Source organism: Carassius carassius, chromosome 10 (genome assembly GCF_963082965.1).
Source record: "Carassius carassius chromosome 10, fCarCar2.1, whole genome shotgun sequence".
Taxonomy (NCBI): Eukaryota; Metazoa; Chordata; class Actinopteri; order Cypriniformes; family Cyprinidae; genus Carassius; species Carassius carassius.
Window position 1 is genome coordinate 10588695 of NC_081764.1, and position 123163 is coordinate 10711857.

The 123163-nt window shown below is 36.4% G+C and overlaps 3 protein-coding genes across 6 annotated transcripts; 1 reads left to right on the forward strand and 2 right to left on the reverse strand.

Moving 5' to 3' along the window:
• The first annotated feature begins 9699 nt into the window (after positions 1-9699).
• LOC132151767 (cyclic nucleotide-gated channel cone photoreceptor subunit alpha-like) lies at positions 9700-16453 on the forward strand. 2 transcript variants are annotated; one of them, XM_059560119.1, is made up of 9 exons: positions 9700-10003; positions 11412-11522; positions 11983-12099; positions 12381-12557; positions 12970-13029; positions 13349-13489; positions 13654-13755; positions 13848-13954; positions 14416-16453. In XM_059560119.1, exons 2-9 carry the CDS (start codon positions 11422-11424, stop codon positions 15819-15821), a joined length of 2211 nt encoding a protein of 736 aa, XP_059416102.1. In that variant the 5' UTR covers positions 9700-10003; positions 11412-11421; the 3' UTR covers positions 15822-16453. The 2 variants fall into 2 exon arrangements, with proteins under 2 accessions (XP_059416102.1, XP_059416101.1); XM_059560118.1 differs by lacking the exon at positions 12381-12557 and having other exon boundaries at positions 14416-16452.
• Positions 16454-17626: 1173 nt separating this feature from the next.
• Positions 17627-28723, reverse strand: LOC132151768 (ubiquitin-protein ligase E3A). 3 transcript variants are annotated; one of them, XM_059560123.1, is made up of 11 exons: positions 28565-28723; positions 27551-27633; positions 25769-25821; positions 22668-23914; positions 22394-22538; positions 21939-22144; positions 21534-21698; positions 21274-21429; positions 21102-21175; positions 20477-20620; positions 17627-19062 (listed from the first exon to the last, which is right to left on the reverse strand). In XM_059560123.1, the coding sequence occupies exons 3-11, from the start codon at positions 25809-25811 to the stop codon at positions 18942-18944; spliced, it is 2301 nt and encodes a 766-aa protein (XP_059416106.1). In that variant the 5' UTR covers positions 25812-25821; positions 27551-27633; positions 28565-28723; the 3' UTR covers positions 17627-18941. The 3 variants fall into 3 exon arrangements, with proteins under 3 accessions (XP_059416106.1, XP_059416105.1, XP_059416103.1); XM_059560122.1 differs by having other exon boundaries at positions 25769-25886; XM_059560120.1 differs by having other exon boundaries at positions 25769-26082.
• Positions 28724-47519: 18796 nt separating this feature from the next.
• Positions 47520-95709, reverse strand: LOC132151769 (phospholipid-transporting ATPase VA-like). The gene is made up of 21 exons (XM_059560124.1): positions 94960-95709; positions 83924-84128; positions 83275-83360; positions 79445-79551; positions 78520-78651; positions 77810-77940; positions 77316-77568; positions 75934-76151; positions 75641-75835; positions 72376-72937; positions 67235-67338; positions 64068-64194; positions 63423-63607; positions 59929-60280; positions 57138-57214; positions 54637-54762; positions 54137-54337; positions 53497-53577; positions 52994-53098; positions 51220-51407; positions 47520-49872 (listed from the first exon to the last, which is right to left on the reverse strand). The coding sequence occupies exons 1-21, from the start codon at positions 95382-95384 to the stop codon at positions 49137-49139; spliced, it is 4596 nt and encodes a 1531-aa protein (XP_059416107.1). The 5' UTR covers positions 95385-95709; the 3' UTR covers positions 47520-49136.
• Between the last annotated feature and the right edge of the window lie 27454 nt (positions 95710-123163).

A 123163-nucleotide genomic window follows, 5' to 3' on the forward strand; every position in this document is an offset into this window, starting at 1 on the left:
AATTGTTTTCAAGCATATTTTTACGGTCTATCTATTTATTTATTTATTTCAACTATTATGATTATTTGAGTCATTAATATCATGAAGCTGACCTGAACACCAACAGACAATAGGTAACAAATAATGACAATAACTATTACATGAATAAATGTACATTTAGGAATTAAAAGCACATTCATCATAAAAATTATAAATCACAAAAAGAGTTGCACATTTTTACGTATTTTGAATATAGAGGGATACAGACTACTGCCTCCTATGTTGTGTACTAGAATGGTTTAGTCCTTTCAGCATGAGCGCGCATGTGCTCTATAAAGCTCAGCGCTCACACGTGTTCTGACCTTTATACAGTCTATGGTTCTGACACGACGGAGAGCATCTGTGGCTTTTGAGGTTACTCATCAGTGGAGCATTAATAAGAAATTTTGTCATTTTAATATTGTCATTATTTATTTTTTTCACCGTCCTATCTATGATTCATATACACATTAAAATTATTATTTTTTATTTACATTTTATATTTAACCAATATCATTCCATAAAAAAGTGTTCATTAAAAATGTGTGAACAGTGAGGGAGAATAAGTACAAAACCAATATTATCCAGACCACAGCTTTTCAAAGTTTATAATTTTATTGATTTTTGTATTATTATTCTTTGCTGATTATTAGAAGAGGGTAAGCTTAGATAAGACATCAACATTCAAATAAACAGGATTTTTCATGGATTATGTAAGATGACAGCATTTGAGGCAGCTGTTACTGCTCACTATCTCCCTTTAGAATAAAAAAAGCAACACTGTCTTTCAGTGATAAATTCTGCAAATATTTGTATAGTAGCACATAACAGTGATTTGATTGAAAAAAAGACCATCCTGAAACAAACTTCTAAAATGACCTCAATTGTCATCATCCATCCACATTCACAAACAGGCATGAGGGCATGTCTGAATATGCTGCCAACATCAATGGCTCACTGCTTACATGGGTCAGTGTTTTGTTTGTTTCCATACAGTGAGGAAAGTATGAAACTGCACTTTGTGTGGGCTAGCTAGTTAAACAAAGTCGTTTCTTTCTTTTGGCAGCTCTGATTAAAACTTGCAGCTTGCCTCTAAGGAGAATGCATGTTTTTCACTAAATGTTTTCATTTAAATATTGTAAGTGTTCTTCACACACTTTTAATTTGCACCAATTAAACAGATAATATAACTTAGGTTCCTGACCATCTGGCATGCCTTATTGTTGATCCCTGATCATCCAAACCATTTCTGAAGAAGAGGCAGAGAGTAGTGAGAAATAAAGTAAAGATCATGTTCCATAAAGATATTTTGTAAATTTTCTACCGTAAATATATGAAAATTTCATTTTTGATTAGTAATATGCATTGCAAAGGACTTAATTTGGACAACTTTAAAGGCGATTTTGTAAGCATTTTTTTTTTTTTTTGCACTCTCAGATTCCATATATTCAAATAGTTGTATATCGGCCAAATATTGTCAAATCCTAACCATAGGCTTTATAATTGGAAAGCTAATTTATTCAGTATAAATGTATAAATCTGAATTTTGAAAATTTGAGACATACAATTGGTTTTGTGGTCCAGTGTCATATATACATAGAGACTATAACTATTGAGACACTATTAAGACATCATAATTTTGATTGAAATTTTTTTTAATCACATTTTTATAAGTGATAACTTACCTTCATAGTCATGAATATAACTGTACACAGGGTTGCCAATTTTGGTTGCAAAGTTTGTTTACCTGGCTGGAGTGAGATAAGTTACAGTTGTGCAATATAATTCAATTTAAAGATCTTTTTTTTTCTTTCAAATGTGCCAAAAATGAAATTACCATTATAACTAGATGACAGCAGAGGACCACTCTTTAGCTCAACTATATGTTGTATGTGTGTGTGTGTGTGTGTGTGTGTGTGTGTGTGTGTGTGTGCATGTTTTTGTGACATATCAGGACACAACTAATGACATGGGTATGACACAGGTATTACAAGGAGAGGGTGACTTATAAGGACATAACCCTTTAAGTACTAATGTACTTTTAAATAGGGTACAAAGGTATTTTCATTACAAAGGCTTTTATCTTTTTTGTACTTTAGGATAACCACCCCAGTAAGAGTTTTGTACCTTTTTCTTTTCTTAGAGTCTAGCTATAGTTTTTGACCATTTTTATTTTTTATAAATAAAATAAATATTTCACTATTAATGAAAAGGTTATCAAATATGACGTCGTATGATTTAATGGTTGGATACAGTGGAAATTTATTTTTAATTTTTTATAGTAAATCAACTTTATAGTCAGGTTGAAATTAAATATCTTAATAAAACTTTTATAAAGACTGGTAATCTGGAATGGCTTCAATAATAAATAAAAATCTCTATGTACTGCGTCAACACAAGTTGTTAATCTTTTTTTGCAGATCAACCTGTAGATGGCAGTGATGTTATTTTTGTATTGGTCCTTCTGAAGAAGTGCTGCGGTCATTGAATGAGTAAACGTTGAATAAACCTTGAATCCTGTTCATGTGGTAAATAAATATTTGTAGGATTACACGAAACATTTTTAAATGTTAGTGAATACATTTTTAAAGTCCAGAGCAGGATTAAACGATATACCGTAGTTAAAACAACTGACATTCCTGTTTAGTGAACCTTAATTTTTATGAAGGATCTTGTCCTCCACCAGTAACAAAGGATCCAAGGTTGTATCTTGTATCCTTTTTTTATAAACAGATACAGCTAATATCTACTACACTAATGTGTAATTATACAAAGGATGCATAGGAAAAACAGCTCTAAATTATTGCAACCTTACTGCATTGCATCTCTACAGGAAAGAACATATTGCATCACATTATGGGTGAAGACAGAGACCCGAACAAGTGTTGTAGTAAATAAATGAGTGGTACAATAGGATTTTGTATGCTGCCCTGAAGTGGGCAATAGGGTGCAGTGCTCCATGCTTTTGTGTGGCTGCCATGGAAACTTAACAATTATAAAGGCCTGCTACATTTATGCATGTTTTTGTGAATACTAACCTCTTGAGAAAAATAAAATAAAATAAATTTAACAATAGTTTATTCTAATAATGTAATATAATGGCCAAGTCCCCTTTTAATTATTCCTTCAAAAATAATTAATTTGAATACATTAGAATTATTTTTAAACTGATAGGGCCTACCCCTGTCATTGGGACTTAGTATAGTATAGGCAACAAGCCTGTGCTTTACATACTCACTTGATATCAAGCTGTTAAGAGAATACCCAGATTCATACCCTAATACATGCAGATTTTACACCCACACACACCCCTCCACACACAGCTCTCATTCTGATGGCACCCATTCACTTAACAGGATCCATTAGTGAGCGTGTGAAGTAATGCTAAATTTCTCAAAATCAGTTCTGATGAAGAAACAAATTCATCTGACCTGAGGGCTAGGACATTTTCATTTTTTGGGTGAACTATTGCTTTAACATATTACTCTGTGAAGTCAAAAAAGAATCACCTTTAACTCTGAAGTGCCTAATTTCCCCATTTTATTTATGTAAATGAGGGTTATTATTTGAAAGATGTCTGTGATAATGGAAAGACATGGTGCGGACGGATGTTAATGGATCTGACTTTGCTCTCGCCTCTGTCCACCCCTTCAGGGCTCCTCTGAGAGATTGTTCAAAACACAATCACCAAAGGAGTAATCAAGACACAAGAAGAAGAGAGAGGCTTGATGCTGATGTCTAGGATTAGGGTTACACACCCACCCACCTCCACACACACATCACTTCACTGCAATTACTGTCCTCTTGAATTTGAAATGCAGAGTGATTGGCCTGATTACATTCATTCCTTCGTAATTTTACCTGTATCATTACTGGAGGAGTGTCTGGGTTCTTGTTGGCCTCAAAAAGAGTTAAAGACCTCTGATTTATAGAGACATCTTTTATGTCTGTATAAATCATCTCCTTTGGCAACTAAAGTTACGATTATATTGTGTAGCTTGTGTCAATACACAATGAATGTCTGAAACAGTCTCCCCATCCCCCTGCCCATTTTTAATATTTCAATATAATGTGACATTTCAATGCTATATGTCTTAGACACACACACACACAGGATGACATTTGTTTCTTCTTAGAAAACACAATCCATTCATGCTCTTTTAAATCTCATTCTAATTTAGATATTCATTCTCTGTGTTGTGAAATCCAATAGACTTTCAAAGCCTTAACTGCCGGCTTCTGATCAGCCCAGCTGAAATGTGCTGAAATATGTATATATGTATATGTGTATATATATATATATATATATATATATATATATATATATATATATATATATATATATATATATATATATACTATATATATATATATATATATATATACATATACATATATACATATATACATATATATATATATATATATATATATACATATACATATATATATATATATATATATATATATACATATACATATATACATATATATATATATATATATATATATATATATATATATATATATATACTGTACAGACCAAAAGTTTGGACACACCTTCTCATTCAAAGAGTTTTCTTTATTTTCATGACTATGAAAATTGTAGAGTCACACCGAAGGCATCAAGGGGTATTTAACAAAGAAGGAGAGTGATGGGGTGCTGCGCCAGATGACCTGGCCTCCACAGTCACCGGACCTGAACCCAATCGAGATGGTTTAGGGGTGAGCTGGACCGCAGACAGAAGGCAAAAGGGCCAACAAGTGCTAAGCATCTCTGGGTACTCCTTCAAGACTGTTGGAAGACCATTTCAGGTGACTACCTCTTGAAGCTCACCAAGAGAATGCCAAGAGTGTGCAAAGCAGTAATCAAAACAAAAGGTGGCTAATTTGAAAAACCTACAATATGACATATTTTCAGTTGTTTCACACTTTTTTTGTTATGTATATAATTCCATATATAATTCCACATGTGCAGGGCCGCAGCTGGCCAAATGTGTGCCCTAAGCAGGATTGTATTGTTGTGCCCCCCTTCCTCAAATATGATGATGAAAAAAACACCTACTATAGGGGTGAAAAAATTACTTTAATCAAATAAAAAACTAAATGAATAAATTGTATTATTTTCAAATTACAATTGTAGCTCTCGACATTTACCTATGGCTATAACTTTATTATGACTCTAATTTATTTTATAGTCTCAAGCATTAAGAAATCATGCAAAAGGAAATTAAGCAGTTTTACTATGATAAAACCATGGATTATTTTTGTAAGGGTTGTGATATGCATGTTTTTTGTTGAAGAAATTATAAAGGCTGTGTCATCTATAGCAAAAAGGTGGCCAAAAATGAAAGATTAAGTGACTATTTGAATTAAATGTTTGGTCAGTAGCCTAAACAAGGATTTGATTGTCCTGTAAGTGTAACAGCAGCAATTACAGGGCATCTGGCTCCCTTTGTAGGCATTTGTAATAATGTACATAAATTGTTTATTTTGTATTTGCCTACATTATGTATTTTAACAGTTTTATTATTAACCAATCATTATTGCCTCATTGTTTTTTTATATAATGCATTTTAAGTCATTTTAAAGGCTATTGGTGGCTTAGCTCTTTTTTATAGCAACACCAACATCAAAAAATATTACAGTATATTAATACTTTGTAAATTATTATTTGAAGTAACTAAACCATGGTTAATTTGCAGTTACAACAACAAGAACGATGATTTGTGGTGTTATTGTTAAAACCAAGGGTAATTTTCGTAAAAAAAAAAAAAAAAAACGTTCACAGGAATGTGCCTGAAAGTGATAAATGGGCCTATTTTTTTACCTAAATGATTTATAATTTATTTTAATATATATTAAAAATGTATAAGGTGTGCATTGTAGCTGACACCTAAATGAACACATTACAATTGTTTTATGACTGCAAGTCTTTCTCTTCAAATGCTATTGAGTTTCAAATTTGCGTTTGAGCCCATGTGAAAAAGTAGCATAATTTACATATGATTTACCGTTTATTTTAATAAATATCCAACATTCAATTCAATTGTGCATTATAGCTGTCACCTAGATGAACAATTACAGTTGACGTTACGTCTACTGACGTTAGAAAAGTGTATCCCAAATCGCATGTAACTTTAGAGACGGTCCCTAAATTTGAGACTCTGGAACATCTAACGTCAAGCCAACTTCTTTTTTTTTTTATTGTTTTACTTTCTTTAGTTTTCTTTTCTCTGCGCCGTATTGCTGATGTCCTTTACCCGGACATAGATGTTCATCCATCAATTATGAACATTCAGCCGAAAACATGAGGTGCAAGCGGTCGCAAGCGCGGATGGGAGAATGGCGGAAGGTTTTTTTTTTTTTTTTGAGCAACTGGGATGGTGCCCCCCTGGGAGTTGGTGCCCTACGCAGACTGCGTACTCTGCGTGTAGGGAGCGACGGCACTGCACATGTGTTAATTCATAGTTTTGATGCCTTCAGTGTGACTCTACAATTTTCATAGTCATGAAAATAAAGAAAACTCTTTGAATGAGAAGGTGTGTCCAAACTTTTGGTCTGTACTGTATGTATATATATATATATATATATATATATACACCTGAACCTACCCCTCACAGATACATGCAAAACACTAGAGTAAAAAAAAAAAAAAAAAACTGTTTTATATTAATTTTTTTCTTTTTCTTTAAATTTAGTGTTATCTTTGAGGGGTAGGTTTAGGGGTTGGGTTAGCTGATAGAAAATACCATTATCCTGAAATAAAATCAACAGAAGTCTATGAGGCGTCTTCACTAAGATAGCAAAAAAGTTTGTCTGCGTGTGAAAATATTCAGATGTATGATATGACTGGCTTCTATGGTCAGATGAAACTAAAAAATGAGCTTTTTAGCAGCAAACAATCAAGATGGGTTTGGTGAACACAGAGGTAAAAAATACCCCATGTGTACAATGAAATATACAGCTTTATTTTTAATGTCGTGGGCCTATATTTCTGCTGGAGGTCCTGGACCTCTTGTTTAGACACATGGCATCAAGGATTCTATCAAATACCAACAGATAAAAAATCAGTAAGTGACTGACTCTGTTAGAAATCTTATAATGGGCCATGTTTGGATCTTTCAACCGTAAAGTAATTTAAACACAATCCTCAAAAACAACACAGAAATGGGTCACTGAGCACAAAACCAAGCTTCTGCTATAGCCATTCCAGTCCTCTGACCTGAACCCTATAGAAAATGAGAGGAGTAAACTGAAGAGGAGAAGCACCAACATGGAGCTGGGAATCTAAAGGTTCTGGAGTGATTCTGGATGAAGGAATGGTCTCTGATCTCTTGTCCGGTGTTCTCTAACCTCACCAGGCATTATAGGAGAAAATTTAGACCTGTTAAACTGGCAAATGGAGGTTTCAAAAAGTATTAAATAAAAGGATGCCATTAATTGTGGCCAGTGAGTATTTGAGAAAAACATTTATTTCATGATGATATTTCCCCCCATTTTAAATTCTTATTATCCAATGAAAGGATACATTTTTGTGAATGTTTTAAATAAAAGATCAAAAGGATTAAAAATGCAGATGAATTTTCACAGCCTTCATTGATCATATTTACCAAGGGTGCCAATATTTTTGGCCATGACAATATATATATATATTTACATTAAGTTAATGATTACTGACTATCTGTTAATTCAGGTTTACAGTTTGTTGTCTGGAATATAATCAAAGGACAAAATGTGCATTTTAGATCAGTTACACACTACTTAATACGGGCATCCACTAATGAACAAAAAGGTCCCAACAGTGACTGGAATAGGTGTTGACTTAATCTGTGTGTAAATACCAGCTGCAGTAGCAACATTGCATTAAGCATCCCCAGAAATGACTTCAGCAGGGTTTATTTAGAGGTATTATGCAAACAGTTATCCAGCTAATTATGGAACCTGTGTGAAAAGCAAATCAGCATTCGTCCACTCTATGACATCGCAGTCATAGTTGCGTGTTTATAGAGAGAATTTATTAATAAAATTCATTTATTTTTGTAGGTTTGTATTACAATAGGTTACATCACGGTGTTTCCCCAAAAGCTGCAGTAGAGACATGCTAACTCTGTCATTGGATGAAAAGCTTTGCTGCGGCTGAGCTGAAGACACTTAGCTTCCCCTGAGATGAAAGAAAAAAGGACTAGGCTACAAGGGCTGCATTGCAGTAAACATATTGGTGGAAATTGATTAGTTTCTGACTGAAGGCTGTGCAAGATATTATTTTATATTCTATATGTCTTCCCCTTGTGAAAAAAAGAAGTGTGGAAAATAATGTGTAGTACAGTTTACTTGCTTGTACAAAATTGGTTTCATGGTGTGAATACATTAATAAATGAATAAAAATGGAAAAAACACAATCACTCAGAGCTCAAAAGTGTGTCTTTCTAGATTTCCATGAAGTTAGAACAATCACTGATATAGTATTTTATTTAAAGTTAAGAATTACAATGATCTACCATAATGCTTCTGTGATACCAAATATCTGATTTTCATATTCCAAATATAAATATATAAAACATACAGATATTCAGTGTTAGTACAAATGGGGCAAAAACAAACGTGTATATGTGGGGATAATAATGTGAGACAATTACAGTTATTATCTAATGAAACTTACTGCAACATTATTTCTCATGTAAAAAATGGCATAATGAACCTTTAGCTTGAATTCAAATTTTGTATTTTGTATTTACTTAAGATTAGATCTTATGGAGATCTGTGACAGATGGCAGATGTTAAAGGGCAGCTTAGGTCTTATTAGGGGAACTTAGAAATATGCCTTTGGCAGGTGACATGGCATTAAAAATTATGTTGTCATTGCAAATGCTACTATATATTATATTGTTTGTATATTTGATATATCGGTTTCTCTCTCTCTCTCTCTCTCTCTCTCTCTCGCCGCTCTCTCATCAGGTCTGGGTTTTCATTCTGTAATTAGCTATGGTCCTCTTTGGTCCCAGTCCAGTCCAGTTTAAATAATGAAAAAAAAAGGGGAAAAAAAACGTAAACCCATGTATGAAACAAGTGCTATGTGAGGTCAGTTCAGTTTAACTGGTGAATACAAAGTATTTCAATGGCTAAGGCCAAGAAAGAGTATTAGGTGGCTCAGATAGGTGTTCAGGCCTAATCTGGGATTAACAATGGAGCTCCGCAGATTGCCTTAAGGATTTCTCAGGTCTCATTAGCATGACTGGGACGACCATATGATGTCAGAGCTGGTGATATCAGTACAGTGCCACCAATCCTTGCCACTTTTTCAGTGGATCATTAATCTCTGAAAGTGCTGGTTCATCAGGACAAAAATACCGCCTGGCAGCATAGAAAAGGTGTTCTCACAATGCAATTGTACACTCGTAAATAAATTAAGATAATAAATAACATATTTTAACATTATTTTCAGAAAAAAAGGTGAAATAAAGAATGCCAATTACAATGATTCATGTAAAAAGAAAGGAAAAAAGTGCTATTTAGAAATAAATATGTCCTAAAGACAAAAATAGGAATTACATACATAAACGTAACGTTCCAGTCTGTTGTAAAAATTACCATTTGTCATTGCTAATGAATATTAATGAGGAGAAGAACACTACGCTCCGCCCACGTCCATACTGAAAGCTCGGAGCTGTCAGTCATCTGAGGAGCTGAGGACTCCTGGACGCATCCTTTAGCTGTCTATTAAAAATTGGGACATCTAAAGAATCACAAATCTCAGTCTAACGAAGACTGGTAATGACAGCAAAAGTGGGTGAAACCTGACGGCCAAAAATGCAAAATCGATATAGTTCTTTAAAGATGGGATTTTACAGGTTAATACTGAGCAGGATCATCAACTGCTTCAACCAAAGAGCAACTTGAACAGGAATTTTGTCTGATCTGGTGCCCTAAATCTGTTGGACTACTAAATATTGTTGCTTCACAGGTAAGTTTAATAAATTGAATGGTTACTAGATAAATAGTGTAACGGATATAAATATATAAATTATATGAAAGTGTAAGTTTCCCATACGAAGGCTTATTTGTTGCACTGTTGTTTATATTTGCGTAAATTCATCGATGAGACGATAATAAAAAGATAATCAAGATACTGAAATATTGTATAGTGTATTAACTACTAAGGCTCGTAACTTATGTAAATAAGTGACCAGGATTCTATCTAGTCAGAGCGTTTCATTGCGCACGTGCAGCAGTGCTCAGCTTTCCAACTAAACCGTTCAGTGAAAATAAACCAGTCCAGATTGTTATTTGGGGAAAGAATGATGCAATAGTGATGCTTTACATTACAGTGCCAACAATATATATTCTGTAAGAAACTGCCACCTTGACCATAAGGTACTCTTTTTTTTTTTTTTACAATTTCTGTAACATTTTAAAACAAGAAGTAAAAAGACTATATAATTATACTTCACGAAGAAAATACATTACATTATTGTAGCCTACTATTCATTTAACAATAAATACACAGTTAATTTTCCCTATGATTTAGCATAAACACTGAACATTTACAACAAAAGGATGAACAGAGTGGTGTTAAATGATAACAGTACAAATTATCAAAAAAAAAAAAGACCACACTTTAGGGTGGGCAGTGGGGACTTCAGTTCCTCAGATAGCAGAACCCTGGCGGGTAGAAATCAGGACTGCTGGCAAGAAGTTGCTTGGTGCCCTCAGCATAAGCATCGTTCTGGATTTGGAATAGATTACACAAATAGCATTGGTGAGTTAGTCTAATTACATTAATCTTCCTCCAACAATATGATAAAACTAAACATCATTAGATAGAGAAAGCGCAGCATTGCCCTTTTAGACAAAGACGCTGAAAACACAAAGCAATAGTTTGGTGTATAACTGGATTAGGACATTTCTTGCCACATGATTAAATAAACATAATTTTATTTTTTTTCAATTTATCACTGAGTTTAACCGAAAATCTGTTTAATGCCAATCCCTGCTATATGCAGTCACACTTTTATTTAAGAGTTCTTGATATCAGGTGGCTTTAAAGTACATGGGTCATGATCTACCAGAGAAATGGGCCGCTGATCTTGTTTAGTATTTAAGCGGCGAGTATTTTTAGGCGATGTGTTCAGCTGGCATTGCTGTCAGTGTGAAAATGAGTTTGCAGAGGTTAAATCAAAAACAAGTTCTTGTAATCTCTTCAGATTTTAATCCCACTGGTTCAGCTGATACAACATTATCATCAGCAATAACAGTAGCCCACTGAAAGCCTCATTACATTAAGGATCAAATACATGCTTTAAATTTTTAATTATTCATGGCCCTTTTGTTATGGTGTTGTCCTTTGTTTGACATGTATTGTCAAGTGCTGGATGCCTTGAATAGGCAAAGAGAAGAAAGACAATGGCGAAGATTTGTACAGAGCAGTCCTACCCATCCCAACACAGGCTTTCGGTCCGAGCCTCTGAAGATGAACTGGACAGGACTGAAAATGGTGCAAGCAGGTTAGAATAACAGGAGGATCTTAAAAGGGTCATATTGTACATTTTTTGAGCATCACGTAACATGTTTATGATTTTGTACTAAAGTCAACAATGAAAATGGATTTTCAGACTTAAATTTAGTTTTTTTTTTTACTTTTTCCTAACTGAAAGCTGCCAAGCACAGAAAGCGGTTTTGCCGTCTATATCAAATATATTTTTGACTCCCCCAATTAGTTTATAACACCTTTTTTAAAGATTAGATTGAAATGGTCTGGTATTTTGTTAAAAATAGACTTAGCTAAAAATCTGAATGTTTGGATTCTTCAGGAAGATCTGTGGAGCTGCAAGTGCTACACTTTGTTTTGTCTGGAGAACTTTCTTGTGTTTTATTCTAAGTTCTGGTGCTTTGCTGCTTAGTGTCAATAGATGGTCTTTTTGTAAAAAAATTTTTTTAACATAATTTACCCCCAACTTTTCCCAGGCCACATTCTCTATGTGAGGACACTTCCTCTGACGTGCAGGGGATAATTTCTTCTGCAGCCAGCCAGTTTCAGGAATCCAGGAGAAGCTCTTTCACAGGTGCTGGGGCTATGGCAAGGTAACATCAAATCAATCCAAACCAAAGCTTTAATGTAGTTTACCATGTGAACCATGATTACAACTAAGTTAAGTCAAATGCACACTCAGCATCAGTCATTAACACATTTGATTCTACCATACTATACATACCATACCATACATGCTTTATGAAGGGAAGTGAAACAACAAAACTTGAAACTTAAAAATGTTAAGTGTGGATTTGACATGACTTGAACAGAAAGCTACATACTGTCTAAAGAGCTTGGTAGTGTTTCTGTTTGACATCTTTCGGTCTCCCAGGCTCACCCAGTTTCTGGTAATGGTGAGGAGCTGGGCATCACACAGGCTTCACAGAGAGGTTGAGCGTCCCGACTCCTTCTTGGAGCGATTCCGTGGACCTGACCTCAAAGACTTATCTAGTCGAGGAAGTAATGCCCGATCCTCTATAGGCCTTCCTGACAGGCCTCATAAGAGGAAGTAAGTCAAGAAAAAGATTTTCTGTATACAGGCAGAAATGCCTTTGGTATAGTGTCCTTGAAAATGAAAGGATCAGGCAGAGAATCATACTGCATCTGTGCAAAAATACAGTAAATCCGTACTGTGTGCCGATGATTCATAAAACAGATCACAAAGCTGAGGATTGATTTCATTATAATAATAATCAAGAAAACTGGGTTGGATCAGAGGTTAAAATCCAAAAACAGTATGTAGATTTCCATGTAGAAACCCCCTTTAAGTAAACAGTATCACAATAAATTGTAGAATAGAAATAGATGTTCACTATAGATAATAATTCAGCAGTAATGATCTATAGTTATTGTCCCAGAATCAGATCCCTCAAAATGTACTCCACGTTCATAACAAAAACAAATGCCTTTTGCTCCTTAAGAAAAGCCAATCACTGGCCTCTGGCAGTTTACAATATGAACAACTGCAACAACACAGATGAGTAAGTACCATGTAGAAACAGCTCCTTCAGATATAAACCCCTATATAGTGCATTATAAATTGCATAATAGTGTGGATATGATAGATGCTAGACTGCAGAATCCTAAATAATAAACTTATCTCAAATATGAAGTTTATAACAACAGATGATAGTCTGACATGTTTAGTGCATTGCCTTATTAGTGTTCAGTGAATATTGGTGCTGCCCTCTGCAGGATAACATGAGAGTTTACTAGAAGTAGTTCACACTAGTGATTTTTAGATAGCGGACTAGTTTACTAGCAAATTCAAATAAAAACAACCCAAAATGTTACCTTAAGCAAAAAGGAGGACAAAAAGGAAGACATAAAAAAAGATGAAGACAAGAAGGAAGAGAAAAAAGATGAGAAAAAGGATGAGAAAAAAGACGAAAAGAAGGATGATAAGAAAGACGATAAAAAGAAAGATGCTCCTCCTCCGCCGTGAGTATGCCACAAATGAAATTTTTAACGATAGTGTAGATTTAGTACTATTATTATTATTATTATTATCAGACGGTGAAATTGATTACTCACAGATGGATGCTGTGATTTAGTATGTGTTCATCTTTGAAAGTGGCCAGACGATAATCTAATATGTGTTTTAGGAAAGATGTGTGGATCATGGATCCAGCCTCAGACAAGTATTACAGATGGCTTTCGGTCATAGCAGCCCCAGTGTTTTACAACCTGATGATGCTGGTGACAAGGTTCGTGTTCTGTTCGTGCAGAATCTCTCATGAAATCAACTTTAGATGTGGAGAGAGATGTGGCAAGTGCTTCATTGTTTCTATTTCTTCAGGGCCTGTTTCAATGAGCTTCAGAACTCTTACACAGTGCTTTGGATCATCATGGACTATACCTCAGATGCAATCTATTATGCAGACACGTTTGTCAGATCAAGAACAGGTAGGGTGATTTTTCAGAAAGAATGAAAATATTGCATGAATAATATATTTGATATTTACTATCAATGTTAATGTTAATAATATTGATTTAATATACCCATTATATAAAAAATATTAAATAAATATGTAATATACAATAACATAAATATTGTTCTTGACATTTCTATTTCACAAAGAACCCTGAAAAAATAAAAAATTATCACATTTCCCACATACTGTGGAAGCAAAACTATTTTCAAAGCTGATACTCGGCATATTAGAATGAATACTGAATACTTAAGAGTAAAGGCTCCTGAAAATTAAGGTTTGCATCACAGGAATATATTCCATTTTAAAATGTATTATTATAGAAAATACTGTAGTAATATTTAGCAATGACTCTAAGCTAACTCTACTAGATACTACAAGCTTGTCAAAATTGTATTCCTTTTCTTTTTACATTTTTATTCTGTTTTTTTTCAGGCTTCTTGGAGCAGGGTCTCCTCGTCAAAGACGCTAAGAAGTTGATGGATCATTACAGGCAAATCCCCCAGTTTAAATACGACATGATTTCAATGATCCCGACGGATTTGTTAATGCTGAAAGTGGGATTCAACAATCCTGAACTTCGCTTCAACCGCCTTTTCAAAATGGCACGTCTCTTCGAGTTCTTCGACCGCACAGAAACCCGAACAAACTATCCAAACATTTTCCGTATCAGTAACCTTGTACTTTACATCCTGATTATTATTCACTGGAACGCTTGTATTTTCTTTGCTATTTCCAAAACGATTGGCTTTGGGACAGACACATGGGTATATCCAAACATCAGCCACCCTGAATATGGCCGCTTGGCCAGAAAATACATCTACTGTCTGTACTGGTCCACTCTTACTCTCACCACCATCGGAGAAACGCCACCTCCTGTTAAAGACTTCGAATACTTGTTTGTCGTTATGGACTTCCTCATCGGAGTGTTGATTTTCGCTACCATCGTCGGTAACGTCGGCGCCATGATCTCCAACATGAACGCTTCTCGAGCTGAATTTCAGGCTAAGATCGACTCCATCAAGCAGTACATGCAGTTCCGGAAGGTCAGCAAAGATCTGGAGGCCAGGGTCATCAAATGGTTTGACTACCTTTGGACGGAGAAGAAAACTTGTGATGAGAAGGAAGTCTTGAAGAATCTCCCAGACAAGCTCAAAGCTGAGATAGCCATCAACGTCCATTTAGATACACTGAAGAAGGTGCGAATCTTCCAGGATTGTGAAGCTGGACTTCTCATCGAGTTGGTGTTGAAGCTGCAGCCTCAGGTGTTCAGTCCTGGAGACTACATATGTAAAAAGGGTGACATTGGCCGAGAAATGTACATCATCAAAGAAGGAAAGCTTGCTGTAGTTGCTGATGATGGCGTCACGCAGTTTGTGGTGCTCAGTGACGGCGCTTACTTTGGAGAGATCAGTATCCTTGGAATCAAAGGCAGTAAAGCCGGAAACAGAAGAACGGCGAACATTCGTAGCGTCGGCTATTCTGACCTCTTCGCACTGTCTAAAGATGACCTTGTGGAAGCGCTTACTGAATACCCTGATGCCAAAAAAGCCCTGGAGGAGAAGGGAAAGGCCATCTTAAGGAAAGACAACCTTCTTGATGAGGCAGTTGCAAGTGCTGGTGCTGATCCCAAAGATCTGGAAGAGAAGATTCACCGTCTGGAGCACAACCTTGAAGTCATGACTGGTAAATTTGCCAAGCTTATGGCCGAATACACATCCCATCAGAGCAAGATGAAACAGAGGATCACCAACATGGAGAACAAAGTGAAAACACTACGGGTAGAAGATCTGTCTGAAGTTGTTAAGGACAAAAAAGAAGAGGAGAAGACAACAAAGTAGTCAATAACATAGACACTGGCTTTAATGGGGTTTCCTACCCATGTACATACTACATATACAATACTTTTAAACTGTTTATACTTATCTATTTATACATTTTACATGACATTGTACCAATTGCCATATATATGTGTTAAAATGTAAAGCTGATGTTGTATTTATTTAATATGTGCAGTAAGAACAGCTCAGATGACAGAAAGCAGGGCATTCAAAAGCATGGGGTCAGAATTATTTTTGAAACTGTAATATCCAGAAATATTATGTTTTAAAATGTACTTCCTGTGATGCAAAACTTAATTTTCAGCATCATTACTCCAGTCTTCTATGTCACACGATCCTTCAGAAATCATTCTAATATGCTGATTTGGTGTGCAAGAAAGATTTCTTATTATGATCAACGTAACCAAAAAAAGTCACTTAATCATACTGTATGAGGTCTACATTTGTAGTTCAGAAGAGGAATAATACACCAATTGTTCATTTGGCACAAGTATGAGAACATAAATTCTAAATTAATATTTAGTTCCTTTGATGATGTTCTGATCCTGCTCATTAAACATTATTATTCAAATATGGCTAATAGCGTTGCTAGAAAAACAACTTGATAAAATCATTCCAGACACAAGCCAAAACATTTTACTATACTATCCAAGAGTACCCAAATGTGTTCTTTAATAAACATTCTAACAAATGTTGCTTGTTTGTTACAAGTGTTTAATTTAAATTATTTAATTGTAGTAAACCAGAAGATGAACTAGAAATGCTCAACAGAGTATGTATTGTGTGTGTGTCATGTTAGGGACCACAAACTGTACTTGTAGATATCATCTGGCATAGAAAAGGTGAAACGGTGTCTAAATGTCTAAATTACAAAAAACTCCAGGCAAACAAATCCTAAAGTGTGTAAAATCTGTTATCTTAGTTAATCTTAGAGATTAATGCCAAAAAACAGTATTTTGCCTTTGATATGGTGTTGAATGTAGGCCTTTCATGATAACATTTTGTTGTGCGATATATTGCCCCAGAAATAATTGCGCTAATCGATATTATTGTGATTTTAAAGACCATTTTATGCCACTGAATATAAAATCATAATGTAACAGCATAAAATGCAAGAAGGCCTACACACTTCCAAACTTTTAATTTTTGAGAATATTTAGATTGTGGAAATTAAGAATCTTATAATTAGTTACCTTAATAAATAGTAAATAAACTCTGCTTTTATTTTTAATCAAAAAGTGCAAAGTAACGAGTAGAAAAAAAAAAAATGCACAAACTTGTATGGAGATTTTTCCATCTACATATTTTTCCCGGACCTTTTCTCTGTAAATCAAGTGTGCAGACTAATGTTGAAAAACACAATCACTACTTAGCAGTCAGATGTCTGTATGCACAAAGGCACCGTTCCCTAAACAAGACCAAATCTGCAGTTTAAACTTTTTTTGTAGAAGCATGTTTTAAATTTTAACAAGCTCTTCACGACTACACCACGTTATGTAGCCTACGAGAAGCTGCAAAAGACAGGCGCAAGTGGAATGTATAAAACATGGTGACACATTTAAGTAAATATAATGGGCGATATATTGCGACACTAAAAATGGTTGAGGTCACGTACATATATTGCGTGATAAGTCGATATATTGATTATTGTGACAGGCTAAGCTGAATTTGTTCAAATGGACATGTTTGTTAAATTTGTATGCATTTTACATTATAAATGGTTTTGTGTAAACTCCGGAATTGTGACACCACAAAAGATCCAGAAGTTGAAACCACACAATCTCTTCATCACATTTCACACTTGGTTTGTTTTTCAGTTTTGAATTTATTTAAGAATAACTTGAAACAATCAAATGATGTCATTCTCAATATCAAGTTCTGTTTCCCCCTTTTACGTTAGCGCCATCAGCAGTGGAACAAACCACAGTCACATTTAATAAGCAAGAGGGGAAAAAGGAAAAACTAAAAATGTAGAGGGCATCACTAAAGTGGGTTTCCAGCTATGCCTGGACAAACCGGAGCGGCGATTCTCAGCATATATGTTTGGCACGACAAGATAGTGGTTCAATCTGTGCCAATTTCTCCATCATTTTCATCCAACATTATAGGGCCAGACACTGTGCGGACCAAGAAAAAAAAAAAAAGAGCAACTAAAACAGAATCAGTTTCTTCATGGGGCACTGTCAATTAGCATTCACTGACTAAAAGTCTGCCATCTTGAATTAAAACAAGACAGATAACAAAAGAAAACACTTGTAGGAAGCCTTTGAGAGAGGTTTATGGGAAGGTTAGATCTCTCTTTTTTTGAAACACTACTTGTTTTTGTCAGGAATGCACCATGAAAATGGACTGATTTTAACAAACAGATTAATTCTGTGTAAGAGAGAAAGAGCTGGCTCTGAAGCGAAATGCAGAACACTGGCCATAAAAGAGCAGCACAACTTGCCAAGCAGCATTACAAACAATGCAGTTCTTCAATAAATACAGATTCCTGTACATGAAATTGAGACTGGAGCTGCTCTGTACCTTTGAAAGCATTGCTGCAAATGCAAATGGACTATGGAAGACCAATGAAACACAAGCCAAAAAATGTCAAAGGGGAGACCTCCAACACCCCCCCCCCCACAAAAAAAACACCAAGAGACATTCTGAATATTGAGTTAAGTGCACTTTCACAGTTCAGCCATAACACATCAATAAAGTTCCACTTTCTCCTTTTGATCTTATTAAGTGAAGATGGTGATCAGTCCTGCAGGTGTTGAAAACTTCTAACCGTCTCTCCTTTTTATGACTACAAAAGCAAAAATGAGTGGACTTCCTGGCAGACATGACAAGAGATTTCATCCCCTTAAAATAAATAATGCTATATCTCAGTGCATACAAAAAGGGAACCTTAACACTTACATAAGAGGGACAGAGAGAGCCAAGAGTCCAGTGTGGTTTAATCTACTGTTTAGGCACAGGCACACGGTCACCAGAACTTTCCCATTTTACCCCATTTCATCTTGCCTTACATTTAAACTTGATATTTACTTTTAGTTGTTGATGTAGCTGAATTCTCCTTTGACACACAAAGGAGACCTCTGAGGGCGAGTGAGTTCTTTTGTGGATCCCGGTGCCTCAGAGCATGCCGAAGCCTTTGGCGTAAGTGATGGCTTTAAGGAGTCTCTCTTTAAGTTTCTCCTTGGTGGAGTATTCAGGAAGGAGCAGCACGTTGAAGCAAGTATGAGAAGTGGGTAACCTGACCATAGGAGGGGAGGAAGAACGTATTACTTTAAGAAGACTTTGCATGTTTATTGCTGTAGTGATCTATATAGATGGACAATGTAATTTCCATATGGTAAAACTGCAATTATACACATATACATGAATGCTCTTAGTAAAAAGAATGTAATACATCAACATTGTAACTAGGGATGCAAATTTTAACCAGTTAACCGTTAACCGACTGTAAGAATTCTGACCGATTAATACAATCAAATAAATGGTTTAAAAAGTTATTTATTTTTTGGTAATTTATAAAAATATTTAAAAAGGTTTATTGGTTAAAATACGCTACGCATATAAAATAAAGTGCGTATTTTTAGAGAAAAAAAAAACAAGTCACGTATAAGTGTTTACAATAATGTTTACAAACATAATAAACACTGTTAATATAGCTAGGCTACTTTAGTTCCCCTCACTCCACAACAAATCCTTTCAATTTACCAGTATTTAGAAAAGAACAAGAATTAAAAATATAAAAAAAGTTAGAGCTATATAAACGATTAGCGAAAACAAATTAATTTAGGCTAAAACGAAACAAACCAATGTTGGGTCTCTCATTCGATACAAAATCTAATGTTTCTGTATTCGTGATGTATTTGAATGCCAAAATATGATTTATTATGTAGCCCACTTCACTCGCATTCCAATATCCCTGTAAAACAAAATGTTTTGCATAACATCACAACGGTACGGTGATAACACTTAATGACACAGATTTTTACAAGTATGATTTTTAGTGTGAATATATATATGTGTGTGTATATATATATATATATATGTGTGAAAAAAAAAAACAAAAAAAAAAAAAAACATATTTTTAAGATTTGATGACAAATTCTTAGTGCTACAAAAAAAGCACTGAAGAACTAATACCATTATTGAATTATCACATTATTTTTATTACAAATAAGCATGTCCAGACAGTAAAGGTGTGGAGAAAAAAAAATAATTCAGCTGCATGATGACAACCTTAAGACTGGTTCACACAGAATGCATTTTTTTCAATCCACTGTGATACTTTTCCATTGTTTTTCAATGTAAACATGATCAGATAAAAGACAGATCTTTGTTTCTCTATGTAAACTTGCTAGACGGATAGCTTTGACTGCTGTGCTCACATCTTTTGCAGCATCTTATAAATGAGTGCCATGTTTTCAGATTGCCATGCCAAAAGACTTGCATTTTTTCTCCATTCCACTGCCCAAGTCTCACATTTTTCAAAGTAAAAAAAAAAAAGAAAGAAAAAAAAAAGAGTCAATGGCCCCATATTCTGACTCAAGATTTAATCAATCTGATACATGATCGTACCAGTATTTGAACAAGGTATGATGTCAAAAACCTGAACTCATTATTGAATGGCAGTGTAGAGAGAAAGAATTTGAGTTTACCTGTCTGAGTCAGGGCCATTTTTGGCAATAATCATCTTGAGTTTGCCTAAACCTCCAACTGGAGCTCTATCTGTGCCAGTGGTGAATTGAAGAAACAGCCTCTTCTGCTCCTGCCCAAATGAGTGCACAGTCTCCCAGAAATCCCTGATGTGTGAAAAATATCATATACACTTTACTTTTAATTTCACATAGGAAGTAGTATTTACAACTAGTGGTAAACTGATATTGTGCTTTTAAATGCTGATGTGAATGTCTGGAGGGCAAGATGGCTGATGCATAATATAATGACCATAATTAAATGACCAAAAAAAAAAAAAAAAATTGCTCACATAAAAATGAATCATTAACTTGATGCTAATCTTGTACAGCATTTGGTCGTGATATACCTGAAATACAATAGCTACCTGAAAACGGAATATTTATTATCCATTTACAAAGCTGTCAGTAAGTTTTTTAACAGGAGAAACAAACTTCAAATGGCCAAATATCAGCAGATCACTAGTAGTAACTTAAGTCACAGAGAAACTAATCCACACAACATCACAAATTGTATTATATATATATATATATATATATATATATATATATATATATAATGTAATTATTTTAATAAACATTCACATACCTAATAATGTGAGAGTCTTTGTTGTATCCACCATCATATTCTGTACTATCTTCAAGTGCTTGAAAGTCAAGATTCTACACGAGAAAAACACAAAGTTATGGGTTTATATGTATGGCTCTGCCACATGTGTAAGAACAGCCTGGAAGCAGGTAACAATCTGTAGCAAACTCACCCTGCTACCACATATAAGCAGCTCAATTTCCTCCTGTCGAAACAGATACTTCAGTGGAGATTCATTAGTGACCATGTGGAATCCTCTTCTGAAGGCCTTGAACTGTTTCTCCACACTTTTGTTCAGCATGTACTCTGCATAGAGTGCCACAAATTCCTGCAGAGACGCAATTCGTACTGTGTTCACCGGCAGATATGAACACGTTTGTGTTTTTAAATGCTGAATGAATGATAGCAATGCTGGTGTAAAAGTGGACTAACCTTTCTGTTCTCATTGGTAACTGGGATTTTATCTCCCCCTTCCTTTAAATCATACATTAGTGGGTTTCCAAACAGGTCTGTTTGTGAGATCTGGAAAGTAATCATCATGTCTTCTTCCACATTACCTTCATACTCCAACAGGTCCTTCAGACTCTGATAAAGAACCTGAATAAAAAGATGATCGGAACCATTATGAGAATATATATATATATATATATATATATATATATATATATATATATATATATATAAATAAAATAGTTTTCTGTAGAGATGCACTGATATTACAAGGTATTCTGCTAATCCTGTCCATCAAATAATTGCTTGGTGTTACGTTTACATTCCCCTTCTAAAAAAAATAAAATAATGTTGAAAAACTAATTAAATCAACCAGGCAAGTATTACCGGAAGAGAGTCAGCAAGGTCTCTAAACGTTCCTTTCTTTCCCATTAGTTTTCTGTAAACCACCATGGGGAAGTGCACATCGAGAATGCAGTTATTGTAGATCGCTAAGCCCAGGACAATGCCTATCAAGGTGAACTGGCCTTCATTTTCAAATGATGAAGAGTTGAACCAGAAAAGTTTTGTGCTTTCATCATAGGTAAACATGCCTGGGGGTGAAACAGAAAGAGAAAGTATAAGACAAAAATGCACAACAGATCCTCATCTCACGCTCACTGAATCAATAAGATCATCCATATCAATAAAACAAGCTCTGAGAGGAACATCAAGCCTGCTAGAGCTTATAAACAGTGCGTTAGCCAGTCCAGTATCAGTGATCAATCTTTGTGTTAGGATGCTTAAAAGAAAACCAAAAGGTATACTGAATAAATAAAGCAGGATTAAATAATGATAATTACCTATATCTCGGTTAAAAATCTCCTCTACGACCAGTTGAAAGAACTCTTTGGATACCCCTCCTTCATCCACTCCTTGCTCTCCCTCAAACTCCACATACAGCTGTTTCTTTAGGTCTGCTGGGTTTTCCATGGCTATCATCTCCAACTAAAACCAATCACATATCCAATCACATACTCACAAATGCTCTTCAAATATAATAAATAATACACAAGAAATCATTCAGGTATATTGTGATGAAACAACATTCATCTTTGCAAGCTCTTCAAGACCTACCCTGACAAGTGCATCATCTATGATGTGATCTCTGCGCACTTTGAGTCGCAGGTAAGGGTTCAGCTGTTGTCCCTGCACCAAACTGTAGAGGGCAGTAATCCTGCGCTCGCTGTACATCCGGATCCGGTTGTCGTAGTACAAGCCTAGATTCTTAGTCACAGGGTTAAGAATGAACGGGCAGGTCATAAAGGAGAACTTGCTTTCGGTCTCCACCTTGAAGAAGGTGTAATCTTTGTCCATTTCCAGCACATCATTGAGCGGTTCATTGATGAACTCTTCAAAGGGAATGAGGGGTTTTCGACAGTCCGAGGCACGAATGCCCAGTTCCGTCTCCAGCGGATCCACCCGAGGTCCTTTCTTGTTGCGTCGTTCCTCGCCGAGCAGCTCCTGCAGGGTCAGCTCACTGGACTCTGGGATCGGTTCATCGTCGTCCTCCTCGTTATGATCCATGTCTAGGTCGCCGCCCAGCACATTTGCATAGTAGACGATTTTCAAGCACTTAGTGGCTGCCACCACACCATCATCCTCATTGACCAGGTTTTCGCTGCTGAACTCGTTGCTGATAACCGTGTAGGTAATAAGCTGCTGGAAAGTCTCGACCAGACGTCGGATCTGGTCTGCACCGTACTGCGACCACAACCGCGCAAGCTTGGCCAGAGCTGGAAGAGGTAGCTTGCTCATTGCCTTGCAGAATTGCGGCAGGGCGATTTCTAAGTATTCTGGACTGTGGAGGTTACTGTTCTCCATGACGATGATGAAGACGTTCAGGTAATTAGGGTCGGCAGCATACACATTATGGTAGGTGAGGTCACACTCTACATTGGGCGACAGGTAGACTAACGCATTGAGGAATGCTGCTTCAATCTTTTCGTTTGATAATAGTCTGTCGTACACTCTTCTTACAGCATCAATGTCTACAGAAACTTCTACAGGACCCAACATTTGAACATTGTTTTCTCCATGAGAAGGGACGTCTGTGCTTGACGCAGAGGCTTCAGGTTCCACCTCCATGGCTGTGGATGAACCAGAGGCCGTTTCTTTCTCATCTTCATCTTTGTCCTCATCCTTGGCCTGAAGGGACTTGAGCTCTTCCTTTGTGTGTTGTTTGGCCTTGTTGAAACTCTGGACTAGACTCTCCGCGCTTGAGAAAACCCTACCGATGACACGGATTAGAGGAGAATAGTCCTCGGTCTCACTGCAGAGGCTCAGGATTTCATACACCTTCTCCTCTGTCAAGTAATTCAGATCTGCCGAAGAACACGGTAAAGGATATTAAATCATTTGTGTGGTAAGTCAAAGATATGAATCAGAAAGTAGTTTGAAATTGGATTCGGGATTAAGGTGATGTTGTGACCGAGACATTAGCTGTTCCTTAGCAAAGTTGTGTTTATCATTATTTTTATTATTTTAATCTTAAACTTTTTTTGGTCTTTTTTTTACATTCATAGTGTGCAGACCTTTTTTTGCCACTTCTCACCAACCAGAAAGAAGTTTGAAATTGGAATGGGGGGGGGGGGGGGGGGCTTGCAGCACTTAAAGATGTCATATGATGCGATTTCAAGTTTTCCTTTCTCTTTGGAGTGTTACAAGCTGATTGCACATAGATAAGATCCCTGAAGTTGCAAAGACTAAAGTCTCAAAACCAAAGAAATATTCTTTATCAAAGTTTAGACTCTGCCATGCCCTCTAAAAAGGCTCATTCAAACATGCCCCCACTTCTACGTCACGATGTGGAAATATTTGCGTAATGGTTTACAGATGTTCACGCACAGAAAGAAGGCATGGTTTCAGTAACTGCAGTTAGTGTTGAAGCAGCCATGTCAGGGAGATGCTGTGTGTTTCTAGAAAGCAAAAGCACTTTATTTGGCCTTCCAAAAGAAAATGCATTTAGGAATCTTTAAGAGTACGTACAACAGATCAGCAACGCATTTTATGCGCTTCTGAATCAGCTACTGTAAGTATGTTTTGTTATTAGTTTAAGAATTTGCTATTGACTATTCAAATGCCGAGTTTTGCATGTTGTGTGTGTGTGTGTGTGTGTGGAAGAGAGAGAGAGAGAGAGAGAGAGAGAAAAAGAGAGAGAAAAAGAGACAGGGTCACACAGTAGAGTCAGCTGTCTTAACAGTCCATGGCTTATGTACTGCGAACACATACGAGCTTCATCATTGTGTCTGTCACAAGACTTTGTTCCCATTTTGGGCTTGAACTAGAGTAAAACTAAGGACATTATTAACTGTCTTTACATTTATTTTGAAAGATGAAGCTCGTGATTATGGAAAAGGGCATTACATTTCTAACTAGTGCTTGTCAGAAGGAGGGACTCTGTAGAAAATGACGCATGTGAGAGAGGCGGGGCATAGAGGACCTACAATAACGAACAGTATTTGAAAAAAATGATGTGTTTTTTGCACATGAAATCATGTCAACATATTCTGTTACACCAAATACACAAAGTAATGATCTTTAAAAAAAAGCATCATATGACTTATTTATTTGTACTTCAATACTGAATATTTACCAGAAAAATGTGATGCTGTTTACCTAACTGAGATATACTTCAATAATGATCATTAATTCAAAAAATAATAAATTTAACTTTTTTTTTTTTACTTTTAACTTTAAATGTTTGTTCAATAACATACAATGTCATATTTGTATGTATATATATATATATATATATATATATATATATATATGTGTGTGTGTGTGTGTGTTTGTGTTTTAGTATTTTAATTCCTTTTTTAATTATTTTCTTGCTTTTTTTTCTCAACAAAGCAGTTGGAAATTACATGATGCGATCAAGCTTTTGTAGTGGCTGGCCCAAAGTTGGCAGTTACCACTACATTTTAGAACTGCTTCTACATTAGCTGAATTTAAATCTTTTCTCTTGTGGTTTCATCTCGATTTCAATTTTGTGTTTCCTGTTTTTACTTTTTGTACAGTATTTTGGCCAACCAAGATTGAATTTAAATGTGCTTTATAAATAACATGTTTATATTATTTAATCCAAGAGCTGTTGTTTGTGAGTGTTCTGTATACACAAAAAAATTCAAGAAATATTCATTCTATTGAAATTCTGCAATCGTGACAACACTGTTCACCTCTAAAGTCCTCCCTTGTGGGTTGTAGGTCCTTATGGTTCATCTTCCCGTTGCTGCAAGCAGAGAAATTGTGAGCTCCTTTGGCACTGTTCTCTGGGAAGGCTGAACTGGCTCCTTTCTTAGAGGGATGAGGATCACACAGTTTGGCATTATTTTTATATAACTCCAGGGCCTTGATGGCCGCTGCATTGTTATCCATGCGCTGGAAACCCGGAGAAGAGCCACAAGCCTCATTCGTGCAGGCCTCATTTCCACAGCCCTCTGTTAACTGGTGGTAGTAGCGCTCAATTAAATGCTTTGCAGCCGCTCGCTTCCTGTATCAGACATTCAAACAGGGCAGCAAGGGTTTAGTATGGTTCAATCCCAAAATAAGTTCACAAAAGTGCAAATATTTCTCCACTAACAAAACTCAAATAAAACCAATCATTTGAATTTCTCAACAGCCTTCAAAACAGGTTGACTGTTGCATAGAAAAATCAAGCATTATGCTTTAATGTCTTTAAAGAAAAGTATTAATCTGAAACCGAATGATTGGAATATCTATAATGCAGTTACTTGTTAGACCATGCTTCCAAAATTTTTTTGCACGGACAACAAAATAGCATGCACTGATATGTCACAACAGAAAACATTCAATGCACATTTTTGTCTTCATATCATCACTGATTTGATGTCAGTCTATTATAAAGGCACCCAAAATGTTTCAGGTTCAATAAATTGCTCTATTGACAGCATTTATGGCAAAATATTGAACAATGCTCAAATAAGTTTCTCATCTCTCAGTTTACAAATAAATACAAATCAGTAAAAGGAACACTTACAATGGAAATAAAGAAAATTCTGCTTTTCTTGGGATTTACAATAATATTTGAAACTTGCATTTTTACTACAGCTTTAACATGATTATTCATCAAAAACTGCTTATTTGATTTGCAATACCTAAAGCATGCTTTTTGGAATGACACAATGTTGAGGTCTTATGGCTAGACTTTTAAAACAGTGTATTTGTTTCATGTTCATTGCTTGGCTTCATGTACTTCCAAGAGTTTTACTGTAAAAATGATTTCTCCTTTTGGACCAAATACCAATTCAGTCGACTGATATATTAAACTTAGAAATTATTTCATTTAGAACAGACTGAAAAACACATTTAAGATATGGTCACATTAGCAAAATTAAGCAGGGAAATAATGTTCATTGTCAATAGTGCAGAAAGGCATAAATCACCCCTCACACAGAAGTCACTTTTAAATCAAGCAGCTTCCTGTTGGTCAATGTGGTGAATCCGTGTGACCACACCTTTGTGATAATGACGATTTACTAATTCTTAAATGGATAGTTCAAACAAAAATGAAAATGCTACAAGTTTACTCAACCTCAAGGTCTAAACGTGTCTTTTTTTCAGCTGTTGAACACAAAATAAAATATTTTGAAGAATACTGGTAACCAAAGTTGATGATAGCCATTGACTTCTATGAAAAAAATAATACTATGTAACTCAATGGCTAGTCAACTGTTTAGTTACCAAACATCCTTTGAAATATCAGCAGAGGTAATAAACATACAGGAACAAGTGGAGGGTGAGTAAATGATGACAGAATTGGTTGAACTATTCCTTTAATGCAATGCAAGGCTATGCATGCCGAGAAAATGTGGTGGGGGAACGCACACAAAAATCTTACCAATCAGCAATTAAGCTTGGTGAGTATTTCAAGTTAAGGTAGTAATTAAAAACAGATATTTTAAAGTTGAAAAACACAAGATATAAACAAAGAAACTTACATTAGACTTGCTTAAAGTTTGCAATATCACACTCTTCTGAGGCCCTGAACTCAAAGAGACCAAAAGGTGGTCAGGAAGCAATCCTGCAGATGAACAGAGAACGGTCATTCACACACATCAATAACTTTTTCGCTGTACACACAAAATCCACAGATGACAGATAAAAGGAATGGTTCTTCCAAAAATAAAATGACCACATTAACTACTGATCATAACTGCTTCAAGATGATTGAGAAACATTATACTGTGGGTAAACACGAACCTAACGTGTATCACGGGGCAGAATGTCACCATGGACAGTGTCTTAAAACAAAGCGAGCTGCCTACCTAGACAGCACTCTGCAACCCTTCGATGTCCAAAAATGCTGTCTAGATAGTCAGCGCCCAAGTTTTTGACACACAGCCCATGTGACCGCGAGAAGAGCAGCAACATAAACCTAAACAGAGGCCTGAACGAAAAACACACAGTGTGATTTCGCAACGAAAACATCCTGTGTACCGGTAAACAGTGGTTTACCCCGAGCAGGAGGTGAGGCCGGAAAGGGGCAGGCAGAGGGCATGACAGTGCACAAACAACTTCAGCCTGGCACACATTCATACACAGCTCATTTTAAAACGAACGAACACAGACCTTATTCTCATGATTACAGTGAGCTGCTGATCGGTGAGCTTAATACAGAGTGAGAGCAGCTAATCGTGTAACCTTGCAGTAACTGCCATGGGGAGTAACAGAAGAAAAGAGCTGAGTAACTAGTTAGCCTAGCTGCAGCTAACCATTGTCTGACATTTCGAAGACGCGGACGGATTTTACGTAAAAGTTATTGTTGCGTAATCAAAGGCGAGGACGTATTTAGGATATCGCGACTAAACAGATTTCGCTTGTTTGCCAGAAACCCTCTCCGTCCCTCCCCGGAGCTGTTAGCAGCGCGGCTAACTGGCCTAACAGCGCTCATTACGGCTTCGAACAAGCGCGATCGGGGCGGAAGAGGCGTGATTCATGTTTTGACAGCATACTTCTGAAGATGTTCTGATGCGGACGAATGAATCTGGTCTCTCAACATCACAATCAGTCCGAGTGCGGCGTGTATTCAACTCCAACCCCTCCACAAAATATTCGCGGCCATCTTGATCAACCGAGGCAAACACGGAGAGCGATCCCACAATGCAGTGCGAGACGAGGACGACATCAGTATAAAACCCACGGCACGGCGCTCTGGCAGTTAGTCAAGAGTGAAATGTGTAGAAAAGTGATAAAACGGTGAAAATGTTATCCATGAGATCAAATGAACAAAGTCTTGAAACACGACATAAAAAATAAATTTATATACATATATCAAAAACGAAACCATTGTAATATTAATGTTCATCAGCAGTAATAAAAAAAATAAAATAAAATGAATAAGCCTAAAATTATTTAAAAACAAAGATAAAGTTTGAATAGAGACTGCACATTCAATGATTCGGGCTGAATTTACTGCAGAAGTCCAATACCTATGTTTACGGGGTTAGAAAAAAAACCTAACCAGAAAATTTGAAGAATATCAATACAGAGCTGCCTTGCAAGCACTGTAATAAAATAGCTGTGAATAACCCAGCTTGAATAATGTAAGCACAAACTATTTACTGGTTTCCGAGAATCTGAAGTCTGTTCCTGTATTGACAGCCTATCACAAGACCCTATTCACATCTCAGCCTTTTACAGATGCAAGAAGCAGCAGCAGCAGCAGCAGCAGCAGCTGTAAAAGACTTGATTACCATTTATTGATCCAAGCTTTTGTTCTTTATCTAACTGTGTAACACAGATTTATCAGTTTGCTCAGACGTGCAAGAAAAATCTCCATTTCATGACAAAAAACACAAAGCATATATGCCACAAGCCATCACTGAATACAAAATCTGTGTATCACAATAACATGATGGTACGACGGCAGTGACTAGGAAAACTTTAGAGTCAGCACTGCTACAGTGCAACATGGGGAAATTCATAGATCTTTGAACATCTGACTCCTATCCCAAGCTATTGATCACTGTAAAATGCATGAACATCACCCGTTAGATTACACATGCATCCCGCTGAGTGTTTTGCTTATCTCACAGACCTGCAAGAAAAGCACAATTTTCTTCTGAAAGAGACAAGAGACATCCTGTAAATTCAGAGGAAACTCTTGTGGGCTTGAATAATAGAAAAGGTGACTGTTTATGATGATGCAGCTGTGGAGAATGAGGATCTCATGAATATAGACAGCTGTTTAGCTCGGAGTCAACATGGTTTGAGATCCCACCGCACTCATACAAATCTGCCGAAACATTACGAGATGGAAAGAGTGAACTAATCTAAAGTTGTCGTGCAGCATTTCTATTGAAAACAAGAGGCAAAAACTATTCATATTTTTTAACACATGGACTATATGTTCACAAAAATATTTGTGAAACTAACATGTCTATGAGATGCCTGCACTAAAGATTTGAAAAATATTTTGTTCTAAAAAAATAAAATAAAAAAACCCCCAGCAATTTTGATTGGTCAAATTTAAGTTTTGATTCATTTATAAAACATACTTAACAACAAAACTAACCAAAGGGCAAAACATATATATTTATTGTTCAAAAGTTCAAAAGGCTGAATTTATTTGAAAAAAAAAAAAAACAGTAAAAAATTTAATAATATGAAATATTATTAAAATTCAAAGAACTGCTTTTTTATTTTAATGTAGAGTTATTTAAAATTGTAATAATATTTTATAATATAACTGTACACTCTTAAAAAAATGAATTATTATTATTATTATTTTTTTTATATTTAGATTTCATCGCTGTGAAAAATGCCAAGGCCTTGGGACACTCACTGCAGAACATAAACAAGCTACCAGTGAAAGAGAAGTAAGCGCACAGACCTCCACAGGGACTTCTGCACACACACATACACACACAGCTCACATTCTTTCAAGGTCTATAGTGAGATTGTGTTCACTTTCTAGACTGATGGTAGGATTTAGGGCAAAAGGTGATGGAGCAGTTGAATGCATTGATTTGTGGGTTTGGAAATGCAGGATCACAATCATTTGACAGTTTTATTCGAAACCAACTCCTGTGTTCGTATACATAGCATACATTTGAAAATTTTCACTTTTGAAAAACAGATCTTCACATTGAAGAAAAAAATAAATGCAATACCGTCCTTTATCCATTCATTTAATTTTCATTCCTTCAGCCTTTTCAAATACCAGAGGTCTAAAAAATTCATGACTCTGCGATGTGTTGTTGAATTACATTTTTCATAACAAAATGGAATGCTGGGGAAAACGTCTGTTGCTGTGGAGGAAAAAAAAGTCATATAATCTTAAACGACATCGCAGAATGAATGGCTACATACCTTGAATGATTTAATTTCAAGGAGAAAGAGACATTATAGCTCCTACAAACCAATAAACAAACAGTAAGTGAATTCTCAGTGCCTGATGGGGTCCTCTCCTTTACCTCTCTATGTGTGTAAATAGCATCAATCTTCCAAGCTGTACCCTTGAGCCACACACATAAAAAGAGTAAAACAAACTGGATTTGCAGCAAGTGTGCTGGCCGAACAAATAAGAAAACATTTTGGTAACAGTTCAGGTGATTTAACCATCAATATGTCAAAAGATGTCCTCTGCTGTGAAATGAAACAGTTTGCTATACAGTACATGTATTGGTCACATATTACTGTATTTAAGTAATCTGCAAAACCAAATATACAGAAAATATATAAATATTTATGGGGAAAAATTATGATTTTTACAAATATATTATATGTATTATATGTACATTATGTATATTCTTATTAATATTCAGAACATGCAAACATACACAAATTCTAGACCCCCCCCCCCAAAAAAAAGACTAATGTTTTATTACTAATATATTTTATTTAATAATAATGGTAATAATAATAATATATTATTATTATAATATATAATAAGTAATAAGTATATATAATAAGTAATAGAATCACATCATATTATATCATGTCATATATCATCCTATCACACTGTATCGTATCGTATCATATATCTTATCATGTATCATATATCATGTCATATCATATATCATGTTATATATCATATCGTATCGTATCATGTCATGCATGTCATATCATATATTAAGCGGTGAGTTGAATCATTTTAAATAACAGCAACAACAACAATAATAATAGTTATATAACATAACACATGACAAAACATAACATAACAGAATAGAATGGAATATTAATTTTACCTTTATATTATTATATAAATTGTTTTATATGAATATTAACAGTATAACAATGAATATTAATATTATTGTGTGATACTGTAAAGGAAACATTATGGATAAATCAAAATAGACAATATGTCAGTTAAGCCGGAAGATAAAATCCAATGGATCATAAATTGCCTGAGCTTCTAGAATCTGGTCAGCTGTGTAGGATAAGTTGGCATGTGACAAGAAGGAAAAAATGACAATGTCTTTTTTTAAAGAGAACGGATTAGATGATTCTGACTGAAAAACAGCACACTCCTACTGACCGCTCCAGAGAGTACCCTTGGGACTCAATCTTCCTCTCCTATCACGTTTAAAATGCATAAGGAATATGTTTCCGTTGACCTTTGGAAGAGAAAGAAGGTATAGTTATATTTGTCATATAGCTGTCCCCTCAGCGCCTCGCTCCCCGTGACCTTTTCAACAGGCCTGTTTAACAGAGTGATAAACTGCAGCATTATAGGAGTAATGCTAGCTGCTATCGCTGGACTTGGAAATCATTTTGAAATGATAAAAAGTGTTTAGAAAGTGTGCTGGAGAATATTTCTGTATTTTCTTTACAATGTGACATCCGAATTTGAATTTACTGCCTCGCTTGAACTTCAAAAATATTTCACAATGCTAAAAAGACAGAGATAAACTGATTAACCCCTTGTTTCTACACTGTGAAAAGTAATTTTTCAAAGCTGTAAATCAAAGATTATTGGAGTTTATTCTATAGTACTATTTTAATATTTTAGTAGTATTTTAATTTCATGTTCAATTCAATGTTACTTGCTGTTTAAGTTATTTGCAAATTTACTAGCAATTTCTGAGTGAAATTTTTATTTTCAGTCTAGTCAGCTGTTTTTAAAATCTTGTGACATTGTAAAATTTACATTTTCTTGGATGATTGCAGCAAAAAGACAGTTTATCCAGTCTCAGAACAAATAGTCATCATCGTACTTGGTTAGATACTAAAAGTAGGTGCTTAATATCATTCTCAGCATGGCTTAATTGACATTTGATACCTGAAAATGACAAATTATGCATGAACAAGAAATGTACTCAAAGGTCAGAAGAGATTAAAGAGTTCTAATCACCAGACTCGTACGTTAATAACAGCTATTGTTGACGTTGTTCAAGCAGAAGCAGAGAGGAGCTTTAACATGGCGGACTTCAGTATGCACATGATAGCTCATCGCTCAGTGCTTTCCTTCTCATCAGCTTTAGAATCTGGTTAAATGGCACTAACGAAGAAACGCTCATCGATCAGTCACCCCCTGAGCCTCTCCGTCTTAACAATTCATTTTAATCTTGGACGGAAGCCATCAAAGTCACTCTCTCAGAGGCCTAATTGGAAAACAACTCTTGCTAAGATGAGCAAAAGACCTTTTTCAAAGGTACAATGATACTGTTGTTGTAATCAACGTGTGAGAAGAAGAAGAAGAAGAAGAAAAAAACAACAACACAAAGTGTTGATTCTTTATGTGTCCCTCGTCTGTGTTAATATATGGTAGAGTGACACTTTTTACTTAAGTTGTCCTCTAGGCAAGGAGAAATTAGGTAAACTGAATATGTTTAATTATATTTCAGGATGCTATAAAACCAAAATAAAAAGAATTTTTTTTTTAAATAAAATTTTGAATCAAAATTATTGAATAAAATGTGAACGATTCACATAAAAAATAAAAATAAATTAATTGGGCATTGGCATACTTCACAGCTGTGATTTTGGAAAAAAAACAGGGTTAATTAATAATATATACATATTAATCAATAATTTAATTATTCAAGGCTAATCTAGGCAAAATAGTTTTATGCAATGCCATTTTACCAACATCTGTGATATCTATTTTTAGAGATAAATCGCATGTCAACACAAATGCTCACTTTTAAAAACAAACCTTCTCTGGGAAACATTCACTGATGAGTTGCATAATTGTGCAAAAATTCATTTGTGAATCCAGACTGTACCAGCACCATGAAAAATTCATATTCATCCAATGTAATACAATCAGAACTTTGTTTATCATCTCATGTAAACACACTGAGGAGAGCACACCTACTTTGAAATAGATTTTTTTTTCTTTTTTAAATTATGTATGGTTTCATCGAGCTGATGTACGCAGTTCCCATGTGGCCTTGAGAGGGGCATTATTCTGCAATTTTATTGAATAGGAAATGGAGTTGTTCATTCACTGTGCTGTTTGGTTTAGGTAGCTGTCATTTGTATTTGTGGCTGAAAGACTGTAGACTCTGAATCAAAGACAGAAATCATAAGATTTGAGTTATACATTACAAAAGTGGGGACTGCTGAACCCTGATGTGAGCAGCAGATCATACACATGCTCAAAGGCAGACATCTTAATAAAAAAAGAAGCAGACTAACAGCATGCTACATTAAATCACATAGCCTGAATTATTGCTGGCCACTTATGTGAGCTATGACCACAACTGAATTTATAGTGAACATAATTAATATATATACAGAGCACAGTTGAATTTAGTGTGCTCGAAGAGTGAAGAGATGCCTTTGCATATTTCATCAATCTGCAGAACGCAGGTGTTTCTGCTATTATTCAGCTGAACACTGGGAGTCTCTGTAATCTCACTGATGCATTATAACGCCTGCATTCCTTCACTCATTGTCTGCTTTCGAGTTATTGCTCCTTTAAACAAAGAGAAAACGGAAAAAGGTATAATTACATTTAGTTGTATTTGTTTTGTTATTGCTTATATATTTGTACATATAGTAACTATATTGTGTAGCCTTGAAACATGACTGCTGGACTAGTGTAGCTTTTGTAATAAAATAAATAAAAAAATAAATAAAAGTAAAATAAAATCTAGGAATAAGCATGACTAAAATTGACAAATGATTTTGAACCAAATCAGGCATTAAAAGATTATGTTACAACTTGTGTGGTTATTTGAATGAACTTTATGATGTAAAGTAAATAAACACATGCAGGATTTAGTAAAACAACTCATGGGACTCACAAGTGGGGTGAAAAAAGTAGAAGAAGGGAAAAAAAACAGATTCTAACCTGGAGTTAAACAGCAGGCAAAATATGATGGTTTATTGTATATGCTGTTAGTACATGGTCTGTCCTTGAAAACATGGATTCAAACAGCGTGAGCAATGCAGTTTGCAATGACTTTGAAGTGTGTGTTCAGCATAGTTTTACAAAATAACAAATATTTGATAAAAACGCACAAGCAGCAGAGTCCAAGTAGAGAAGTGCAGAAGATTACAGTTTTGCCAGCTGTGGAAAAACAGATGCCGTAGGTAGAATAACAGTCCAATGGTGTGACATTTTAACAGCCTTGATAACATAATTATGCAATTTTAAGATTTTAAAAAGCCTATGTAAAAACAAATCATAGATTCACTTATTACAGCACCCCCATATGACTAATTCTGACTACATTTGGCATATAACTTGCATGTCTGGCTTATAACATGATGATCTATAATTTAATTTACTGACTAGTTGGCAGCCATTTTTGTTCATTTATTGAATTAGAAAAAGTATGTCATATTTGGACATCCTTGAGTTTAAAAAAGTATAGGTGTTCCCTCCCATATTTTGAAATAAATAAATAAAAATACATTTACTGCTTGATACAGATAATTATTTTGCATTATAATCAGTATAGTTCCTGAGTAATGCAGAAATGTAAATACATTTCTTAACCAGCAGAACATAGTGTTAGCAATGCCCAGATCACACATCAGATCAGACTGAATGATTTCAGGGGGGTGTCGGAATTTTGAATATCATTCAACACCCAAACAAGCTTAAAATGATGAACTTGGGGCATTGTTTAAATTACTTTTCTATTCACACCAATCTGGCACAAAAAACAAGCCAAACTGTGAATGGTTGTTTCACTTGTCTATCAGATACTCTCTCTCTGTCTGAATAGGCAGTTCTTGATAAGAATTAACTGCAATGTGGACTAAATCTTGCTTTTTAATCAAAGGCCTGTCCACATAAGTCTGTAACCGGATCTTTGAGATCTGCATAGATAATGTTGCATACTTAGGTCTGTTACTCAGTTATACAATAAGCTAATTTCACAGGCTTTGATGGATGACTGTACTTGAAAATCGCTGACGTACCTTGGCTGATTTACGGAGGTCTTTAGCTACCCTGTTTGATTAGTAATGTTCAAGGAAACACTGTATGAGGAAGGGCTAGTACAACTCTTTCAAATACTACTTTCACATATTATTTATACCGAACATGTCTAACACCCATCACACAACCTGATGCATTGACCTCCCAAGTGCAGGATGCACATTAAACACTAAAAAGCCAAAAGTCCCTGCATGCATCTAATGAATATTCATGAGCCTGCCCATCATGCTCCACCCCCAGGGGCGGGGTACGGCAGGGGAGTGGTAATGAAGGTTGCCAAAAGGGCTTAGAAAATATTAACAGCTCCTCTGATCATTAAGTGAACTTTGGAAATGTGCCACAGTTACAGTGAGACAGAGAGAGAGAGTGTGGTGAGGGACAAAGAGGCAATTAGAAGAGTGTCAGCGTGTTTCATGATCTTAATAAGACCTTCCCTTCCACATACCTGAGGCAGACTGTCACTTAGCAGGTGTCCTGTCTCATTTGTCTAATTGCAATCTCATTTTAAGCTTAAAAACATACTCACTGGCATGTTTCAAGGCAATTCTTTGTGGACTCGCACACCCTTGAGTTACAATGCAGTGCAGCTCTGTAACTAGTCTGAAGTAGCAGGCCATTAAATAAATGCAATAAGGTCTGGTCTACACTGCAGCTTATGTGTACCAGGGTTATTATATTTAACTAAAAACATAAAAAAAGACAAAAACAAAATATATATATTTTTTACTACAGTTTACATGAAAGCTGAAAATATAAAAATTTAATCGAATTCAAAATATAAAAAATTATATTACTATTTAAATTATACTAAAATAACACTGTTCTGTACCACCACTTAAAGGGATAGTTCACCCAAAATTTTAATTCTGTCATCATTTAACAATTGATGGTATCCATTGACTTTCATAGTGTAAAAAATACTATAGAAGTCACTGGCTACCATCAACTGTTTGATTACTCGCATTCTTCAAAATAACAACTTCTGTGTTCAGCAGAATAAATAAACTCATACAGGTTTGGAATAACTTGAGGTGAAGTAAATGATTTGAATGAATGAATTTGAATGATTTTTTTTAAGGAACTATCCCTTTAGGAAGTGATTGTTGACCGAGATGTAGAAAAACATCAAACCTTGCTGAAACCATGCTAGGATGTTTCATATAATTGCTATAGTGCTTTTCATATGGTGGGAAAAAACAATAAAGTAAAAATAAAAAATAAAAATAAAAATATATATACAGTATATATGTATTTATATGTATATATATATATATATATATATATGCAGATTTTTGGAGTACGGTTTATAAGAATGTCTTATGTAGTCTTAGTACTTCAAAATTTTTTATTCATTTTTTCTCCACAAAACATCTTTCTCCTATGTTTTTTAGATAACTTTAAAATATAAAATGCATATTATATATAATATATATATATACCATTGCCTGATTTTATTATTTTTTTCTTTAGGGTAATGCAAGGTTTTGGCCTGTGGTTACATGCAGCAAAAACTTCAGATTTGCCTTAGCAAGTACTACTAATAATTTAATAACGACAATTAATTCATATTTAATGAAATGATCACTAACTTTTCTAGAGATATCTTATCAGGTTATTCAAGTGAAACTCTGACCGTGAACTCAGGATGAGCCCTACATGAGCTCCCAAGTGAACTATTCCTACAGGCAGCCTGAAAGGAAACTCACTGCAGCAGTAGCTTGTTTTACAAGGCTGCAGAAGGAATTGAAGATTCACACCTGTAAAAGAGATGAATAATGAATCGCTTTGCATTTAATCCTCACATTTCACAGCAAACTCTCAGTTACCTCTAGAACAGAAGAACTGCAACATCCATCTTCTTTTCATTATCTATTAACAACCCAAATTTTGTGCAGGAAGGACACGTTAAATTGATAAAAATGTCAGTAAAGACATTATAGCTATATTTGCATATATTACCTAATGATCTGTTAAGCATTAGATAATGTTGGTTTATGATTTATTCGTGAAAGTTATTATAAAGTGTTACCATACAGGATTCTTTAATGAATAGAAATGTACTTTCAGTTCATTTGCTTATACACATATTAATACAATTAAAAATCAAAACGTATTAAATAATGATCTATTAAACATTAGGTAATGTTTAATAGGTACATTAGTAAATATTAACAAGCACATTATCTTGTATATCTACCATTATGAATATATATATATATATATATATATATATATATATATATATATATATATATATATATATATACACACACACACACACACACACACACACACACACACACACACACACACACACACACACACACACTCTCAACTAAAGGATTATTAGGAGCTCCTGTTCAATTTCTCATTAATGCAATTATCTAATCAACCAATCACATGGCAGTTGATTCAATGCATTTAGGGGTGTGGTCCTGGTCAAGACAATCTCCTGAACTCCAAACTGAATGTCAGAATGGGAAAGAAAGGTGATTTAAGCAATTTTGAGCGTGGCATGGTTGTTGGTGGCAGACGGGCCGGTCTGAATATTTCACAATCTGCTCAGTTACTGGGATTTTCATGCACAACCATTTCTAGGATTTACAATTAATGGTGTGAAAAGGGAAAAACATCCAGTATGCGGCAGTCCTGTGGGCGAAAATGCCTTTTTGATGCTAGAGGTCAGAGGAGAATGGGCCGACTGATTCAAGCTGATAGAAGAGCAGCTTTGACTGAAATAACCACTCGTTACAACCGAGGTATGCAGCAAAGCATTTGTGAAGCCACAACAAGCACAACCTTGAGGCGGATGGGCTACAACTGCAGAAGACCCCACCGGGTACCACTCATCTCCATTACAAATATGAAAAAGAGGCTACAATTTGCACGGGCTCACCAAAATTGGATAGTTGAAGACTGGAAAAATGTTTCCTGGTCTGATGAGTCTCAGTTTCTGTTGAGACATTCAGATGTTAGAGTCAGAATTTGGTGTAAACAGAATGAGAACATGGATCCATCATGCCTTGTTACCACTGTGCACGCTGGTGGTGGTGGTGTAATGGTGTGGGGGATGTTTTCTTGGTACACTTTAGGCCCCTTAGTGCCAATTGCGCATCGTTTAAATGCCACGGCCTACCTGAGCATTGTTTCTGACCATGTCCATCCCTTTATGACCACCATGTACCCATCCTCTGATGGTTACTTCCAGCAGGATAATGCACCATTTCACAAAGCTAGAATCATTTAAAATTGGTTTCTTGAACATGACAATGAGTTTACTGTACTAAAATGACCCCCACAGTCACCAGATCTCAACCCAATAGAGCATCTTTGGGATGTGGTGGAACGGGAGCTTTGTGCCCTGGATGTGCAATCTCCATCAACTGCAAGATGCTATCCTATCAATATGGGCCAACATTTCTAAAGAATGCTTTCAGCACCTTGTTAAATCAATGCCATGTAGAATTAAGGCAGTTCTGAAGGCGAAAGGGGGTCAAACACAGTATTAGTATGGTGTTCCTAATAATCCTTTAGGTGAGTGTATGTGTGTATGTGTGTGTATATATATATATATATATATATATATATATATATATATAAAACTAATGATCTGTTAAGTATTATATAATGTTTGTTAATTATTTATTAATGAAAGTTATTATAAAATGTTTTATCTTGTTGGATAAGCCAGTCAATAATGCAAAATAAACCCCTTCAGGACAATAAAAGACACCTGCGCTTCACATCAGGGTCCCGATTTGTCTTTTGGGGTTTATTTTGCAAATAACAATCAGCCGATTGTACATTATCCCTTACTTAAGAGTTTAGTGGCTGTTTATGACAAACTTCACGACCCTCTCCAATCCACATATCACTGCTGGTCTCTGAGGGACAAATAATAATAATGGTGCAAGCTAAGTCAAAACCAACTTCATCAACACAAATGGACAATGCACAAGAGAGAACGAAGGGAAAAGACAGAGGTAAGATCTCTAGTGTGAAAAGAGACAACGTTAGCAAGTAAAGGAAGATCATTATCTCCTTGTCTGGATGACAGAAGGTGATTTTGAAAAGTGCAAACTAAGGTGGTGGCGAGTAATTTGCCAGTGGCAGGGGCTGGAGGGAAGCTCTGTACAGCAGCATCAGCACAACCTCCCTCACTGCTTCGTGCCTTAAAGGAAATTCATTAATAACTTCTTTCCTGACTCCTGAAGAGGGATCACAGATGCTAAACGCACCACCCAACGACCAGCAATAGCAACTCTGGGCTAGATATCATCCATCTTCCAACTTCAGTTCTAAAGGATTTGCCAACTCCTGCTCAGGAAATAGCTGGATAGAGTTTTCTCCCAAGTAAATCTTGAGTCATGAGAGAAATGTTGGTTCAGCAAAAATCCAGGTTGTTTTGAAAAGCTGGGCCTAATGCACAAGCATCATTACTATAGAACTTTGATTTCACTTATATTTTATTATTTGAACTTATGTTTTATTTATATCGGATTAAATATGAGTAAAGTGAATCCAAACATATCTACTGTAATGTTCATTCTACTCAATTTGGTCCAAAACGTATTAAACCCACTTTTATTTTTCTTCAGATTGATCAACAGAGAAAAAGTTGATAAAAGTAATAATATGATATATATATATATATATATATATAGAGAGAGAGAGAGAGAGAGAGAGAGAGAGAGAGAGCAGGAGCGGGTCTACGTGGTGGCCAAGGGGGGCCGGTGCCGGTGAAATTCGATTGGCCACCCCAGGTGCCCCCCTATAAGATGTCTTGTGATTGGTTCATTTTATGGCCAATCATTTTATAGACTCTATAGTTCGCGATTCAAAGAAGTGCAGCGTCGTCAGAGAAACAACCCTCGTCGCGGACTTGGACTTTTACTTTATCAAGTGTGGGAAGTAGAGACACTAGTGATGGGAAGCTCGGATCATTATACCGACTCGGACTTTTGAGTCGCGTTCATCAAAATGAACGAATCTTTTTTCGAGTCATTTCGTTCATTTCCTTAATTTTAGCAAAATGTAATTAAAATGATACGTGTTACTTCCCCAACACATCTGGTAGCCTACTTACGCAAACGTTGATCACACTACAAACAATACAAAACTAAAATGCTATAAAGATACAGAAAAGATTAATTAATTCTTTACCTGGGTCTTCAGTCTGTGATTAACACACCTGTCTGACAAGTCTTCGGGTCGAGTCGTTCCTTAATCACGTGACAGATCCATGCGCTATTTCTGACATTTCGGTCACTGTGTTTTTGTTACTGTTTCTTGAGGATCTGTGGTGTGTTATTATTTTATAAATAAATAAAACCTTGTTATAAATAAAATATTGATTAATTTGTCTTTTTGACTGTCTATCAGTAAATAAACATTAGGCTATATAATAATATAATAATCCAAGTATTTATAGCCTAGTTTGTTAATTTTTCATCCATTTTTGTGTTTGCTTGTATAATAATTGTTTTTCCTTGGCAGACTTGACAAATTAGTCTAATATATGTACAACCCGAATTCCGGAAAAGTTGGGACGTTTTTTAAATTTTAATAAAATGAAAACTAAAGGAATTTCAAATCACATGAGCCAATATTTTATTCACAATAGAACATAGATAACGTAGCAAATGTTTAAACTGAGAAATTTTACACTTTTATCCACTTAATTAGCTCATTTAAAATTTAATGCTTGCTACAGGTCTCAAAAAAATTGGCACGGGGGCAACAAATGGCTAAAAAAGCAAGCAGTTTTGAAAAGATTCAGCTGGGAGAACATCTAGTGATTAATTAAGTTAATTGATATCAGGTCTGTAACATGATTAGCTATAAAAGCTTTGTCTTAGAGAAGCAGAGTCTCTCAGAAGTAAAGATGGGCAGAGGCTCTCCAATCTGTAAAAGACTGCGTAAAAAAATTGTGGAAAACTTTAAAAACAATGTTCCTCAACGTCAAATTGCAAAGGCTTTGCAAATCTCATCATCTACAGTGCATAACATCATCAAAAGATTCAGAGAAACTGGAGAAATCTCTGTGCGTAAGGGACAAGGCCGGAGACCTTTATTGGATGCCCGTGGTCTTCGGGCTCTCAGACGACACTGCATCACTCATCGGCATGATTGTGTCAATGACATTACTAAATGGCCCCAGGAATACTTTCAGAAACCACTGTCGGTAAACACAATCCGCCGTGCCATCAGCAGATGCCAACTAAAGCTCTATCATGCAAAAAGGAAGCCATATGTGAACATGGTCCAGAAGCGCCGTCGTGTCCTGTGGGCCAAGGATCATTTAAAATGGACTATTTCAAAGTGGAATAGTGTTTTATGGTCAGACGAGTCCAAATTTGACATTCTTGTTGGAAATCACGGACGCCGTGTCCTCCGGGCTAAAGAGGAGGGAGACCTTCCAGCATGTTATCAGCGTTCAGTTCAAAAGCCAGCATCTCTGATGGTATGGGGGTGCATAAGTGCATACGGTATGGGCAGCTTGCATGTTTTGGAAGGCTCTGTGAATGCTGAAAGGTATATAAAGGTTTTAGAGCAACATATGCTTCCCTCCAAACAACGTCTATTTCAGGGAAGGCCTTGTTTATTTCAGCAGGACAATGCAAAACCACATACTGCAGCTATAACAACAGCATGGCTTCGTCGTAGAAGAGTCCGGGTGCTAACCTGGCCTGCCTGCAGTCCAGATCTTTCACCTATAGAGAACATTTGGCGCATCATTAAACGAAAAATATGTCAAAGACGACCACGAACTCTTCAGCAGCTGGAAATCTATATAAGGCAAGAATGGGACCAAATTCCAACAGCAAAACTCCAGCAACTCATAGCCTCAATGCCCAGACGTCTTCAAACTGTTTTGAAAAGAAAAGGAGATGCTACATCATGGTAAACATGCCCCGTCCCAACTATTTTGAGACCTGTAGCAGAAATCAAAATTGAAATGAGCTCATTTTGTGCATAAAATTGTAAACTTTCTCAGTTTAAACATTTGCTATGTTATCTATGTTCTATTGTGAATAAAATATTGGCTCATGTGATTTGAAAGTCTTTTAGTTTTCATTTTATTAAAATTTAAAAAACGTCCCAACTTTTCCGGAATTCGGGTTGTATAAGATGCATGCTCAAAAAGGACTTAATGAACACTATCAAACACTGTCATGGTGATTTGCATATTTTGTATCAGTTTATTTTGTGACAGTGACCACATAGCAAGATTGCACCAAATGACAAAATGCACAGAATGCATAAGAGTAAGTTAGTTAGATAGTCAGTTAAATTGTCAGGCCTAACTTAGTCATTTACACGTGAAATGACATGGATGCATTCTGTGCATTTCATGCACAATTTGAAAAAACATTTTTTGAGATTGAGAATAACAGACACACATAAGTGTTTCTTTTGAAGGCAGGGAAGAGAGCAGAGCCAAGTCATGAAAAGAAGTAAAGATATAGGGAGTTTCTTTCAAATATTTTTTTTTTACATTTATTTATTTATTATTATTTGAAAGAGATTTTGAATAAAACTACTGTGTATTGTAATGGCCAAACTACTTATTAAAAGAAAATAGTTGACATCGTTTCTGCTTCTGGGTTTTTAAAATTGCTTATTATTAAAATTGCTTATATTTTATGAAAACACTAAAAATAATAAACACTGGCTCTCAAATTTAACCTAATGTATATATACAGGGATGAAAAAAAAACAATCAAAAATGTGCTTTATTACTACATTTGTTTACAAGTAACTTTATTCAAGTTAAAAAAAGTAATAAAATCTATAGGATTTACGTAATATACTGTAGAATTTAGCATTTTTTTTTTGGTCACTGGCGGCCACCCCATTTGGAGGCAGTGCCCCAGCATGGCCCCCCCACTGAAAATGCTCTAGACACGCCCCTGAGAGAGAGAGAGAGAGAGAGAGAGAGAGAGAGAGAGAGAGAGAGAGAGAGAGAGAGAGACAGTTATCTACCAATTCCAGCTCTGTTTAAACACATTAATCACGTATAAATCAATTTAACAGAAACTGCAGATTTTGCCTCAAAATTTAGCACAGAAAAAAACAAAAAACAAAACAAAACAGAATAATCCAAAAATAAACCAAAACCAATTGAAAACATATAAACCCCACAAAAAAAAAAAAGCAAACAAACATCCAAACCACTAAACAATGAAATAAAAAGGAAAAACAAAACCCCAAACCAATTCTGAATGGGCGCAGGTATGGCTAATTCTACAAACTTCACTTTGAAATGGCTAAAGAATTAGATACTGGGTGTTGTCCATCGAACCTTGATAAGCTGGGTGAACATCAACTGTCATAACTCAGCCATTGTCTACACCAGTTAAAAGGCATTAAAATATTACAAAATGCCATCATGCCTGGGTGACCAAGCACTTCTTGCACTGACAGATGCTTCCAGCCGCGGCTGTTGTGTGTATCTGTCTCCAGCTGTTCCCTGAGGTGAATGCATCCACTCAGCTGTCATGTGCAATAATCATCCTGCAGATCCTGTTGTGAGGCAGCAGTGTGCTGGAACACCAGGGCCATCCTGGAGACTTGAGAATAAGGAAGAGTCTCTGAGGTATATTGGGGGCAAGTCAGAGATGAAAGGAATAGGCCTAACTCACCAAAAAATAATAAATCATCATTTACTCACTCTTGTTCCAAACCCATATGACTTATTTTGCAGAATGTCTGCCCTTTTCTATGCAGCAGAAAACAATCGTATTGCTATTACAATATATAATAATGGTTTCTATTTTAATATCTTTAAAAAATAACTTATTTCTGTGATGCAAAGCTGAATATCCATCAGCCATTATTCCAGTATAAAGTGTCACATGATCCTTCAGAAATCATTATATGCTGATTCATCATTAGATTTATCAATGTTGGCAACAGCTGAGCTGCCAAATATTTTTTGGGGTTAGCTGCAATACTTTTTTCAGGATTATTTGATGAATAAAAAGCTCAAAAGAACAGAATTTATTCAAAATATAAATATTTTATTAGAATAAAATTTTTTGCTATCACTTAACAATTTAACATTCTTGCTGAATTAAAGTTTAAATTTAAAAAAAAAAAAAAAAAATTAAAAAGAATAAATATTGGCTGACCCTAAACTTTTGAACTGTAGTGTAGTGTATATTGTTAGAAAAGATTTCCATTTTAAATAAATGCTCTTCTTTTGAACTTTTTATTTATTAAAGAATGCTGAAAAAAAGTATCATAGGTTCCAAAAAAAATAAATATTAAGGTAGTGACCGGTAGTGTGTGAACAGGATTTGGCAGCTACAACATACAGAAAACTTCTCCATGATTAATGACAAATTGGGATTATTCCCAGGGATATTATAGTTAACTAAAATTAAATACTAAAAATTATATATTGTTACTTGAAATAAACGTTAACTGAAATAAAAAAAATAAATTTATTGTTTAACCTAGTTACCAGGACAAAATGTCTCCCAAAAAATAAATAAAAATCTATTTAAAAAAAACAAAAGTAACAACCTGAAAATGGAATTTAAAATATTCATCAAAACTATAATAAGTATCTCAATAATACTAAATAACACTGTTTTCCTCACATGTATAGGCTCCAAAACACTTGCAAGAAAATGGAACAAGAGAATGGGAGCACACAAGAAACATTTTCTTACCATTTATTTCAGTTTTATGACATAAAACAGTTGTGTATTGTCAAGAAACAAATATAGAACGAGTGAACAATTTAAGAAACCCCTCCAAAATGTCAGAGAACTACTTGAAACAGGTGTTTTCATAAAGGGCTGGCAATGTAGTGAGTCTACAGCGAGACAAACTCAACCTATGTATGACTATAACAAACACCAATTACAGTACAAGAGCCAGAAACTCGAGAGTCATGGCAGTGACAGTGACAGAAGTCATGCTGAGTACCAAAAAGTCCACCCAAAGCTTACATGTGTGCTATAACAAACTCTGAAGGACAGCATTCCTGCTGGTGATCTGGCCTGAAGTTAAGAAAAGGCTCTGGAAAGCAGCTGTGAATGGATCCTATTACAGCATGTGATGCTCGGCCAAGAACTTGACAGACCAAGTACTGGCACATTCCAATCTAAAAAACAACAAATACAGTATGAAAAAAAAAATACAGCATAATCTCTTCAATTTGTTAAAAACCAAACAGATTTTTATTTTTTATTAAACCTCATTTATTAATATAACTCCAAATAACTTTACATATACTGCACGTATATAAAATTCACTGTACGTATTGCGGTCTACATAGGTCTTCTCCAGTGTTAAGGCACATAATATATATTCCACATCGTATAAAACCTTTTTCTTGCGTAACTAAAGCACTTCAGCACATACAAACGTCGGCATTATCAAACTATGAAAATAAAACTAAATCATTTTGGATGCTATAAACATTACAAAATATTGCTCAAAGCGGCAAGCGCTAAACCTGAGCTGTGCAGAAGAACAACTGACGGGACAAAGTAGCTACTAGTGTGCTTCAAATGATCTTCTTTAAGGTTTTACTGTAGTATCCAGACACGTACTGAGACAGTCAGTCATTTTTTCCGTCTCTCACTCATCGCCCTCTATAGACACCCAGTTTTTGTGTTTATGAGTGCCAAGGTAGTACAATTGAGAAGATTTCTAATGTAACATCCGTGGGTTTTTTTTTGGACTGAGCACATTCTGTTCACACCATTCGTTGTGTAATGAACACAATAGATCTCATAATCCTCCTGGTAGGCTGTTCATAAATCAGCAGTTTTGATGGCGACTGCCCAAATGAGATCCCGAATGAACAGATTGGTGAGGCCTTGAGGTTATGTGAGCACAGCATGACAAATCATCTCATAAAAAAAAGAAAAAACGATTTTAGCATCTCTCCAGGGGACTCTTTAATACGGCACACCCCTGACACCTTCTGAAGCATGGAATATTCTCTTGCGGAACAAACGGATAACCTCTCATGTGCTCGTCTTAACCGTTCATTACACATATTCCAGCTTTAAAACAATGAGAAGTCACAAAGTCATGGACTAGTCTGTTAATTCCCTTAGAATAGACTGATCAAACTGGAATGCTTTCACAAACATATGTTGACGTTCCTGAGGGTGAGCGAGACACAAATGCATACAATACATGATTCCGGTCATGAAAAAATGGGACCTGTTTGGGTATAGTGGCTTGAGCGGTGAGGGCAAAAAGATGCTTAAAGAGAGACTTCAGGCAAAAATTACATTTCTGTCATTGTGTTCTCACCCTTGTCCATGCAATGTAAGTGCAAACTGTATTGAACCTCGTTGACTTTCATTGCATATTGCAAAATATCTTATTTGCATTCAACAAAAGAAAGTTTGGAATGACATGGGTGAGTGTACGATTAAAAAAATAAAAATACAAAAAAAATAAAAGATTTTGCCTGAAATACCCCTTTAATAAAAGAGTAGCTGCCCTGAGCAGATTGATTTGTTAATTGATAAAACGATGAGCTCGAGCAAGCGGTTACAGTACAAACGCTCCAGCGGTCATGTGCTTCTTGCATCTTTGGTCAAGGATCATTTATAGAATAAACAGCAGAAAAATACAATCATAGCAAGTGACAGAAAAAGCTTATATCACAACAGATCAGGCCATAAAAACGCCTAAAGAAAATGGAGTAAAGTGGCATATCAGCACATTTTTCTGTTTGCACATGTACTGAATCAAATCTTCTAAGACCACGTCCAAACAAACACCAAGTAGCTTAATGTATCGGCCTTTATTTCCTAAAGCCCTCTGCACAATGACTGAATGAATAGTGAAATCCTATCCTGCAGGAATGCGTGTAGAAACAAAGGCAGCAGCAAAAAATGAAGAAAGAGACAAGCATATACTTGAGCTGGAACCCACACCATCTGTATATGCATGAAAAGCAAGAAAGCCCTATTTCTCACGATAATGTTTGACTATTAAATCCATAATGACGTTCGTGTGAGACATCTTAAAGTCTGGAAGATATCTAAGAGCTTCAATAATGGAATGCTAGAGAATAAAAGTGTTATGCATAAGCCTTCGAACAGCAAAAACTTAAAATCAACAATTAGTGCATCTCTTGCTCAGCACTAATTAAAGGCGTCAGGGGATGGAACACTTAAAAAGCACATTTAAGGAATTTCACTAGCACTTTACAAATAAGGTACATAAATCATGTTTTAATAATTGAACAAATAGTGAATGAACTCACAGACTAATCAAGAACTAATTAAGCGTTAGCATGACGAATCAGAAAGTCATGTGAATAATGGACACTTTAACAACATGTTTGAATAAGATCGATAGTTAATGCATTAGATTGGCTGTATGAAAAATTTAATTATCAAATCAAATAAAACCTAATTAGATTTTAAATGGCATTATTCATTTTAATGATTATCCAATAATGTTCTCAACAAAAAAATCAGATGTGAATGTGAAGCAAAGATTATTCATGCATGTTTAATTAAAGTCAGAGTAGGGTTTGCTACTCCACATTGTTGTAATAGAAATTATTTGATTTAGTGCTAATATATTAACTAAAAGTACACCAAATATCTACTAACATGATGTTAAGGCTGTTACGACTCCTGTCACACACTATTAGTTCTTGATTAGTTCATGCCTTTATTCAAAACAAAGTATTAGATCAGGACTTCTCTTGTACACTTTTCGTAAAGTGTTACTGAAATTTCTGTACCTACTGACATTGAAGGGTACCATGGTTTTTTTTTAGTACTGGGATGGGGAAATACAAATGTAGTGCTATCTGCAGTGTCTAAATGTAGGAGAGGAAGGTTCTTCAAAGTGCACCAGAACATCCAGGTTCAAATAAACAGATAAAGGAATGTCTCTGGACTGCTGCTGCCTTCGAGAAACAAACCTCCACTTTTGAGATGGATTAAATTTGTTTTTTTGAAAGTCAAAAAAGACCATCCAGTTTTCATATGCTGGCCACTCTTTCTAAAAAAAACAAACAAAAAAAACAAAACAAAACAAAAAGTATTCTAAACTTCATACATCTAAAAAATATATAATATATATATATATGTGTAGTACCAACCTATATCTTCATAAAATAATCATGAATATATAATACTTCTTAAAGCTAACGTGCAAATTTGAATCAGCGTAACAGGTAGAAAGCATCATAGAAATGTTGTTTTGAGTGAATGTTTCTGTAGGCAGCTAGTAGACTGGGTGTGATCCACATCCCCGGCCTGTTTCAGTAGGGACTTCTGGTTAGAATGGTCCTCGTCATCCCTCTTTTGTCCCAAAAAACAACTTTCGTGAGGCGACATGGGCTGCATAGTCTCGGTCTGAGGAAGCAATGGAGTGGAGGTGAGCAACTCGACCTGACCGAGGTTGGTTGGACTCAGCGGGGCCTCCAAGTCTGTGCTATCCAAAATAGTCCTGGAGCTAGGAGTGTCTTTGGTGTACGGCAGAGTGCCTGTAATGGGACTCAAAGGTTCCTTCATGCAGTGTAAGTTCACAGATAGGGGGCTGTCTGAGCCCTGTCTGGAGGACTGAACTTCTTCCTGCATTCTGAAGTTGAGTGTGACATGGTTGTCAGAGTTTTTTGAGCTTAAAGGTGTGTCCCACATCTCCATGCTCTTTGATGGGATGGGGTTGGCTATAGCTTTATCCTTCTGTTTGGTGCCACTCATGTGGGTTTGTTTTACTCTGGGCCTGTAATCTTTCTGGAAAGGCCTGCAGAGAGGGGAGAATGGGGCACGGGGGGCAAACAGTGACCCGATGGAGCCCAGCTTCATCTGGCTCTGACTCAGGAAGATCCTGCGCATGTCCACTGGCAGTTTGTCCATTTGTCTTCCCACTTGGACCGGGTTTGGAAATAGAGTTCCCTGACAAGCTCTATAAAAGTATCTGAGACATGAAAACAACAGAGTCAGCAAAAAATAAAACTCTGGCATTAGACACCAGTCTGAACGTCATGAATTTAACACAGATTTTTGTGATGTGTTTGTACATAGTTATATTAATGTTATAATTAATATAATTATATTAACATTTTACAATTAGTGTGACGAGTTGATTTTTTAACATTAAATTTAATATTCAATTCTAGATTAAAATTAATTGAATATTACATATATTTTTATATAATATTAATGAGCATAAATAAATGAAGTATTTATTATGAATAAACCTACACTACATGTATGTTTTAAAATGCAGATTTTAAGTTAATATTTCAATCATTTAACTTTTTTTTTAAATTATGATCCTTTTGATTTTTTAAATATCTATTTTAGTAATTTAATTAATCATTAGCTTATTAAAGGTACAATTTGTAAGATATTTTCAGTAAAATATCCAAAAACCACTAGGCTAGTGTTATATATTTTGTCCAGCTGATTACTAACAATATCTCTAATGTTGTAAATCATGAGAAAATCCCCATTCTAAACAGTGACACGGGGCAGTGTAGTCGCCTGTCAATGACGTTAGCTACCCTTTGTTACCGCCTTTACTGACGTAGAAACCACATGACAACAGTGTCGTGGACAAATGTGGAAGTAGCTTCGCGACAAACTTAAACTAGAAAGAGATGCCAATCTCGCTTGTGTTTTACTCCACAGGTGAGTTGTTTGATTCATATCTTTAAAGAAAACGTATGCGATTATAACGATCAACAAGATTAGTTATGCGGCATACCTACAAACGCGGGGCATCGTGTCTCTAGACCCGCGCGAGGACGCGTCTGATCCATAGTCTGATCGCGTCTTTGCATTGACTTTTTATGTAATCTACTCGCGCAAATCGTTGAACTAGCGTTAAATCCATGATTTATCTTTCCGTCTGATTGATGGCCGTCAGCGGTTGGGTAGAAGACAACAAATCCCATCATTCCACGCTTCTCCTTAGCGTCATCAAACCACGCGATTGTTATTGTTTTGATAGTGCGCCCTCTAGTGGCAGGTCCTACAACCTGTACCTTTAATTATTAAATCCCTGCAGTGCCCTCATGAACACCTGTTTAGGAAACCCTGTTATAATATAATATATGATATGATATATGATAGTTATGCAAAACCATATTTTGATCCTAAAATAAAATTGCAAAACATTAATGCAATGGAAAAAAAAAGTTAAACTTAAAGAAAAAACAATAATCCCTTATTTAAAATTTGAAATGGAAATATGGAAATTGACATGCAAATCAATTTGAATTAGATCAAATACTTCCAGCTGGGTGTAGGTTAGATATACCTGGGAAGAAGAGCAGCAATAGGTGTGACAACACACAGCAGGTAAAATATAGGATCTCCCAGCAGCCTCTGCATGGTCCAATAAGTGTTGGATGGAGAGAAACAGGTTGGGCAGGAAGCATTGTAGCACAGTGCCACAGTAAAGAAGAGAGCTATACTGAAGCCAATCGACACCCAGTTCATCCATGTCTGTGAAAGGATTAAAAACCATCGAGGCAGAGTTAACAAAGAGTTGCTAAATTGCCTGAATTAGATATTATGGAACTAAAATAGGTTGAGCACAAAAAGTCAGGTTAACTTTGAATGTGCACAGGGTGACAACCTTCCAACATGTACTTGGCCTCCACCTCAAATGACCTGAAAGACGTTTCCCTCTCTCTCTAGTATGTGTGTTCATTTTCCTGAGCAGCACGTGGAATGATGAAGCTGCCAGCCCAACTATTGGAAACGTTTACTCTCTACTTGAACCATTTACTGTGAAGAACAGCCTCTTTCACACCAGAAGCCATCATCATGTCTGGAAACACAGTGAGGCTGCAGAGGACATTTTTCACGCACCGTAATGTGTCAGCTGAAAATTTACAGTGCCGGTGTAATGGAAAAAGCTCTAATCCAATTCACGCTCATAAATCTAAAACAGCTACTCACGAAAAGAGGGAAAAATAGAGGAGAATCAGATATGGGCTGCACACAGTTCACAATACGCCACATGACATGTGTTGGCAAAGACAACTATCAGCTTCAGCTACCCTGTGTGTGACGGCTATGCATACGCCAGCATGGTTAGCGAGAGAGATGAGCACAGTGGGCTGGACTGAGGCTGCCTGCATGCGCTGTCAGGCTGATGTATGGCTCCTGATGGTGCAGTTTCTTCCAGTTCAAACCAATCAAGGAGGTTCCCTGCATAAATGTCCCTGGCCGTGTCAGCATCATCCTGGTTTCCTTGCCACAGTGTTGGGCCTCTTATACTTTGAGAAAGAAAGGAAAGGCTTGCTTTCTCTACCTCCTCGTACATGTGTGTGAGATGGTTTTAGTTTAAGCACTTCATTTCCAAATCCTAAACCTTGTCAGATGAATTGTACACAAGATGTGTCTACTCGTACATATTGTGACATGCTAACAGATTTTTTTAGAGGAAGATTAAGCAACAATGAAATCTGAAGAAAATGCGTTAGCTACAAAGACGTTAAAGAAAATAATAAAATACCATAATAGTACAAAATCAGTATCAGGGCTGCTAAAAAAAAATAAAGACAAAAAAAAGCTTTTTTTTTTTTGCCATATATGATCTTTTAAAGTCAATAAAATAAAATAGAATAAAACAAGATATCACAACTGTAAAATACTTTAAATATATTTATTTACACTAAGTGGAAGAATAATTATTTTTAATTATAATTTTAAAATTATGTTAGAAATGCACATCACATTAAATCATTCTAAGTACCATATCGATATGAATCTACCATCTACAACATTTACCTATATTCCTGTAAAATGCCACGCTTCATTGAAATGAACATTAATCAGATTGAAAACAGACTTCACTACTCTTAACAGCATTTTTGCAAATTATGTTTAAGATAAGAAACAGAATAAGCAGGTTTAACCAGAGACCCTCACCAATCTTAACAAGTGCACAACTGTCTTTACACTGCAAAAGCACTACAGAAGATCCATGAAGAGTGAGTTTTAGAAGTGAGTTTGACCGTGTTTTAGCCACTGCATCACACCATCCTATATTGCATTTTAGCATATTATAAAACAAGACTCACCCAGGTTTTCGTTTCGATGCCCAAATGTAGCAAAATGGTGAAGAGTGCCAAGGTGGTGATGGGAGTGCCCCATGTAAACAAATCCACATCAGAGTCAACGTAAGCCTGCAAATATGACATTCAAACAAGACCGTTGCTTTCTTACAGACCCTACTTAAGTATTTTCACTTCTCATACACACTGCAAAAAAAACAAAGTAAATTTGCAGTTAAATATCAGAAAATTCATTAATTATTTACAAGCTAAAAACTTTTTTTTGTCAGCACAACAGACAAAATATACTTAGAGAAGACAATCTATGAAAATCAGTCTTAATGTCCTATGAAGTCTTGATTAAAGTATTTGTTTTTACTTAAATTTTTGCTGTGTAGTTGAACTGTAAATACTGTATTAAAGTTCCATTAAGATCAGGTGGCCTCTATCTTCAGGAAGACATATTTGAGCAGCCATGGTTTTTACTTTTACATTTCAGTGAATGCTCAAAATATTCAAATCAAACTTACAAAGTAAGGGATGAAGAAACAGATGAGGCTTTGGTAGAAGGCATCAATCATGTTCATCCAGAACATGTAGGGTTTATATTCCTGTATAAGAAATTCAAACACAAACAAATCCATGATTTCAGATTAACATGTTTTATTATAATGTCATTAGATGTTCCACTAATTAAGTCAAAGAACACAAATAAATGGTTTGTGAATAAATCAAAGTAAAGGAAGACCTCTGCAGAGGGATATGGTTAGCAAAGCAGAGGCAACCGCTGCAGTTTAATTATCCCAGGCTGGAAAATTTCAGCACTTGCAAGATGATTAGTTGCTTTTATAAAATATTAGCTCCTGCCCGTGCTGTTTTCCCCTTTATGAAACTCAGCAGAGAATAAAAGACCCATTTTGAAATGGGTCAGCAAAAAACAATCAAAGCAATAGCTGTGGCAACCGCTGCAGGGTAATATACTTCATCTGCTTATAGAGGCACTGCTGACGGTGCAAACCACAGGAAACTCAAGTGTGAATACATGTGGCAAAATGCTGTTCATGGGTTTTTATTTACATTACACTTTCAATAGTCATTTCGGTCCCAATTATAATTCAATATATGCAGTTCAAGGATGGTGTAATTGTGTTCTGCCCAAACAGCATGTACCTCTGAGTTTTGCCCATTCATGTAGAGCTGCGGCAACTCCTGCAGGGTTTCTGCTGACACGTCTTTGTCCAGGGTGCCGGTGATGAGCTGAGGGAATGCGGAGAACATCATGTTGAAGAAGATCAGGTACCACTGATCAACCATGGCTGACCCAGAGAACCCACAGTAGAACTGATACCAGAAGACGAGGGCAACAAACATCTAGGGTGAGAGGTGAAAGACAAAAACTCAATAATAAAGATCTATAACGAGGTTTGCAGTTGTTGTTGTTGTGTCTTAAGTCATTCCTATTCATTATGTCCAAGACCTTTCAGAAATTCAGAAATTCTTCTGATACAACATTGATCACCATTTAAGAGTTTATTTTTGCAATACGAACTACATTTAAATGTATTATTACTGCCACTTTGTGATTGTAAAGTCCCTTTACAGTAGTTAAACTTCAACCTATATATTAATGGTTAGTATATTTAGGAAATGAGCCAACTTCAGGGTCTCACAGCGTTTTTGTAGAAGAAGTAGAGGATCATGTTGGCGAGACGGGAGTAACACCAATGGCCGTGAACCAAGAGTAGCTTCTGCAGGTATCGAAATCGTGGCAGGGCAAAGTCACTTGCCATTACAGCCTATGAAAACAATGTGAACAGAACAGAGAAGACAGTAAATGGTAATACAAGTTTGACAATTTCTGTGCAATTAAAACTATTTTCACAAAGCAATGGACGGTACTAGTGCATAAATAGGTGAAGCTATTTTAAACACTCAGAAAGGTAAAAGATCTTTTAAAAATTGAATAGCATATTTTTAACATTATTAAAAAATGTAAGAAATTCCAATATGCACTACTTCCCAATGCCGTTACATGTTGGCCTATTGAGTTAAGTGTTCAAACATTTATATAAAATGGATTTTGACGACATCTGCCTTAAAGCTCAAGATCTATTAAGTGAGACACACACACCGCTTTGCATCTGTACACATTCATAAGACAAAAGATTAACATCAGCCTAGTGCCAAAACACTTGAAGACATCTTTGCATACAAGAACTATGAAAAGCCTTACTGACTGTAGAATCTGGTGAAAACGATCTTCCAGCCATCATCCATCTATTCTTTATCATACGCAGTTAACGTCATGTATCAGCCTTGTTGCCTCTAATGGCATTTGGGATCTTAATCAGTTACAATTGGCCTGACAGCAGCATCAGCTATTTTCTTCACCCTCGTTGTCATTCTCTCCACATCAAGAAAGCATAAAAAAAGCAGGTGAGATCAGTTATTATCCTACTATGTTTGTAACATTATGGTCTACGGGACCGAGTCATAAACAGATTCTCATTAGGGTTGTTCATACTGAACGCTGACCTCAAGAAGAGAATTTTGGCACATAGCGGAGAGTGGTGCCTCGTTACGTCCAGATCTTTTGCTGAATTAATTAATCTGCATGATTTATGAGACAGAGCGTCAAACAGATGAGCTCATGGTGCTTCCTGTCTCTCTTCTCACCTTAACAGGATGTATATTCTGTAGGCCTGCCACTGAAAACAGAGCAGCGGGGGGTGGGAAGCGATTTGTGGGCAAAGTGGAGATTTTCTGAGAAACCAGAACAAGAAAGGTTGTTCCCAGAGATGAACAAGTGGAGGGCGCTTTATAAAAGAACCGCTTAAGGAACCATATGCTGCGTATCGCCCAAATAAAGCAAAACTGCTAGCCCTGCATACAGTGCATTTACATTAACTGTCCTTTAAAAAAGGCATTTTTCAAGTTACTACAGTACCAAAATTCTTTATTGTAAAAACAAACAAAATCAAGCATTAAAACGGATGAATACTGAATCGTATACTTCCCATCACATTTTTCTGGTCCTTGTTTAGCAACTTTCTAGCAATGTGTTTTTTTAACATAGCAGTTTAAAAATTCATATCCAAGTTATAACAGAGCAATTTAACCTTAATACACGTACACTCCTGTTCAAAAATTTGGGGCCAGTAAGATATATATATATATATATATATATATATATATATATATATATATATATATATATATATATATATATATATATTTTTTTTTTTTTTTAAAGGAAATTGACATTTAAAAAAAGATGCAAAAAAGATGTATTAAACTAATTAAAAGTGATGGTAAAGACATTTATGATAAATAAATGTAACATTTAAAGTAACATTTTCTGTAATTTTGAACGATCAATAAAAAAATAAAATAAAATAAAAATATTCAATTTCCATAAAATTAGCTATCAGTCAAAAATAGTTAACCGTCTTCAGCATTGATAAGAAATGTTTCTGGAGTAGGAATAAATTACTTTACAATGTTCAAATAGAAAAGTGTTATTTTAAATGACTGTATTTTTGATTAAATAAATGCACACTTAGTGAGCAGAAGACTTTATTAAATATTAATAATAATATCTTACCGACCCCAAACATCAGTGAATATTGCCATCCTATCATGAACCTACAGCATTAATTTGTCAAGCACATATAATCACATTATTGTGGTAGCTATTTATATATAAACAGCAGTTTCTAAACTCTAAAATATGCATGTTCAAACTGTGTAATTTATGCTGTAGGACAAAAAACTATGTAACTATAGTCAATAACACTGTTGACAGCATTTCATTATTTGTATTTAGAGTTGTTTTCCCTGTTGCTGACCCTATCAGAAGAGACTCATAATTGGGTTGTGAACCACCAGTTGAGAACCAGTGGTGTGAGGTACCAATTATTAACTGTCTGAATACAGGATGTCTCTGTATATTGGCCAAAGAAATCTTCATAAAACAAATTATGTATATCCAGAAATGTGGTGCATTAACTCTGCAATCCTGCTTTACAATGTTCACTCCTCTCGTACTCTATACTTAAGGCAGAGAATAAAGTGTGGCCACAATTTATGGCTCTAGAATTATCCAGAATACAATCATTTCAAACACCTATGTCAACATCACTTCCCCTTGATCGTTTCAGTTTCTCCTTACCTGCATGCCCTCCTGTCCGGAGATTCCCACCCCTACATCAGCCACTTGGATCATACTAACATCATTAGCTCCGTCACCTACCATGAAGACCAAAAGAGGGTGAGAAAGAGGCGAGCGAGTTATCAATTCCATTTCACTTGCACAATGTCAGACTGCATTAATGCAAACATCGCATCAGCAGCAAAGTGCTCTGCTGGCAAAAATAAACAACATAAATTAAAAACAAAAGAGCCCAGAAACAAGCTGCCGTTTCTGAAAGGAACTGGAATGACATTAGCAGGGTGGCATGACTTTACATCATTGTCACCTTCTACACACCTAAATAGTCTCAAAAAAAGCTTACTAAGTCAAATCGCACAGGAACCCAAACAGGGCGGTCATGCTAAATTTAGCATTCCATTCATCAGTTCAAGTTTAGTGAAATCTGAGCTGCAAATATTTTGGCTTGGTTTCATTCTGTTCTATATAATAGAAGTTTTAAACTAAATGAGACACCTTGTTAAACTATTTAACACAAACTTCATCCAAAAAAAAAAAAAAAAAAAAAAGTAAAAAAAGAGTAGAAAGACATAAATGTTGGCCCTGTCTGAAAGTTACAAATTTAATGGTTATATAGCAGTAAGCAAGGTTAGACGGCTAAATAGTTCGAGCGGAATAAAGGAATGTTTGTGTTTGATTGTGGCGTTTGATATCAAGAACATTATGAAACTGACTTTAAACATAAACTCTAGAATATTTTTTATTGTCTGCTACATGACAATTCAAAGTCCAAACAGAAGAAATAAGTACACCAATTCAGAACAAAGACATATTTCAGAATATCTGATCACAGGAAAACTTAGTCCAGTAAAAAAAAAAAAAAAAACCCTTGAGAACAAAAGGTGAGGCCATTTTGATAGAATTAAAAATGCCAACAAAATCACATGATTATTACAAACTGTAATTGACAACATGCGGTCTAAAAACCTGTGTATGGCAAGGGTGTACTTCAGTTAACACATACCGTATTTTTCGGACTATAAGTCACACCGGAATATAAGTCGCACCAGTCCAAAAATACGTCATGATGAAAAAAACATAAGTCGCACTGGACTATAAGTCGAATTTATTTAGAACCAAGAACCAAGAGAAAACATTACCGTCAACAGCCGAGAGAGGGCGCTCTGTGCTGCTCAGTGTAGACTACAGGAGCACTGAGCAGCATAGAGCGCCCTCTCGTGGCAGGAGACGGTAATGTTTTCTCTTGGTTCATTTCTCTCGGTTCATGTCAAATTAATTTTGATAAATAAGTCGCACCTGAATAAAAGTCGCAGGACCAGCCAAACTATGAAAAAAAGTGCGACTTATAGTCCGGAAAATACGGTAATATGTTCAAAGGTGTTTATCTTGGACCTTTGAATCTTCTTTGAGATGTTTTATAAAATCATCCTCTGTTGCCTGAGGCAAAAGGCGTAGTGCTGACTTGACCCCAAGCTATCATCAAAAGCTGATTTTCCAGCTAAAAAGCTAGTAGGCTTTGAAGTATATAGAAAAGTAATAGCCCGCTGAGACCATCAGTTGCCTTTGTCCTAACTGAAACAAACAAACGCAGCAGCCAAATTCAACAAGACCACCTTTATTTGAAGCACGCCAACAAAGCAAATATGCTTAGCATGAGAACCGGTAACATCTGCTGCGAATGTGTCTGTACACCTTAAATGTCTGTTCATTAGAGTCACGCAGTGAAGAAGACAAGGCTCTGATTCATTCTGTAATGAAGTCTGTCAATTTCAAAGCAAAGGAATTTATTTACAGCACCTTCGAGGGTCATTTGAGCACTCCCTCTCTCATTCCCATCCAAAATGAAAGTGTTAGTTTTAGGCATGAGACATAAATGAATTACAAGTTCTTTATTAAGGTAGGGGGAAATGACCTGAGGTAACCGGCTCTTTCTGCAGGCAGGTGGCTCAGACTTGATGTACCTTGCATCTTTCGCTCTCTCCCTAAAGCCATCTGGATAATTAGCTAGAGTGCTGCGTAGGCTTGTAAATGTGGCATTCTGCGCTGAGGAAAGGACAGACACGTGCTGTCCAGTCACCACTAAAATATTTACTTGGCAACATCGGGGACCATTAATCTCCAAATTCAACTTGCCAAGCTAAAAGTACGAGAAACAACAAAAAAAATAACATCTATGCTACCCATTTTGTGTTTCTATTAAATTAAATTAAAGAACCATTTATTGCTTAAAGGGACAGTTCAAGCAAAAATGAAAATTCAGTCAACATTTACTCACACTCATGTCTTTTTATACATATTCTGGTCATACTTTTCCATGCAATTAGTGTAAATGGAGACTGAAGCGTTCAAGCTTCAAAAAGGATGCAAACATTTCATTAAAATGGTCCATTCTTTTTTATGTACATTATTGTGCACTGATAAACTTCCTATTCAGCTGAACTCCAGGGCTAGATTCAGAAAGGAATCATTCAGATGAGTTTTGTGAATCGTTTAAGTACCATTGCTACCAGTCAAGGACAACTCAGGCATATTAGAAGATTTAAGCAAAAAACTTTTCTGGACTTGGAACATGAGGGTGAGTAATGATGCCACCTTCAATATTAAACAAGCTATTCTTTCAAACAGAGTAACCTGCATTAGTACCGTGGAACACACTGAAATTCATTTGTGTGTATCATCTTGCAGTTGTGTGATGATTATTGCCACTAAGGGACTGGTTTGCAGATTGGGCTTTAACCAAACACTATTAGAGATAAATCATAAAAAACGACCAACCAAATCCACCACTTACCTATTGCCAACGTCATGACCTTGAGCTTGTTACGGACTAACTTGACCACCATGCTCTTCTGCAGGGGCGTCGAGCGACAGCATAGAACGGACCTGCAACTTCGAGCCACAGCAAGGAACTTGTCCTCCAAACTCTTGTCCAGTGCGTAGGCCAAGGTCCGGCCGTCGATCACCAGCCCTAGCCGCTGCACCAGGAAGGGGCTGGAATGGCCAGAGGAGGCCGGGGAACACACCGGAGAAGAGAAGTGAATGGCAGTATAATCTCTAGCTGCTTGAGGATCTGGTCGAGGGTTGCAAAGGAACTTGGCCTGGATGTAGTGCAGACTGTTCTCGAGCAATGCAGCACAGGCCTCCTAGTAAGTGTTGACATTTGAAGAAAAAAAATAATAGTAATAATTCAGGAAGGTCGTAAAAGGACACAAAAATCTCATGAGGGTTAGGCAACATCTGGTAAACAGAGAGAGAAAAAAGGATAAGATGACTGCTCAAAAATGCAACTCAACATAACAATTATGGTATAAATTATATAACATTTACTGTACCAAATCACTTTTATAAAAGGTATACTACACCCAAAAATAACAATTTTGTTTTCATTTAGTCACCTTCATGTGATTCCAAATCTCTGACTTGCTTTCTTCAGTAAAACATAAAAATCACTGAGATTTTTTGTTCAATAGTAATCCAAACCACTTGGTTCCCAACATTCTTCAAAATATCTTCTTTTGTTCAACAGAAGACAAAGTCATACAGCTTTGCAATGACATGAGGGTGAGTAAATGACAAGTTTTATTGTTGGGTGAACTATCCCTTTAAGTAAGGAAAACGTTTGGACTAATACAGCGAGTCAGTGATTAAGACATTTCTGTATGACAGCTCTTTGCCAGTCTGGTTTTTAAAAATGAAACTCATGTGGATGCTTCACGTGTTCAAGGAGACAAAAATAAACATCATGAAAGCTCATTCAAGCCAGTCCAGCTGTTCTATGGGGAAACACCTACCAAAGAGTTTTCTTAGAGTCATACTGAAGGCATCAAGGGCTATTTGACCAAGAAGGAGAGTGATGGGGTGCTGCGCCAGATGACCTGGCCTCCACAGTCACCGGACCTGAACCCAATCGAGATGGTTTAGGGGTGAGCTGGACCGCAGACAGAAGGCAAAAGGGCCAACAAGTGCTAAGCATCTCTCGGGGAACTCCTTAAAAGACTGTTGGAAGACCATTTCAGGTGACTACCTCTTGAAGCTCATCAAGAGAATGCCAAGAGTAGGGATGGGTACCGAAACCCGGTATTAAAATGGCCCCAGGGCTAAATTATGAAAGACTGTAGTATCAGTAAGATCTGACTGTATCGGTTCTGCTTTCGGTAATGGAAGGGAAAAAATTAATGTACTATGTATTTTTGCTTAATAATGTTATCGTGCACATTTTATCTTACCAAACATTTCTAATTTGCGATATTAAGACGTTTGTCTGTGAAATCTGCGAGATCTCTCATGCGCGCCGCGGAGGCTGTCTGTCAGTCACACACACACACACACACACCACAAGAACGAGCGCGGCACACACACACACGCATTAGGGGCCATTCACATATCGCGTCTTTTGCGCGCTCAAGTTCGTTATTTCAAATGTAGGTGCGCGGTATGCGCGCTCATAATGGAAGTGGCGCGGTCTCAACGTTTTAGAATGCCGCAAGCGCACCGCAGGTCATGTAACTTCCTCACCTTTTCCGTAACAACGTTGAAAGCTCAGCCAAGATGAAGAAACAGCTGATAGCTGTATGTGGATATTTAAATTAATTTAGTAGCAGTGCTACTGCAAACAGTTTTAGTGCTGCAAATCCATTTATCCATTGCTGAAATTTCTGCGTCTTCATGGAGAGAGCAGGTCATGGTTGCTTAGCAATGGCAGACTCCTCAGGAGCGCAAGTGTCCGAAGGCTTTGGGGGAAAAAAATCAGAAAGTGACGCGCCTAGCGTTTTCCACACGTTTTTAGACCCGATATGTGAACGGCCCCTTACAGTACGAAAACTCCTGCTTTATACAAAGAGTGATGATGGTGGAGACAGCAAAATGTTCCAAAGTGTGGTTATACTTCACTAGAGTTGATGCAGACAACGCTGGTTGTCATAAGTGCAACAAAATTTTTGCATGTAAGGGCGGAAACACAAGCAATCTGTCAAAGCATCTTTCAAAAGTGCATTATGTGCAGACAGAGAAATGCAAAGTTTTAGACTGCCTAACACAACACAAAGTACCGATAAGATTACCGTTAAAGTACCGGACCGTTAAGCAGTATCGGTAAGAGTAGTAATACTGTTAAAACCTTAACGATACCCATCCCTAGCCAAGAGTGTGCAAAGCAGTAATCAAAGCAAAAGGTGGCTACTTTGAAGAACCTAGAATATGACATTTTCAGTTGTTTCACACTTTTTTGTTATGTATATAATTCCATATATAATTCCACATGTGTTAATTCATAGTTTTGATGCCTTCAGTGTGAATCTACAATTTTCATAGTCATGAAAATAAAGAAAACTCTTTGAATGAGAAGGTGTGTCCAAACTTTTGGTCTGTACTGTGTGTGTATATATATATACACATAGGGAAAAAAAAGGGAAATTTGATTTCATGGTGACTTTAATTTAAAGACAGTAAAAAAAAAAACATGCTACAACATAATTCATATTAATGTTTACTTAAAACTTGAAAATGAATCAAAATAATTGTTTTAAAATAATTTATTATGCGCCTGTGCTAAGCTGCATGACAAACAAATAGCAAAGGAAAATTATTGAGATAAATTAATAATAACAACAACTATTAAATATAATCATATTAAAAAAAGACAGTAATCAGCCCTTGGGAGTCTAAAAAAGCTCACAGTGGAAAAAACTCATAATATGGTAGATGAGTGGGTGGGGGGGTACAAGTGTGGGAGAAATTTAACTACAGTGTGTGTTTTCAAATTAAACAATCAGGCCTACAAATTATGGCCAATACCTTCAGACATTTCTGTCATTCCTGGTAGCAAAAAGCAAAACAAGAACAATAATGAAATCGGAGAATAAATCAACAAGATCAAACAGTATCTACTCCAAAGATATAATAGAATTTTAAAAAAGGCTTTGTGAGAACTAATATTAAACATTTTCCAAACTATGTAGTTGTAGGCAAGTTGTCAGCTGGAGTGGGCAGCCTGAGAGTAATAGTTATTATTTTAATAAGCCATATGTAAAACACATGTAGTGTTGAGAATTCTGAGACATTTCAGCAAATAAATTCTTTGAAACATTTCAAATTTAAATGAATTAGTTCTCAAATTCAGTTTAGTGATAGTGATAGAAGTTGATAGAAGTAATCAACAGATCAGTTGTTCATTAAAACAGTCATTAGACGTAGGCTGAACCTCACTCAGCATTCAGAGGGAGAAGGAAGTGAAGAGAAAAAGTGGATCACACGAGGAGAGACTGCAGCAGTGCATGCTGGGTGTACCTGTGAGTCAGCATTAAGAGTGATTATCTCCTCCTCTGGGTCCAGCAGTTTGCAGGCGTACGCAATGTTGATGGCAGTCTCTTGTTTATCTCCTGTCAGTACCCAGATCTGAAGGCCTGCTTTTCTCAGAGAGGTGATGGTCTCGGGAACCCCATCCTGAAGTCTGTCCTCAATACCTGTTGCTCCTATTTAAAAAGACAGACAGAGAGATTTTATGCTTGTACCCACTTGTGTGTGGTACTAAGCACTTGTGTTTTGAATCCCAAAATATTAAAAGGAATAGTTCACCCAAAAATGAAATTTCTGTGAAATGAATCATTTTCTCTCCTTCAAGTTGTTCCAAACCAGTATGACTTGCTTTTTTCTGCTGAACACAAAATAAGATATTTTGAAGAATGTTGGTAACCAAAAAGTTGCAGGTAGCCATTGATGTCCATAGTATGAAAAAAAAATTATTCCTATAAAACTTCATTGTGGACCAGCAACTGTTTGGTTAGTTACATTCTTCAAAGTATCTTCTTTTTGTGTTCAGAGGAAGAAAGAAACTCACACAGGTTCTAAACAACCTAAGGGTGAACTATTGCTTTAACACCAGGTGCAACTTAGTACTTAATGGACTAAGAGTGCTTTAGGAACTATTATTACCCAGAAGTTGGAGATTGGTCTCTAGTCGTAATGCAGACTCGAATAGCAGCTCCTCCCTCCTCTGTATGGCTGTCTCTGCTTCCAGGTGATGTTGTAGCCAACTTGCATACTCCTCCTTACTGAGAACCTGGACCAAACAAATACAATCACATCACATCAGCTGAAGGAGTTCAATAAATATTATTTGCAATAAATGAGTTTTGATAAAGCAGTTGTTGTCACACTCTATTACGGTTTCAAAAGGTTTTTCTAGATTCAAAGAGATGTGTGATTAAAAAGAAAAAGAAAGAAGAACGCCATAAGGTGTTCTGGTTACTAGTGGAGAAAGTAAAACTAACACAAAGAGGCTTGTTAAACTTTAAACAGCTCCATTTATGTATGAATTCACACTTAACAGTGTGAAAAATAATTGTGTGCAAGCTGTTCAAGGCTTCCCTTCTTTTAAGGTGACTATTTAGCAACAATGGCAATGAAACATGCCAAAAAAATAAAAATACATATATACATACATATATATATATATATATATATATATATATATATATATATATATATATATATATATACACACATACATATACATGTTTCAACTTACACTCATTTACATCCTTCTCTTCACTCTCTGAGGCAGAAGTCTCAAAACTCATCCTTTCTAATCACCCTACAACTTGCCCGCTTGATCCTATTCCATCTCATCTCCCTCAAGCCATTTCTCCTGCAGTTGTACCTGCACTCACTCAAATCATCAACACATCCCTCCACACTGGTGTTTTTCCCTCATCATTTAGACAGGCACGTATAACTCCACTACTTAAAAAACCCAACCTCAATCCATCTCTGTTAGAGAACTACAGACCAGTTTCCCTTGTCCTTTCATTGCAAAAACACTTGAACGAGCTGTGTTCAACCAAGTCTCTACATTTCTCACACACAACAACCTCCTTGACAGCAACCAATCTGGCTTCAGAAGTGGACATTCAACTGAGACTGCCTTGCTCTCAGTTGTTGAAGCTCTAAGACTGGCAAGAGCGGAATCCAAATCTTCAGTACTTATCCTGCTTGATCTGTCCGCTGCTTTTGACACTGTTAACCACCAGATCCTCCTATCAACCCTACTGGCAAAAGGCATCTCAGGAACCACACTTCAATGGTTTGAGTCTTACCTATCAGATAGGTCCTTCAAAGTATCTTGGAGAGGTGAGGTGTCCAAGTCACAACATCTAACTACTGGGGTGCCTCAGGGCTCAGTTCTTGGACCACTTCTCTTCTCTGTCTACATGGCATCATTAGGTTCTGTCATCAGAAACATGGCTTTTCATACCACTGCTATGCTGATGACACTCAACTCTACCTCTCATTCCATCCTGATGATCCGACGGTAGCTATTCGCATCTCAGCTTGTCTAACAGACATTTCTTCCTGGATGATGGACCATCACCTTCAACTCAACCTTGCCAAGACAGAACTGCATGTGATTCCAGCAAATCCATCATTTCATCACAATTTCACCATCAAGTTAGGCACATCAACCATAACTCCTTCAAAAACAGCTAAAAGCCTTGGAGTTATGATTGATGATCAGCTGACTTTCTCAGACCACATTGCTAAAACTGTCCGATCCTGCAGATTTGCTTTATTCAACGTCAAGAAGATCAAGCCCTTTCTTTCGGAACATGCTGCACAACTCCTTGTTCAAGCTCTTGTTCTGTCCAGGCTGGACTATTGCAATGCCCTCTTGGCAAGTCTTCCAGCCAATTCTATCAAACCTTTACAATTAATTCAGAACGCGGCAGCAAGATTAATTTTTAATGAGACAAAAAGAATACGTCACACCTCTGTTTATCAATTTGCACTGGCTTCCAATAGCTGCTCGTATAAAATTCAAGGCATTGATGTTTGCCTACAAAACTACCACTGGCTCTGCACCCATTTACCTAAATTTGTTACTTCAGACTTATGTGCCCTCTAGAAGCTTGCGTTCTGCAAGTGAACGTCGCTTGATTGTGCCATCCCAAAGAAGCACAAAGTCACTTTTACGGACTTTTAAATTAAATGTTCCCTCCTGGTGGAATGACCTCCCCAACTCAATCCGAGTAGTCCTTAGCCATCTTCAAGAATCGGCTTAAAACACATCTCTTCCATCTTTATTTGACCCTCTAACTTTAACACTCACTATTCTAATTCTATTCTTTAAAAAAAATCTAACTACCTTTCTAATCTTTTTATATTCCATTTTCTTTTCATTAATTATGCAATTGTATGTGTGTGTGTGTGTATGTGTAAAGACCTCTAACACTAGCTTGCTCTATTCTTTTTTTTATTCTATCTGTTTTCTTTATATTATATTATTTAAAATCCCATGCTAGGTGTACTGTGTTAACCTAACTGAGACTTGTTATAGCACTTATATATCATTGCTCTTTTTCTTGTTTTTTGATTGCTTCCACTGTCCTCATCGGTAAGTCGCTTTGGATAAAAGCGTCTGCTAAATGAATAAATGTAAATACACACAGACACACACAAGAAGTGTTAGATCATAGCTGGGCATTAAAAGTAATGGGTTTAGTTGGTTAAAAATCTGATTGTCAATGACAGCTGAAATCTGCTTAAAGAGGTTCATGGGAGCATGTGAAAGCTTGCTGAAAAATTAGAGAATAAACAAAAAAAACATCATCTCACATCATATGGCAACCAGAAGAGAGTGAGGGTATATATTACTTATGGAGAGAGAGAGAGAGAGAGCCAGACAGAGAGAGAGAGAGAGAGAGAGAGAGAGAGAGACAGAGAGAGAGAATGAGAGAGTCTGTCACACGCACTCTAGGAGAAAAAAAAAAATCTAGACTTGTAAACCATCGGTACAAAACACATTTACATTTTACATTTTACATTTACATGATATATATACACACACACACACACCCCAAATGAAGGTAATTCAAACACATTATTTGTGCAAATGTATATTATAATATATTATATATATATATAACACAAAGGATGTGTTGCCCATTTAACGGTCTATTTATTGAAATTTAATATGGTCACAAATACATTTTTTGTGTTTTGTATACAATTAATTGTTATCAACACATCTAAACGTAGTTATTAAATTGTCACCCCTACAAAAAAATTTAAATGTATAATTGTTACTGAGAGTTAAATGTTACCTTTTTGGCAATACAGAGTGTTCGGAGACCGTCTGCAGCATAAAGATTTAAGTAGTTTTGAGTTTTATACAAGATTTTCCTTTGTCGCTTTCCTTTGCAATCATCTGCAATACAAAAACACAAAGAAAACCAAAAAGAAAATTAGACAATCCATCAAAATATTCTAACATTTAGAGTAGGATTTACTAAAGTAAATGTTAAACATACACACAGTGTGAAAAACACATACTGTAAGTAGACAGCTAAACTAATCACTCCAGCCTCTTTAAGGTTGGTTCTCTATGTTGCCAATGGCTTCCTCAGCAAGGCCATTAGATTTAATAAAGATGGCTGAGTGTTTTGACAGGCTGACTGGATAAGCTGGCTACAGGGCATTTTGAGGTTTATTGCTCCTGTGTTATTGCTCAGTGCATTGCTTCCTGGCAGGAAGAGCAGAACAAACTGTTTGGGATGATCACTTCCCAACATGGACGACCGTCAGCCAAGACGAGGGGGCGAGAGTGCCAAACCTCACATATTCACCGAATGATTCATCACCACCCCTGCAACTGTGGGACGACAGGACCTGTTTTTCCAGAGACTGATGTATTGACTCAGGAATTAAATGCTCTTAATAAACCTATAGGTAAACTAAATCCCCATATCATGCCGTGACATGACCCTTCAAAGAGTGAAAAGGTATATGGTATTGAAGTATTTTATAATATAAGCAACAGTACAGTATATAAAAGGTTAAGTGGGCAATTTTTAAACCGCTAGTAATACAAATAAAGTGGTATCATTCATGTCCACAGCTCATTCCGTGTGGGACGACCTATGAACCGAAGTATTTTGGTATATACAGAAGAAATATTTCAGTACGTACAAAAAAGTAAGTAAAAGCATGTGCAGAGAAAGCTTGACTGAGCCATATAAGATAAACAAGCAAGCAAACAAAAACAAAATAAATAAAATCCTCACCTTTAAAATAAAAAACTAAAGCAACAAACTACTATACCTTTAAAGCTTGCCTAAAATAGAAAACAAACCAAAACAAACAAACACCCTCAAAAAACAAAAAAAATACAAAATTTAACAAACAAACAACCAAACCCAAACAAAACAAATAACAACAGAAGGTCTAGACATGGCTGTTTTGATGTATTATATAATAACTAGCAAATTTAGTCTGGGAATTTAACCAGAGAGGCGGCTACACAGACAAATAAAAAATACACAGCAGTTTCATATTACTGAAAGACAGAAATGACTGCCATTCCCCTAGCAAAAATATGGTGTCTTTTCCAAGATTTTTGTCTATGTTCTTCATTTCAATACATTACATAATGACTGGAAACACACAGGTACTGTTTGGGTTTCCAAATCTTTATGGTTGCCTGGTCAGGACAGCTTTATGTCAAGGAAGTTGTGACTTCAAAGTTACAATTTAGTCTTGTCAAAGATTCGAAAGCTTTGTAGTCCGTTTTTTTGTGCATTGTGTTATTAGACAAGCATGGCAAACATCCCACTGCTCTGAATGGAGTTATTGTAACCTTCAGTTAGTCTGCTGTGCTAATTGAAAATCTACACCCAGAGGTGAACAGTGGTCCAGAAGTACAGGAATACACACCAAGCATGTGTGTCTATGTGCATGAAACAGTCCATAACCGGTAGTAAGGCACAGACTAAGTGTGTGTTTGCAGTATTATGCTAACTAACCGCAGCAAAGGCTGGACACGTAATAAGCCTGGGGTCTCGAAACATATTTCCAGACTGCCAGCTAAACACATGGCAGAAAGAGGAAATGACACAATTTCCCCACTACTTGCAATGGCACTAGAAACACTTAAGTTCCATATAGCTAGAAAAAGAATCAAAATCTCAAATCGCACATTCAATGAAATTCTTTGGGGTAAGATATTCCACCACTATAAACTTCAAAACACTTTAAAAAATGTATAGCAGCACTTAAACATGTTAATAATTAGATTAGTGTGATATAATTACTTGAAAAATAAAGTCGCAATGACAAATTAACAAATCTTTTTTCTGTATAGTGACATCGTTTTTTTGGGGGGGAAGGGGGGACTTTTATCTATTTAGGGACTTATCTATCGGAGAGTTCTATTCTATCGGTTTTAACTAGTCTTATTTTTATTTTTTTAGTTAGGGTGATGTTTTTTTCTCTTTCTTTCTTTTTAAAATAAACATAATGACACTTGTTTTAAGTATAAACTAATTAAACACAAGGGACAAAATCTGTCAGAGCAGTAAGATGAAATACTCTTAATATCTTATGCAGCGATGCTTCAAGTAAATTCATCTTGGTTTGAGTATATTTAGATATTTTAACTGGAAAACATGACAAATACTCTTTTTTTTTTTTTTGTGGTCTGCAAAATATTAGCCAATATTTGAAACAGACAAAAAAAAAACAACAACTTGAAAGCTCCACCTAAAGGAAGGGCACTGGCATCACCAGAAGTTTGTCTGTTTAGAACAATAGCCTCTGACAATTAGACAAATATTACAGTCCACTATTGTATAACAGCCTTTACAAAAGTATCAGCTTCACATTCCTGCTTTTCAAACTTTTTCAGTTGCTATATATATATATATATATATATATATATATATATATATATATATATATATATATATATATATATATATATATATATATATATATATATATATATATATATATATATATATATATATATATATATATATATATATATATATATAGACTTAATGTAAATACATTACAACAATTGTGAGTTTTGTTTTTCATAAAACAAGTGATAAATAATTATCTTTTCTAATCTGTAATATACTACACTGAAAAAATGCTAAAAAAGAAAGAAAAGATAGAACACTGAAAAAAACATTTTGATTTCTTCTGCTCTTTCCTTCAAAAAGGTGAGCAAACAGACTGCTTGTGAACTATTCTAAGCCATAGTTTTACCTCTTTCTTGGCTGTCATCTTGACATTTAGATATAAAGCACAGGGCAGTGCATGTAGTACTACTTTTCATTCATTTGTGTACACATCATTAGTGAAAACTGCTATTGGAGCTCTTGCCTGGAATACTAACAAGCCAGTCTAGCTATGCAATTAGGATAGTTTATTACCGCTAAAACTCTTGGCTACATCAAGAGCCGAGAACAATCTGGAAGCCATCCAGAAGGCGTTTGGGTGAAGGGGACGTATTGCCCTTACTATGCTGACTATGTTTATCAGCATAGATGTAAATCAAAATCCAGAGGCTAACTTACGCACTCCAAAGACATGAAAAATTCATAACATTTCCTTGAAAAATCACACCGTCTCACTCTCTGCTTTTGGTAGATGGTGGCTAACTCCCTTTCAATTTCTTGGAGACATAAAAAATGTATTCATTCAATGTCCTAAAGAAATCAGATTTTGGCCATTTGGCTGTGAGCCGTTATTCATGAATTCTGCTTGAATAAGCCTCATGTGCAATCTAACTGGGGCATGGAAAAAAAAACAAACAAAACAAAAGCACAAACTTCATTAAAATTTTAGTATGTTCAAAAAGCATTCTAAAGCATAATCAACACTGAACATCAAGATAAACTAACCCAGAATAACTGATTCATTTCATAAGGGGGAAGGTTGACAGGATGCCAGGTGTTTGTTATTCTGAATTCCAAATATATATATATATATATATATATATATATATATATATATATATATATATATATATATAAAGAAGGGGAACCATAAGAAAATAAAAATGTAAATTCTAAAAGTTACAGATGGTTGAAATTATAGATGGTGAAATTCATAGAAAGTGTATATTAGAAGCTACAAGACTATCAAAACAGTAGCTTCAAACTTTTAAGTGATGCATTTTCTTTTTTTCAAACAAAATGTTCATTGTATTCAAAGGTCCCGTTCTTCGTGAGCCCATGTTTTAAACTTTAGTTAGTGTGTAATGTTGTTGTTAGAGTATAAATAATATCTGTAAAATTATAAAGCTCAAAGTTCAATGTCAAGAGAGATATTTTATTTAACAGAATTCGCCTACAACGAACGGCCAGTATGGACTACATCCCTCTACTTCCTGCAGTAATGACGTCACTAAAACAGTTTTTCGAGGAAGAGCTGCGTTTGTGTTTGTCGCCATGTCGTTGAAAAGCTGTTTTTTTCATCTCGGAGTCCAATCATCTTTGTTTGGGCTTCCCAGGGACGCTGTACTTGGAGATTAATGGTTACAATTTTTGTTTAACTCGGTTCCCGAAAATTATAATCCACATGTAAAACTATGTGCAGCACATTTTGCTGAGGACAGTGAGCTTCCTCAATCTCAATCAGTTTAATGCCGGATTCGCACAAAAATTATTCTTGAAAGATGGAGCAGTTCCTTCTTTGTCTGGAGAAGGCGTTGTTTATGGACCACAACCGGTAAGTGTATTTTATTATTTAAGCTGGTGCGTTTAACAGTTTCTGTAACGTATTACACAAAGGGCAACGCTGTTTAGCTTTGTTAACTAGATGTTAGGCCTGTGCAAAAAAATCTAATGTGATTTTCATGCCCATCTCGTCAGTAAACGCGCTCCTGTGATTAGAAGTACATCTCCAGCACATGCGTTCTTTTACAGTCTATGGTTCAGATCAGGATTGCCAGGTTTTCAAAACAAATCCTGCCCACTTGCTACTCATAACTTCTCATAATTTTCACAGCCTTCTTTGATCATATTTACCAAGGGGGACGATATTTTTGGCCACGACTGTATAATAAAAAGAAAGCAGTTATTTTAAATTATAATATTTCACTATATTTTTACATAATTTTCCAAACATTTTGATCAAATAAATGCATCTTACGGAACCATGAAGCACAATCTTTTGAATGATAATGCATGCAAATATACACAAACATGTACAGTACATGATACAGAGGAAGAGAAAGGGGCATTGGAAAGGGACATGACTCAAGCCAAACTCAAACCTGCATCACTGTGAGCATGTTAACGTTTTCTCAAATCTGAGCTTTATAGTTTAAATATACAATGCAATGGATCAGTATTTCTGAATTGGACGTTCCTATTAATAAATGCATTGGAGCAGCCAAAATGTTGAAACCTAGAAATAAAGTGTGGGAACAATGTGCTCTTAAATGATGACATACCTGTGGTTGGTCTGATCAAATCCATGATGACAGAATCAGCACCCTTAGAGTACACTGTGATTTGCTCTGTTAGCGGGTGTTTTACCACCACCGACATCCTCTTTCTTGTGGAATCAAAGCCCAGTGTGTGCAGAAGCTCGAAACTCAGCTTGCCCAAGTGTGGAAGCTCCACGGTCACCTGATCCGGTAAACGACCGACAAGAGCACACTTATAGGCCCGTGCTGCATAAACCAGTGCTGCCTCATCCGGTGACTCTGCTTCATATCTGAGCTCGCATTCATCTTGAGCCAAAGCTTTAGTTTTTTCAAAGTTGGGTGGGACGGGGCTGAATGCATGCTGAAGGTCATGCTCTGGACGCTTCTCCTCGTTCAGCTTGGTAAGCGTGCTCTCGGCCGAGGGGGAGGACAGCATGCTGCAGCCCAATTTATGGGAGGACGAACGGTTGGTGGCCAGACTGGAGGAGCTGCTGCTGTTGGAGCCAGAGGTCAGACGGCTCGGAGTGAAGCGCTTGATGAAGTCCTCGATGGTCTTCACTGGAGACTTTAACTCGTAGCGACGGACCTTGATAAGAACCAAGACAAATTTGTCAAAACAAAGCTCAAATATTTGTCTTAAAATATTTGTGCGCATATTGCAGCCAACTGGGAGGTTGACTTGTAAATCATTCCATAATAGATTGCAAGAATTTTTTTAACCACACAGTGACCAAGAAATTTTTTAATACTTAGTTTACCGAAAAATTTTAATTATGTCATTAATGACTCACCCTCATGTCGTTCCAAACCCGTAAGATATTTTAGATTTAGTCTGAGAGCTTTCTGTCCCTTCATTGAAGCTGTGTGTACGGTATACAGTCCATGTCCAGAAAGATAATAAAAACATCATCAAAGTAGTCCATGTGACATCAGAGGGTCAGTTAGAAATTTTTGAAGCATCGAAAATACATTTTAGTCCAAAAATAGCAAAAACTATGACTTTATTCAGCATTGTCTTCTCTTCAGTGTCTGTTGTGAGAGCGTTCACAGCACTAAAGTTTAGTGATATTCAGTTCGCGAACGAATCACTCGATGTAACCGGATCTTCTTGAACCAGTTCACCAAATCGAACTGAATCGTTTGAAACGGTTCGCGTCTCCAATAAGCATTAATCCACAAATGACTTAAGCTGTTAACTTTTTTTAATGTGGCTGACACTGTATGTATTTTTGATGCTTCAACAAATTCTAACTGACCCTCTGATGTCACATGGACTACTTTGATGATGTTTTTATTACCTTTCTGGACATGGACAGTATACTGTACATACATTTTCAATGGAGAGACAGAAAGCTCTCGTACTAAATCTAAAATATCTTAAACTGTGTTCCGAAGATGAACGGAGGTCTTACGGGTTTGGAACGACATGAGGGTGAGTTATTAATTATATAATTTTCATTTTTGGGTGAACTAACCCTTTAAAGGGATAGACACAGAGGAGACGACTTGTTGAATAAAGTCGTTATTTTTGTTTTCTTCACGTACAAAAAGTACTTGCGTTGCTTCATAACGTTAAGGTTGAATCACTGATGGCAGATGGAGTATTCTGACAATGTCTTTCATACTTTTCTGGACCTTGACACTTATTTATTTGGCAGTCTACGGGACAGTCTCAAGCCTCCCGGTTTTCATCCAAAATATCATAAATTGTGTGTCAAAGACAAACAAAGCTTTTGTGGGTTTGGAATGACACGGGGGTAAATGATTAATGGCAAAATTTTCATTTTGGGGTGGAGTATCCATTTAATGATGTGTTCATGTCCCATAAAGGTGATGCCTGTTTGAAGAAAACCATTTGGTGGCATAGAAACCATTTTACGTGAACTGTTTAATACTTTTTCATTGTTTTCTTTAATGTTTGAGGCATATTGAAACAGCTGTACCTAAATACTTTTCATGCTTTTATGTTGGACAAATTTCAGTTACATTTACATCTTAGGCTCTGTAGTTTTAATATTTATTTATTTGAGATTGTTATTGTGTTACCAGCTAAGCTGTATGTGGACACTTTTTGAGTAGAAATGCATATTGCAATTTTGTTTTGTTGCAAATAAAACTCCCATAGTCTATAACTGCTGTAGTTTTAAGTTATTTTAATAAAGAAATTCAGTTAAACCATCAAACATTTGTATGACTTGACAGTGTCTTGACGCTCACAAAAATTTACTTGGACTTGCTTGAGACTTACTTGTGACTTGCACATGTGTGACTTACTCCCACATCTGATCAAAATTAAAACATGACACCACATAAAATATAAAAAGGTGTAACAATTTATCCAGTTTAATAAAATAAGAGAACACTAATAAAATAAAAGTAACAAACTGACTCCAATATTATTAATTTTTTTTCACATCATGCTAAAGTTTTCAGACAATGAAACATTCACACTTCCCATAAAGGACTGATTATGGAAATGGTATGGTTCTTTTGTATTGCAAACATGATACTTGACTCTGAACTGCTGCTAATCATTATTCTTTTTTCTGTAATATTCTGACCATTGGTACCAGTCTCACACCTAGATTGAGTACACTTAATTTCATCGTTATTGTGTTTAGGGCATACACACGAGCAGCGCGAGGGTGTTGGAATGTTCAAAAACAGTTTACCGTTGCTTAGCCTTTTCAAACTTCTTTTTGCCCCCTTGAAGTATATCGTAGTAGTGAGAGTGATCTTCAATAAGCTGAAGAAAGCCCACTTCACACCTCTCTTCATCAGTTTCCACTGGATGCCAATAGCTGTTCGCATCAAATTCAAGGTATTGATGTTTGCCTACAAGACAACCAATGGCTCAGCACTAATATACCTAAACTCGCTACATTGCACATTTGAAGGATAAGCCATAAACATCTTTTACACAGAAACAGGAAGTTGCTCCACCTCTACATAGCAGAAAACCACCTAAGGAAGTTAACTGTGGCAAGAAAACGCCACAGCTCACACACAAGACATTAAGAAATTTGTATGACACAAGATGCTATAGTTGTTCCGAGATTAAAACAAATCTCAATCTTAAACCTATATTTAATGGATACCCATGACCTCAACAGCTGTTAGCATTATATCTGACAAAAATGGCACCAGGATTGAAACGATTATAAAATTTACTATTTACTTTCTGCACTGACATTTTCTCAACGGAATCTCCTGAATTGCGTCACATTACTGATGTAAAATAGGTTGCAAATGTCAGTTTCAGTTAATTCCTGGTGGTCGGTCTGCCTACCTTCTGTCGGGGTTGGTTGGGTGATGAAACAACCACAGTGTTGCAGATAGTGAGGGCGATGAAAAAGTCAAAGATGTCACACAGGTCAGGGGGAATCTGGTTCAGGGGCCGACTGTGAAAACGCATGAACTCCATCTGACTACTACACTCATTGACTTTATCCATGAGCTGGGGATCTGGAGTAATGTCCTTTTCCTGTCAAACCAATAAAATAAAAAGTACAAATATCATTAAGCATCGGGTTATTGAGTGATACATGAGCAGCTTAAGGTGGAGAGGAAGTGTTTGCTAACCATGGGACTGCTGAAGGCAGTGTGTTTGGACAGAATGCTCGCCCGTTTGGCTTCGGCTCTGCTCCCGGTGCGACGGTGAGATTTGGTGCTCTGTGACCTCAACACCACTTTTCCACTCTGGTGACTGGTGATGCTGTCCCGCCGTGGGAGAGTTCCACCATGAGATGTACAGTCCTCCTCCTCTGAATCCATTTCCTGGTACATTGCAAGCCTCCTTGCTGTGGGAAAGACACTAAGTTTGTCACTGTTTGAAACATTTGGGCTGTATATGGAAGACCTAAAGCTTCTGCCACCTTTTCCCTCATGCTAATCTTTTATCTGAGCCACCCTAGTGAGAGTGAACTACATTAAAATATATATCTATTATTTATTAGGGCCGTCAATGTATCATGTTAATTTAGAAGCCCAAACTAATATACGTTTACATATAAATGTGTGTTTATGTTTTTAAAAGAAGTCCTTTATGCTTACTAAGGATGCATTTATTTGATGACAACTGTAATATTATGAAATTATATTACAACTGTTTTCTATTTTAATATTTAAAAATTTAATTTATTCCATGATTATTAAAAAAAAAAAAACTCTAATACGCTGATTTGGTGCTTAATAAAAACATTTCTTATTATCAATTTTGAAAACAGTTGTGCTGCTTAATATTATTGTGGAAACCACAATCCATTTTCCCAATGATTCTTTTCTTGGGCAATGGACCCTTTCCACATTTCTGGGATTCTCAGATAGACTATTTATAGACTAAACTTCGGTAGACTACACCAAATATGTTTTTGGGGTTCCCATTTGCTCAAATAGCAAAAAAAAAAAAAACACCACAACTCTCAAAAAAGGGGGAAAAATAGAGAGGTTGATAACAGCAGTCTGAAGAGAGATTTTGTGTCACTCCCACAGCCACTATATTAGAAACACACTTACAGCAGTGTTAACTAGTAAGCATATTGGTATAAATGTATTCATTCAAAAAATATAGAAACTTTTTAAATTTTAACAATGCTTTTCATGCATTATGTGAAAAGGATTCACTGGAAAGTTTAAAAGAACAGGATTTATTGGAATATGAATCTTTGTAACATAATATCTTTGCAAATTTAAAAAAGGCTGAATAAAAGTATCAACTTCATTCAAAAATAAATCTGCTACATGTCTTTGAATGATCTTCATTTGCGGGATTTTTGATATATGCCATTAATTGTAATAACTGATTAATTACATGAATTGGCATATCATGTAATTAACTCGATTAAAATTTTACATTGATTGACAGCTCTATTTATACAACATTTTGCTCATGTACAGATAAGTAATGGTGTAAAAAGAACTACAATGGCCTTTGTGTTGGCACTGCATACACAGAGAAATCTAACCATTGGCATCATGCGAGTACTCGACTCCTGCCACAGTACAACGGCGAAACACCATCTTGTTTTCTGTGAGTGTGCCGGTCTTATCAGAGAAAATGTATTGCATCTGGCCCAGGTCTTCTGTGATGTTCAGAGCCCTGCACTGGAGGTGAGAGTCTGTTTCCTCATCGTACAGCTCCATGTCCTGATGGATGAAGTACACCTGGCATATCTTCACTATTTCAATGGAAACAAAGAGCGAGATTGGGATCAGCACCTGCACCAGAGAAAAAGAGAAGTAGAGAGGTTTGTTGTAAGTTCATGCAGTGTCATCATTTCAACTACTGCTGAGCCTACAACCAGATGGGAATTAAAGGAACCGTTCATTTAAAATCAAAAGCATCTCATTATTAAATAGAATGGTTAAACCTAAAAGATTTTGAACTCTTCTACATAAGGAGCATTAATGTTAATCTAAAGCACAGGGTAACAGTCCCCTTACACCACTTGCTATTCACCTGGAATACCATAATCATGGTCAGGAAGAGATAAATGGCTGAGACCACTGGAGATAAGTCTGTTCCTTCTGGGCTCAGGACGTCAAAGACAGGCCTCTTATCTCCATACTGAAACATCCACAGGCCATGTCCTAGAGGAGGTTTTAGAGACAAAAACTTGACTGTAAAAAGGATGTTTAAATGGAATCATGGGTATTCTTATTCTCAAGAGACACTGAAAATTAAGGAATCTAAAAATGTTGAAAGAAACCAAAACAGTCCAATCACTGCTTCCTCTAAAATGCTTCCTCAAATCAGATACATTCATCAATTACTGTAGGAGTATTTTTTATCATGGTAAAAAGCATAAAAATAATACACATTAAAAAAAAAAATATATAATATTTTTTGCTGAAAATGCAATGAAAAATGGTTTAATTTTTTTTTGGGGGGGGGGGACTTGGATGTGAAAGATAAAGTTCATAAGAAATGAATTTGGCAGCAAAACAGATTCACATTATGTAACACTTTAGTTAAAAACAAAAACTTTTAAAGAGTAACACAATAGTAAATAATACTATATGAATAGTTCTGACTCAAGGGATGAGCCACATCTGAAATTCTTATTTTAAACAATATATGCACACCTAACAAAAATTTCAGGCATGAAAGCATTAATAACTTCAATATTAGCATTAATTAAAACTGTATTAATGCAAAGTTGTACGTACCAATGGCAGAAAAGAGGCACATGACCAGGAGGATGACGACACACCAGAACACGTCTACATTCATCTGACGCTCCAGTTTGCTGCGTTTATAACGAGGGCCATTGTTGTTCAGCATTGCTTTTGTCTCATGACCTAACAATCGGTACAAAGCAGAACACTTACTTTTTGTAAAGATAATATCAGCTGCACCAGCCAGATGACCAGTCATCAAACAATTTACTGGTAATTTGATTTACAGGTCATCTGACCAGTTAAAATGCAGAATCTGCCATTCTGTCCGGCAAACAAACCAGAAAGGAGAGTAGATTAACGTTGGTGGACTTGATCTTAAAAAAAATAAAAAGGTGTGTATTGACCTCTTTCAGTGGTTGAAACAAGATACCTTCTGATGTTCATTCAGGTTTATTTTGTGCTATAACTAGTAAAGAGGAAGAGATCCATCACGACACATTAAAAAGTCGCAAAACTGTATTTATTCTCTTAATTTCTTAAAATTGCAATTGGTCAATCATGGTATTTATATGTAAACATGAAATCACAAATCACAAAAATTTGTGATTTAGTTTTTTTTCTCTTAATTCTAGTTTTTTTTTTACTTTTATCTTTTTTACTCTTGTAGACATTAAATAGAAATATGTGATATATATATACTGTGTGAAAATGTATTTAAACTGCATTCTTGATGGGAATAGTGTAAAAAAAGAACAAATCAAGGTAAAATGTATTTTAAACCGAACATTTAAAAGTATGTAATTTTCAAAAAACAACAACAATTTTCCAATTATGCATAGTGTAAATATTTAAACATGGTGATAAAATTACTTTCATGAGATAAAAGCGCACAGTTAAACACAACACATAATTTGAGATGTGGTGGAAATGCAGTGGACATTTCCAGTCCTGTTTTGGAAAGGCGGCAGTGTACCTGCATAGATGACGATTCCTACAGCCTCCTCTGTGTTGCGGATGGTGCAGCCCCTGAGCAGCAGATTGTCTTTGTACAGGCCGTCTCTCCTACCACTGCGATGAATTCTGTCATACACCATGCAGGTTCATTCATCACACTTGTAACACAACATATCTTTGAGAACTATACATAGTCTAGTTCCAATCTGAATTCCTCCATCGTTTGCTACAACTATATTAGATTGGCCTTTAGAACCATATGATGTGGATACTGCCAAGGGATATCTACCTAATTCTGCCTCCCTTGTTGTTGACCACATCGATCCATCATATTTGAAAGTCCACAGGGTTTCCCCCAGGATCCCTCTTTCACAGCACAAAATCAATAGTAAAGCCATGACCTTACTAAAACGGCTCTGTATACAGGTAAAGCCCTGAGGCCAACTGGATCTCACGTTCAGTCAATGCAGCACTTTTTGTGAAACCCAAAGCCATGTCATAAAAGAACTGAACAAAGTAAAAAGATTCTCAGGATAAATGAGAACTAAGGAATGAAATCTTCAATCCAATGAGACCTCCGATCTGAAGGTTGCTTGTGATTCCAACAACAGGAAAAAGTTCAAGTGGCCCCAGGACTAAGTTTCCTGATAAAAATGAGCACTGAATGCTAAACACCTGTGGATGGAGCTCAGTAAGCTTTAATGGAAGCACTAATCCCAGAGCTAAATTCACAATTACATCTGTTAATTAAAAAGCTGTTAGCTGAACTTTTCCTTGGTCAATTATCTGACAAGGCCTCCGGTAAGTTTTTTTCATCCCATAGTAGTGCATTTGTCTTTAAACTTTAGCCTTGTTTGTACCCAGACCTGATATTTTAGCTGTCTGAAGACCCCATGCTGTAAATCACAGTTCTGGTTCAGTTCAGAGTCATTTGCATATTTGTCAGCTTGGACAAAGGGGTCAAAGTATGGCTTGTCAAATATGGTGCAGTTAGCCCTTGATCTTCAATGTAATAACTAGGCCTATGTATATCATATGCCTGCAAAAAGCATCTTTCTTTAAGGTAATTCATACATACTATATGTACTCTGATGGAATAAAATGTAAGTAAGATATAAACTGCAATGTATAAAAATGCAACGTACAAAAAAAAAAAATGATTTTTTTTAGGGTGCTCGTAAAGGCATAGTTCAGCCAAAATTGAAAATGATATCCTCATTTCAAGTCAAAGGTTTGGATTTTTTAAAAGATGCTTCAGAAGAAAATCTCTTACGCTCACCAAGGCTTTTGTTATATATATTATATTCAAAAACACAGTAAAATGTTGTGAAATATTATTACAATTTAAAATAACTTTTGTTTTAGTAGATTTTAAAATGCGATTTGTTCCTGTGATGGCAAAGCAGATTTTTTTTAACAACTATTATAACACATAACACAGAAGTCGCCTAAACAAAAGACCTATGCTGTGAACAATAAGCCCAAATAATTCAAAATTATGAATTTACTGAAATACAGCATGTAAAAACAAACACACGCAAAATTTCTCACTTGTGAATTTGCTTGGTCGTTCATTTGGTCAAAATTATAATTTTTTTTTACTCCACTTGAAGGGCTCATTAGTAACACTGTATTTACCATTAAGGTGAATGGCTCAAATCAACATGCCCATGCCCTCCAGGTATCATCTCCTTGGTTTGCACAGCACATATTCGCCAGCTGGGATGATATCCTAATGCAATAAACTGTCGCTCCAACAAGACACAGTCCTTGGCGCCCACCATGCATTATGTTCCCACTTTTGCTCCGGTAAGCCACTTTGTGGTAACTGGACGAAAAATACTGGCATCACAACAGAAACATCTGTTCTCCATCATCCAGGGAAATAAATGTCACAATCCTTCTGGTTCCTGTCAGCTCACTCACTGGCCAAGCGGTCATTACCATACCATGTGCAGCAGGTTTTCATCAAAACACAGGTATATACTTCAACCTACACAGCCCTGGCTTGGCTAAAGTTTTTGTTTTACTACTGCTATGGCAGTCTGCTCAAATGTATTATGTATGCTAATCTCAGGCGTTTGACCTGTATGCTTGAGCCACCATTAAAGACTTTAAGACTGCAATACAAACAAAGAATAATCTTAATCCACACTTTGAATTTCTAAATGTACCAGATTAACATTATCATTTTTAAACAAGTGAAAATACAGGGATTCCTGGGATCATTCTATGAAATGGGAGTATTTACTAATTCGATAAAATATTTTAAAGAACATTTACGTAAGATTTTAAACCTCCCATCAGATAAATTAATTTATACTGTCAGAAAGGTAACAGGCTCGACAGTAAAATTATTGACAGTTTTACAATTTAATTTGACATTACGAGCAGTCAAGGTCAAGAATTTAATAATGATATTTCTATGAAGATCCACTTTAAATTATCATATAGCATATACTATGGCATGATAATTAACCAATATCAAGACCATCTTATCCCAAGACAAACTTATCATTGATTTGATCCTTTTTTATTGTATTTAGTACATTAAAACAGTGCTTTTTTAATGGATATATTTAGAAGAGTCTATAGTAACACAGTAAAATTTGGCATCAATTATTGTTGCACTCAATAAATATGAATAAGCAAGGAACACAATTTTTTACCCTAGTTTTTAGAATGGCCCTTAAAGGAAAATGCCACCATTTTTCTATATTTCACTATGTTCTTCCCTCAACTTAGATGAGTTGATACGTACCTCTACTCTCTCAGTGCGTGCACTTAATCGCTGTAGCATGCGGCGCCACTGTTAAACCACATGTTAGCATTTAGCTTAGCACCATTCATTCCTTAGGATCCAAACAGGGATAGATGATATTAGTGATATCACTGCACCGAGGTCGAAGTGCTCTTCCACCATACACTATTGTTATCATTTTTTAAACACTTAGAAAATCACCACGTTTTATTCTGGGTTACCATACTTGTGTAACTATTCATGTAACCGTCTTTAAACAGGCTTCTAAATTCATCCCAGTTTGGATCATAAGGAATGAATGGTGCTAAGCTAAAGTGCTAACATAGTGGCGCCGCATGCTACAGTGATTAAGTGCATGCACTGAGATGGGAGAGGTATCAACTTGTCAAGTTGAAGGAAGAACAGTGAAAAATGGAAAAACGGTGGCGTTTTCCTTTAAAAAATATTTTTTGCATCTAAACTCACCAGCTTACAACAAAGGTGGAAAAATATTTCACATACTTCAGCAGCAGCATGGCAGCATTATTTATAGCCTTGTTTCATCTCCCAACCCTAACAAACAAATAGACCCATTCCTATAGTCCTCCAACAGAGAACACTGCTGGTGAGAGGTGTTATAAGGTACAGCAGAATAATTAGGTAAAATAACAGGCTTGAAAATTCATCAGAATACTGCTTGAGTAAGAGAAATACACACTGCCTCTCCACTGCAACCACATTAAACTGGATCTATGTGGGTCACAAAATAACCATTCATCCCGTTATTTGAATCTCAGCAGCTAATGGAATTTTAATCATTGCCGGCAAAACAAAATAGTGGAAAGATCTGCTTTGTCTAAATGGTTTATGGAAAATATAATCATTGAATATAATGAAGGAATACAAATTTCATTACACATTAATAGCTATGCATACAGGGTCAAACTTATTTGCAATACCAAGATATAATGAAGTAAAGAGCTATGAAATTTCTATGGCATTAAAAATGTTGGGGTTAATCGTAAACAATTTTCTTCAAATTATTAATTGGGTCGTAAATTAAGCAATGATGTAAATGCCTTTAAAATGCATAAATGCATTATACTTACATGTATCCACGAAATCTATTGAGGTCATTGTTAGGCTTCTCGCATTCAATAACACTGTTGTATTTGAATGGGTCAAACTCACAGTCCTGCGAATAAAAAAAAACAGATTTGCAATTCAGGATCTGAACATTACATATCTCAAGCAAGATAAATAAAATATTTTAAACTGAATGATTAATGGACAGTTCGCCCAAAAATGAAAAGTCTGCCATCATCTAATCAGGCTCATGTTGCAAAATGTTAATTTATTCCTAATACAAATCTTTTTAAGATTTTAGAAGACTTTGAATATATACTGAACAAGACTTATTTACTATTTTTAATGTGCCTTTTTGTATGAAACAGCATGAACATTTTCAGAGATCAAGGTAATTATTTTTGGGGTAAACTACTCTTAAACATTCAGTTAATGTTGTCAACTCTCTTATTGACATCTTAAGACGTTACACATACAGGGTGAGCACTGGCGAGGGAAATTAATATTTGACTTTGGTGAGTGGTGTGAAAAGTCATCTCAGTGGACAAGCATAGACCATCTGAATACACAAACCATCACATTAACTGTTCTTGACACCAGGATGCTTCTATTCAGTTCTTTACTTAACTTATGGGATTTCACAACAAGCACACCACAGCCCTGAACACTCACCAGGTCGATAAAGCTGCGCACCACCTGCCTCTGCTTGAGGTTGGTTTCGCCATCCAGTGTGGCTGTCTCAATGTGACACAGGCGGTCCGGGTCGCTGCTGCTGAGCAACAAAACATCCGCTGGCAAAATCTCATTGCAGCGCAGACGAATGAAGTCTCCGACCCGCACCTCTTTCCAGTATTTCTCCACATACCGTTTCTCACTCCTGCAAAGTGCAAAAGAAAACAAATGTAATTTACTCATAATCATGTCGCCAAGTAAAAAAGGCATTGTTATTTCACAGAAGCAATAGAAATCTAGAAAGTCTCAGATTCATTGATTGAGACAGACACAAAACATACCCAGAAGTTGGTGAAAATTCTGAATTTCCTCAGGACCGATTATACAGACTAAAAACCATGTAAAATTTTCACAGTTTGCTTTATTTACCATAAATGTATTTTGACACTTTGCTGCTTGTAACCTCTGCTGCTTGTGTTGTTTTCTGCATTAACAGTGAACATATCCGTAAGCAGTAAAAGTGAAAATCAAGACCAAACAAACTCTACACAGGACTGAACAATAAACCACCACATTAGTGCCGTGGTCAAAACTGGGAGGTTAGTGTTCATGGTGCTGGCCTAACATGATGGGCAACATGACGCCCATTTCAGGAGGACAAAAATAATATTAAAGGCCCTTGGCAAACATAGCTGCAGGGGACTCTGGCTCTCTGAGCGCTGCTGCTAAACAAACCTACCTTCTATTTCTTTTCCCACCTTTCCACACATAAGAGAGCTTTTTTTACTGCCACATGGGAATGTGGGGCAACCTATTACACAAACTCAGCTTCAAGAGATGGGTACAAATTAGAGGAAGAGCTAATTTTCCATGGTTTAAGAGAATGAGTCGCCTGATGGCAAAGGAGGAAAGGTGAAAAGATGTCCACAAGAAGGTTTCTTTGAGTCTCTTCAGGAATTTTTTTTTTTTTTGGACCTGTAGCACAAAATTGCTCTGCTGCGCTTCACTTAAACCCGCCCTTTACACACCCCTCAGAAACAAAGTCATGCAAGCCCATCATTTCACCAACAGAGAGAAGTTATCAGAAAACTAATAAGAAATAGGTCACGGGAACTAGCGTGATCACAAAACAAACATGATAAAAGCGGCCGTCTGTTTGCATGCTTTGTTAAATATTTAAATCCAAAAGCATCAATGTTTTACTATAATAAGTGATATATTGATCATGATGAATGATCAGGATTGAAAATTAGTCAAACAGAAATAAAGCTTTTATTTTAATGTCTGACATTCAGACATTTCAGTCAATCGGTCATGCGTTTATGACTATCAGCATTTTAATCCATTATAGATGTCCTGGCAACAAAGGTTCACTTAAAGTGGAAATTAAACATTTTTTCCAACTTGAGAACTGTATACAGTCACAAAGAATTGTTTATTACACAGAATCTGTGCCAATATCATTGGCCATAACTATGTCAGCATCACTTGGCACTGAGTGTAGTTTTGGCTCCTAATCAATGCATCCTATAAATGTCTCTGACACACCCAGTCTGTTTTTCTTCATTAGTAACATGCGACAAGTAGTAGTAGATTTGGACCGACTGAACGATGGCACCGTCTATCGCCGATTGCTGACAGACATTATGATGTTAAGCTGACATGTCCAAGAAGTTACAGCACAAACAGCTTTGAGGATAAACTCTATTTGGCAGGACAGAGTGTGTATGCATCACATCCAGATCTATGATTTTGAGTTATTGAATTATTGAAGAAATGTTCACTGGCTCACATTTTGGACACAGCTGAATTAGCTCTGAGAGAGGGAGAATGAAAAATATTAAGAATTATTTCTAAATTATGGCTACTTGTGGAATAAGGAAGAATATAATTAGTGGAAGTTAGAAAAAGTGATAAGTTATTTATAAACTTGTAACAAAACTACAATAAAGAGTCAGTCAGTGAAGTTCAACCAATAATATTTTTATTAATTTTATTAAAATCAATAACTACTAAATAATGCTAAAAAGATTAATTAAATGTCCATGCCTCATATAGCTTTAATAACATTCTGTATTAAAGGGGTCATATGATGTTGCTAAAAAAGAACATTATTTTGTGTATTTGGTGTAATGAAATGTGTTTATGCGGTTTAAGGTAAAAAAAAAAAAAACACATTTTCCACATACTGTACATTATTGTTTCTCCTCTATGCCCTTCCTTCTGAAACATGTCAATCTTTACAATACTCCTCATTCTTAAAAGCGAGGTGTGCTGTGATTGGTCAGCTATCCAGTGCGTTGTGATTAGCTGGATACCACAAGCTTGTGACGGAAATGTTACGCCCCTTAACATTGTTATCCCGTCTGACTGGAGCGACAAGACAAACATTAAGCCCCATTATAAATGTGATATAAACAATTTCTAGTCGTGTCCTCTTTTAGAAGGCCAAATAGTTTCGCTTTCTCAACGAAACAGCGTCACACACCTTAGCCTTGAGTCCTAGAGTGAGACACGGCCTAGAGAGAGTGGAGGCCGGCTTGAGTGAGCAGAGGTGGGCCGGCTTGAGAATGCCACGGCCGGCTGATTCTACGAAGGAGCTTTCTGCAACCACATGTGATGACCCCTGGGTTGGACTTTGCTTCGTCCATGGTGAAAGCAGATTCAGCGATCCACAGTGCAAAGTTGATGTATTTCTTTAGCAGTTTTAGGGGGTGTGGATGAGTCTCAACTTTTATATAGAAGAATATCGCTTTTGATTTGAGACTTTAGTCTCAGCAACTTTACAGATCTTCTTTATGCACCAAGAGAATGTAACGCTCCAAAGAGAAAGGAAAAAATGGAATCGCATATGAAATCATATGACCCCTTTAATAATTAATTCATAATAATCTTATTAGTTAGAATCCTGCAAGGGTCCATTTTTGGAGACCCGCGCCCGGCCGTACCTGCAAAGTTCAGCACCAAATCCAACCAGTCACCCGTGATAATATAAAAATTAAATCCGCACCCGCCCAGACACGTTAATATTTGGTCCGTTACCCGATCCGCGCCCGCGATAAGTCACACACGCTAAAATCATTCCAATTAAAGTGCTTTATTTTTTATCTCGCACCTCTCTCAACATCACGACAGTGTCATTAATGTGCTAATGAAATGAAAGTGCGCTTTGTTTTGCGCCATTCAAGTAGCCTACCATCGGCACCTAAATAGGCTATAAAAAATAAAAAAAAATAAAAACCTGAGCCTGTCGCTCACAAACTATGCATTTACTTTCCCTCAAAGTTATTGTGCAGGAAAAGAATATCGTCCAAAGTCCCAGGTTTAAGTTGCGTTCTCCGTTCTTGAATTACAAATCCAGCTGTGGAAAAGTCTCTCTCTCGCAGCGTTGTCACACTGGTGGTAACGTGATGGGTCAAATGTCATATCGTTGTTGCGTATGTGTAATGGTAATTTAGACATACAAATATTGCACATATTTTTCGTCCGCGCTACTACCCGCCCACAAGGAGTTAATTATCCGCCTACATCCCCGCCCGTGAATTTTAGGAATGTCAAAATCCACCCGTTTCAGCCACTTTTACACGGGTACCCGACCCGTTGCAGGACTCTAATATTATTTCATAAACAATGATGTAGGCATTATACCACAGCTAAATCTCCATACAATCATTTACCAGATGTAGGAAACACAAAATATGTGCCAACAAGGTTATTTCCTTGTACTTTTTATAAATACTCTTACTCAAAGATAATCAGCAAGTGTCGTAAATTAAAGAGTTGGGATCTACGTGGAGTCATTGATTGTTTTTATTTCACCTCTGGAGGTTGAGGTCATACTTTAGAGCCCCTTAAGTGTTGCCTACAGTATTTAGAATAAGAAGAAAAAAAAAAAGATCAGTTTTCATGTTTTTAAACTCCAAAGTTCTAAAAGAAGTTACGAGCAACAACAAACAATACATTATTTGAATGTAGCAGCATGACGACCATGGTGAAGAATAGACAAAATATCATACACCAACAAATTAATAAAGTAATATGCAAAGAAATGCAGTTGGGAATGGAGATGGATTGATATTGGAGCACAGTCCTAGAGGGAAAAGGCCACTGTCTGGAACTGAACTTTAAGGTCATTTCCTCTAGAGACACAACGTGGAAACGGACCATCAACAAGACCGAGAGAAAACAAGCTGCCCAGCTAAATAAAAGCTTCTATGGTTGTATGTAGTCAACAGAAAGCAAAGGCTGGTCTCATACTAATACTCCTTTAATGATATTCTCCTGGTTGATTTTCCTTTAATTCCTATAAATCCAAAATGTCCCACACACATACAGGTCAATAATGCATCACAAAGCTGAACATTCAGTATAAAATAAATAATACCTGAACAGTGTCAGACAAAAGAACAAAGTCAAGGCCTCTGTTAAGAGCTTCTATGATACAGATATCCATTCTAAACTGTACCAGAGATTATAAGTATTTTATGTGATTCTGAGCTTTTTGATAGTGTGTGAACCATCTCACCCTGCAATAGCTCTACGTATATTCCTTGAATTCCTGTACTCTCTCAACTCTCGCTGAAGACAATTGATATCAAAATCCCCCAGGAAACCATGTCACATTGTACACAGATTTTCATAAAGACAATGCAATATTTTTGTTGTAAGCATTTGAAAAGAGCAGCAAGAAACACAATAGAAAGTCTTTTGATCCTGCTGCTGCGCGCTGAACACAGGAAAGGAGGGGACGCACTCGCTTTCTAGACAATTCTATTGTTTTCTGGATCCCTCTGTTTCACTTGAAAAATTACTTGCATTATTTTGTGAGTTGCATTTGATAGTGCTTTCAAACACACAATAGGCCATGTCGGAGAGGCAGGCTGTGAAGATTTTAGCAATTTTCTTAAACAAAAAGAAAACGTCCCCATCGCAATGCTCACAATTGCTGCTACATAAAAAAAACAAAACACACATTTTCAGGCAGTTCGAATCATCATCCACACAGTGTGTATCCTGATCTTACAAAACCCTTTCTCCTGTCGTCCAACATGAGCATCTCTCTTGAGAGCTGACATCTTGTGTTTACCCATTAGCTAAACATGAACTCCATTTATGTAGGTCTCCCCTGAAATGTCTCCTCCTGTCTGAACGGGATCCCCTCAGAATACACATACCTTCATATGCACAGCCGAAAAAAAAAGAAATGTCATTGCTCAGCAGACCAGGACCATGATAAAGAATATACTAAATATCATACACCAACTAATTAGGAAAGTAATGTGCAAAGAAATGCAGTTGAGAATGGAGATGGATTGATATTGCAGCACAGTCCTAAAGGCCACTGTCTGGAACTGAACTTTAAGATCATTTCCTCTACAGACACAATGTGGAAACGGACCATCAACAAGACTGAGAGAAAACAAGCTGTTCAGCACTCTTAGCTTCTATGGTTGTATGTAGTCAACAGAAAGCAAAGGCTGGTCTCCTAATAACATTCCTTTAATGATATTCTCCTGGTTGATTTTCCTTTCATTCCTATAAATCCAAAATGTCCCACACACATACAGGTCAATAATGCTTCACAAAGCAGAGAGACGGTGAGCTGTGAGCTTGAACTAAAGCCTGAACTAAAAATGAGCAATCGGGGATAAGATTCAGTGACATTTGGTCTTCCTAACCAACAGACACCTTTAGAAAATGAATCCAGTGCCTTTTATAATGCTACAGATACATTATTACACAAGAAGACATTGTAGAAATTACCTGTTTGCAGTTTTCTAGCTTCTATCTTGGATTAATTTAATAAAAAAAACAATAATGTCTGATTATTGGAAAAAGATAAAGAAAGTAGCAGATGCCTGGTCATATAATCTCAACATGGAGGTGACCGGATGCAGAACAAACAAAACTCCTTTAGGCCACTTATGATTTCCTAATAAGTCTGAGACATATACTAGGTAATACACTACCATTCAAAATGAAAATTTTTAGGTTTTCATTTTTTTTTTTTCAAAGGAATTATTAATACTTTCAACAAGGATGCATTCAACGCATCACAAGTCACAAAAAAGTAACATTGTTACAAAAGGTTTGTTTCAAATAAATATCCTTCAAATCAGCATATTATGATTTCTGAAGGATCATGTGACACTGAATATTGGCTGCTGAAAATTCAGCTTTGCCATCACAAAAACAAGTTAATTTCAAAATATTCTAACAGAAAACTGCGGTTTTGAAGGATAATAAAATGTATATTTTTTATTGTATTTTTGATCAAATAAATGCAGTAGAGCATCCTTTGAGCATAAGAGACAATTCTAACAAAACATTACCAATATAACATACCTTTTGAACGATAGTGTATAAATGTACACACAACACACACAAACGCAGTTGGCCAAAGACAATGACAAAGCAACTGAAGTTAGAAAGCTTGTGAAATTATTTTAAAACACCCCATAAAATTATCCATGTGGCCTAAAACAAAAGCCTTCTCGAATTTCTCAGCTGTTTTGAAGTTTGTGTGCAGTCAACATTTAATCCATGGATGAGGCAAGAAGCAAAGCATGATGAAAGGCAGCATCTACATTGCTTTATCATTTTAACCCCTTTTACATCATTGTGCAATAACACAATTCAAAATGGAAAAATGTTCACCAGATATTTTCATAGGAATCACTTCCAAACAGAACACTGCAGTGTTCGACAACAAACCGTTTTATAATCAGAAAGTATAAAATCTCTCCTATACCAAGCTATTAGATCACTTGTTTATTTCCATAACGTCAGGCAACATGACACTTGTATCAGATGTCTGCAGTTGTAGTGCCTGAATGCCATGCATGCACACATGGAAAACATTGTTCAGATACAAAAACATCCTGTCGAACCTAGAGGAGTTGCTAGAGAGAAAGAAGTGTGTCTGGTCTCATTGTACATTCACACTTGGAATGTTTAAGACATATTCATTAGCACTAAAGGGAAAAAAGTACTTAAAGTTTACAGTGGCTAGTAATTCAAGCTAGTCTCCGTGACAAACTTTGCAATCATAATAAAGGTCAAAGCAGGTTCAGCCAGGTTGACATCAGACTGTGAATTCAATCTGCTGTAATTCAGTGTTTCTTTGTTAGCAACAGGAGCAGTTTTTTTTAAAACGGAGTCATTTGTTTGAGAAGATTCAATCAAGCCCAGCCTTGAGAGCAACATTGACACAGCACAAGCTCAGACTGAGTCTGAGAAACACTGTGTCTTTTGACAGAGCTGATACATGGCCTTAACATGGCTGACAGAGACGCTTTTCATCAAGAAATACAGTCTCCAGACTGACTCTCTGACTCCAAAAAATAAACAAGTGAAGCCCTCAAAAGCATAGATGAGAGACGGGCTGATCCAAACTTTTTTTTTTTAAACTGACAGTAACAGAGAAAGCATGACAACGCCCTTGATTTCTGTACAGTGAAATTTCCTGACAAGTTTTATCTGCTAAAAGGCCTATAGATCAAGTGGAAGGAGGTGAATAGTTTGTTCCAGCAAGTTCACCCTATAAGCACACTGTGTTTATCACCAAGGACAAAACTGATCCCAAACCGCATGTAAGAGGTGTCTGACTTGATCTCATAAACTAATATTCAGGCCAAGATGATCTGACACATTCACAACTAGGGGTAATGTGTTTGCCACATGGTGCCAACAATGTGAACTGAACTCCATTCACTCAAGTTTTTAAAGTTTAAAATAATTACTTGACTGAATAAGCAGATTAACACGCCCTCACTCGGTGTTATTTCACTATTATAATTGAGATCCTATTATAGGGTCATTCCATGTCAAATCAACCACATTTCCTACTTAATGCAGTAGTTTCGATAAAAGGAAACAAGATACATTTATAGTTTCAACAATTTGTTCTTCAGACAATCCTTTAAAAGAAAAGAAGCATCGTATTTATGCAAAGTGACACACATTTGGTTTTTGACCACTGAAAATTTGTACAATTTAAGGATTTACTCCTAGAGCTATACTAAAATTCCAATATATCTGGAATCAAACCATATAGGGCATTAAAAATAAAGATGCCAAAAGGAAAGTTTATTAAGATCGAATATCCAAAAAAAGCTACAAAGATTGCTAAAGTCAATGGATTTTAGTATGATCTGAAGTCTTTCTGAAGTCATTATTAATCCCCCTATAATATGGCTCTGAATCTCAGGTGAAAATTGACCTTTTTACCCCCGTCTACAAAATAGTGGATTATTCAGTAAATATTAAAGGGACTGTAAGTAGGAATTACTCCCATCTAGTGGTGAAATTGTATTTTGCATTCAAACTAATTTTGCTCTCCAGCGCCTCGCTTTTTCAAATGCGCGTTGCATCTACGGTAGGCGATATGTACCAAAAAGCTTTGACAGGATGTCTTCTAATAGCACTTCGTTTTGGCGACGATGTTTTCTTCTCCTGTGGCGCGGCATATGTATGGTCCATAATAAGAATACAATCCAGACTTTTAAACTTGCCGGTGCAGTTTCAAGCGCCTCTCACTGCTCTGCACCTGCGTTTCTGGCTCTGACCGAAAACGCGTTGTGGAAACGCGCTGGCTTAGTACTTTTTGTCCCTCTCTGCTATTATAGTTTTGCAAGATGGCCTCCGTCGACCTACCCGTCCCATGTATATAAAGATAATAAATTCTTCATTTACGAGGATTAGTTTAAACATTGGCATAGGTATTTGTACACCATTGAGGGCATATTTATGAATAAAAATATTGATTTTAGATAATAAAATACCTAAAAAGTTACTTATTGTCCCTTTAATTCATGACATAAATTTAAAATAAAAATAAAAATCACTTGTTTATTACATGTTTATACTTCTTTAGAAAAAAATATATTAGCAAAATCAAAAAATTGAGCCAGGGACCTCTGGTTGATTTGACAGAATGACCCTATCACTTTTATTCATGTTTTGAATAAGTTTTTATTTTTTATATTTTTCAATTTGAAAATGTTGCCTTGGCAGCTAGATGAAATAAAATGAGTACTTTTTAAAATAATTGTATTTGTAAGTTTTAGTTTACTACAACAACCCTGCATTCAACACGAGAATAAAAGACATTATCTGAGGTGATAAGCTACAATTTAATAACATGCATAATACAAGTAAACCTATACTTATGTTCAGACAAACATGGCTAAATATAAATTAAAGTCACTGGAATTCATTGATGACAAATCTGTGACACTGAGGCTCTGACGGCACTCATGTACCCAGAGTGTGAAATTTCAATCACTGTTCCTTCCCTTTTGCCTATCAGTACTTTGTGTGAGACGTGAACGAAATGTACCAAAATATAAAAGGCAGCACACTAATAGCGCTCCCCAACCTGATTCTCAGAAATCTAGTGAGTTACCAACCTAGACTTTTTTTTTATGGACCCAAAAGATTTAATACTGCATTTAAACTCCCGTTTAATCCAAAACAGTTTCAGTAAACCGTTTCAGTTTCACACCTGTAATAATTAAACCAAGCTCTAGACATGTGCCGGTATTCGGTAATGCGGTATATCACGGTAATGAATATGCACAATATTGTTATCATGGGCACTTCTAAATATTGTGAATAATTATATATTACAAATTATTCAGAATTTGAAATGCATTTTAAGAATTCTATTTCCATCAACTGGTCAAAATGCACAAAACCGCTGTATGCTGCTTGAAAGATGTGTGTGCGCTCTGATGTAAACAAGCATGCATGAGAAGCACATAGGGAACACGTGAATGAAAGCAAAGCACATTCACGCTCTGACAGCAGATGGTGCTAAGCTGCAGAAAATGCAGCCCTTGTCTGGAAACCCCATAAATAAAGCTGCTGCTACTTTCCAAAGCATATTTAAATAATTTTAAATAGCCATTCAGATTTGTGTATTCAGTATAGTTCTTATCCCAACGCCAAATATTAAATATTTAGAATTAATAGGCTATTTATTTTAAAACTATTTTTTTTCCCATTTTAATCTGGACTACAACATGCCCTAGATTTTGTTTGAAAGTGATTTGATTCTATATTATTCATTCACACTTTACATTAGGCTTCATTAGTTAATTCATTAGTAACATGAACTAAGACTTGTATTTTTTAACAAAGATGAATAACTTCTGTAGCAGATGTAGCTATTGCTCATTGTGAATGCCAATGCTTTAACTAAGGTTAACTAATGAGATCTTATTGTAAAGTGATACCAATGGGTATTTAATCAGTGTAAACTTTTAACTTTATATATATATTTTTCTGTCTCGTTTTATTATATTTAAATGTAGTTATTTTTGTTATAGGAAAAAGTTATTTAACCTGTTATACTGTATTATGAACACTTTTTAAACTAAATTCCAATACCATGATAAAGAAATTAGCAATTAATCGCAACAGGAAAATTTGATAATGGCCAAAGGCATACAAGCATTATGTCATGCTGGATTGTAATTGGGAGTTTAGCAACAGACAACCAATCATAAACTTACAATCGACTTTAAATATGAATCTTGGAGAGTTTTATATGTTGCCTATATCAAAGTCTGAAGGGAAACGTTACACGTGTCAAACGAGTGAAAAAAGCAGATTTACGTTGCAAATGAACAAGCAGGTACCCAGGACAGGTGGCCCAGTCCTGTATTTGTCCAACCCATATATTACTAACCTCCTGAATGAGCAAATAAGAACGCTAAACCAGCGTTTCAGAAAGAAAAGTAGCCTACTGAATGAAATTTCAGGATCTGATAACCAGATTGACGGACATTGTAAAAATGACAAAATAACCCAGGATTACAACTTTCAAGCGTAAAAAAGCCCAGCAGGTGCCTTTTCAAAACGTTGCTTAGGAAGACAAAGCATTAGTTTGAGATATGAGCCACATCCTGAGACTCGTTCAACAGGTAGCCAGGCCCACAGGTCCTTAGCAGCGAGGTAAAATCTGTGTATATTCTCGACGAGGAAAACTAAACAGACACATGGCTTTATGGCACTTTCAAGCACGTGCTTACCTGCTGTAAACGAGACAGTCCATATGATTGATTTCTTTATCCGAGCGGTGTCGTCTGTAATCCTCCCATAAATCCTTTATAGCGGTAACGGACAAAATAAAAACCACAGGGGCAAGAGCCAACTCTGGTTGAAAAGCATTGACCACAGGCACGAAATTCAGTAAGGCTATGAAAACAAAATACACGTTGGCAAATCGGTGGAATTGCTCGAAGAGGTTCTTCGGAAGGAAAGAAAGCAGAGTGTATTTTGTGGTTTTGATCTTATTGTTCGCATAGTGTTTGTTGGGGTTATCCCCTCCTTTAGTATGGTCATATAAAATGTTGGCGTGCACAATCCTTGTTTTGCTCTCCTTTTTGCTTTTCCTTCTTTTATGCTTTTTCACTTTGGTAACGTTACTTTTCGTTTCTCCGGTCTCTCGCGCCATACTTCGGCCAAAACTTTTGTCTCTTTCCCCTTAAACCAATAAAGATGGTATCTATGTAATCATGCTGGTCCTCCTTGACGACGAAGGGCCTCATGAAAAGTTATTCACTCTGTTTTATCGTCCTCACCCATCGCGTCAATTCTCTCCCTTTCTCCCGTCAGCACTGAAAAGTTTTACAACGGAATCTTTTTTTCCCTCAGTGGATAAAGATGCTTTAAGGCAGGGCCGAGCAAATATACATACGCGCTGTTACACATTTTAGCTATATAAATCATTAGGATAAACCTACAGACCAGCATTCCTTGTTTAAAGTCCACCCATATGATTGTGCATGCGGTGTTTTTCGCAGGCCGTGTTGAAAAAACAAGCCAATCATGGGAGGTACAAAATTAACGTCACCGCCGACGCAAATAAACCTCCGCCCACCTACCAATGAAACATCTTAACTGGAAGTGCCACGCGTTACCATTGAGAAAAATAGTTTCCCGTTGTAAGCTCAAAGTATCAATACGGCATGTTTTGTTGAACACATCGGCAACGGAAGTTGTGTCCCATCAGTTTTATTATCTACACAAAATAGTTACCAAAAACAGAATGACAGACTCAGTCACAGCTTTCATTGTACAGATAAATAGATGCACTCATTCACTCAGTAAGACCTTATCATCAGACCTTTTCAATGAAGCAAAACACAATTTTATTTAATCAGACATCTGTATAAAAAGGAGCAGGGTCAGAATTAACCAGAATCTAGAAAAGTTGATAGTCTGGGTTTATGCAGATGTAAGTGACATAGCAGTCAAGAGTTCTGCATTCAGTTGTATGGGAAAGTGTTGTTTAATATGTAACTAATATGAAACTGAGAGAAAAAAAGAAAAGTTGATTGTGTGTCTAGTATTATTGCTGACATTTTATTTGTGTTGTTCTCCTTGTCGTGTGCTTTTGTTTTCATCTCTGTTTAGTTTTCTTTTTAAAACGTTCTCGGCATTTTCCAAAGACTCTGAATATTATTACAAAGCTCAGAGATAAAACATAAGAACCACAGCTTTAAGTTTACAGAATAAAGAGATACATGCATCTAAAAGTAAAAAAAAACTAATTACTGAGAAAAAAAAAATTCTAAATGTTCTATTAGTTTACCTGTCCTGGTATCTATCAGTATTATAGAATGCTCACTAAGAGCATTAACTTATAAAGCATAAAATTGAGCTAAACACTGGATCAGGAGGACGACACAGGCAGACGACACAAACAGATGACAAGGGAGGACGACACAGAAAAAACGAGCAATAACAGCAGACAAAGACAAACGTATTGTACAAAGGCAAAGCAGTCAGTACTTTTTTGGCACAAAATGAACACAATAATTTTTGTGAAAAGTCTTCCATAAATGAAAGAACAAGACGATATAAATAAATAGCATAGTCATCAACATAATTGTTTCTGAGATAACAACAAATGTATAGTACAAAGCATTCACTCCTTTTTGCAACAAATGGAATCTCATAAACACACGGACCAGACAAAATTAGTCGTAGTGTGTTCTGTTTGAGTTACTGTTTGACACTGTGTGCATTATATAGAGTTACTTTTGTGCTTTTGTTACCAATCTATTTTCTAAACAGCCACGATTGTTCAAATTAAGATTTTTCCCAAAGTAATTATAATAACAAATTGAAAAATTTGTTTATGTGGTTAAAAAATTAACTTATAGAAGTAAAAAAGCTCAAAACAGAGTGATTTATATATTGTTTACTATTGTAAATTCTTTAGTATGGTAGTAGCAGAGTAGGTTTTGTGATGGTTGTCTTCCCACAGGACTATTAAACAGACCACACCAAAAATGTAGATATTTCAGTACAATTAAAAGTAGCACATGAATGTTTCATGATGTAGTGATCACAAAAAATCTACTCCCTTTTGGTGGAGATTCCTGTAGCCATTAAACTATTAATCATTCGTTATGTTTATATTAATGCTACAAACAAGTTAATCGGCTTCACTGTGACTCAGGAGCCTGCAATTAGATGAATGCAAACGTGCCGCCTAGTGCAGTTTAATGAACTCTCTGATCCGTTTCTCCCTTGTTATCTTCTGATTATTCTGACTAAATAAGACCATCTGTCTTAAGAATGCAGAAAAACAACTTTGCAAAGACTGTGTATTATAAATTTAGGCCTGAATTTAAAAAAAGTTATCCATTGCATAACAGACAAACTGAGGATTATTACAGTTGTTTAATCTGAGTGGATATAAGACTTCTTTTGTTGCAATTTCAACTACTACTGATGTACCCTTGAGCAGAGAAGGGAACAAAACAAGTAGTCTCTGTGCTCTGACATCTGTCTGCTGTAGAGTATACCAGCTGTTGAATTTCTAGTAATCTATAAAATTATCTAAGTGATAAATCATGACAATGAGGTAAGATCTAGTTTTAAATAGAAAAACAGATCGCTATTGATCAGGTGGAAAAACACATTTTGACATCAACAGAGGCATACATTAGTAACTGTGTGTCACTTTGTTCTTTTATGAAAATGCTGTAAATAGGTCATTGTTTTTTTTTCTTTCTTTTTCATTCTTCTGCTTATTATTATTCTTCTGTCTAAATGAAGGATATTTCTGCAGGGATTGTGCCACATGGTGATTTATGTGTCTGCCTGCAAAGTCACAGATTTTAAACTTCTATTTATCTTAAGTCCATGCTTTGGCTTTGGGTGTTTTATATACTGTCTTGGGTGTAAATAGAAAGCAGCACTGCATTTAGATTAACTCTGGAACTTGTAGTAAATGTATAGTTGGCTGGTAATGGACTGAACTAATGGATTTTTTTCATTGGGAATTCAGTTCAACAACAGTCCAGTTAAAGCTTGCATGGCTAGCTTTGATTAAATTAATTAACGTTGCAATGTGAATTGCTTGAATTTGTCTGAATACATACATTTTTCTTGTTTTAGTAAACACACAAGCAGTAACATTTAATACTTCATTCACAACGCAGGAATTCCAAGGCCAGTTCCATCAACATGATGGTTTGTTCAAAATAGTCATGTGAAATTGGCTTTGGATAGAGATTCTTTTGCCTACGTGAAAGAGTTTTTTTTCACTACACAGTCAATTATTTCATAATTTCTGGGAAAGTTTTTAGAGGTTCATAAAATAAAATTAGTTGAATGACGTTCAGCTTTTTCCCAGGCTTTCGGCTTGACTACTTGGAAATGCTCCCTTGTCTAGCTACTGTTTTCGAGGTCTGTGTTGGGTCTGTAGCAGCGTGCCGCAGTGTCTCAGGACCGGTGTTGTGCCCAATTATGACCCCCTGCCAAATTATTACCCCCCTCGTTCAAATCGCAACCTGATTGCCTAATCCTAACCCCACCCCAAATCCTAACCCCTCCCCCAAACCTACTCCTAATACTAGGGGGCAGGGGGTCAGAATTGGGCACAACACCGGCACTCTTTGACCATGCATCACAGGGAAAATAAATTGTTCCCTAATGCCAAGATGCCACAGAGTCCAATCAGCTGTTATTTTTTCCCCCAAACCCAGCTGGACACTGGTACTGCAAATCAAGAATGACAGTGGGCCAGATAGTGCCCTGATTGATCTCCCTCTGTCCCGTGCACACAGAGCTAAATGACCCAGCACTCACAATTCTGCTGAGATCTAGAGCTTTGGATAGATGCAGCCTCCACTTCCAATAAACCTGGAGAGTGTCCATGCCTGCCGGCTGCCTTTGAAACCTGATGCAGCATTTGCAACTGTTTTACTGCTTTACATCATTGTGCTTAGAAAGTGGATTACGTATTGTCACGTAGCAGATCGAATGAATCTTGAATTAGAACATTTAGCAGTTGATGGTGATTATGGGTTCTGTCTTACGAAGCTGCCCCCTTGTGGTACAGCTGTTGTCTTTTTTTTTTACAGCCTGTTTTATTTGTGCAGTTACTTCGGAGATTGTGTTGTCATCAATAGAAAATATTTCTATCACTTATCAATGATTTAATCTTTTTACACATTACCAGTGTTAACAAATTATAACATCATTCATCAATCATATGAGCACAGGCTAATTAAAATGAAAGCCAAATGATTAATTTGAGTCATCTATAATCACAGTGAATCATACCTAAATGCATCACCACTATGATGACTGATAGGTAGCATGATTTATTATTAATGACAAAACTTTTAAAATGATTCACATTTTTTACGCTCTATCTTATTCATTAAATGGAACCATTTAACACTTTTAGGAATCAATTTTGTTCTTTTAAGATTATCTAAAAAATGGCTAGCTGTACTGCAGATTTGTTCATTCACAATTTACTGAGAATACAATTTTCCTCCAAATTAACCACCATTATATTTTGGCACTTCTCCAGGCAACCCGTCAACACATACTGTCATCAACATCTGATAGTTTTTTTTCTTCACATTATCAGCCATTGCAATGAACCAGTGAGCAATTAAATTTGTGGTTCAAATATCTCAGATTTTCTCACCAGAATGCTTTTGATACTTTGCAATGTTTTGCAGGAAAGATAATAAACGAGTTGGTGGAACTTTGATATGCTCAGAACAGTGTCACCAGTAAAGTATGCAGAGCCACAATGATCTGTCTTAGGTCCCCTGCTATTTTTAATATCTTTTACCCCTTGGTAATATTATTAGAAAATATGGAATTAGTTTCCATTGTTATAGTGGTGATACTCAATATCTCAACAAGATGAAATGTAAATTATAAATTATCTTAGCAAACAGAATGTATAGAAAAAAAAAAAAAAGATTGGATGACCAATAATTTTCTCTTATTAAAATCAGATAAGACAGAGATATTATTTATTGGACCAAAAAACAGTACACAGAATCTTTTGGATTACAATTTGCAACTAGATGGATGTTACTTCATCTACAGTCAAAAATCTGGGTGTTATATTAGACAGAAACTTGTCTTTTGAAAATCATATCTCCCATGTTACAAAATTAGCATTCTTTCCATCTTAGAAACATGTTATTTGTTTCTGATGCAGAAAAGCTAGTTCATGCATTCATGACCTCTAGACTGGACTATTGTAAAGCACTTCTAGGTGGTTGTCCTGCATCTTCAATAAACAAGCTACAGGTAGTCCAAAATGCAGCGGCAAGAGTCCTTACCAGGTCAAGAAAATATGATCATATTACCCCAATTTTAGAATCTCTGCACTGGCTTCCTATATTACTTATACCTATAAGGCCCTTAATGATCCTGCATACCTAACTAGCCTTTTACCACACTACAATCCATCACGCTCCCTAAGGTCACAAAACTCTATAGCAAAGTCCACTAAAGGAGGTAGAGCTTTTTCGCATTTGGCTCCCAAAATCGGGAATAGCTGTCCTGATAACGTTCGGGGTTCAGACACGCTTTCTCTGTTTAAATCTAGATTGAAGACTCTTTGGCCAAGTATTTAAATAATACATCTCATAATCTTGTATTGCAGTAATATCTGATCAAATGCAAATTATTACTCCTTAGCTTGGGTTGAAAAAAATACATTTTGCTTGGTTGGATCAGCAGCTATGCTAATTATGTCTCTATTTGTTTCTGCCACAGGATGTCACTAGGAATTACACAAGTTTCAGTCTGGATCCAGCCCTTCCAAAGACATGAGATGACTGGACACCTGAGAAGAGATGATGCAAACCCCTCAGAGGACCTCAGATGATGCCAACCCCGAAACAACATAAATGACCAAATTCTGCTACAAGTTTGATTGCAACATTTAATCATTGCTGTTAATAGTGTTTATCATCTGTTTGATCACGCTAATAACTGAATTACTGACTATGTACATCAATTTGACATAGTCCCACTGACAAGCTACTACAAAATATATTGTAAAAACAACGATTTGTATCATGAAAAGCTCTATACAAATAAACTTGAATTTAATTGAATCATTAAACTATTTCTCAAGTCACAGTGCCGGTAATTTCAGGTTTTACTATCCTTTTGGGGATCTTTGGGTCTCTTTCTGCTTGTGAAGAGGAACAGATGACATTGTGATGAGTCCTAAACACAAAAGTGCTGGCAAGACAAAGGCGTTGTCCTCTGGCACCTTATTGCACATATAGCACAACTACAAAAAAATTGCTTTGCACATATTATTCAGCTCTATTTTGGTCTTTTGTGCAGCTCACAATCTAAGCATAATTAATGAATCTGCAGTATAAACAGTGGTTTTCATTTTTTCGTCCTGTATGTTAGATTTTGTCCTTTCAGCAAATGTGCACACCCCTCAAACCTCTAACTAGCTGTTTGTGAAATTAAAGGGATAGGTCACCCAAAGATGGTTGCACTAAGGCTGTACTATCCAGATGCACTCAGTAAATGTCTTTAGTACTATGAGAAGCAAGCATTCTTATTCATCTTAATGTCAGTTTCTTGGCTGGCACAGGGCTGCCCGGAAGTTTGTTCATGGTTCCTCATGTGGAGGAAAAGTGGTAAAAATAGTCTATTTCACACATTTCATTTTTTTATTCACTAATGCCAGTATAAATGTCTCTATCTAGAAAATCTCAGTGGGGACTTTCTGTCAATTTCTATTGTTTGCATACTGAGCTAATCATATTTTATATCCACTAACCCTAAAACTTTACGTCACATTTTTAAATGTGTATTAAGACATTATTTATTATGTGCACTAAACTGTTTATTTTTGTGTGGACTATCGTATTCCATCACAATGTAGAAGAATTTGTTTTATTTATATAAAACATTTCTGCAGCTCAAGGTCACTTTACAAAAATAAATTTCAGGTACATTTCACAGGTACAAGTAAAAATAGGTAGGTAGATACTTATTGCGACTTTTGGTCTCCATAGTATGAGTAAAACCTGAACCACACACAAAAAGCAAACATTTGCCCCTCAAGAGATGATAAATGCCATTTTTATTTAGCTGACAGTGTGAAAAATAGAAAAAAACATAAAATAGATATCTGCGACATCAAGCACATTCGTTTTTCCACACTGACAACAAGGTCAACAGTTCATCGTAGTCTTCTCTAGCCCAGTCTGTGTATCATGTGCAATGCTGCAGAAGTGCTCTTTTGACAAATGATCCCTCAAATTCCATACTTTTTTTTGTGTCATGAGAGCATATTTTGTTTTCATCATTTGTCTGTGGTGAGTAAAAGAGGACAGGCGGTGTTGATAGTAGCACACTCACATCCCAATCACTGCTGTTCTTTTACAAGCGGAGCTCTGAAACACTGGGATGTGCTTTCTGAGCCATTCTCAAGAGGATGCAGCAGCATCCGTTAAAGATGAGTTATAGGGGAGCAGTCAGGTGACAAGAATAAAAATAAATAAATAGAAGGAGAGAGAGAGACACACACAGAGTGTAAAAAAGTAAAAGAGAGTAAAAAAAAACAGGCTGCACATGGTTACCCTGAAAAAAAGAAATATAATAAAAATGAATTATAGTAAAAATAATAGTTATTTATTTTCAATATCCTGCATACATTCTTTGAAAAACAAAGCAAATAACTCAAGATAATGCATTTCCAGAGTATTCCAACTTTAAATGTTCACTTTAATGCATGTTTTTTCTTCTTTTTCTATATTTTACTCTCTAGCTTGGTGAATTGATGTATAGCTGACTTCAGCTGCGCTGCAGTCTAGTACTGTAGAAATGACAAGTATATTATACAGATATAAGACTAGTCAGCAGAGGGAGCTAGACTCCATCCAGTACGCTTTCAATAGTACACTTACTCAATAATGTTTTGCTGAATTCAGAATAGAAAACTAGCGTAGGCCTACTGCTTACTGCGTACTGCACAGTATGTACTGAATGTTGTGCAATATTTCTGTGCAATATGCATTATGCAACACACATTTATGTAAACCATAGTTTTACATTGCATTCCTTTAAAATGTTATTTAAAAAAATACATTTTTTAAAATTCGAGTTTCATTAAATCACATTCAAGTTTATTTATCACTTTTTACGATCCAAATCGTTGCAAAGCAACTTTACAGAAAATGAAGTTTCCACAATATTTAGTAATAGCTTATCAGATGTGACTGTCAGTTTGTACATATGGCAGAAATATACGGAAAAATCAATTAAAGTTAATTAAAAATTAAAAATTGATATTATTATTATTATTATTATTAGAATTTTTTCTAATCCATTTTTGGTTAGGGTTAGGGTTAGGGTTAGGGTTAGAGGTTAACCCTAAACGTTTGGAAACACTTAAATGATTGTTGATAATTTAAAGATTAATGAAATTAATGACAATTAATGAAAAAAAAACATTATGGTGGATACAACTTCTGGTTCATTCATTACAGAAAAGTTAAACGTATTGCATTGTGGGATTACAGTATTCAATGCAGTTTTTTTTCTTCTATTGGATATACTGTATGCGTGTTGTTTTCTCTTGTGTGCAAGAGAAAAGAAGCAAGTTAGTACTGTACATGCATGAGTGCTTTGAGACACAGAGCAATATACAACCCAAGTGTTAACCTCTTTAGCCAGATTCAATTCTATGTTGTCTCATTCGCTGCAGACCATTTTGGTGCAGTGAGGGAAACAAGGTTATTTTGAACCCATCGTCACCATAAGTGTTACACTACGAGGCGCATTGCATTTCAAAACCCAGACCACTCATTCCTTTTCCTGTTTCCATGATCAACAAGCTGTTGCGGGAGTATTACTGAGACTATCACTGCTAGGTAAAAGCCAACTGTAATAGCCAGCAATGAGACAAGCTCTTATATGGGGAGGATCTACGAGGAACAGAAAGTTCACAATCGGGCAATCGTCCTGTCAGACACCTTAAAACGGCTCCAAACAGTTAGATAACATCCTCCTAAATCTGGTCCTGGTTGCCTGGAGACAGGAGTATGATTTGGATGGTGTTGATATGGGAGACAAAGTGCCACTCTCTGCCTGCACGAAGAAGCTCTAATATTATCTGAGGGTGCTCGAAAATGCCCTTTAAACTAATGAAATAATAAAATTGACTAATGGCATGGGAACATCGCACTGCTATTTCTTCCCCTTGTAAATATCCAGCATACATCTATTTTCGTTCTGATCATAAGGAGATGTCAAACAACTCAACACAGCACACAGAAGAACAGGTTAACTGACAGTAGTGCTCCAAGAGACAAACTACACGCCGCTGATCTTATTTAACTGCTATTCTGGTGCCTAATCATGCAACATTTCTTTTCAGACAATGATAAAGAGTCAAATAAAAATAAAATCATCTGTACAACGCTCTCCACCAATCAGCCCACACAGCCATCTGCAGACATTTGATGGTTTCACAAGACTCACTAGGAGCATTTCAGCACCAAATGCAATTAACATCATCCAAAGCCAGTTGGAAGTAATGTCAGGAAGAGTTTTGCATTGGGGAAAAGCAGTTCATATTTTTTCATAAATCACTCTGCAGGGTGCTTGCTAATGACTTTCTTGTGACCATCACTCTGCATCTGATCAATTGTGCTGACTTCCATTTCTAAAAAGCTGCTGATGAGATTGAGTACTACGCATCAATCATGAAAGAGAAATGGAATGAAAGCAATTGATGAAGCCCTCACCCCCATAGTACTTTAACATGCGTTGGAGTAAGGGACATGAAAGGGATAATTCACTCCCCCCAAAATTGAATTCTTTTCAAATTAAAAAAAACAGTATGACTTTTGTTCTCCCATGCACACCATAAGCTATTTTAAAGAAATGTACTGGTTGTTTTATTACAATGAATGAGGACTGGAGCTGTTGAGATTCAAATGCAAGGTTTCTGCTTAAACAGATCTTAATTAATCTTAATAAAAAGTCTTAATTCACCCCTTCTACAATTTAAGGCCTAAAAAAGTCTTAAAGGGGACATAACACACACAGTTTCTGCCAATCCCATGTTAATCTTAAGGACCTATAGAGTAGTACTGCATCCTTCATATCCGAAGAGTCTTTGGTTTTATCAGATTTTATCAGCTTCATGCTTCTCTCCGAAAACAGTCCGAAAACAGTCCTGGAGTCTTGGGTGGAGCTAAAGAGTAATGAGCAGACAAATCTGTGCACACACTCTTCCGGGAGAAGTGCCTATACCAGGAATTCTGTCCTTTATGATGTAATACAAGGATATACTCAAAAAAGAAAAGAAAAGAAAAAAATGATTCTGACTAACCCTGAAGGATAGTATTTGGTACAGAAATACTCTGTCATACGTCCAAAAGGTTTATTTTATTATTATTTTTTTTTTTTTTACTTTGGCCATGTTTATCATTAGAATCCAGCTCTTTAACAGTGTAAACAAGTCACAATGCATGCAATAGCATTAGACCTCCCCTTTAAATCATGTGAGACAGTCTTAAATTCATAAAATCATAGCATTAAATATTGTATGCATTACAAAAAATGTATATATTGCTCAAAACAAACTTTGAAGTGTTGCTAGTACAACTCATTGTGTTCCCTAGACATTGATATTGAAGCATTGCGTTCATTTACTTGGTCTTATAAAGGGCTTAAATTTACCTTCATCAGACTTGCAGAAACCCTGGGATGAAAAAGCACCATAAATATATTATACAAGTGGTTTGTAAGACTTGTGTGCTGTATTTCAATGTTTCTGAAATCTTACAATAGTTAATTTTGATCAAAAGAAAATATCCATTATAAAAACTGCTGCACTATCCCCTGACCTGTGACCTTTTTCCTCTCTGTCATTTAAGGTCACTGATTTGCTCTTTTCTTACTGTTCATTTGTCTCTCCTCTGTTCACTAGGATTTAACCATATGGCTGTGTGTTAAAATGACAGTCTCTGAGGTTCAGAGCAGCGCATGGTAAATTGATTTTCTTCTTTTCCTTTTCTTGGTAGAGAAGGCTCATCAGAAATGAGAATGACATAAGCCTGTATATGACATGTGCCACCCACTGTGGTCACAGGTGTTGTGTGGTCACATTGGGTGAACGTGGTGTCTATTTTAATCCAAACAGTGGGCGATCTTCATGCTATCAACTGCTATAGTGGCTTCCCATCTGGTCATATGTTCTAAGCAAGGAACACGTCGACATGGTTAACACAAACTCAGCAGCTACTGACAGATGGCTATAGCTAATGGAAATACATATACTTAATTTAACAGTATTTAATTCAGAATTATTTTAGTATTATTTGTATACAATTATAGTATTTATTAGTATTTTGAATTAGCTTTATTTTTTGTTTTCGGTTTTCATTTAAATTTTATTGTACATTTTTGTAATTTTATGTTCTCTTGTCATTTTTACTATTTAACATATTTTTAGTGGTTTAAATATTTTTAACTTTTTTTTTTTTTCAGTTTTAGTTTTTCATACTTTAAACCTTGTACCAGAATTACTGCCAGTGTAAAATGTTTTCAAGTCATTTATAAGATACCATTTCAAGTAAGTATGTGCCTATGTAGACAGACAGGCAGCTCACTGTTTTGGAACAGAGCCACTGTCATATTAAAAAGAAGTCTGCCACAATACAAATTTAGGCATAACTACAGAATCTCAGGTAGAGTGTTAAGTGTGAGGAAGAGTCCACTGTTGCACCCTGACATAAACAACCCATGCTGACAATTCTGAGCTTCCTGTCACAAAGATAGGTGCTCAACGTCTTAACGGCAGCAGAGGGGCAGAGAAAGAAGGAAATAAATAACAGGTTACAGTTTTCACATTGCCTGCATGGACAAAGCGATAGAGGGACCTATCAGAAGTGTAGGCCTACAGCAGTTTTGGAACTGAGTCTTTTTTAGTGTTTTTTTTTGCATAGTGGACTGAACTCAGTAGAAAACACATTGAAAAAGCATAATAAACCTTCTTATCAACACAATAATTTCCAATATAAGCTTTCATGAAGTAAAAAAAATGGAGTTCATCACCAATTATTTGAAAAAAGACAAGTCTATCAGGCTTGAGGCAAGTTCTAACGCAGGCACACTAACAGCACATCATATTAATCAAATCTGACCTGTCCAGATTAAGAGTAAGCTGTTTTAGTCACAGTTTATGGTGTGTATGGTGTATAGAAAAGGCCTAAGAGAACTCAGTTATGATTTTTGTGATTAAAAAATTACTGAGTACACCTTTAAGAAAGCAGAAAGTAAGCCTGGGAGAGAGAGAGAGTAAGAGAAACCCAATATTAGATCCCCAGAAACTGAGGAGAGTGGGCTTCAGCAGATGATTGCCTGTGTGTCAGAGGCACCACACTGCCACAAATATTAAAACAAACACTCTCTAACCGACCAGAGAGAACATCTTAGAAACGGGACAACAGTGCTGAGGCCGATTAGCACAGCAGTTGCACTCGTGCTCATGCTAATTACACTCCTACCAATAAACTCCATCCAAAGGAGGGTAATCATTCAAGAGGGTGAGGTGGGCAATGAGCAGTGGGGTTCAAATGAGCTGGTCATCAGTTGACAAGTACATCAGTGTTGTCTGGAACTTGGCTTGTTGGTCTTCAAACTTCAAAAAATGTGTCTTCTTTTTACAAGATTTTATCTGTATAGTCAGAAATTGGTATGTGAAGTTAGGAAACATTGGAAGTCTGTTACCCTGCTTTAACAAACAACTCCAGTACTCAAAGGAGCTGACTCTGAATGGAGAATAAGCACATTTTGTGACAATAATGGCAATGCGATGCATGCACAGAGTTGAATTACAACTGCATTTTGACACATTTGAAATGAAACAACATATGAAATCAAGCTTGAATAGGTAAAAGTGCTGACATGTGCAGAAAGTACATTTCAGGCCAATGACAACAAAGTCTGGGGTTTGCACAAAGTTTTGACCAATGAATTTCCATGACATGCAGCCATTCGTGACTATTAAAAAAATTCTTTATATTGACTTTTTCAGATGTTATTTCATAACTTTTCTTTGCCTGAAATAACAATTCTGACATTTCCAAGCTTTCCAAGAATAAATAAATAAATAAACAAATGATCATTTACATATGTAACAAACAAAATAAATGCATAAGTTAAGATGAAGTTTAAGTCAGTAGTAGTTTAATTTAGGCTAAAGTGTGTTTTTTTTTCACTGATGTCCCACTTAATTACTGTAAATAATGTAAAATCTGTTCTTAAAAACAACAGCAATGATTAAGACATAATGAATAGGACACTACATAATTCAAAGCATTAAGTGGGGCTTCAGCTGTCTTTGAGATCACAATGCCTCCACTTCAGATTAGACAGTAATATGGGAAAGGACAGCCCTACTGATGGAATTTCACAGTCCATTAAAGCTGGGAGGAATGAACCAGACATTAAATGATCTGAATCCAGAATGTAGAGACCGTATCAGCCACATCTCTCAAGAGCATTATTAGATTAGAACAATATGGTGGAAGAGGCATACCGGCATAGAGCAGATCAATCAATACAGGTGATTTTTTTCTCCCCCCAAGCAAGTGCTTGGACATGCGGTAATACACCTGCTCTTTCTTTTTCAGCTTTCTTTCACAGTGTCCATCCCTCCACTTGCTCTCTCAGACTGATCCATCTGTGTGAGCCGCTCTGCCCACCTCCGCACTTTCTCCAAGTGAGTGGGGCTGGCTCTTATATAGAGAGAAACATGAGAAGATATCCGTGTTATCATTGCTATTGAGTGTATTCCAGCCACTGTCAGCGTAATCTAGATTGATTTGGCCCTGATTTATGGTCAGTGTTTATCAAATGCAGCTTGGAAAAATAACTATCACCTCATGGATTTGTGTCTTTTAGAAGCCATGTTGAAGATTTGACTTTAACACAACCTTAAAGGAGCTCTTAACACCTCTCCAGTGCTTTATGGGGTCATTCAAATTTTTTTTTATTTTATTTTATTATGTAGCACCCATTAACCTCACAAGGTTACTAATGGTATAGGATTTTTGAATGTGTATTTTTATATATACTATGAAACTTATTATTACCATATCCATATCCAATAATCCATGTCCGATAGCACTATCATAGTACATGTCAAAGAATTGGTAATAACCCCAACTGGGTCCAAAGAGCATCTTTCTCCATTGGCAGGCAATCAAAAGTTGTGTTGTCTGGCAAAATACATAATAAAACATAAAAAATGTAAAAAAAAAATCAAGTAAAATTAATTTTTATTCTATTGTTAGTAGATATATTACCAGTGTTTTACAAGGTGTTTTTTTTTTATTTTTACCACTGCCCAGTTTAAAAGTGTGATGTTATTTATTTTTGCAAGTTCACCAAGGCTGGATTGGATAAAATCATGTACACACACATATACAATTAAAAATTTTTTATGAAGGGCTGTACAAGACTTAATTCATTCTGGCACTCTCACACACTCACATTCTCCTTTCACATACATATATTCTTGCTTTCACACACTTACATTCTTCTTACACATGCATACATGTCTACTCTTACACACACATACTGTCGTGGCCAAAAGATTTGAGAATTACATAAATATTAGTTTTCAAAAGGTTTGCTGCTAAACTGCTTTTAGATCTTTATTTCAGTTGTTTCTGTGATGTATTGAAATATAATTACAAGCACTTCATATGTTTCAAAGGCTTTTATCGACAATTACATGACATTTATGCAAAGAGTCAGGATTTGCAGTGTTGGCCCTTCTTTTTCAGGACCTCTGCAATTCGACTGGGCATGCTCTCAATCAACTTCTGGGCCAAATCCTGACTGATAGCAACCCATTCTTTCATAATCACTTCTTGGAGTTTGTCAGAATTAGTGGGTTTTTGTTTGTCCACCCGCCTCTTGATTACTGAAATGATCTCAGCAGGTCCTTTAATGACAGCAATGAAATGCAGTGGAAAGGTTTTTTTGGGATTAAGTTAATTTTCATGGCAAAGAAGGACTATGCAATTCATCTGATCATTCTTCATAACATTCTGCACTGTTAAAAATATTCCGCAAAATATACGGTAAAAAACCGACAGCTGTGGTTGCCAGAATTATACCGTAAAAAATACGGTAAAACCGTTTAAAAAAAATACAGTTACACTGTAGTAGGTTTAACGGTTTTACTTTATATTTACAGTTTAATACCATAATTTAATTGATATAATATTAATATTCGAACTTATTGAAGCACTGAAATCTGTTTTGTACCTTTGTATTACACTGGTAACCACCAAAAGCAGGTGGTGATGAGAGAGTCACGTGGTGAAACAAAGCCAATCACAAGCAGCTTTTAAATAATAAGATACATAGAAGGTGCACGGTGTCATTCACACAAGCACTAAACCCCATCATGGTGAGACTCATTAAACTGAAATATGCAATAAACATTAATTTAACAACATTTTATGTAACATACAAACCTAATAAACATAACAGATGAGAAAAAATTAAGAAGAAACATAGTTATTTCAAAGAAAAAACATCAAATTCAAACAAAATTTGAAATGCAACGCAGAGAATTCTGGGAACGTAAGTTTACGTTTTTTCCTTATAAAGTTTACAGGAAATTACCGTTAACCAGTAAACAGATTTGTACTGTAGCATTTTCACAGTTTTTTACCGTTAAAATCACAGTAATTTTTTACAGTGTGGAGTATATGCAAATTGCTATTATAAAAACTTAAGCAGCAACTTTTCCAATTTCTCAAAACTTTTGGCCACGTCTGTACATTCTCCTTTCATATGCTTTCACACTCATACATTCTCCTTACACATACATATATTTCTACTCTCACACACACATACATATACACACATAAATATAGAATGTATGTAAGAGAAGAATGTATGTATGTGCGAGAGAGAGTATAGTGGAAACGGAAGGCGTTTAGTGGAAGGCAGGTTAGGCGCGATCAGGCTCACCGGGACAGGTCTTGATCAGCATTGCTGAGGCAGTCGCAGAAGTATTTCAGCAAGCTATCTGGATTTAAAAAAAAATATATATATATTATCATCGTGAAAAGGTTACATGGCCTTGTTTTTTGATCGAGTTGTGATTGAGGACGCGAGCTCAGCCTCAGTCGTGTTGCCAGATAGACGTATTATAAGCGTCCAAGGTTTTTTTAAATTATTTAATTTAGGAAGTGAATTAAGTGGGAGGTTGCAAGTTAGGGACAGCGATATCTTTATATTATTTAAATAACTTAAGACTCATTAGGGTTTATTTATTTTTATTTAGAATTTTATTTACTTCAATTGTAGCTCTGCGTGCAGCAATAACTCAGTGCTAGACTAGTGTTCTATAAGCGCCACCTGCTGTCAGAGATTGAATTAGCATTTTCATCAGAATCAGAAAGAGCTTTATTCCTAAGTGTTTACAAACAGAAGAAATTTCGTCAAATTTCTTCCAGTACAGAAAGTACAAACATAATGCAGACACACATATAATTGAGGAAATAAAACTAATAATAATAAATAGTAATAATAAAATATTCATTCAGCCCATCTGATGTTTTTGTTTTGTGCACTTGCTTCATGTTGCATATATATTTTGTTTGTTTGCTCAAGGTTAGTTTAGCCAGTAACAGAGCAAAATAAACATTTATTTTAAATTTTAAATAACATCAAATTTTAAATTTGAACTATTGTACCTATTTGTGCAAAATGGTTATTATTTATTACAATACAAAGTTAGTCAACAATGAAAACAATAAGTCTTATTGATTGATTGATTGTGGCAAGTCCTGTGAAAATTTTGCCAGGGCAAGTAAAAACAATTAAACCACTGGCCGAACCGTACCACCAGTAGAAAATTTCCTTAGTGTTAAGCCCTGTTAATAAGATCAAAATCAGTGTCTTAACACTTGTACACAGATCTGTAAAACACGTAGGTTACATAATGATATGTTCAAGTTAAAAACTTAAAATATGTACTTGAAAAGATAGCATAACTGTAAAATTGTGAGGAAGAGCTGATCAGGCCTTGCACATGCATTTCCTGGTCTGAGAATGACTTTCTGCTTAAATATATGTGTTAAACATATATGTGTGTAAAAGGAGAATGCATGTGTGTGAAAGCAAAAAAAAAAATTATGTATTTGTAAGGAGAATGTATGTGTGAGAGAGAGAGTAGAAATATATGTATGTGAAAGGAGAATGTATGTGTGTGAGAGAGAGTAGAAATGTATGAATGTGAAAGGAGAATGTAAGTGTATGAAAGCAAGAATATATGTGAAAGGAGAATGTATGTGTGTGAGGTGAGAGTAGAAATAAATGTATGTGAAAGGAGAATGTAAGTGTGTGAAAGCAAGAATATATGTGAAAGGAGAATGTATGTGTGTGAGGTGAGAGTAGAAATATATCTATGTGAAAGGAGAATGTATGTGTGTGAGGTGAGAGTAGAAATATATGTATGTGAAAGGAGAATGTATGTGTGTGAGGTGAGAGTAGAAATATATGTATGTGAAAGGAGAATGTAAGTGTGTGAAAGCAAGAATATATGTGAAAGGAGAATGTATGTGTGTGAGAGTGCCAGAATTAATTATGGCTTGTACGGCCCCTCATAGTTTTTTTTTTTTTTGCTGCTTTATATTTATGTGGACATCATGATTTTTCAGGATTCTTTGCTAAAAAATAAAGTAAAAAATTTGAGTTAGCATTAGAAATCTTTTGTAACATGTTTTTTTTTTTTTTACTTTTACTCACCCCAATACTTTTACCATGGTATTCTATATATATATATATATATATATATATATATATACATTTTTCTTTTATGCCTTTGAAATCACATTTCAGGATAGTAACTTAAGGTACGTGCATGATGAATGGAAATGCTAATGTATATGTACAGTATCTCCAGGTATTATAGAAGACTTTGGGAAACACCATGGTACTTTTTAATATTTTAAGTGCTGTATAACTTAATATAATGAGATGAAATATCATAAAACCATAAAATGTCCAGTAGTTTTGGACATGAAAATCAGCTAACTTCACAAGAAATTGATAATTTGAATCAGATTATGGAAACCATTGTAGAGTTTTTCGAATAGAGTATACCATAAATTAAACCCCAAAACAACATTTGATTAGATGGCAAATGCAGGATCAGATTTATGGGAATGAAGAGGGAGAAAGCAAGAGGGGAGAGAGGGCGAGAAAGTGAGAGGAAGCGAGGTGGGGTGTAATTTGATTGAATGTGTTATGTCAACTTGATAAAGCCAATGTCTTCCGGCAGAGGTCAACAGCTGCAAAACTGCCCTCCATGGCCTTCTGCTTCTAACCCATCTAAAACAAGAGCAATGCTGAAGCGTGAAAGTTAAATTGATATTTAATGAGAAAGCACATAGGTTGATCACTTCAGCAACCCAAGAGTTTATGAAGTAACCACTGGTCCGGTTAATTAAAGAACTATCAGCCCAGTTAGATTTAGAAGAGTTGCAAAATGATCATAGGCTCTGGCTCGGAAACTGAATTGCATTTTTCCAAGCCGTTCTAGAAAGTAGCAGTGGATGATACATCAGCATCAACCAAGAGAGAGAGAGAGAGAGAGGAGAGCAAGGAACAGCAAAAAATGAGCAGGGAATGAGGGAATGTGTTTGTGTTGTCTCAGCATGGTGCGCTGGAGATTGCTGTGCGTTTAGGTGACATTGGGATGGTGTTGTGTATCACAGTCACGATGGCGGTACCAGGAGTGAGGCAGTGCTGTCTAAAAGTCTCTTCATCACTTCTGCACACGGTAGTGTGGCTCAGCATCGCTGAGATACAATCTTGTTTCTTTAATCCATTACAGGCTCACATTATCCACACATCACAAATACATCTCAGTTTGATATGGCCTGCTGCTTGGATTTAAAAGTGTCTTATTTTATCAGCTCAAGACCCCTCTCACTCACATTTTTTCGCTTCCTGTGCTCCTACTAGCACATGGCCCAATGTGTATATAAAGGTTAACTATATTAAAATCAAAAGAAAAAAGTCTTGACCAGGGGCGCATCAGATACTCATGAGCGAAACTATAGGTGCTCCAGAGAGGGAACAAAATGTCAAAAACAAAAAGTGGATTCTATTGCAAGAAACAAAAATAATCCACATCCAAGCACGAAGGCCTGCTTTGGCTTGCATTGTTTTTTTTTTTTAACATGTAGCCCTGTCTTACAATTAAGGCTTTTTATATTTTGCATGCTATGTGAGTGCCTGGATGTAGATTATTTTTGTTTCTTGCTATGGAATCCAGTTTTTTATACTGAATGTATAAAAATAAAAGGTAATTCAAAAGATGAATAAATAAAAGTATGTACATAATACTGGAATACTGGCCATAAAATAATTTAAATAACAAATTTCAACAAAGAAATAATAATAATGACCTCTACATTCATAGCAGCGAAGATTATCAGTGAAAACTTAATTTTTGCATTTTCATCTCACCAGTGTTATTTTAGTATCATTGATATACTGTTATTGTTTTTGATATTATTTTGAGTTACATTTTATTTTTATATTTAAGGTTTTCATTTTAATTTTAGTTTCATTTAAATTTTTTAGTAACTTTGTTGTGTTTTTGTAAATTATTTATATATATATACATATATATATATATATATATATATATATAATGTTTTTGTAAATTAGCTATATATAGTTTTAGTTATTGAAAAAAACTTGAACTCTTAGAAAATTTGAAATTAGACATTTAACTAAAATTGAGTTTATTATAATTATTATTGTTATTATTACTTATAAGTCATGATTTTTAAAATAATTTTTATTTTAGTTAATAATGATAATAACCCTGCCTCACTCAGAAGCACGTAAATTATATCGAATAATTATATTGTACTTTTATGGTGCTCATTTTATTCTCTTTAATTCACCATCCATGTTCATGGAAAACAAAATCTCAGACATTCTGCATGATATCTCAATCTTTAAAAAAAAAAAAAAATCATATAAAAGAAGAAAATTAAAAGGACATGCGGCTAGTAGATAAGTAAAAATAAAGTAAAAATGAATTCAGGATGCTGAATATTTTAAGAGACACCTTAAGATGCTGTGAAACATCATCAACCACTGGACAACAAGACAGGCCTGAACCCTCAAAGGCAGCTTGTTCTCTCATCTCATCTCATCTCATCTCCTTGTTGTTTACTTTCCTGCTGTTAAATGCTGGTCCCTGTTCCTGTTTTAGACATTAAATTATAACATGAAAGTTGTACATGAGTGGTGAACTGAGAGCCAGGACACTGATATGCTTCTCTTGATGGATGGCTAAATCAAAAAACAGTCTTCTCCCAAAAGGTGGAAGTGAGCAGCAAAGGCAACGATACAATTACTGCTATATATTCTTCAAGGGATGGATTAGTCCAGAATACTACTTATAATATGATATTATAATATGATTTTATAAGTGGCTAATTGTATAGAAGCACTCTCCCTAGTAATAATCTTTTCGTAATTACATTTTTTCTCTTGCATTTATCTCACTCAAAGGTCTCATGCATGTTTTCTTTCATTACAATTAAAGCATTTACTTAATGCCGTGGAGGATTTAGTTTTTGGTTAATTACCCAAACCACCTTTGTTCTTGCTGGAGGCAAAGAGAAAATGCATATCAAACAATAAATCATGGAACAATGAATGTATGTTATAGAAGCGAATGTGGGTTGATGGTCTGTGCCCCTCATTAAAATCTCTGTACTTTTAAATTATTCATACACTCCTGTTTTGTTATAACTGTTGATCCATTGCAATTGAAAAGCACCAACCAGTCAGTGGATTCGTGCATGATATGTTTATTAAAAAGAAGTTTGCTCGCCTTGTGTTTCTGAAGGTATAATATAATTCCAGAGTTCCCGAAGCAGAAAACCCAAATAAATCAAATTCATTAACTCTGTAATTGATTTCATTATTTTTCATGCTCATAACAGAGAAGTTTTTTTTTTAGGTTTGCAGGAAGGGATGGAGGCAGAGCTTGGGTGCATGAGACAAAGGTTGAGCACATAAACAGTTTGGCCAGGGGGAAAGTCACTCTTTAATTACATCACAGAAGAGCTGTGAGCGGTCGGCAACCCTTTCATAAGACCAGCAAAAGTGGCTGTACTGGATTAGAGAATCAAAATTCAGCTAAAAATAGAAAAAGCAAGAAAAAAATTTGACTATAACTGGTTTATATTAACAGGAATTGTAAAATAATAATAATAAAAAAAAACCTGACTGGTCAGAACACTGTGGTTAAAAAAAGATTAGGGAATGTAGAAAGAAAAGGTAGCTCAGTATTTTTGTCTTGTTTTTCAGTAAAATATCTTAAAATTCATAAATCAAAATGCATTTAGATAAGATATAAAGTCTTGTTTTCTGACAAAATTATCAGCATTTCCTTCTTAAATCAAGAACAAATATTTGCCAATGGGGAAAGAAAAATAATCTTGTTTTGTCTTTGAATTAAGTTTATTTTTCTGACCCCAATGGCCGATACTTGTTTTAAGTATAAATTGACTTTTGATGTTTATATGTTTAAGAAAACAGGACTTCATACATTAACTAATTTTGCATATCAAGTAACTATATTTTGAATTAAGAATGTTTAGGCATTTGAATTGAAAAAAAAAATACAATTTATTTATTTTTTTCTTAAAGACTGTCTATGCAGACCTTTATCTAAACATTTGTAGCAGTGTGTACCGAGTGTATGTTTGTTTTCTTTTTCTGTCAATTCATATTCTGATCAGCCACTTTTTACACAACTTTGCTGTTCAGATTTTCCACTCTCCTGACGCACTGGAAAACAATCTTCCTTCTCGGATTGCTTCTCAATAACATCCAGTGCCTTTACTCAACTGCTGTTCTTACATTAAGTCATTAAGATCAAATTTGAAGGCTTGTTTACTTCTGAACAGCAGAATATTCACACGGTTATTTGATATAATTATTATATTAATTAAATACATTTAAAACATATTTGGGGTTGGTAAGAATAATGTGAAAGAATTATCTTACCACAACTGCATTTATTTGATTAAAAATAGAGTAAAACATGAATAATATATTGCATCAATAATATTGTGAAACATTATTACTGTTACGGATCACTCGGAGACAGAGGAGTAACAGATGAAGTTAGTATTTATTATAAGACACAAGCAGAGGAGCGGGAAGTGAGGAGTGGATGGGTGTTGGGATTCGTGCCGGGAAGGTAGTGACCACACACACGCACCGTAGGGGCTTTGAGGATCTTGGAGGCAATCCTTGGAGAGAAGATGGAAGAAGGGTCTTCGGAGGTTATCCTTGGAGAGAAGGTAAAGAGGAGTAAGTCCAAATAGTTAGCGCACAGGAATGATCTTGTCGCGAACGTGACCGGACAATGACTGGGTGCGTGTGTGTGGCTTTTATGGTGCTGTGGTGGATGCCTGATGATGAGGATCAGGTGGTGATGGTTAGAACTCAGGTGAGGGTGTGCGCTGTGATTGTGTGGAGGTGGAACCTGGCGTGTTTGTGACAGTACCCCCCTCCCCAGGGCCCGCTCCTGAGGGCCGGGGACCCCGACGTCGTGGTGGGCGTCCTCTTCCCCTGGGAGCTGGTCGGTTGGGGTGTCTGGAGTGGAAGGTATCCAGCAAGGCGGGATCCAAGATGTCATTGCGTGGGACCCAGGAGCGTTCCTCTGGACCGTATCCTTCCCAGTCCACTAAGTACTCCAGCTGCCCACCACGCCGCCGGGAGTCCAGGATGTCCTTGACCGAGTAGGCTGCGCCGTCATCTAGGAGGAGAGGAGGGGGGGCTTCCGTCTCGCCAGGTTCTGTGGAGGGAAGAACAGAAGGATGGTGAGGTTTCAAGAGTGAGACATGGAAAGTGGGGTGAATCCGGTACTCGGGGGGAAGTTGAAGTTTGTAGGTGACCGGATTGATCTGCTGGGTGATTGTGAATGGGCCAATGAACCTGGGACTGAGCTTGCGGCAGGGTAGACGCAGGCGGATGTCCCGGGTAGACAGCCAGACCTTCTGACCGGGTTGATACTGGGGAGCCTCGGAACGGCGAAGGTCGGCTGCCGTCCTGCGTCTACGGAGCACCCGTTGCAGTTGGTGATGGCAAGTAGCTCCCTATTTCCGATGTCGTAATTAACCTCCGCTGGGTTGAGCTTCCTGGAGAAGAAGGCACATGGATGGAGGCGGCTGGGCGTCCCCTGCTGCTGAGACAGGACCGCTCCCACTCCGGTGGTAGAGGCGTCCACCTCCACGACAAATGGTAGATCTGGGTTTGGATGCACGAGGAGTGGGGCGGTCGTAAAGGCCAGCTTCAAGGCCTGGAAGGCTTCGGTGGCGGCAGGAGTCCATGACAGGGACTTGGGCTTCTGACGAAGGAGGTTGGTTAGAGGACTGGTGATAGTACTAAAATTCTGAATGAATCGTCTATAAAAGTTAGCGAAGCCAAGGAATCGCTGCAGTTCCTTTATGGTGGTAGGAATGGGCCAATTCCGGACGGCGCTTACCTTCCCCTCGTCCATCCGGATGCCACTGCGGTCGATGGTATATCCAAGGAACTGCATTGAGGGTTGATGAAATGAGCACTTCTCTGCTTTTAGGTAGAGCTGGAAGTCCCTCAGGCGTTGCAAAACCTCCGCAACGTGGCGTTGATGTTCAGCCTGGCTCCGGGAGTATATCAAGATGTCATCGATATAGACTAGGACGAACTGATGGAGGAAATCCCGGAGCACCTCATGCATGAAGTCCTGGAATACGGAGGGGGCGTTTACTAGCCCATACGGCATAACACAATACTCGTAGTGGCCGGTAGGGGTGATGAAGACGGTCTTCCACTCGTCCCCCTCACGTATCCGGATGAGGTTATACGCGCTGCGGAGGTCCAACTTGGAGAACACAGTGGCACCACGGAGATGTTCTAGGGCTGCTGGGATGAGGGGAAGAGGATAACAAAACTTCTGAGTTATCTTGTTAAGGGCTCTATAATCAATACATGGCCGTAGACCTCCATCCTTCTTGGCTACGAAGGAGAAGCTGGAAGCAGCAGGGGAGGTAGATGGGCGGATGTATCCTTGAGCCAGCACCTCCCTGATGTAATCCTCCATGGCCTTCTCCTCGGGAACGGATAGGGGATAGATCCGTCCCCTAGGCATGGTTCACCCGGCAGCAGATCTATTGCACAGTCCCACGGCCGGTGTGGAGGCAGCTTGGAGGGCGTAGCACTGGGGTATGGAGATGGACTGGTTCTCGACAGGGCTTTCAATAGAGGTGGAGTAGACTGCAGCCGCAGCCGCAGTAAGTGTCACCACAGTGGTGAGTGGTTTCATTTGGTATCGTGAAGGAAGGATGGCACTCACCATGGGACGAGGAGGACGAACGGGGCACCCAGCTATGGTATGCCCTGAAGCTGCACAATATAGACAAAGATTCTGGGCCAGCCGTCTTTGACGCTCCGCCATCGTGAGGCAGTATGAGTCCACCAACATGGGCTCGCTGGCTGGTTCTGGGGAGCTGACGTTCTCTGGTCGGCAGAGCGGAGAGGAGGAATGCGCCTGGCCCTGGTGCTCTTCTAAGCACGACTGCATACGAGTGGCGAAGCGGATGGACAGCTGGATGAATCGCTCGAGGCCAATGGTATCTTAGTATGCAGCGATATGCAACCGCACTCTGGGTTCCAGTCCTTGGCGGTAGGTAGTGAGAAGGGCCTGTTCGTTCCAACCACTAGAGGCCGCCAGAGTTCTGAACTGCAAGGCATAATCATTGACAGACATATTCCCTTGTTTCAAATTGTATAGTCTCTCACCTATCAAGGAGTCCCAGGCAGGTTTGCCGAAAACCTCCTGGAAATGTTCGATAAAGCTAGAATATGACTGGGTTACGGGGTTATTCTGGGTCCAGAGAGAATCTGCCCACTGTAATGCCTTGCCTTGTAACTGGGAGATAATGAAAGCTAGCTTGGATCGTTCCGTTGGATATGAGAGCGGTTGTATCTCCAGGACCAGTGAACACTGAAGCAGGAAACCGCTGCATTCCTCCGCGGAACCAGAGTAGGGCGCTGGCCGTGCCATGGGAGGTGAAGGAGGGATGACGGGATCAGCGGAAGTGCTTGCTGGTGGTGGTGATGCAGGTGCTGACATGAGTGTCCGACGGAGTGCATCCACTAATTCCTGGAAGGGGTCCGTGAGGCTCATGCTTGTGTCTCTCAGTGCATGTCCGGTCATCTGTTACGGATCACTCGGAGACAGAGGAGTAACAGATGAAGTTAGTATTTATTATAAGACACAAGCAGAGGAACGGGAAGTGAGGAGTGGATGGGTGTTGAGATCCGTGCCGGGAAGGTAGTGACCACACACACCATAGGGGCTTTGAGGATCTTGGAGGCAATCCTTGGAGAGAAGATGGAAGAAGAGTCTTTGGAGGTTATCCTTGGAGAGAAGGTAAAGAGGAGTTAGTCCAAATATTTAGCGCACAGGAATGATCTTGTCGCGAACATGACCGGACAATGACTGGGTGCGTGTGTGTGGCTTTTATGGTGCTGTGGTGGATGCCTGGTGATGAGGATCAGGTGGTGATGTTAGAACTCAGGTGAGGGTGTGCGCTGTGATTGTGTGGCGGTGGAACCTGGCGTGTTTGTGACAATTACAGTTTAAAATAGATATTTTCTGTTTTAGTATATTTTAAAATGTAATTTATTCCTGTGATGGCAAAGCTAAATTTTCAGGCTTAATAATGCAAATTATATAAAAATATAATTTATTATTAGTATCATCATAGGTTAACCACAGTCTAGGTGGTGGAAACTGTGATTATTTTTTTTCAGCAGAACATTTAAAAGAACAGTATATATGAAATATATATATTTTTTGTAACATGTAACAAAGTTTTTATTGTAACTTTTGATGAATTTAATGTGTCGATGCCGGCAGGAGAATCTACAGGAGAATCAAAGTTACACCTTCTTTCTTTGTGTAAACATTTGGACGGTGTTATGCAAATCTTCCCACACAGTGACATAGACATGTGGGGACGTGTTTAAACAAGGCGTTTTAGGAGGGCGTGGATGAGTCTTTTATAAAATAACTTTGTAGCACTTTATTTTACAGTCCTGTTCCTCATGTACATACTATGTACTTATTATAATTACAATAACTATGTAATAACTAGGTACTAACCCTGAACCTACCCCTAAACCTAACCCTACCCCATGTAGTTACCTTGTATTACCAGAACTTTCTTAGATAAATACACTGTAAGTACACTATAAGTACATGTTAGTACACGTACTGTAAAATAAAGTGCAACCAATAACTTTTATAAAAGAATAACTCTTTAGGTTTGAGACTTTAGTCTTTGCAACTTTAGGGATCTTATCGTTGCACAAACAGCTTGTAATACACCAAAGAAAAAGGAAAACTTGAAATTGCATCAGATGATCCCTTTAATATACTGTATACTGTCTGCATCTTTTAACAAAATCTTGACTTTTAGTGTTTTTAGTATGGAAGGCTGGTTTTCAACAAAGAAAATATTTAGAGCAGAGGCCTTTGTTGTTGTTTAATAGCAGCCCTAGGGCACAATGTCAAAAAAGTTCAATCTGCAATAGATGCAACTGCCGGGGCAGCATGGGTAATTCAATAAAAAATGCCTCTGAAACAATGATAAACCCATGCCACTGTGTTGATTTTGTCTGAATTAATTGAAAACCAGGCTTTGCTGTCGTACTGCTTTACTGACTGCAGGCTGCAACTCTAAACACCGGCCTGATGAGCGTGACGCTATCAGATAATAGTATCCACCAGGAATGGATTACACAGCATAAAAGGTTTACTTTACTGTGTAAAGCAATTTTATTTACACTACGAGCCCTGCACATCGTAATGGAACTTTCATTTTCCTGGTATGTCTGAATGCTTTGCTTTACATGGTACAAAATCAACCCTCTACGCAAATGGCTCATAACAAAAGATTTATTATTCTTGCTTTAGTTGCTTCAATGAATGAACCACAGCAGGATTCTAAGGCTCAGGTATGCAAATTCCACTAGCAAATTTTCATTGGCGTTTTCTCTTAAACTCAAAAAGATTCAAAGATCCAAGTCAGTAAAATGATTCAAGCACAACAAAACAAGCAAATTAAGTGACCTGAATGAATCAGTGCAATCAGCAAGATTTTTATAGGATGTTAAAGCCAACCCTGACATAATGAGATTGACTAATTATCTGAGCTAGGTATTGCTATAGAGCAATCAATTAAAACAGGTCACTGAAATGACTAGGAAAGAGTGCTGCAGAAGCGAATATACATATATGATGAAAAATAATCCATTACATCTGCTTTTCCAGCTGCTGCTGTTTGATCATTGATCGGGACCAACCAAAGATGCTGCAGTGACTGTGAGATATTGTTCTACCTACTGAGGGATTTTTGCAGTGAGTAAATACTTGTCACATATCCCTGCTCTATTTCTTTCTACTTTTTTACACTTTCTCTCTGTCTTTACACTCCTACACTAAATGATAAATAGTAACTTCCATGTTCCCAACTGCATTCAGTCATGCCATTAGTGATCTTTTAAAAAGCCAGTCTAATGTTCCATTGAAAAGCTGGCAGCACTTTAAATAAAGATTCTCTAAAACCTTTTAGATCTTAATTATCCTAGAACTTAATAAGTATTAGGGAAAGTATTATTTGAATATTTTTATTTTAAATATTTAATATTGTGTTACTTATTATAAAAGGGAACTAATTATTTATATCATTACTTATGGAAAACTACATGCTAAGTCGCTTTTGTTTTCGCTTTTAATTTTCTGATATTTGTACTTTCCCAGTTTTCTTTTTCAGGCATTTTTCAGACTGGAAGTTA

Coding starts and splice junctions, on each gene's coding strand:
- LOC132151767 (XM_059560119.1), top strand. CDS start 11,422: ATGGCGAAGATTTGTACAGAGCAGTCCTACCCATCCCAACACAGGCTT. Junction 13,030..13,348: donor AACTGCAACAACACAGATGA/GTAAGTACCATG, acceptor TGTTACCTTAAG/CAAAAAGGAGGACAAAAAGG. Junction 13,756..13,847: donor CTGATGATGCTGGTGACAAG/GTTCGTGTTCTG, acceptor CTATTTCTTCAG/GGCCTGTTTCAATGAGCTTC.
- LOC132151768 (XM_059560120.1), bottom strand. Junction 23,915..25,768: donor CACAAGGGAGGACTTTAGAG/GTGAACAGTGTT, acceptor GTTCTTCGGCAG/ATCTGAATTACTTGACAGAG. Junction 21,699..21,938: donor ACCTTGCTGACTCTCTTCCG/GTAATACTTGCC, acceptor CTTTTTATTCAG/GTTCTTTATCAGAGTCTGAA.
- LOC132151769 (XM_059560124.1), bottom strand. CDS start 95,384: ATGGCGCGAGAGACCGGAGAAACGAAAAGTAACGTTACCAAAGTGAAA. Junction 77,941..78,519: donor GTGCCTCTTTTCTGCCATTG/GTACGTACAACT, acceptor AACCTCCTCTAG/GACATGGCCTGTGGATGTTT. Junction 64,195..67,234: donor CACTCTGTATTGCCAAAAAG/GTAACATTTAAC, acceptor TGTTTGGTCCAG/GTTCTCAGTAAGGAGGAGTA.